The following is a 144,179-nucleotide window of genomic DNA, read 5'->3' as shown; positions in this document are numbered from 1 at the left end:
TACATATTCTCCAACATACATGAAACAGCGTGGTCCAACATTTAATTTAGCAAGGAAATCACAATGTGAGCGATTTGTTAGCTTTTCTGCATTCATTAGTTAGTGTATGAACATAGATCAACTGTGAAAAACAATCTGCTTTGGAATCCCTGTGCCTCACTGTCTGCTCCCAACCCTGTCTATGATCAGATAACTCGTAGTACAGCCTGTTCATTAACATTTTGGTACCGTAAAGGTTAATAAATCTCTGTCTTGTGCCAAATTTGACACCTCGCTGATTATCTACATGATGTACTTTTTTATTCATGTATCCTCATAACATACCATATGAAAAGATTCTCTTGCTTCCCTGCAGCCTAGCCTCGGATCAGACATCTATCTCTCCAAAGTTCTTCTCGCCCACTCGTCTGCCAGGCTTTCCCACAACAGGCCTCAGCGCGTCCTTATCAGACCAATACCCATGAGCTGTTCTCCAAATTTTCCTCAGCCTCAGCAGTCAGAGGGCCCAGAAATTCCACCTTGAGTACCTACCCCTCTCATTTCTTCTCGTTCTTTCCATACCCCATTTTTTCCTTCTTTTTTCTCCTCTTGCATTCCAACTCTCTCTTTCACTCTCTTTCTCTCTATCCACCCCTCTGTAAATTATATGTTACCTTTTACCAACCCTTTCTTTGTGATGTCACCTCTCACTGTGTGACATACTAATTTGTGTAGTGTTCCATTCCTTGCTTCCCTTCTGTGGTGACCTTTGAAAAGCATTTAGTTGGGCAACAACCTCATGCTGCCTGCAGAAATTCTTGGATGCATTCCGTTTGCTTCCCTTCTGTTCTATCTACATGAATAATTGAGCTAGCTCTTGGTAAGGAACTGGCTTTCTCCCCTCAAGGTTCATTTTGCTCAGGCCACATTCCCCAGCATGCTCTGAATCCTATGCCACAAAGTGCTGCTTTTTATGTTTAATTGTAATTCTCTGCAAACCCTGCTGTGTTAATGCACCTACGTCTATGCTAGTCTTGTGGGGCCTGTGTAAATCTAACCTTATGATACTCTTGTACAAATTCTAATTCTGCTAATGATAATGCACTTATGGTGCAGATTCTGTATCTCATCATGCACTCTCTAACAGTACTAGACTGAACCTTTACATTTAGAGCATCAGTGAATGTGTTTTCTGTTACCATAGTCTCCAGGGGGGAGCAGGGTTCTTCTAGAGAGAGGCTGTATTTAAAGCCAGAGCCTTGATTTGACTGTTCCCATTCTTTGGAGTTTGTTATTTGATGCCTTGTGTGCTGATGTAAGGCACGTGCTTGTGAGTTTAAGACAAAAGAGTCCCATCTTATTTTTGTAAAATGTTTCCAAGAGTATTGATCCGATCATGTATTGAATCGGGTACTTTTCAATTGTGATTATTTGTGTTGTCTAAAAAAATTTCCACCTTTGGGTATGTGTTAATTTTCTGTTTGTTTCCAGACGGTGTTCGGCTTTCTGATGGCTGCTGGTTGAAGTAGTACTGCTATGATTCTATTTGGTCAAGTCTTTGAAGGAGCTATCTCAGTATGTAGAATGCAATCTTGTGAATAGAAATGTTTGAGGGATATATTGAAAATCGTATGGTCTTCCTTGTTAGGGAGATGGCTCGGGATCCAGTTCCAGAGTTTTTAAGACAAGAATGGAAAGGAGGATCGACTGTTATATTTGAGTTTGAAGCTTGGACCTACTAATAAAGTTGTGTTGTTTCAGTGGTGCACTCTATGGGGATTGTTTTGGGTATATTTCCTCTTGCTGCATTCAGCGCACCTGATTTGGAAAGCATGGTGGATGATACATAAAGCCTTGATTTGTATCCTACATTTTGCCAGGTGCTATTTTAGCTTTAGCAGTGCAGGGTTATGGTGCCGACCTCTAGTCCCGGGAGTCTGGTTACTGTATTTTGAGTTCTTTGTAGTCTGTTTAATCGATATTCTGGAAGGCCCAGATAGAGGATGTTGCCATAGTCCTGCCAGGACAGTACATGTTCTATGAGTACCATGGTTCTGTGCAGGATGGTGAGGTGTGGCATACTGTGTTAGATGGTCAGAATTGGAAAAAGCCGCTTCTTAGAATCCATATTACCTGAGATTCGTGTGAAATGGCATCGTTCATTAGGAGTTCAATGTTTGTAAACTTTGCAATTAGGTGTGTGCAGGTTCCTATTTCTTAACACCATGGGACTAAGATGGGCGATTTAAGTGTTGTTGCAGTTCATTTGTTTGGTTATGTTGAAGCTAACGATCTTACAATCAACATAAAGAAATCACAAACTATGTCTCTCACATGTCACCCAGGGAAAAAGAAGAAAGATGCTGTTTTCTATTTGTAGACCTCCAAACTGGAACACATTAAGACCATACTTAGGGGAATGGCTTAACGAGAGCCTCTGTGAATAGGATTGGGAGATCCATCTAAGACCCAAAACTGAAGCATTGGCTCGCAAACGTTTGGTCATACATAAGAAATACGTGAGGTTCTCTCTATGACCAGTCATTGCTTTCTGTCACCAAAAAGCTGTTCCTATACTTACTTATGGAGGAGAGGCTATACTCAATTTATCCTGGCAAAATTGGGACCTCCTTGATGGTATCTTTTGGATAAAAATCTTATCCCTTTCAAAGGCTTACCCTGTGCAACAAATTCACTTTGAATTAGATCTTCAATCCATACAATCAATAATAGTGTGGAAATCATTAGACCTTTTCAGGAAAACCATAGTGGTAGACAACCTCCCGCCAATTGATATATTGGGAACCAGAGTAAAATCTTCATATGATATAGTGCTCAATCTATGGAAAGTGACCTGTGTACAAATTATTGATAACTTGGAATGTTCAGTGGAAACGTTGCAACTGCAGCCTCTTTCAGTAAAAACAAAGATACAAAGAAACAATTGGATAGAGACCATAGATAAGAAAAGCCAATACAAATTGGCGATAAACTGTACCTACGAGAGTAGAGCTCTGAACCAGCTACCACCATATCTGAAATGCTTTCCTTGTCAACGGACGCATAATCTTTTCCCCTGAATGTCTCTCAATTTGCTGCCGACAAGGGAGGTTCTGGTACAAACACAACAAGCCCTGGATAACTCTAACATCTGACGTTTTTGCTGAGACCCTTCTCAAATAGAAACCCATGATCATCTAAATATGGAATGTGTAATCCTGACTAAGGAAAGAAGGAAGTATAGTGCCATGCTCCTGCCACAAGTGTTTGTTTTATCACCTGAGGACCGCTGGGCCACCTTGATGCTGGGCGCCTAAAAAAGCCTTATATTTAGAGTGATCCAATTTTGGAGGGAGGTGATTGGAAAGACTCCCATTTAGCTCAGCCTAAGAAGTTAGTAAATGTCTGAGCATAAGCTGTTATTTCACTGGATCATGCTATCAAGGAGCATACTCATTCTTCTATCTATTTCTTGCAAGATAACCACTGATGTCTTTTTCTTTTTCTTATGTTTTGTTTGTATTCTTGCAGTTGCATTTTGATTAATTGCATTTAAGAATGGAAATAGAGAACTCAATGAAAAAGTGTGCAAAAAAAACGAAATCATTTAAAAAGCAATATATATATATATATATATATATATATATATATATATATATATATATATATATATATATATATAGTGAAAAAACTTTGTTAAAGGGATGTTATGGTTAAGTTGCGCTGCTAAAACCCTTTCAAATTCAGTGAAAAAACTATGTTAAAGGGACGTAATGGTTAATTTGCGCTGCTAAAAACCTTTCAAATTCAATGAAAAAACTTTGTTAAAGGGACGTTATGGTTCCAAGTAAAAACGAAAAACCCTTGAAATTCGCCAGTTATGGTAAGCTAAGCAACCATAACTCACGCCACCACCGTGCACTGCTAAGCCTAACACCCAGGACATCAAAGATGACATCACAAATGTCATTGATGACATCACTGATGACATCACATGTCTGACTCCCCCTTTTTTCCTTTTCTGACATATCTAGGCCACATGATTTTCTTCAGTAACAGTCAGGAACTAAAAATTTTAAATGTACTATATTCGTAGACTTATCCTTCAAGTATGTTCTTACAATAATTCTCTTATGGTCCAGTCATATCATATGAAACATATACATAGGGGAAGACACAACCTTGAAAGACAGCAATCCTTTTTGTGCATTAAAATTATTAGTAGATTTATCAGCACTTTCTGTTAGTTTTGATGTTTTTTTATTACTGTACTTTCCCTGAATATACTCATATTTGTATATGTTTTACTCACACTATTTTCCTTAGGGTCCAGACACATCATGTGATATATATAGATAGGGTAAGTAACAGCTTTGAAACAGAGCAATCATTTCTCTGCATAAAGGTAATCAGTTAGATTATGAACACTTTCTGCTACTATTGCTTTGCTGTTTTTTTTTTCTTACTTCAATTCCCTTGTATGTATTCATATTTGTGTGTGGTGTTGTCTCTTTGTGATTTGTCTATAATAATGCAATTATGTAGTAAGTGGGTTTTATTACCTACTTATCACAAGTTTCACTGTACGCAAAACTGTAATATGAAAACAGTTATCATTTCACTATTCAACATGGCAAGCTTATGAATATTGCACCTCCATCGTGTATGCTGCACACAATGCCTATGTTTCTACATGAGTACCTTAGTATACTGGATGGAACTTCATAATAGAATGCTATTTATATCAATGCATTGCTTAATACACTGATTAGCACTTGATATTTATTCCAATAATCTTTGACACTTTTTTAATTAACATTACACTAAGAATCCCTTGTACAGACTTTTCATGAAAGGTAAATGCACATGTGATATCATCAGTGATGTCATCAATGACATTTGTGATGTCATCTTTGATGTCCTGGGTGTTAGGCTTAGCAGTGCATGGTGGTGGCGCGAGTTATGGTTGCTTAGCTTACCATAACTGGCGAATTTCAAGGGTTTTTCGGTTTTACTTGGAACCATAACATCCCTTTTAACAAAGTTTTTTCACTGAATTTGAAAGGTTTTTAGCAGCGCAACTTAACCATAACGTCCCTTTAACAAAGTTTTTTCACTGAATTTCATTGGTTTTTAGCAGCGCAACTTAACCATAAGGTCCCTTTAACAAAGTTTTTTCACTGAATTTCATAGGTTTTTAGTAGAGCAACTTAACCATTACGTCCCTTTAACAACGTTTTTTCACTGAATTTCTTAGGTTTTTAGTAGTGCAACTTAACCATAACGTCCCTTTAACAAAGTTTTTCACTGAATTTGAAAGGTTTTTAGCAGCGTAACTTAACCATAACGTCCCTTTAACAAACATTTTTCACTGAATTTCATTGGTTTTTAGCAGCGCAACTTAACCATAACGTCCCTTTAACAAAGTTTTTTCACTGAATTTCTTAGTTTTTAGTAGTGAAACTTAACCTTAACGTCCATTTAACAAAGTTTTTTCACTGAATTTCATAGGTTTTTAGTAGTGCAACTTAACAATAATGACTTTGCTTTATATACATGTCATATGGAACTGACTGAATCTCTTCTACTGTACTTGATGTCCGCGAACTCATTTAATGTTCGCGAACATGTTCGAAGAACAGTACCACTACCTAAAAACTCTGGGGGGGTATGTTTGATTGTTATATCATAACATAGGAACATTTAACAAATTCAAAAAGGAGCACACAAACACATTATATGTACAAATACATAAGAAATGTAACCCATATATGCACACACTAACCATTCATTTAAATGCACTATGTTCTAAAATGGAATAAACCACAAGAAGATAAATTGGCTTCCAACATAATTACCTCACAAACACGACAGAACTGAGAACAAGAGCAGACCCACTGAGTACATAGGACATATCTTACCTGAAATATTAAGTGTACTTAATTTTATTCATATATTTATAAACTTTCTGTATTAGATAAAAAAATATATTATCTTTTTTTTTCTCACAGAAATGTCTAGTACTCTGGAATGGCTAGAGGAGCATTTCCCACATGAAGAAATGTCACAAGATAGTAAAACTAATGGTAAACACTTTATAATATAAACCATTTCATTATTATTATTTTGTATACATTTAACATATATATATATATATATATGTATATTTTGTACAGAGCATACCAAAATAGAAAATACTTCAGAAAAACCTGTTATGGATACCACTTTTCACAGTATAGAAGAAAAAATTGATTTATTGTTGACTAATTTTAATAAATTGAAAACTTTTGTGGAAGATCATTTTAAACCAAAAACCTTGTACCATTGCCCCACATGTACTTGTCCCTCCTCATCATGTCCCAGTCAATTATCCCCAAACCCTCTCCATAACCCAAAACGTTTTGATGAGACTTCCATCCCTTCTTCACCTAATAACAATCATGTTGAAACCCCTAATTCTCCTGTTTTTGTTTCTGTTTCTGCCTCACCTTCTCTGTCATAAATTATTAATATATGTTAAATAAAGTTAAATTTTTATATTGTGTTGTAAATAGTTTTTTTTTTTTTAAACAATGAAGGTGTCCGCGGACAGTGCAGGTGTTCTGAAATGTTCGTAAATAAACAAAAATGGAGGTGTCCTGAAGAACACTATGCCTGTTCGTACTGTTCGCTAGCAAGTTGAAACTGCTCTAAGAACACACGTGGTGTCCTGAAATGTTCGTAAAGAAACTAAAATTAAAGTGTTCTAAAGAACACTATATCTGTCCGTAATGTTCGCTATAAACTTGAAACTGTTCTAAGAACACAATTGGTGTCCTCAAATGTTCGTAAATAAACGAAAATGGAGGTGTCCTGGAGAACACTACACCTGTTCGTAGTGTTCGCTAGCGAGATGAAACTATTCTAAGAACACAATTGGTGTCCTGAAATGTTCGTACGTAAACGAAAATGTAGGTGTCCTGAAGAATACAATACCTGTTCGTAGTGTTCGCTAGCAAGTTCAAACTGTTCTAAGAACACACGCGGTGTCCTGAATTGTTCGTAATTAAACGAAAATGGAGGTGTTTTAAAGAACACTATACCTTTCCGTACTGTTCGCTAGCAAGTTGAAACTGTTCTAAGAACACAATTGGTGTCCTGAAATGTTCATACATAAACGAAATTGGACGTGTCCTGAAGAACACTATATGTGTCCTTACTGTTCGCTAGCAAGTTTAAACTGTTCTAAGAACACACGCAGTGTCCTGAAATGTTCGTTTCATGTGTGACGCATTTTTAATTACTTCAGGACCCGAACAGTGTCCGTAGAACATCAACGCGCATGCGCTAACCAATCTCTGTGCATTTGGTGTCCTGCGGACAAGCGCTTCCTTCGCGGACTTGTTCGCGAACGGATCATATGACCGCGCCCACGCTGATCACGTGTTCTGAATGCGGACACTGTTCGTGTCCCCGAACAATTTAAAAGTACATTTTCAATGAATCCATAATATTTTTCAATAAAATCTCACCATGACACAAGTCCCACATAGTAATCCTGAGTTTCTACATACCTTTTGAAACTTTTCAAACCTTTTTTTGTGTTCGATCTGTCCGCGGACAGCGTGCATGTCCGCGGACCGTGCACAAGCACCCATATAAAAGACCACGCCCTAGAGCTTATTCTCATTGTGTTTCTGGCTATTCTTCAGAACACAGCGATTTTTGCTGCCACCTGCAGATTACACCATCATCGAGATGGCATCCATGGCTGAACTACTGCCACCTGGTGCTGCACCTGCTTCAGCACCACCCCCACCCCCTCCACCACCACCACCTCCCCAAGGGCCTGAAGAGGGGAACAGGAGTGAGGATGCAGAGGAGGAAGAAGAGGATGATGAGAATGAGGTAGAGGAAATCCCTACTACCCGCACTAGGCGTGAGTCTTGGGTGTGGCGGTTATTTACCATTCATGGGAATGGTCCCAAGGCTCGTGTGAACTGTGTTACCTGCAATGAGTGCAAAATGATACTCAGTTTGGGAAGCACGGTAAGTACAGCTTTGGGACCACTACTATGAAGCGACACCTGAGGTCATTTCACTCTGGGGCTATTCACAGGGTTGTTCCTTGCGAAGAATGTAGCAGGTTGATTTCCTCTACTTCATCCTCTGTTTCTGATCCTGTCACCACAAGGACCACCTCTGTGAGACAGCCTCTTCCTCAAGCTGCCTCACAGGCCATACAGAATGCTGATGACCCTTACCTTTCGAGGGTCACAGTTGTATGTATGTACTGTGACACAGTACTCTGCAGGGGGGAGCGACTTCGTAGTGCTTTTGAGACTATCGTCTCAGAGCACGAGAAGATCTGCTCACTACCCAAATAAAACCCACTCTACATCTTCCTCTCTCAGCTCGCCCTTTCTTATCCCTGTGGTTGGTGTCCCCCCCTTTACCTTCCTTTCCCCTTCTCTCCTAGTGTGTCGTGTATAAAAAAAAACAAAAAACACAAAACAACAAAAATAAAAAAAAAATAAGGCTCTTTTCAGAGCCGCCTTGCACAGTTAAAAAATAGAAGTGAAAATAAATGAAGCAGGGCCCTTTGTATTTTTTAGAAGTCCGCAGACAGTTCGCGAACATTTAAAAAATTGGGTTGCTACCCTATCACGACATTGCAATTTTCTCTTGGAGGAAGTGGTGGCTCTGAAAAGAGCCTTTGAGAGGTGTTTGTAAGTCAAAAATTATAAATGCTTAACACCTACTTCAAAATGGATTTTGTAATTCCAAAAAAGGTCGCAATGCATTTTGTACATTTCTCAGAAAAATCTGATTGCCACCATAAGTAAGATGGACTCCATCTCTGCGAAAAATGTTTGTACTACGAAACTAAATATTTTCATTGTGAAAAGAAGACATGCCAAAATCTTTTAGAAAGGCACAAACAGCTTTATTAACATTGCACCTTGCTTTTTCCATTTGTGGACCAAATGAAGAAGAACGAAGCCACATTTGTCTCTGGGCAATCTGTGAAAATATCACTTGAGAATTAGGAAACATGTCCATAACCTTCCCAAGTCCTTCTTTCATAGAAAATTGGAAAAAAATTCCAGTCACATGTCCTAAACTGGTCCCTCCACAATGAATTACAATTATGTCTGGATGTTGCTCTGTCTCCAAAGTAGCACAGAGAGGTAACAAGTCCAACCACTTCTTTCCACGTACTCCATGCCAGTGTACTTCCACATGTAGGAATCCAAGATCTACAGCTACTCCACAGCTTTCTGCATGCACCTTCAACCAATATATCCATGAATCTCCCAAAATCCATACATTCTTTTTCCTAAAACACACAGACATAGCTATCTGTTGTTCTCTCAGCAAAAACAGTATATGAGAAACTCTCTTCTGGCACAACACACCCACTAAACTTTCCTGACCAATCCCTTTCAGTACTCATTCTCATTTGCATGACTTCTGAACCCAAAGATCCCCGGATGTAACTCCTGATGTCCGCGAACTACCGCCATGTCCGCGGACATATCGTAACATGAACAGCCCTTCTACCATTTCCACTTCACTCTCTCTGCCATTCCCTCATTGGATGTAGCTAAGAAGTCACATGACCATGCACCAATCACATTCAAGACCTCTACATCTAACTGCATCATCATAGATCAGCATTGCAAATGTACTGTGAATCTCTCTGAGTACAAATGTCATATCATTGGCAAGCACCATCTACCAGAAATACTGTACAAGTCTCCAAGATTTCTACTTGCAGCTCCATGCATATCCATATGCATGAACACAAACTTCAGGTATGCATATTTTCTGTACAGTAGATGAACACATTTTCAAACAGACCTTTAGCTTGTGTAATCTGTGAAATGAATTTACTGTATTTTTTCAATTTCCTAAAATCAACTATCACTTATAAACCTTTATACTATTTACTTTCTTTATACACACACACTCAAATCATGTTAAACTAACATTTTTTAAATGAAATATATAGACTACATATATTAAAACAAAATTGCATGCAAGCACAATCTATGTTTAAATCTTTAAAAAAAATACTTATACAATTTCATATTTTTTTGTTTTTATTTATTTATTTGATTCATTACTTTAATTTAGACATGCCATTGAGGCGCTATTACCTAGAACAGCTTAGTTACAGAAATAGTGGTATTCACTGGTATATTATAAATTTCACAAGACAATAGTAAAGATATTTTTTTTGCTACAGTTAGTCATTCAATACAATTTGTTCATTAAGAACATATCATATGTACTGAAGTGATGTAATGTATCTTATGTAAATAAATTAGTTTAATGGTTTTGAAGAAGGCGCTGAGGATTTCAATTAAAAACATCAATATCTAAATTAAAAACAGCGCTATATACAAACAAAATTACTAATTTGAATCTTTTACAATTGCAGTGAAGACCAGTCTCCAGAAAAGAAGCAGCCGAATTTGAAGAACAAAGAAGAACTAAGAAGTTACCTGTTAATTTAAGAAAAAAGTAAGAAGAATATCACCATAATATTTGTATTATTACTCAAACATACTGTAAAGTTAATACAAGCTATTTCTTTGCCTAAAAATAGGATTGTGTACCATTTTGTCCAAAAATCACAGCGATTTACAGCCAGAATGGCCCACAAATTCCTATTTTCGGACAGACAAATTACCCAACTGAACCGCTACAATTTTCATATTATAGAACAAACATCTGTTTTAATTGTATACATTAGATTTACTATTTGTACTTTTCCACACCACTAGCTTACTTTTTTTTGTCATCTGAACCCCAGTTTAGTAACACATAAATTCAAGAATACCTATCCCTACTAGTTTTAGTTCCCAATGCACAATCACACACCATTACATACATCTTTATCATCTTACTCAAACACTCATGCACACAGCACACATACATTGCAGAACACCCCAACCCATACCTTCTTTATTTTTTTTAACAGACCCTAAAGAATGCCTACCAAAAGTCAAGTCCGTAGAAAGCAACACAGAAGTAGAGCAAATGAAAATAAAAGTGTCCAACATAAGCATCCATCTCTAGCAGAATTTGTAAAAAAAAGTTGAAACAAAACAGCTAATACAGTCATTTAGTGAAACACAAGAAGTTTCAAGTACAAAAACAATTAACAGAAAATCAGCTATCACCACAGATAAAACTACTTCTTTAAATTTTAATATAGTGCAAAGTAAGCATACCAAGAAAAGTATTTTAACCAAAATGTACCGTCACAAAGTCCTTCAAAATCTTATAAAAACAGGAGAGAAATCAGGTTCAATGCTTAAAACCTATCGTAGGAAATTAATCTTAGAAGCGTTGATGGACAGTGCAATTCTTCTCAAAAGAAAGTTATTTATTTTACTGTTAAACAAAATGAAACCACTAACAAAACTAATAACTAAATTACAAAAAAGACTTCTCAATAAGTGAAATGTCAACAGAAAGAACTTCTTAAGTATCTGCAGAGGTGAATGGAATCACACTACGAGCACAGAACCATATTTTAATGAAGAAGCGTACAAACCAAAGCAAACAAATACAATTGCCATACATAGCAGTGGTCGAGGTTATGAAAAAGTGAATAATACCATAATGGAACAAGAAGTACTCCTTACAAAAATATGCCCTGATAACTTAGAATTATCCCTCCATTCAACTGAATCAGAACATCTAGTGTACAAATGGCCATGCACGTCAATGTGTAACATTCCCAAACAATGTTTCAAATCTTTACGCCAATTCCTCAATAAATATGTAAAAAGCAAAGACAAAATCAAAATTAAATTACTGCAAAATATGGATACCTGTCCAGTGAGCAAGTACACAGGACTACAAGGACATTCATTGGCCTGCATTACAGGACCTACTTGTAAAACCATTTTTTCATGATATCAAAAGGATATCAACACATCATTCAACTATACGAAATCTAGTCTAAAACTGTACTATGCTAAAAGTCCTGCTTTAGCACTAGAAAATTTAAATAACATCCTTCTCCATGATACAGAAAAAGACCTACTTGAAGAAATTGACTATATCCAGCAAAAATATTTTGGAAGTGAAAGCCATTTACAGAATAAAATAGCTTTAAACCAATTAAGCAACAATTCTACAAATGGCAACCTTTTGCTAAACACATACAAAAAAGAAATACTAAAATTTAAAAGTACATCATCTGAAGTACCAAACCATGTATGTGTATGTTGCCGTAGAACTTTTTATAAAAGTAACACAAAAACTGTAGACCTATCATACAAAATAAAAGACAATGAAGATTCTAAATGGTTTGAATTAGCTCTCTACCTTGTAGCAGAAAACAAATACGAAATAACTGACCCCCTTAATACTTTGCAGTTACTGCACTACAAAACTTGACAACAACCAAACTCCTTCACGTGCTATCACAAATAATTTGGAATTATACCCAGTACCAAAACCCCTACAACTTAATTTATATGAGAGCATCATAATTCAAACAGTGCACCCATTTCAAGCAATAATACACCTTCAACCAAAAACAGCAAAATTACCTCCCTCTGAATTAGTAAAAGGCATTTGTGGAAAAGTAGTTTATTTACCATTAGATCTAAAAGAAAATGTGCATACTCTAGGAGTGCAATGTCCAATGCAGCAATCTTTAATTATCTTAGTAAATGGAGTACCTACAAAAGACAAAAAAATATGGGAACAGGTGGTAGATTTACATAAAGTTAGACAAGCCTTCCAATATCTTAAAGAGAATAATGAATATTACAAAGAAATTAATATTGAAAACTTGAAAGATACAACTGAAATAATTCAATTCAAAAGTTAGACAAGCCTTCCAATATCTTAAAGAGAATAATGAATATTACAAAGAAATTAATATTGAAAACTTGAAAGATACAACTGAAATAATTCAAGAAACACAAGAAGCTGGTCAATTTGAGCTACTAGATCCTGCTACAATATCTAATACTTTAGACCATTATACAATTCATCCTTTGCACTCTAATGACACCATAGAAGATGTACTGGAAACGTCCCAAATGCGTCAAACAAAAGCATCGCCAATCAGCATATGGGAAAAAAGTATAGAAGCACATGCTTTTCCTCTACTCTTTCCTACTGGCAAAGGAGGAAGGTATGATGATAGACCTATTCAAATATCAGCTTCAGAATACCGCTCATTACGGATGTATTCTGAAGATCCCAGATTTAGACAAAATGTGGAATACATATTCCACCTACTATTTGAAAGTGAACTAGCAACTTCATGTTACGGAGTTGCACACATATTAAAACCAGGATCACACTTTCAAAATATGACAGCTACACAATTATTAGAAAAAGTGCAACAAAAGGATGAGGTTTTACAATCAAATATTACAAATCTATTAGCAAATATGCGTGGTACTAAAGAGTACTGGTTTTGTCGTTATGGTGATGTGCGTTGTATGATCAGAACCCTTGGCCCACCCACTTGGTTTGTTACATTAAGTTGTGCAGAATATGCATGGGAAGATGTACATGATTTCCTACGCATATCAAATAAAAAAAAAACAAACATAGATATACTAACACCTGGAGAACTTTGTTCTTTGGATCCTGTTAATGTTTCAAGATATTTTCACCATCGCTTCATTGCTATGCTACATTTTATTTGTAATAAAACTGTTCCTCCCCTTGGAGAAGTGCAACACTTCTTTTGGAGAAAAGAATACCAAGCCAGAGGAGCACCACATACCCACATGCTTTTATGTATTGAACATGCTCCTAAATTTGGTCAAGACAGTGATGCCACTGTTTTACAGTTTATTGAAAAATATGTCACTTGTGAAATTCCATCAGAAGCCACAAATAGTGATCTTCATGCACAAATTTTACAATTTCAAAGACACAAATGTGGAAAATATTGTTGTCGCAAATACAAAAACAAAGGGAAATACTACACCAAATGCCGATTTGGTTTCCCTAGACCAGTTACAAATACAGGTCAAGTTAACAACCTCATGTCTTCAGTTAGACATAGTGTTAAAGGTAAGTCACCTAAAAATGCATGTTACATAAAAAGAAAAGAAGAAGAAAAATATATCAATGATTATAATGCAATCACTGCCCACTTATGAAATGCAAACATGGATGTGCAGTACATTGCAGACAGTTCTACTGCAGTTGCACGATATGTCACAGCATACTTAACTAAAGCAGAAAAGACAGAGCTCCAAGACCTCTGGAATGACCTGTCATCAGATAAAACAGTGTCTCAGAAATTATACAGCTTGGGCATAAAAATGCTCACCCATAGAGAATGTGGATCAAATGAAGCAGCTGATCGTTTAACTGTTACTGCATTGTATGGTAAATCTGAAAATATAGTATGGCTAAGTCTTGGTCCAGCTAAATCTAGAAAAAGAGTTCTAAAATCATATGAAGATATAGAAACAATAGCCAAACGTGATCCCAACAGCCAAGACATTTTAAAAAACAATTTATTGGACACATACTACCCAAACAGAAGTAATACTTTAGAAAACATGTGTCTATACCACATAGCCCAAAACTACACATACAAAAATAATATGAAACCTGATGAAAAAAAGGTAAATATAGAGTGACAAACTGTGAAGGCAGCTTAGTTAAACTCACTAAACCAAATTTAATTAATCATATCAAATTGTCATTAAAGACTCCTCAACATAAAGAAGTATATTACATGTCCCTGCTACAACTCTTCAAACCATGGAGAAAAGAAGAACAAATACTAGATAACTATGATTCATATGAGGATGCTTTTAAAGCAAATGAAAGCACTATAACTGATGTAAACTTTACACAGTACAAAACAATGTTGCACAATGAACAGCAACACGAAGAAGAACTCCAAGCCCAACTAGATAAGGACAACACATTATTGTTTTTGGAGATCTGCTTCAATTAACACCAGTAAAAGGTGAGCCTATTTTTAAAACATTAGGACACAAACTCTGCCATAAAACTGTTGGCAGCATTGGAAATGTCAACCTTTGGCAACATTTCCAATACAGAGAATTAACAGAAAACATGCGGCAATCTGCAGATCTCACTTATGGCAACATTTTAAAAAGTATCAGAGTTGGTATGCTTTCTAAAGAAGCAGAAGCAATATTAAAAACCCGGCACATTAATGCACTTTATGACGATAATGCATGTGCTACAGATGTTATGGAACAATTAGCACACAAAAATGTCAATTGTATGGCCTTAATGCCAACTCTTGCAAGCTGTTTCAAATTCAGTGAAATCATACTAAGTAAAGAAATGCAACCAATCATGGAAATTAGCGCCACAGATAAACTAGATGTACATGGTATGACACTACCCATGTGTGACCAAGCCACAACAAGACTAAATAGTTTAGAAAAATCAATCTCAAACACAGCAGGCTTAGAAAAGATATTAAAATTATCCTTAAATTGCAGACTAATGCTTAAACATAACCTTGACTTGGACCAAGGACTAGTTAATGGAGCACTGGTACAGTTGTTGGCTTTCAAACATACCCAAGCGACAAAAAAATTCAGTTTGTCAATATACTCTTTTGACAAACTTTCAGAAGTAAAAAGGATAGGACGCTCAACAGCTAGATTCCTTCTCTTCAAAGATATGTATGTACGCAGAGAACAATTTTCTCTAACTCTTGCATACGCAGTCACGATTCATAAATCACAAGGTCTTACCCTAGACAAAGCAATGATAGATATTGGTAACACAGTCTTTAAAGAAGGCATGAGCTACGTAGCACTATCACGCTTACGTACACTTGACGGTCTATTTCTAATCAACTTTGATGCAAGTAAAATAAACGCTGATATTCCTTGCATTTTAGAATACAATAGACTTTGCTCACTATACAACCCCCACCTAAACACATATTCTGTTCCACAAAAAGTAAAACGTTATAAAAGAAAAATAAATCAAACAGAAATGCAACAGGATGTCACTGCAAATCCTCCAAAGAGAGTAAAAGAAACTAATACTTCATCAAGTACCACAAGCAAAAAAGAATCAATTAGGGAAAGTAAACCAGGTACTACTTTAAAGAAGGAAGTCAAACTCCAAAAAAAGCAGTTGGATACAGAACTACCTGGACCATTTAAATTCTCAAATATAGTTGGTGTAAGTTGCTATGCAAATGTAGCAATGAATATTCTATTTCAATTACCACCAATTGTTTACAACATTTACTTACACAGTACAGACCCGTTGTGTTTGCAAATGTTAGTACTTCACAGAAATGCAGCAAACAATCCTGACAACACGTATAGTGTTTATGGAATAAGACAACAATTGGACTACTGTGCTGGAATGGTGAAATTCACTATAAACTCACAGGAAGATCCACAAGAATTTCTAATGTGCTTACTACAAGTACTGGAAAACAAAAACATACCTATAAATGAAATCTTCCAGATTTCATACATGTGGAAACATACATGCACTCTCTGCAACAATGTGACACAAGACGAAATCCCCAATGAACGCTTCATATATATATCAATACCAAATTGTGAATCCATTCCATTTCAGCGACTTGTACAAAATGCAAACCATGGTAGATTATGCTCTACCTGCAATTCAGATAATCACTCCACGTTAGTAATACAAACACATAGTAAATACATAATACTAATGCTTCTACGTTACAATGCAGATGGTACCAAAAACAACTGTAAGCTGACTGGATTCACACATGGTCAAATATCACTTGGTAAGAAAACCTTCACAACAATAGGTATAATCTACCACGCAGGAGCCACAACCAACTCAGGGCACTACACTGCATATATAAAAAAGAAATGTGGATGGTTTGAATGTAATGATAGTATCATTACTCTAAAGCAGAGATTACCAGCAAATCTTACAAACGCTTATATGATGTTCTTAAAACCAAAATTTGATAACTAAACTGTATTTAAACCCTAAGTAAACTTGTGTTAAAAAAATATAAACTGTTAGAATACTCCAAAAGCTATCTAACTGCTCAAAGATTCTACAACAACTAATCAGATAAATGAATACCACTAAATTAGACCAAAAATACACAGTTAGAATATGCCAATTGGTATCTAACTGTCCCAAAATTTAACAAAATCCAAATAGATAAATCAATATCACTAACATATATCAAAAAAATAGACAGTTAGAATACGCCAAGTGGTATCTAACTGGTCCAAAATTTTATAATATCCAAACAAATAAATAATATGTTACTGCTCCCAAAAAATGCAACAAGCCAATGTATAAAGCATTAGCCAGAAACAACAAGTGAACACTGAAAACAAACAAACAAATAAACTGTAGCATAACAGAAAGTTTTTTTTTTTTTAATCCAACATGGATTTTTATTTTGTCCCACAGACCCTATGATTTTAGCAACAAACACAGAAACTGAGCAAATTGCACAGTACTCTACTAAATATGAGGGTCCAAAAAAAAAAAAATTATGTTGATTATACAATGTAATAAATCATTACAAAATATTAATACTAACATGCTATTTTCTTTTATCACAGAAATTAACAAGAAATACATGTACTCCGGTTACTAGACCAAACAGTAAGTATACAATAATAAGGAGAACCATCGCAGCATATCACATCCATAGTATCTAATACCTTTGTTCCTTATACATTTGTTTTTCACCCAAAGTTATAAGCAAATATGAATGTGATATGCTGCGGTGGTTGTGGCCAGGGCATAGAGTCTTGGGTGCATGGCCAAATGGCCATGCACCCAAGACTCTATGCCCTGGCCACAACCACCGCAGCATATCACATCCATAGAGTCAAACATTTCAACTTTGGTCTATGGAAACTTTTAATGTCCGCGGACAATATGAGTGTTCTTAGAACACTTTCAACTTGCCAGCGAACAATACGGACAGCGTTTTCAGGACACCCCTACGAACATTTCAGAACAACGCGATAGTTCTTAGAACACTTTCAACTTGACAACGAACAATACGGACAGTGTCCTCAGAACACCCCCATTTCGTTTATTTGCGAACATTTCAGGACACTGCGAGTGTTCTAAGAACACATCCAACTTGCCATCGAACAATACGAACAGCATCTTCAGGACACCCCCTACGAACATTTCAGAACAACGCAAGAGTTCTTAGAACACATTCAACTTGACAGAGAACAATAAGGACAGCGTCCTCAGGACACCCCCATTTTGTTTATTTGCGAACATTTCAGGACACTGCGAGTGTTCTTAGAACACATTCAACTTGCCAGCGAACAATACGGACTACGCCTTCAGGACACCCCCTACGAACATTCCAGGACACCGCGAGAGTTCTTAGAAACGTCTTCAGAACACCCCCATTTTGTTTATTTGCGAACATTTCAGGACACCGCCAGTGTTCTTAGAACACATTCAACTTGACAGAGAACAATACGGACAGCGTCCTCAGGACACCTCCATTTTGTTTATTTGCGAACATTTCAGGACACCGCAAGTGTTCTTAGAAGCGTCTTAAGAACACCACCATCTTGTTTATTTGCGAACATTTCAGGACACCGCGAGTGTTCTTAGAACACATTCAACTTGCCAGCCACAAACCCCATTTATATTTGTGAACAGTTCAGGACACAGCGAGTGTTCGACAACGTCTTCAGAACACCCCCATTTTGTGTATTTGCGAACATTTCAGGACACCGCGAGTGTTCTTAGAACACATTCAACTTGACAGAGAACAATACGGACAGCGTCCTTAGGACACCCCCTACAAACATTCCCCGGACACCGCAAGTGTTCTTAGAAACGTCTTCAGAACACACCCATTTTGTTTATTTGCAAACATTTCAGGACACAGCAAGTGTTCTTAGAACACATTCAACTTGCCAGCCACAACCCCACATTCATATTTGCAAACATTTCAGGACACAGCGAGTGTTCGACAATGTCTTCAGAACACCCCCATTTTGTGTATTTGCGAACATTTCAGGACACCGCGAGTGTTCTTAGAACACATTCAACTTGACAGAGAACAATACGGACAGCGTCCTCAGGACACCTCCTACGAACATTCCCCGGACACCGCGAGTGTTCTTAGAAACGTCTTCAGAACACCCCCATTTTGTTTATTTGCGAACATTTCAGGACACCGCGAGTGTTCTTAGAACACATTCAACGTGACAGAGAACAATACGGACAGCGTCCTCAGAACAACCTTCATTTTGTTTATTTGCGAACATTTCAGGACACCACGAGTGTTCTTAGAAGCGTCTTCAGAACACCACCATCTTGTTTATTTGCGAACATTTCAGGACAACGCGAGTGTTCTTAGAACACATTCAACTTGACAGAGAACAATACGGACAGCGTCCTCAGGACACCCCCATTTTGTGTATTTGCGAACATTTCAGGACACCGCAAGTGTTCTTAGAACACATTCAACGTGACAGAGAACAATACGGACAGCCTCCTCAGAACACCCCTATTTTGTTTATTTGCGAACATTTCAGGACTCTGTGAGTGTTCTTAGAAGCGTCTTCAGAACACCACCATCTTGTTTATTTGCGAACATTTCAGGACACTGTGAGTGTTCTTAGAACACATTCAACTTGACAGAGAACAATACGGACAGTGTCCTCATGACACCCCCATTTTGTTTATTTGCGAACATTTCAGGACACCGCGAGTGTTCTTAGAACACATTCAACTTGACAGAGAACAATACGGACAGTGTCCTCAGGACACCCCCATTTTGTTTATTTGCGAACATTTCAGGACACCGCGAGTGTTCTCAGAACACATTCAACTTCCCAGCCACAACTCCCCATTCATATTTGCAAACATTTCAGGACACAGCGAGTGTTCGAAAACGTCTTCAAACACCCCCATTTTGTGTATTTGTGAACATTTCAGGACACTGCGAGTGTTCTTAGAACATATTCAACTTGACAACGAACAATACGGACAGCGTCCTCAGGACACCCCCATTTTGTTTATTTGTGAACATTTCAGGACACCGCAAGTGTTCTTAGAACAGTTTCAGCTTGCTTGCGAACAAAACAGACACATATTGAGTCCTCAGAACACCCCCCATTCAGTTTATTTAGAACATTTCAGAACACCCGTGATGTCCGCAGACAAATCGAACACAAAAATAACGTCTAACACATAAAAAAACACAACTTTCATCCTATCTCATACACTCCCACCCTCCCCAAACACTCCTACACATCAACACACTCTACTAAATACAAATTTTGAACAAAGTTTGACCGCGCTGTCCAAGATGGCGGGTGCTACCGAAAATCTGACGCGCTTCACGCTCCACGCCGTCCAATCAGCGAACACGTTGCATATCCACGGACATCACGCAAGTCAATGGACCAATCAGGACACTGTCTGTGGACCGAACAGGGAAGCGAGTCCGCAAAGCGGACACAGATATTACACATTTTTTTTACCTACTTTTTGGTCATTTTTTTAAAAAACTACTGGACGGATTTTCACCAAATTTGCAAAATCACGCTTTTGGGACCAAGCCGCTGCTCCTGGTCCAAATTTGGTGAAAATCTGTCCAGCGGTTTGGGCTGTAGATGCAAGCAAAACATTTTCCCCATTCAGTCTATGGGGAAAAAAAAAGTTTTGGGACCCCCCCTATAACTTTGCCCCCCCTGGACGAATCCTCACCAAACTTTGCAAAAAAATTCAGTGACCCAAATACATTTTGTGCAAAGATTGGTGAGGATTGGTACAGGGAGAGCGAAGTTATAAGCCGCCCAAAAAGTGCTCTTCCTATGGAAACTCCAACTTAATCATAACTACCTACCGTGGCCATGTAATATATATATATATAGTTATGGTTAAGTTGCTGTTTCCATAGGAAGAGCACTTTTTGGGCGGCTTATAACTTCGCTCCCCCTGGACGAATCCTCACCAAACTTTGCAAAAAAAGTAAATGGGACACTCTGAATTTGCAAAGTTTGGTGATGTTTGGTCCCGGGGGAGTTAAAGAGGGGGTCCCAAAATGTCTTTTTTTCCCATAGACTGAATGGGGAAAAAACTTTGCACACACCTACAGCCCAAACCGCTGGACGGATTTTCACCAAATTTGCAGCAGGAGCTTGGTCCCAAATGCGTCCTTTTGTACATTTGGTGACAATCCGCCCAGTAGTTTTCTTTACAACGACCAAAAAGTAAGTCTGAAAAAATCCGATCCGTGGTAGGTCCACTCCGTGGTCACACTTCCCTGTTTGCTCCGCGGGCAAGAAATCGATTGGCTAATCCGTAGCGTCATGTCCACTGACATGTGGCACTTTCACTGATTGGTTGTGAAAAAGCGTGAAAGGCGTCAGATTTCTTTGCTGCCTCCGCCATCTTTTGTTCATGTTTTGCTGTACACGGACATCGCCGGTAACACATACAAAACAAGACACCAATGCACTTGTTATACTTATGAAATTCTGTTTCCGAAGGTGAGCTTTAATTAGGTTGGGGTGGAATGTGGCAGCGCAAACTCAAAAAGTGGTGTTTTCTTGCCACCAAATTCATACAGTAAAGTGAAAGCTGGTAGACACTAATGCACTTGTTATACTTATGAAATTTTGTTTCCGAAGGTGAGCTTTTATTAGGTTGGGATGGAATGTGGCAGCGCAAACTCAAAAAGTTGTGTTTTCTTGCCACCAAATTCATACGGTAAAGTGGAAGTTGGTGCTCAATGTACGGCGACCAATGCCTGCATCTGTGTTACAATGTTTTCAGATTAATATTGAAGTCGGACTGGCGTCCTACGTTTTGAAATCTGAGGCCACCACCTGGAGTGTTTCATGGAAACAGTGGTTCTGGAGGCGTATGGGAGTAGCGGTTCTCATGATTGGATTCTCATATGTTGTTGCAAAGTGAGAATGCATTTGTCTTCTGAGTGAAGGTCAGGTGATTTGCTTTTTTGGTTGTGAGCTCAGTTGGCCCACGCATCCAAGTCAATCCAGAGGCTATTGTTTTTTGACCTTGAGCGAAAGGGAAACTTCAAAAGCTATGCAAGGAATGAAAGCTTGGAAAAAAATACCATTTGATAAGGTTATATTTTAAAAACGTTTGTAAGGAACATGATATATCAGTTCACAAAGATTCTTTGATGCAAACACTTTGCTGTCTGACTTTGCCAAAAACAATGGAGGCTGTCAAGATCATGTAAGTTTAATTTTGACGACTCTACACCGACCCGCATTTTAATATTATATTACCAAACACTAATTGTGACAATGTAACTGAAGTATTATCTTTTTGCGTAGTTGTACTTTTCCTCCAATAACTGAGAGTGCACATTGTCTGCATTTGCAGGCTATGACTAAAGTCACCCTTATTGACTGTTATTTCTTCTTCTTTCAAATGTTATGCTTGCCCACATAGCTTTGTGTATCAGTTTGCACGTTCTTTTGGTCTTGTGTAACATCAAGACATGTCATTTTTTCTTGCTTGTCCATTCATGTTGGCTTCATAACTGAATGACCATCTCACTGTGTAGTTGCCCTTTCTTTAACCCTTACGGCAACTGCTGTTTCTCAGCGTTTGTAGGCTGTCACTATATGTACCCATGGTCAACGCTAATATTTCCTTCAAATGTCATGTTTGCCCACTTCCATTTGTGTACTACTTTCCACAATCTTTGTGTCTGTTTTGGAATTTTTTCCCAAAGGTTGGGTATTGAATCTTTCAAGTCTTTACACCAATTCCTCAATCAATATGTGAAAGGCAAAGACAAAATGAAAATTAAACTACTGCAAAATATGGATACCTGTCCAGTGCGCAAGTGCACAGGACTACAAGGACATTCATTGCCCTGCATTTCAGGACCTACTTGCAAGACCACCTTCCATTATATCAAAATGATATCACACATCATTCAACTATAAGAAATCTAGTCTTTAAACTGTACTATGCTAAAAGTCCTGCTTTAGCACTAGCCAATTTAAATAACATTCTTCTACATGGTACAGCAAAAGACCTACTTGAAGAAATCGACTATATCCAGAAAAAATATTTTGGAAGTGAAAGCCACTTACAGAATGAAATAGCTTTACAACAAATTAGCAACAATTCTATGCATGGCAACCTTCTACTACACACGTACAAAAAAGAAATACTGAAATTTAAAAGTACATCTGCTGAAATACCAAACCATGTGTGTGTATGTTGCCATAGAACTTTTTATAAAAGTAATACAAAAACTGTAGACCTAACATCCAAAATAGAAGACAATGAAGATTATAAGGGGCCGATTCATAGAACATACGTGCGCCGAAAATCTTGGCGCAAGCAGGCGCAAGCAGGCGCAAGTGCAAAAAAACAGGCGCACGCGTGCGATTCATGGAAGTCCCTGCGCGTGTTTACCTCGGGATGTGCGCCAAACCCGTGCATGGCGCACAAGTCACTGCAACATCCCGAAAGGCGTGCGCGACGTGAACAGTGAAAGCGCACAACCTCGGCGCATACACCAGAAAGTCGGCGGGACACGGGGCGTAACGCGCGGAATAGGGAACAACGCGTGAAAATAAGGGCGTAACTGGGGATGTACTGCAGGGAAGCAGACGGAACGCCCACACGCACTCGAACCACACGTATTCATGGAATCGAATAGGGCAAAGCCACGCACAGCCAAAGACACGCACAAGCTGAAACACGTCCGTCACACGAAGGCAGGCGGTAGAGTCCCTGCGCATTACAAAAGTGGCAACATACAGCAATTGGGCCTGTGCGAGTGGGGCACGTGTATTGCGGGGGTGCGCGGGAAGTTACACACGCGATTGAGCGGGATACGTGTATTTCGGGGGTGTGCGGGAAGTTACACACGCGATTGAGCGGGGTACGTGTATTTCGGGGGCGCGCGGGAAGTTACACACGCGATTGAGCGGGGTACGTGTATTTCGGGGGTGCGCGGGAAGTTACACACGTGATTGAGCGGGGTACGTGTATTTCCGGGGTGCGCGGGAAGTTACACACGCGATTGAGCGGGGTACGTGTATTTCGGGGGTGCGCGGGAAGTTACACACGCGCTTGAGCGGGGTACGTGTATTTTGGGGGTGCGCGGGAAGTTACACACGCGATTGAGTGGGGTACGTGTATTTCGGGGGTGCGCGGGAAGTTACACACGCGCTTGAGCGGGGTACGTGTATTTCAGGGGTGCGCAGGAAGTTACACACGCGATTGAGTGGGGTACGTGTATTTCGCGATCTCATCAGGGTACGTGTATTTCGGGGGTGCGCGGGAAGTTACACACGCGATCTCATCAGGGTATGTGTATTTCGGGGTGCAGGGGAAGTATCACACGCAACATCAGTAGGGTACTTGTATTCCAGGGGTGCGCGGGAAGTTCCACACGCAATTCCATCAGGGTACGTGTATTACAGGGGTGCGCGGGAAGTTCCACACGCAATCTCATCAGGGTACGTGTATTACAGGGGTGCGCAGGGAGCACCACACGTGAATTGCACGTGTGGGTCCTCCCAGGTGTTCCCTCTACACCCTCCACGGCCCCTGCAGGAGGCTCACACCACAGGAGCCTACCCTGCACATGTCCTGCAGGCACCCCATCCACCATGGCCATGCCCCCCAGCCAACCCACATGTCAACTTGCACTACTGCCCACCAACGCATGTCCCCCTGCACCCCCAGCCACCAGGGGCACCCTCCACCAGGCCCCCACCCATGTCTCCCACCCCCCCCCAGCAGTGCAGGGGCACCCTCCACCAGGCCCCCACCCATGTCTCCCACCACCCCCCAGCAGTGCAGGGGCACCCTCCACCAGGCCCCCACCCATGTCTCCCACCACCCCCACCCCCCAGCACTGTGGGGCACCTGCCAGCAGGCCCCCACCCATGTCTCCCACCACCCCACCCCCCAGCAGTGCAGGGGCACCCTCCACCAGGCCCCCACCCATGTCTCCCACCCCCCCCGACCCCCCAGCAGTGCATGGGCACCCTCCACCAGGCCCCCACCCATGTCTCCCACCCCCCCACCCCCCAGCACTGTGGGGCACCTGCCAGCAGGCCCCCACCCATGTCCAACTCATGTCTCCCACCACCCCCACCCCCCAGCAGTGTGGGTCACCCTCCACCAGGCCCCCACCCATGTCTCCCACCCCCCACCCCCCAGCACTGTGGGGCACCTGCCAGCAGGCCCCCACCCATGTCCAACTCAAGTCTCCCACCACCCCCACCCCCAGCACTGTGGGGCACCTGCCAGCAGGCCCCCACCCATGTCCAACTCATGTTCCCCACCACCCCCACCCCCAGCACTGTGGGGCACCTGCCAGCAGGCCCCCACCCATGTCCAACTCATGTCTCCCACCACCCCCACCCCCCAGCACTGTGGGGCACCTGCCAGCAGGCCCCCACCCATGTCCAACTCATGTTCCCCACCACCCCCACCCCCCAGCACTGTGGGGCACCTGCCAGCAGGCCCCCACCCATGTCCAACTCATGTTCCCCAACACCCCCACCCCCCAGCACTGTGGGGCACCTGCCAGCTGGCCCCCACCCATGTCTCCCACCACCCCCACCCCCCAGCAGTGCAGGGGCACCCTCCACCAGGCCCCCACCCATGTCTCCCACGACCCCCACCCCCCAGCAGTGCAGGGGCACCCTCCACCAGGCCCCCACCCATGTCTCCCACCCCCCCACCCCCCAGCACTGTGGGGCACCTGCCAGCAGGCCCCCACCCATGTCCAACTCATGTCTCCCACCACCCCCACCCCCCAGCACTGTGGGGCACCTGCCAGCAGGCCCCCACCCATGTCCAACTCATGTCTCCCACCACCCCCACCCCCCAGCACTGTGGGGCACCTGCCAGCAGGCCCCCACCCATGTCCAACTCATGTCTCCCACCACCCCCACCGCCCAGCACTGTGGGGCACCTGCCAGCAGGCCCCCACCCATGTCCAACTCATATCTCCCACCACCCCCACCCCCCAGCACTGTGGGGCACCTGCCAGCAGGCCCCCACCCATGTCCAACTCATGTTCCCCACCACCCCCACCCCCCAGCAGTGCAGGGGCACCCTCCACCAGGCCCCCACCCATGTCTCCCACCCCCCCACCCACCAGCAGTGCAGGGGCACCCTCCACCAGGCCCCCACCCATGTCTCCCACCCCCCCACCCCCCAGCACTGTGGGGCACCTGCCAGCAGGCCCCCACCCATGTCTCCCACCACCCCCACCCCCCAGCAGTGCAGGGGCACCCTCCACCAGGCCCCCACCCATGTCTCCACCCCACCCCCCAGCACTGTGGGGCACCTGCCAGCAGGCCCCCACCCATGTCCAACTCATGTTCCCCACCACCCCCACCCCCCAGCACTGTGGGACACATGCCAGCAGGCCCCCACCCATCTCCAACTCATGTCTCCCACCACCCCCTGCACTGTGGGGCACCTGCCAGAAGGCCCCCACCCATGTCCAACTCATGTTCCCCAGCCAACATGTCATCACAATCTAGATCCCTGGTCCCCATGGTCAGCCTCCAAATGCAAAACACCCACCCGAGTATTGCATCCACCCACTCATAATTGGCAATTACATCACAGAACACCAATTGCAAGTTCCGAAACAAACACATTTCCCTCACATACACCCAATGGGTGTCAGTGAATCTCAAAACCCATATCATGAAATGCATGAAACCAATGAGATGATACTACACATCGAAGTATGATAAAAAAATATGTATTAAAGCAAACATAAATAGAATCAAAAATAAAGAAACAAAAATGTGAATGTACAAAAATCAAAAGAAGCATGACCGTGAAAAAAAGCAAAACCAAAAATCATATCCCAAAGTAATGGTGTCCAAAGTCACTGTCCACAAAACAAAATCCAATGGGAAATAAAAAAGAAAGCCATTGCTCCATGGTTAAAATGTGAAAGAAAAATACAATCCAACAGTGAACTATGTACATGGGAACAAGCCAGGGTCCATTATCCCAACAAAAGAAAGGAAACCTATCTAACTACACTAACTAATAAAATAAACTATATACAAAAATGTGGCCAATGTCCGAAAGGTCCAAAATAAATCCAAACAAAAATGAAACCTAACACTACCTACATAACTATGTACAAGGGCAGCAGGCTAGTTTGACGGCTCACTTGTGGATGTCCCGGGCCAGGGCATCATCAAACTCCTGCTCAATGTCCCGGAGGCGGTCCTCCTCCATGGCCCCGAGGGTCCGCAGGGCCGTCGACGTGTCCACCTCCAAACCCCTGCGGATTGCCTCGAGGCACTGGGCCCGCCTCTCCGCCCTGACCATTGTGAGCCGTGCCTCTTCCGCCCGCTGCCGCTCCGCATCTATGGCGTGGCCCAACCGCTGCCACACGGAAGACAATCTCTGTCCTGGGTCCTCCTGCCCTCCGGCCAATGCCTGCCAATCCGATGTTGAAGGCCCCGAGCCTTCCTGGCTCTCACCACGTTGCTGCTGCTGCTGTGCCTCTGCCCGTGCACTGCCTCCTGCTGCCTGCACATCCTCCGCCGGCTGGGGTGCATTCGTTGATGTGGCCACCCAAGCTGGACGTCCGACTGCCGACTGTGGCAGGGATGCCTCCTCCACCAGCCTGGCCGCACCGTCAGAGGCAGCTCCACAGGGCACCCAGGTGACTGATGGGTGGGAAGATGGCACGGTGGACGACTGGCGCGTAGGGGGTTCAGTTGAGGAGGGGGTCGTAGCAAGCCCCAGCAAATGGAGGAATCCGGCCTGGGTGACCTGTCCCAGCAGGCCGACGTGGTCAACGAGCCATTCGAGATGACGTGCTGTCTCCTCATGAAAAGACTGCAGGTCACCTCGCATGGCGCGTTGACGCAACGCCACACCAGTCAGGACAGGCTCAACCCGGACCCGGATAGCCACGTCCACAGGCAGAGGAAGGCCAGTTGACGTGAGCTCATCCCCTGCCTGAAAACGGTTCTGGACGTAGGCATCCCTGCTGGTGCAAGATGATGCAGGGACAGGATCAGGGACAGGATTGCACACAGGCACCTCTGCGGCGGCCTGTGCTGCCTCCTGTCCCTGGTCCTGCATTGCACCACTAGCACCAGTGGGATCCCCACCTCCAGACCCCGTCTCTGGTGCTTGCACGGCCTCCTCCTCCACCAAACCCCCCACCAACCTGGATGACTCCGTGGCATCTTCCCCTGTTGGGCCCTGTGGGGTCCCAGCTGCCCCTTCTGCTGCCGAGGAGTCCAACTCCAACCTCCGCCTCTTGGACCTCCCCCCGGCAGCTGCAGCCTGGGACGCGGCACCGGACTCCTCACTCCCCGACGAGATCACAACATGGGAGGGGAGCCGGGCCTTGCGTCTCCGGCTGGCGGTGGGATCCCCGCCGCTGTGCTCCACAGCACCTTCTCCGCCCTCTTCATCAGTTGACGCTGCAGACAGGGAGAAATAAAACACAGGCATCAGGGCACTGTACAATGGACACATACACACATGACAGTTGTACATGAGTGGCATTGGCAAACCTCAGACATGTCATCACAATCCCCAACACACATGGCATTTCAACTCGCACACATGAGCCATACCACAGCCATTACGCAACTGCCAGCACCATCCAAACACATACAACAGCATGAGCAGGCAAAGGTGAGCCAGACATCACATGCAACACAGGAAGTGCACCACACATGTACACACACCACCACACTTGCATGCATGTGTACACCTCTGCCAAGTGTCGCAGTGTTCAGATGGGCATCCATGTCACATCTGCCAATCAGGCTTCCACATACCGCTGTCACATGCATCCATGTTGCATCACTGTTACACCCTTGTCAAATACACACAGATGCACACAGTGCTGATACATGCAGCCGAAAACAACATACATGCGTGACATCATGGACATGTCTACTTACATACACATTCATCCAAACATGTGTGCCCACACAACTGCATTTGGCATGCAAGCCTACACACACAAGCACCATCCATGTCTCACACATTCCAGCCCTCGCATGTGTTAGCCCCACGGCCCTGTACACCCCCACCCATACTCGACCCCATACAAACAGATGTGCAACCTGCACACTACTGAAAAATCACCACACGCACTGCTCACAATCAGGATGCATATACACTTACCGCTCGACGCCAGACGGGTCTGCCTCTCAAGGACCTGGACGTGGAGCGCTGGGGATATGCGTTCCAGGACCCTCATCTGTTCTTCCGACAAGTGGCCCCGGCGCCCCTTGGCATCCGCTGCCTTCAAGAGGTGCCGGGCCTTGTTCAGGGTCCTGGACCTGAAGTCCTCCCAGCGCTTCTTGACATGTTGTAAGTCTCGGACTGCCACCCGCTACGCGTTGATGGCAGTCACGATGTCAGTCCAGATCCGAGTCCGTCCTTCCTTGTCAGCGAGGGAACTTCCGAAGAGGGCATCATACTGCCCCAGGACTTGCTCCACCAGGACACCAACTTCGGTGGCACTGAAGCTGGTGCCCCTCTGCCTCTCTGGCCGGGGGTTGTCAGTGGTCTCAGAAGGTGTTTGCCCCGACATGACAACCCCAGAGGCAGGAGTGGGTGGGCAACTGGGTCCTGGGGCTGGGCTGTGGAGCGATGGAATCCCAGTCGGGAGTCTTCGGTTCCAGCAGGGGTGGTCACAGCAACAGCAGCCCTGGCTGATGTGCAGGCAGCAAATGGCAGGGCACGTGGGCAGCAGGCAGTCAGGCAGCAGCAGATGGCAGGTGGGAGCGTGCTCGGGGCTCTGGGGGGCAGTAGTTCGGCCTTCTGGGCAGGAGCGTGGTCTTCCGTGTGCTTACGCATGGCCAGCTTGATACGGAGTGATTTGGCACGTGAAAAATCTGCACGTCAGCGTGTAATTCGAGGAAAGGCCCTTAGCGCGTATGCACGGCAACACGCATATGCGATTTCATTGGACCAAAGGCCCTTAGCGCGTGAGCGCGTCTGTGACGTGACGCACGCGGGTGTTTCCCTCATTGCACTTGATGACAGAACACACGTGGATTTCCACCAATCTCGTGTGAAAGTTCCCGCGCACCCCGAAATACACGTACCCAGGCTAATCGCGTGTGGAACTTCCCGCGCACCCCAAAACACACGTACCCAGGCCAATCGCATGTACGCTCACTCCCCTCCGATCACACGCGATGACACTCGGACGTACAGTCTTACCACGTATCCGAATACGGGAAACCCGCGCACGGCAAAAGACGTGCACAGGCGTCAACGCGTCCGCCCACACGAAGGCAGGCGTAAGCGTCCCCGCGCACAGCATAAAAGTGCGCGCAAACAACAAACGCGTATATACAGCTACGATGAATGCCCCATTTGTCGCTGCACTGATCGTGGGACACCGCAGGAGGAGGAGAATAGCCAGGGCAAGCCTTTTTGGGATGCCTTGCGACCAGGTCTACGGCAGGTATAGGTTTCCACCCCATATCATCCTAGACCTGGTCAGGGAGTGGGAAGATGACCTTACATCCCCCACCCTTTGCTCCCAAGCATTGAGCCCCTTGGAGAAGCTGCTCAATGTCCTGCATTTTTTGGCCACTGGGTCATTTCAGCAGACCACTGCCATAGTGGGGGGGGGGTCTCACAGGCCACGCAGTCACGCTGCCTACAGCAGGTACTGGCAATCATGACAGCGCGCCCCTCAGTTTGCATGCACATATACATGCCCAGAACACCCGTAGAAAGGCAGGCCGTTGTCCTGGATTTTTTCAGGGTGGCACACTTCCCCAAAGTGCTCGGTGCCATAGATTGCACCCATGTGGCCCTACGTCCACCTAGGGCCACTGAGCACATCTACCGAAACCGCAAGCACTGGCATTCTATCAATGTACAGGTGGTATGCGATGCAAAGGGAATCATCACCTCTGTCTATGCAAACTACCCTGGCTCCACCCATGACAGTTTCATATACAGAATGTCCGCCCTGAGCCGGGCCCTGGAAGCTGGGCAGCATGGCGACACATGGCTCCTAGGTGAGTACAAATGCCCTTGCACATGCATGCAAGTCACACACAGACAAATATCCAAACCCTAATGATCTCAACTATTATCACCTCCCTAGGGGACAGTGCCTACCCTCTGAGCAACCACATGATGACGCCAATCCCGAACCCCACCACACCACCGCAGGTAAGATACAACGCCGCCCATATTGCAACCAGGGGCATAGTGGAGCGCACATTCGGAGTGCTCAAGTCACGTTTCCGCTCCCTTGACCGCTCTGGTGGGCAACTACTCTATGCACCACCAGTAGTGTGCAGGATCATTGTGGCAGCATGTGTCCTGCACAATGTTGCAACACGGCAGGGCGTCCCGGTGGACATGGTGGTGCCCCCACATCCCCAACCACAGGCACAGGCGCTGCCCATGGGAGGGGACAGGGCACGTGGCGAGGAAGCCCGGACCCAGCTTGTGGCCACATTTTTCACCTAAACTCCCACCCCTGCGGAGTGCACACAGGCCTGGCACATACCAGGTGACAATCGATGATGACAAAGAGACAGTCAACTGTCACAACCCTACTACCCTGAGATAGTTGCCATGGAAGTGCCACATCGTCTGCATCCCTAGCTACTTAAACACAAGCTATCCTGTGTGACCAAAAGGCACACATGACATATGACATGATATGGCCCATACACAAGTATTTCAAGGCATGATGAGGCAGGGAGGGGGGAACAAGCGAAGACAGACAACGGTACTACTAGGCCAGGTGTCATTGAGATCGTGCAAGTGCAGGTGTAGGGGGAAGGGAAAAGTGCAAGGGGAAGGGTGGGGGGGAGTCCAGTACAGGGGAAGTAGCCCAAAAAAATAATACATAGGTTGCCTGGTGGCAACTGCAAAGGTAAGTGCAGACAAGTGCTGGGAAGGGAGGGCTGTAGGGATAGAGAGACAGTACTGCAGTGCAGGGGTTGCCAGGGAGGCAGTGCAAGTGGAGAGTGGCTGGGCCAGGGACCGAGGTCGGTGAGAGTGGCCCAGTTGCAGCTCCTGTGCAGTTCCAGTGAAGAATTCTGCAAGGAAGAGGCAGAGAGTAAGCAGAAGCAAAGAGGAAGGTCTGGAGGTGCTTCCAGAACTGGAGATGATTCTCCTCAGGTTCAAGTCAGGCAGGAAGTCTGTTCCAGGGGGAGGGCCCTGCCTCGGAGAGAAATCTACCCCCAGCTAGTTGCTCTGAGAAGCGGATGACCCTGACATGCAAGGTGTGCATCACACACACCTGCAAAACAGGCCATGGCCATCACTGTCATGTCACTCAAACCCTCCCAAACCACAACATGACATGGCAAGCAATACCCATACACCAACACAGTAACGATAAGGTACACATTGCCATGTCCTAAATGTACAGTGGCATCAGACAATGATGACTGACCCGGAATCAGATGAAATGACAGACCAACAAAATCTCCCACCCAAAATAAGTCATTTCCAAATGCATTACAACAGTCGTAGACGTAACATAACAATTAATGCCTGTCTACATGCACATTATGCATTGCAAAATCAACACTGCAGCTCATGTGTGCAGTGTCCTACTCCTGCAACACACTGCTCAGCGCACAGCACAGTGAACAGCCATTGTGTGTGATGCACACCCTGAGCATCACATCTAAGTGACAGACCACATCAAACAACAAATTAGGCATGTACTGGATCCATAATCGGTCACAGAACATGTGCTGCAGGGACACAGTGGGCACCAGAAGGCAAACAGTGTACACGTGGATATGCAAGGGTGGGAGTACATGTAGTGCATCAGAGTGCAAGTATCTGGTTCTGCAAGGACATGCACTCCACATATGCATGTGCACTCAAGTGACCATCAGTGTTCCCTACACATCACATGTGAACATTCACCATGTGTACACCCCAGCATGTCAAACCACAACTATCCCCTCGCACCTGAAAGGAAAACACAACACATGAACAGGCATTGATCAGCAGAACACAACATGTACATAGGATACCACCATTACAATGTCAGAGTTCCCATCACATTGCAGGGCAAGGCAACTATCAACAACACCCCCCTCCCTCACAAATGACCATGACCCACTGAACAACTGCACCTGGGTCATGGAGCCTTCAACCCTCAATTCCACCTGGCCACAGGATCACCTTTACCCTTCGTCACCATCTCCCACCCTGTGTGTAAAAAGATGCATGCACCCTCAGAATCCACACTCATTTCCAAAATAACAAAATCCAAGGCATAAAAACGAACCCGAACACCCTCCAGTAGATGACTTGACGTAGCAGTACCTCACAAAGGCCAAGTACTACCACAATGATGCAACAACCAAGGTAGCACAGTAAAACAATGTCACAACAGGATGTGAACCATGTGTGGTACATAACATAGGATGATGCATCATGAACGGATGTGTATTGTCAGAGGTCCCGTGTACAGGCGCGGGAGTGTCACGAAACAACCACCCCCACCGTGTCCCGGGTGCCTGCAAGGTCAACCTCACACAGGCCCCTGAGACCCTGGTGGGGAAGGAGGTTCAGGGATATGCAGTCGGGACAGGTGTTGGCACACTGGATAACTGGAATGAGTGGCAGGAGAGGGGAGGAGGAATGACACATGAAAGTGGGGAATGAACGAAAATGCACTACCTGCATGAACACATACACAATCCAAACAAACTTGGACATCATTGTCATGGCCTTCTGTAGTCCAGGCTTAGGAGTGGTACGAACCAACCACCCCCTCTAGGGTTTTGGCGCCTGCAAGTTCGGGGCTTACACAGGCATCCGCAACCCCAGCGGGGAAAGAGGGTTAGGGAACGTTGCTTGGATAGGTACGGGAAGCAGGAACACCGGGTAGAGGGTACAGGGTTCAAAATTGCATAGGATTCCGGGTGATTAGGGGGAAAAAAACATACCAAATTGAATCACACATACATCCATGCATTAGTGCACCCCCCCAGCAAGCCTATGCAGAGCAGTTTGAAAGAAAAACAACAAGACACTTAGCTCTGGTTTTGAGTGCTGGCCTCCTGCCTGCGCACTCTCAGGTCCGGTTACAGGAGCACTGCAATGCTGCAAAGAGAGCCACAGTCAACAACCTGTACGTGCCAATTACACAAAAACACACCACCAAACATGCCCCAGTAAGTCAGCCGCCGGTGGGTGCGTGGCAAATGGAAAACCAATGTGTCACAATTCACACAACATGCAATGTTCCCTGGGTAAACAGACAGACCCATGTAGCAAGCCATGACTTCAGAGCAAGTTGCGTACCACCATGACCGAAACAAAGTTGGCAGTGCATTTATCATAAGGTACATGGAAATGAAATGCACTGCACCCGAGTATGTCCCTTGCTGTATGTCCCTGTGAGCTGCCCCTTTCCATGTCTCGGAAGGCTACATGGTTGATACAAGTGCCTCAATGGACCTTGGTGTACCAGAGGGTATGTGCCACTCCCCCTGCATGTGTCCCAGACAACCCTACCATCAACAGCCATCAGTCCACAAACACATCTGAGCTGCATTGTGTGCTTCAACACCAATATTCGTCTAAGCTCACCCTCAGTGCTGTGACTAAGCCTGCATGTGCAACTCGCGTGGTGCAAGCTTTGCTGTGTCGTGGCCCCCCTGTGATGCTCACCTTGCCTGGAGTTCCTTGGAACATGACAGCAGTTCTAGGATGTGGGTCTGCAATCACTGTGCCTCTGCTTGTGCACACATGTGCATGTGGGCACCAACAAACGGGTCCAGAATTCCGTCGTCCAATGGGCCATGTCTGCTGGCAAAGTTGCTCTGGAGGCTCATCCCCCTGCAGAAAGGGCATGAAACACATGATTAATGCTTCAAAGTCATCTGTGTGTGTCTCATTAGGCATCTCATTACTTGACCATGTCAGAGAGTCACATCACAAATCACACCATCAGTCCGTCTTTCACATCCAAAGTGTGGTACACTATCTACAGCATGAATTGGAACAAGCACGTGTACAGGAAAGATATGAAACATACTACACAATGCATAGCAATCAATGTACACATTAATCATGATACACCCCATCTAGCAAAAGCCGAACAGTGGACAATAACACCAAAATCATCCCCACTAGGGGTGTCAACACAAGTCACACAGCACCAGACATGCCACAGATATGACAGTCCAAAGCCCTTGTGTAATATTCTGTAACACCGAACCATCCTTGCGAGCCCATGGATAAGGGAGGCAGGAGTGGCATATGTGAGTCAAGGACCCCAAACAGCAAACACATACACAAGACAACCATGAAGGGCCCAGCTGGAACAGACAGTGGATGCCTTCAAAAGCCACAAAGCACCGCACCGTCACATGAAAGCACAATAGACTAGCAATTTTAAACTAAATCAACTATTAACTAATTACACTAACAATGGAAAACCTACATTACCTATTTAAACTAACTATCAAACAGAAACTTAACTAACTAAACTAAAAGAAAAATCAAAAATGGCCACATACGACCCGGGGGGGAGCGGAGGCACCCAGGAGGGGGGAGGTACAGGGTGCTGCTCAACATCCACATGCGATGATGCTGAGCCAAAAAAAAAACCTCCATGGGCTCAACGCCTGCACAGCCCGACCTATGTGGGAGATAGATGTCGTCCGAGTCTGGCTCATCCTGTAAAGGAGGACATGGCACAGTAGCCTGGCCACGCCTAGCCGCAGCTTGCCCCTCGTCGGCAGCAAGTCTGCCGGACGGGTGAGCCTGGTTCTGTGTGGCCATGTGACATAGGTCTGCATGCAGAACCTCACGTGATACACGTGCTTCCTCTTGCAAGGTAGCACGTGTAACACGGAGTTCCTCCTGCAAGGCCTGGCTGGACAACCGCTGCACCTCCCGGCAAGCCTGTAGCTCAGCCGAGATGGTACGCTCAAGCTGTGCAAACCTCTCCTCTGCCTGCTGCCTCAGGGAGATCATAAGGACACCCAGAGTGGATCTGAGGGAAGCATACTCCTCCCTCAGGGCATCCATGTGCGCCTCTGCCTGAGCAGCAATTGCTTGACGCAGAGACGACATTTCAGCCTGGCGTGCCCTGTCTGAGGCCGCCATGCCCAGCCTGAGCGAGAGGGCCGTGGACAGTGCCGCCTGCTGCTGGAGAAGCACCTGCCTAGCAGGGGGGAGCACAGATCGGGCCTCACGCTCCATGCTCTCAGCGATGTTCTCCATTGCTGCCCCCTGCCGTTCGGAATTGGCAGTCATGTCTTGCTCACACTCAGTATACAACGGTTGCGCGCGGCGACCGCGTTGCCGGGCTTGACCCCTGCGGGACCCAAGGACCGGGGGTCCTCGCTGTGTTGGCACCGCCTGCGGCTGCACGACTAAATGCCCCCGTCGACGTGATGTCCCAGGCCCATCAGTGACTGGTGTGGAGGGTGACCCTGCGTCCCGATCCACCACGGGCGGAGGAACCAAGACTGTCTGATCCCTCAGTGCAGGTGTCGCAGACAGAGGAGTGTCCACATCAGAATCACTCACCCCTGACACATGGACTTGATGCTCATCCAACTCAACATGGACGTCAGAGTAGTCATCAAGGCTGGACTCATAGGCAGCCAGAGACAAGATGGACTGCAGCACTTGGGGGTTTTCATGGCCTACCACCCCACGACCCCCACTAGTGCCGGGTTGATGTGGTGTTACCAACCCTGTGTCTGGCATGACAACACCATCCTCCGCCTCCATTGCGTCATCACCTGAAAAATAGAGAGAAAAAAGGTCACTACACATGTCAGAAGCACACGACACACACACACCGACAGCAAAGGCATCCGGCAGGCATGTGACACACAACATATGACCTGGCATGCATGCTGGGTCTACTTTGAATAGCTTCTGTGATCAGACCTGTTGAAAGGTGGCAGTTTCCATGGAAGTGGGTCTATGCAGTGCAGAAAATGTGTACGCCACTCACTACCTACATGTACAAGCACTCCATGGTGTGTGCCAGGAAATGTGAAGGCAGTGCAATGTCAAATTCACACATCACGTGCATTGTGCATTCAATGTGTACCATGTCTAGAAGCCAAGCACCCTTCCACCCCAGTACCAAAGCAGGGATGCCTAGCATGGTATCAAAAGGCTGATCATACACCTGTGTATTGACAGGCAGTGTTGACTGGCATCAACAGCTTAATGTGATTCAAATTACAACACTGCAAATGATGCTGGGACAGTAGGCAGGACACATGATGAAAACTCCGGAGGCCGCCCACGTGTGAAGAAGACACAACAAGAGTTGGACAGAGTCATTGGCCATTGAACAGGCTGAGGCCTGTGAGCCACACAGATTGTCAGAGCCTAAACATGTGTGCAACGCAGGACTGAGCCACAGTTGACATGGGGAGGCTGATGAGATGGCAGGCAATGTATGTAACCAAGGACTCATATTACAGTGATCATCCAGTCAAGGACACATAGGGGCATGCGTGCAATGCACATGGAGCATGAATGGGCACTCATGTCCCTGCGGGACATCTGACCCATGCACAGTACAAGTGAGATACCCTGCATCGAGTACTAAGGCTGTACCACACGGCATATGTCTGGCAGTTTCTACGCTGGAAGTTAGCATCTACACAGGACACATGAACAAGAAACTACACATTGGCAAGATTGAAGCAGACCAGTGCAAAGGTGGAACTGGGGTGCAGAGTGGCGGAGGAGGGGCAAGGGAGCATGCCTACATGGAGTCCCTGCATGCAGGCAGAGGAGACATGCATGACGGAAGCATTGCATTACTTACACATCAGAACCATGTACACTTCACATGTAGCAGCAATCATGCACAACACATCCCACAAGTGAAACACACACATCCTCAACAAACACGCATCAACACTCACTGGACTGGGCATCAAAGTCCAGCATCTCTTCCACTCCTTCGACCAATTCAGGTGGTATGAACTCCGCAACGAGAGCCTCATGCGGAGTGAGTTCTTCCTCCTCTGGTGCAGGCCCACCGCCAGTCACCAGAGTCAAGTTGTAATTAGAGGCACGCTTAGCCTTAGTGCTGCACTTGTTGTCATTCCAACGCTTTTTGCACTCCTGCGCCGTGCGCAACTCATGGCCGAATGAACTGACATGTTCCGCAACATGCTTCCAGTGGGTGTCACGTTGGGCAGCCGTAGTCTGACTATTGGCAACCACTAGCATGTCACGGCTGTGGCCCCGCACGTAATCCACGAGGAAGTCCAGTTCCTGCTTACAGAAAGGCTTCTTCCTCGACGTGCAGGAGGTCGTGGCTGTTTGTGGGGTCCCAGCCTGTGCTGCAGGTGCAACCTTCCTCCTCTCAGACTGTGGCGCAGACCCTGGCTGGCTAATGCCGCCCTGACCAGTATGGCCAGTGGGTTCGGTGGATTGAGCCAAGGGAGTGGCAGGTGGAGGGATGACCAAAGGCCTGACTTGTGTCAGTGGCAGCTGGGTGCCCACTAATGGACCCTGCGCAGCAACATCAGCTGTGGCAGGGTCATTGACCGCAACGGTCCTGGTTGGCAGACTCACAACCGGGGTGCTGTTGGGTGCATCTGCCCCTGCACTTGCCAACACCCGGCTGTTCGGGGCAGCAGATGATATGACTGCCCCAGGGACACGTGTCTTGGTCTGAGCAGCCCGGCGTGCCCCTATGGTTTCCCCCCTGGCCTGTTGGAGATCTACCAAGGGCTCTTCAAGTGCCAACGCAGCCTGCGCTGGCAGACCCTGAGCCTGGGTGGCGGTGTCCACAGCTGCACTTGCAGCTACCACTACCCTTGGGCCCGTGGCAGTCGATGGAACGGACTGCCGGGTCATACGGGTGCCAGTGCCAGATGCAGGAGCTGCATCCCCCGGAACCACAGGGGGTGGTGGCATGGCTGCACCGACACATGGCACAACATTGTGCTCAAGTGGCGCACCCCTGCCTCTTCCCCCTCTGTGGCTGCCCTGGACACCCTGGAGTCCCCCTACTCCCTGGTCACCACGGCCACGTCCCCGACCACGCCCACCATGAGGAGGACGCCCAGCTGAGGCGCCCCTCACCTTTGGTGGCCTCCCAACCATGGCACAGATGTAGTAGTGCTGGCACAGATGGAGTGGTGCCAATGGGAGGTGTATACCACAATTGACCTGGGCAATTGGGGTGAAGGGGGTGGGAAGCAAGATGTTAACAGCCCCCCTGCACCTGCAAGGCTGTATGTGACCCCGGTGATGTGGTGACGGGTCACGCAACGCTCAGGCACCCCAAAACTGCAGTAAAACTGTGCACGCAACCCTGCAGCCTACCTGCGTGGATTCAACCTCCCGCAGTACGCGGTGGCACCCAGTAACACGAATAACGCATACGCGTGGGACACGCAGGATACTATGACATCGAAAATGGGTGCGATACACAGGGGCACCCGCAGTGGGAAAAAGAGCGTGTGCGACTCACCGTCTGACTAGCGCGATGCAGAAAAACACGCGTAGCCAATACCCCCGCCAAAAGAAGAGATACGTCCTTGATAGCTGTGAAGTGATGATGGCGCGCGAAACAACAGGAAGCAGCAACACACGTCGGTCTCCACGAAAGGCACGTACAGCGAACTGCTGAGCCCGCTCACCTTTAACCCGTGCTGAGGGAAATGCATGCGCGCGTCACGTCACTTACGCGCATGGGCCCTTTCCTCGTATTACACGCGGACGTGCAGTTTTCCACGCACGCTTACGCGCATGGGCCCTTTCCTCGTATTACACGCGGACATGCAGTTTTTCACGCGCGCTTACGCGCATGGGCCCTTTCCTCGTATTACACGCGGACGTGCAGTTTTTCACGCACGCTGAAATGCCCATGCACGTCTGTACGCGTCATGTCACAGGTGCGCTTGCGCTTGAGGGGCCTTCTGTCCAATGAAAATGCGTATGCGTGCAGACGCACTTACGCGCTAAGGGCCTTTCCTCGAATTACATGCTGACGTGCAGATTTTTCACGTGCCAAATCACTCCGTATCAAGCTGGCCACGCGTAAGCACACGGAAGACCACGCTCCTGCCCAGAAGGCCAAACTACTGCCCCCCAGAGCCCCGAGCACGCTCCCACCTGCCATCTGCTGCTGCCTGACTGCCTGCTGCCCACGTGCCCTGCCATTTGCTGCCTGCACATCAGCCAAGGGTGCTGTTGCTGTGACCACCCCTGCTGGAACCGAAGACTCCCGACTGGGACTCCATCGCTCCACAGCCCAGCCCCAGGACTCAGTTGCCCACCCACTCCTGCCTCTGGGGTTGTCATGTCGGCGCAAACACCATCTGAGACCACTGACAACCCCCGGCCAGAGAGGCAGAGGGGCACCAGCTTCAGTGCCACCGAAGTTGGTGTCCTGGTGGAGCAAGTCCTGGGGCAGTATGATGCCCTCTTTGGAAGTTCCCGCGCCGACAAGGAAGGACGGACTCGGATCTGGACTGACATCGTGACTGCCATCAACGCGGAGGGGGTGGCAGATCGCGACTTACAACATGTAAAGAAGCGCTGGGAGGACTTCAGGTCCAGGACCCTGAACAAGGCCCGGCGCCTCTTGAAGGCAGCGGATGCCAAGGGGCGCCGGGGCCACTTGTCGGAAGAACAGATGAGGGTCCTGGAACGCATATCCCCAGCGCTCCACGTCCAGGTCCTTGAGAGGCAGACCCGTCTGGAGTCGAGCGGTAAGTGTACATGCATCCTGATTGTGAGCAGTGCGTGTGGTGATTTTTCAGTAGTGTGCAGGTTGCACATCTGTTTGTATGGGGTCGAGTATGGGTGGGGGTGTACAGGGCCGTGGGGCTAACACATGCAAGGGCTGGAATGTGTGAGACATGGATGGTGCTTGTGTGTGTAGGCTTGCATGCCAAATGCAGTTGTGTGGGCACACATGTTTGGATGAATGTGTATGAAAGTAGACATGTCCGTGATGTCACACATGTATGTTGTTTTCATCTGCATGTATCAGCACTGTGTACATGTGCATGTGTGTGTATTTGACAAGGGTGCAACAGTGATGCAACATGGATGCATGTGACAGCGGCATGTGGAAGCCTAATCGGCAGATGTGACATGGATGCCCGTCTGAACACTGCGACACTTGGCAGAGGTGTACACATGCATGCAAGTGTGGTGGTGTGTGTATATGTGTGGTGCACTTCCTGTGTTGCATGTGATGTCTGGCTCACCTTTGCCTGCTCATGCTGTTGTATGTGTATGGATGGTGCTGGCAGTTGTGGTATGGCTCATGTGTGCGAGTTGAAATGACATGTGTGTTGGGGATTGTGATGACATGTCTGAGGTTTGCCAATGCCACTCATGTACAACTGTCATGTGTGTATGTGTCCATTGTACAGTGCCCTGATGCCTGTGTTTTATTTCTCCCTGTCTGCAGCGTCAACTGATGAAGAGGGCGGAGAAGGTGCTGTGGAGCACAGCGGCGGGGATCCCACCGCGAGCCGGAGACGCAAGGCCCGGCTCCCTTCCCATGTTGTGATCTCGTCGGGGAGTGAGGAGTCCGGTGCCGCATCCCAGGCCGCAGCTGCCGGGGGGAGGTCCAAGAGGCAGAGGTTGGAGTTGGACTCCTCGGCAGCAGAAGGGGCAGCTGGGACCCCACAGGGCCCAACAGGGGAAGATGCCACGGAGTCATCCAGGTTGGTGGGGGGTTTGGTGGAGGAGGAGGCCGTGCAAGCACCAGAGACGGGGTCTGGAGGTGGGGATCCCACTGGTGCAGTGCAGGACCAGGGACAGGAGGCAGCACAGGCCGCCGCGGAGGTGCCTGTGTGCAATCCTGTCCCTGATCCTGTCCCTGCATCATCTTGCACCAGCAGGGATGCCTACGTCCAGACCCATTTTCAGGCAGGGGATGAGCTCACGTCAACTGGCCTTCCTCTGCCTGCGGACGTGGCTATCCGGGTCTGGGTTGAGCCTGTTGTGAGTGGTGTGGCGTTGCGTCAAAGGGCCATGCGGGGTGACCTGCAGTCTTTTCATGAGGAGACTGCACGTCATCTCGAATGGCTCGTTGACCACGTCAGCCTGCTGGGACAGGTCACCCAGGCAGGATTCCTCCGTATGATGGGGCTTGCTACGACCCCCCCCTCAACTGGACCCCCTATGCGCCAGTCGTCCTCCGTGCCATCTTCCCACCCATCAGTCACCTGGGTGCCCTGTGGAGCTGCCTCTGACGGTGCTGCCAGGCTGGTGGAGGAGGCATCCCTGCCACAGTCGGGAGTCAGACGTCCAGCAGGGGTGGCCACATCAACGACTGCACCCCAGCCGGCGGAGGATGTGTAGGCAGCAGGAGGCAGTGCACGGGCAGAGGCACAGCAGCAGCAGCAACGTGGTGGGAGCCATGAAGGCTCGGGGCCTTCAACATCGGAGGGGCAGGCATCGGCCGGAGGGCATGAGGACCCAGGACAGAGATTGTCTTCCGTGTGGCAGCGGTTGGGCCACGCCATAGATGCGGAGCGGCAGCGGGCGGAAGAGGCACGGCTCACAATGGTCAGGGCGGAGGGCCCTGAGGCGGGCCGAGTGCCTCGAGGCAATCCGCAGGGGTTTGGAGGTGGACACGTCGACGGCCCTGCGGACCCTCGGGGCCATGGAGGAGGACCGCCTCCGGGACATTGAGCAGGAGTTCGATGATGCCCTGGCCCGGGACATCCACAAGTGAGCCGTCAAACTAGCCCGCTGCCCTTGTACATAGTTATGTAGGTAGTGTTAGGTTTCATTTTTGTTTGGATTTTATTTGGACCTTTCGGACATTGGCCACATTTTTGTATATAGTTTATTTTATTAGTTAGTGTAGTTAGATAGGTTTCCTTTCTTTTGTTGGGATAATGGACCCTGGCTTGTTCCCATGTACATAGTTCACTGTTGGATTGTATTTTTCTTTCACATTTTAACCATGGCGCAATGGCTTTCTTTTTTATTTCCCATTGGATTTTGTTTTGTGGACACTGACTTTGGACACCATTACTTTGGGATATGATTTTTGGTTTTGCTTTTCTTCACGGACATGCTTCTTTTGATTTTTGTACATTCACATTTTTGTTTCTTTATTTGTGATTCTATTTATGTTTGCTTTAATACATATTTTTTTATCATACTTCGATGTGTAGTATCATCTCATTGGTTTCATGCATTTCATGATATGGGTTTTGAGATTCACTGACACCCATTGGGTGTATGTGAGGGAAATGTGTTTGTTTCGGAACTTGCAATTGGTGTTCTGTGATGTAATTGCCAATTATGAGTGGGTGGATGCAATACTCGGGTGGGTGTTTTGCATTTGGAGGCTGACCATGGGGACCAGGGATCTAGATTGTGATGACATGTTGGCTGGGGAACATGAGTTGGACATGGGTGGGTGCCTGCTGGCAGGTGCCCCACAGTGCTGGGGGGTGGGGGTGGTGGGAGACATGAGTTGGACATGGGTGGGGGCCTGCTGGCAGGTGCCCCACAGTACTGGGGGGTGGGGGTGGTGGGGAACATGAGTTGGACATGGGTGGGGGCCTACTGGCAGGTGCCCCACAGTGATGGGGGGTAGAGGGGGGTGGGAGACATGGGTGGGGGCCTGGTGGAGGGTGCCCCTACACTGCTGGGGGGTGGGGGTGGTGGGAGACATGGGTGGGGGCCTGCTGGCAGGTGCCCCACAGTGCTGGGGGGTGGGGGTGCTGGGAGACATGGGTGGGGGCCTGGTGGTGGGTGCCCCTGCACTGCTGGGGGGTGGGGGTGGTGGGGAACATGAGTTGGACATGGGTGGGGGCCTGCTGGCAGGAGCCCCACAGTGCTGGGGGGTGGGGGGGTGGGAGACATGGGTGATGGCCTGGTGGAGGGTGCCCCTGCACTGCTGGGGGGTGGGGGTGGTGGGGAACATGAGTTGGACATGGGTGGGGGCCTGCTGGCAGGTGCCCCACAGTGCTGGGGGGTGGGGGTGGTGGGAGATATGAGTTGGACATGGGTGTGGGCCTGCTGGCAGGTGCCCCACAGTGCTGGGGGGTGGGGGTGGTGGGGGACATTAGTTGGACATGGGTGGGGGCCTGCTGGCAGGTGTCCCACAGTGCTGGGGGGTGGGGGTGGTGGGAGACATGAGTTGGACATGGGTGGGGGCCTGCTGGCAGGTGCCCCACAGTGCTGGGGGGTGGGGGTGGTGGGGAACATGAGTTGGACATGGGTGGGGGCCTGCTGGCAGGTGCCCCACAGTGCTGGGGGGTGGGGGGGTGGGAGACATGGGTGGGGGCGTGGTGGAGGGTGCCCCTGCACTGCTGGGGGGTGGGGGTGGTGGGAGACATGGGTGGGGGCCTGCTGGCAGGTGCCCCACAGTGCTGGGGGGTGGGGGTACTGGGAGACATGGGTGGGGGCCTGGTGGTGGGTGCCCCTGCACTGCTGGGGGGTGGGGGTGGTGGGGGACATGAGTTGGAAATGGGTGGGGGCCTGCTGGCAGGTGCCCCACAGTGCGGTGGGGGTGGGGGTGCTGGGAGACATGGATGAGGGCCTGGTGGTGGGTGCCCCTGCACTGCTGGGGGGTGGGGGTGGTGGGAGACATGAGTTGGACATGGGTGGGGGCCTGCTGGCAGGTGCACCACAGTGCTGTGGGGTGGGGGGGTGGGTGGGAGACATGGGTGGGGGCCTGGTGGAGGGTGCCCCTGGTCTGCTGGGGGGTGGGGGTGGTGGGAAACATGGGTGGGGGCCTGGTGGAGGGTGCCCCTGCACTGCTGGGGGGTGGGGGTGGTGGGAGACATGGGTGGGGGCCTGCTGGCAGGTGCCCCACAGTGCTGGAGGGTGGGGGTGCTGGGGAACATGAGTTGGACATGGGTGGGGGCCTGCTGGCAGGTGCCCCACAGTGCTGGGGGGTGGGGGTGGTGGGGAACATGAGTTGGACATGGGTGGGGGCCTGCTGGCAGGTGCCCCACAGTGCTGGGGGGTGGGGGTGGTGGGAGACATGAGTTGGACATGGGTGGGGGCCTGCTGGCAAATGGCCCACAGTGCTGGGGTGTGGGGGGGGGGTGGGAGACATGGGTGGGGGCCTGGTGGAGGGTGACCCGCACTGCTGGGGGATGGGGGTGGTGGGAGACATGAGTTGGACATGGGTGGGGGCCTGCTGGCAGGTACCCCACAGTGCGGGGGGGTGGGGGGGTGGGAGACATGGGTGGGGCCTGGTGGAGGGTGACCCGCACTGCTGGGGGGTGGGGGTGGTGGGAGACATGAGTTGGACATGGGTGGGGGCCTGCTGGCAGGTGCCCCACAGTGCTGGGGGGTGGGTGGTGGGAGACATGGGTGGGGGCCTGGTGGAGGGTGCCCCTGCACTGCTGGGGGGTGTGGGGGTGGGAGACATGGGTAGGGGCCTGGTGGAGGGTGCCCCTGCACTGCTGGGGGGTGGGGGTGGTGGGAGACATGGGTGGGGGCCTGCTGCCAGGTGCCCCACAGTGCTGGGGGGTGGGGGTGGTGGGAGACATGGGTGGGGGCCTGGTGGAGGGTGCCCCTGTACTGCTGGGGGCTGGTGGGAGACATGGGTGGGGGCCTGGTGGAGGGAGCCCCTGCACTGCTGGGGGGTGGTGGGAGACATGGGTGGGGGCCTGGTGGAGGGTGCCCCTGGTGGCTGGGGGTGCAGGGGGACATGCGTTGGTGGGCAGTAGTGCAAGTTGACATGTGGGTTGGCTGGGGGGCATGGCCATGGTGGATGGGTTGCCTGCAGGACATGTGCAGGGTAGGCCCCTGTGGTGTGAGCCACCTGCAGGGGCCGTGGAGGGTGTAGAGGGAACACCTGGGAGGACCCACACGTGCAATTCACGTGTGGTGCTCCCCGCGCACCCCTGTAATACACGTACCCTGATGGAATCGCGTGTGGAACTTCCCGCGCACCCCTGAAATACGCGTACCCTGCTCGCACGGGCCCAATCACGTGTGGAAATTCCTGCGCACCCCTGAAATACACGTACCCTGATGGAATCGCGTGTGGAACTTCCCGCGCACCCCTGGAATACATGTACCCTGCTGATGTCGCGTGTGAAACTTCCCCCGCACCACGAAATACACGTACCATGATGAAATCGCGTGTGGAAATTCCCGCGCACCCCTGAAATACACGTACCCTGCTGCAATCGCGTGTGGCACTTCCCGCGCACCCCTGAGATACGCGTATCGTGCTCGCACGGGCCCAATCGCGTGTGGAATTTCCCGCGCACCCCTGAAATACACGTACCCTGCTGAAATCGCTTGTGAAACTTGCCCCGCACCCCGAAATACACATACCCTGCTGAAATCGCGTGTGGCACTTCCCGCGCACCCCTGAGATACACGTACCCTGCTCGCACGGGCCCAATTGTGTGTGGAAATTCCCGCGCACCCCTGAAATGCACGTTCCATGCTGAAATCGCGTGTGGAACTTCCCCCGCACCCCGAAATACACATACCCTGCTGAAATCGCGTGTGGAACTTCCCACGCACCCCTGAAATACACATACCCTGCGGAAATCGCGTGTGGAACTTCCCGCGCACCCCTGAAATACGCGTACCCTGCTTGCACGGGCCTAATTGTGTGTGGAAATTCCTGCGCACCCCTGAAATGCACGTTCCATGCTGAAATCGCGTGTGGAACTTCCCCCGCACCACGAAATACACGTACCATGATGAAATCGCGTGTGGAAATTCCCGCGCACCCCTGAAATACACGTACCCTGCTGCAATCGCATGTGGCACTTCCCGCGCACCCCTGAGATACGCGTATCGTGCTCGCACGGGCCCAATCGCGTGTGGAATTTCCCGCGCACCCCTGAAATACACGTACCCTGCTGAAATCGCGTGTGGCACTTCCCGCGCACCCCTGAGATACGCGTACCCTGCTCGCACGGCCCCAATCACGTGTGGAAATTCCCGCGCACCCCTGAAATACACATACCCTGCTGAAATCGCGTGTGAAACTTGCCCCGCACCCCAAAATACACATACCCTGCTGAAATCGCGTGTGGCACTTCCCGCGCACCCCTGAGATACGGGTACCCTGCTCGCACGGGCCCAATTGTGTGTGGAAATTCCCGCGCACCCCTGAAATGCACGTTCCATGCTGAAATCGCGTGTGGAACTTCCCCCGCACCCCAAAATACACATACCCTGCTGAAATCGCGTGTGGAACTTCCCGCGCACCCCTGAAATACACATACCCTGCGGAAATCGCGTGTGGAACTTCCCGCGCACCCCTGAAATACGCGTACCCTGCTCGCACGGGGCCAATCGCGTGAGGTACTTCCCGCGCACCCCAGTGATACACGTAACCCGCTTGCCGTGCTGGTACAGGGTTAGCGCAGCCCTTTGCGCTGGATTGGGTATATTGATGGCTTTTCCATGCGCGAGAGGCGTTCTTGGGGGTGTGACTGGCACTGCTGCAGGGTCACTGCGCCACTGTGCGCCATGGCTGGTTTTGGTGGCTGGAATCCATGAATACGCTGTGCGCGGAAATGGATTTTAGCGCACGCGGCTGGTGCAGGGATTCGCATGCGCACACTGTGCGCCAGCCGCGTGCGCCACTTGTGCGCTGAATTCTATGAATTACCCCCTAAATGGTTTAAATTAGCTCTCTACCTTATAGCAGAAAACAAATACGAAATAACTGACCCCTTAATACTTTGCAGTTACTTCACTACAAAACTTGACAACAACCAAACTCCTTCACGTGCTATCACAAATAATTTGGAATTATTTCCACTACCAAAAGCCCTACAACAACTGAATTTATATGAAAGCATCATAATTCAAACAGTGCATCAATTGCAAGCAATAATACGCCTTGTACCAAAAACAGCAAAATTACCTCCCTCTGAATTAGTGAAAGGAATTCAGGGAAAAGTAGTGTATTTACCATTAGATCTAAAAGAAAATGTGCACACTCTAGGAGTGCAACGTCCAATGGAGAAATCTTTAATTATCTTAGTAAATGGTGTACCTACAAAAGACAAAAAAATTTGACAACAACTGGGAGATTTACAGAAAGTTAGACAAGCCGTGCAATATCTAAAAGACAATAATGAATACTACAAAGAAATTTAATATTGAAGAAAACTTGAAGGATACCACTGAAATAATTCAAGAGACACAAGAAGCTGGTCAATTTGAACTCCTAGATCCTGCTACAGTATCCAATACTTTAGACCATTATACTATTCACCCATTGCACTCTAATGACACCGTAGAAGATGCACTAGAAACGTACCAAATGTGTCAAACAAAAGGATCACCAATCAGCTCGATTCCTTCTCTTCAAAGACATGTATGTACAAAGAGAACAATTTTCTCTAACTCTTGCATACGCAGTCACCATTCATAAATCACAAGGTCTTACCCTAGACAAAGCATTGATAGACATTGGTAACACAGTCTTTAAAGAAGGCATGAGCTACGTAGCAATATCACGCTTACGTACACTTGACAGTCTATTCCTAATCAACTTTGATGCAAGTAAAGTAAACGCTGATATTCCTTGCATTTCAGAATACAATAGATTTCGTTCACTATACAACCCCCATCTAAAAACATATCCTATTCCACAAAAAGTAAAATGTTCTAAAAGAAAACTAAATCAAACAGAAGTGCAACAGGATGTCACTGCAAATTCTACAAAGAGATTAAAAGAAACTAATACTTCATCAAGTACCACAATCAAAAAAGAACCTATTAGGGAAAGCAAACCAGGTACTTCTTCAAAGAAGGAAGACAAACTCCATAAAAAGCACTCAGATACAGAACTAACTGGTCCATTTAAACTTTCAAATGCAATTGGAGTAAGTTGCTACGCAAATGTAGTAATGAATATTCTATTAAAATTATCACAGATAGTTGACAACATTTACTTACACAGTACATACCAATTGTGTTTGCAAATGTTAGTACTTCATAGAAACGCAACAAACAATTCTGACAACACGTATAGTGTTTATGGAATAAGACAACAATTGGACTACTGTGCTGGAATGGTGAAATTCACTATAAACTCACAGGAAGATCCACAAGAATTTCTAATGTACTTACTACAAGTACGGGAAAACAAAAACATACCTATAAATGAAATCTTCCAGATTTTATACATGTGGAAACATACATGCACTCTGTGCAACAATGTGACACAAGAACAAATCCCCAATGAGCGCTTTGTGTATGTATCAATACCTAATTGTGAGTCCGTTCCATTTCAGCAACTTGTACAAAATTCAAACCATGGTAGAATATGTACTACCTGCAATTCAGATAATCGCTCCACCTTACTAATACAAACACATAGTAAATACATAATACCAATGCTTCTACGTTACAATGCAGATGGTACCAAAAACAACTGCAAGCTGACTGGATTCACACATGGTCAAGTATCACTTGGTAAAAAAACCTTCACAACAATAGGTATGATCTACCACACAGGAGCCACAACCAATGCAGGTCACTATACTGCATATATACAAAATCATACAAACGCTTATTTAATCTTCGTAAAACCAAAATTTATTAACTAAACTGTACTTAAACATTAACTAAACTTCTATTAGAAAACTATAAACTGTTCCAATATGCCAACAGCTATATAACTGCCCCAAGATTCTACAACAACTAACAGATAAAAGAATACCAGTAAATTATATAAAAAAATAAACAGTTAGAATACGCCAACTGGTATCTAACTACCCCAAGTTTTTCAATAACCAAGCAGATAAATCAATACCACTACATTATAACAAAAAATAAACAGTTAGAATACACCAACTAGTATCTAACTACCCCAAAATTTTACAATATCCGAACAGATAAATCAATACCACTTCATTATTACATAATATAGACTGTTAAAATATGTCAACAGGTATCTAACTGCTCCAAAAATCTGCAACAAGCCAATATATAGAGAATTAGACAGAAACTCTATATGGCCATGCTCCCAAGACTCTATGCCCTGGCCACAACCACTGCAGCATATCACATGCTCCCAAGACTTTATGCCCTGGCCACAACCACCGCAGGATATCACACCCATAGAGTCAAACATTTTAACTATGCCATATGGACACTTTTAATGTCCGCGGACATCATGAGTGTTCTTAGAACAGTTTCATCTTGCCTACGAACAGTATGGACAAACATAGCGTCCTCAAGACACCCTCATTTCGTTTATTTACGAACATCCCAGGACACATAATGTGTTCTAAGAACACTTTGAACGTGATTGCGAAGATGTGTTCGTAGAACAATTTGAACTTGCTTGCAAACAGAATGGACAGGCATACCATCCTCAGGACAGCCCCATTTTATTTATTGACGAACATCCCAGGACACGTAATTGTCCGCGGACATCATGAGTGTTCTTAGAACAGTTTCAACTTGCCTACGAACAGTACTGACAGACATAGCGTCTCAGGACACCCTCATTTTGTTTATTTACGAACATCCCAGGACACATAATGTGTTCTAAGAACACTTTGAACGTGATTGCGAAGATGTGTTCGTAGAACAATTTGAACTTGCTTGCAAACAGAACGGACAGGCACACCGTCCTCAGGACACCCCCATTTTATTTATTGACGAACATCCCAGGACACATGATGTGTTCTTAGAACAGATTCAACTTGCCTGCAAACAAAACGAACAGGCTTACCGTCCTCAGAACACAACCATTTTGTTTATTTTCAAACATTTCAGGACACCGCCAGTGTTCTTAGAACACTTTCAGCTTGCTTGCGAACAATACGTACAGGCGTAGTGTCCTCTGAACACCCCCATTTCGTTTATTTAGTACATTTTAGAACATCCGCATTGTCCGCGGACAAAGTGAACACAACAGCGGGGTCTACCACCTAAATAAATACAACATTTAACCCATCTCTTACTCCCCCACTCGCCCCAAACACTTTTACACACCAACACACTCTACTAAATAGTATTTTTCCACCAAGTTTCACCACGCTGTCCGTGGACGTCCGCGAATCCAAGATGGCAGGCGTTCCCGTCCAATCAACGAACACGTTGCATGTCCGCGGACATGACGTAAGCCAGTTGGCCAATTAGGACACTGTCCACGGAGCGAACAGGGAAGTGTGTCCGTGGACCGAACATAGATATCACTAGTTTTTTTGACCTATTTTTTGCTCATTTTATAAAAAACTACTGGACGGATTTTCACCAAATTTGCCAAAGCACGCTTTCGGGACCAAGCTGCTGCTCCTGATCCAAATTTGGTGAAAATCCATCCAGCGGTTTGGGCTGTAGGCGTGAGCAAAGTTTTTTCCCCATTCAGTCTGTGGGAAAAAAAGAAGTTTTGGGACCGCCCTTATAACTTTGCCCCCCCGGACCAAACCTCACCAAACTTTGAAAAAAAAATTCAGAGTGACCCATATCTTGTTACTATACTACTGTGGCTGTGTAATATATCTATATATATATATATAGATAGATAGATAGATAGATAGATAGATATATAGATATATATATATTTTTTTTTATTTTTTATTTGAGGCAAAGTTGCCAGTGAGTTTGTAGATGGTTTGAATATTGTCTGCAAAGTTAACATATACGAAGCCTATGTGTTGAATTCAAAAGAGGGAAGTCATGTAAATGTTGAAGAGCAGTGGTGAAATTCTAGATTAATGGAGTACTCTGCAGGAGTTTAACTGGGGGCATAAATTGAACAAGGATGTGGTTGTCCTATCGGGATGAATGAAGTAATCTGACATAATGCAATTACATCTAATCAGATGTGCCTAAAGACTTTGTGGCTTGTGATGTCAAATATTGCTGAGATATCCAGGATGGTGAGTGAAATTGCTCTGCTTACATTAGAGATGTCCTGGAGTATTCCCAAGCTGAAGGTGAGTGTTTATTGTGATGCCCTCATTGCTCTGAATCCATATTGTGATTCTTGTAAGAGGTTGTCAGTTTCAACCCCATACCAGATATGTTGATAGATTAATTTCTACAGGAATTTAGCTGGACATTTTGTTTTGGAGATGGGGTGATACCTTTTCAGGATGTTGGGTTCAGCTGCTATTCCTTTTAGTAGAAACATGACAAAGGTTGTTTTGAAAGTTTCAGGATGACATCTTCTTCAGTAGATTCATTCAAGAGGGGTTAGAAGTTTGGTGTGTGTCTGGATTTTTGGATTATGTGCTTATAGATGTTGGGTGTATGGTTCCCCAGACAGTGCTGCATGGCTGTTGCCTTTAACTAGATGTTAGGGGTAGGTTTCTTCAGACAGTCCTGCAGGGTTGATGGCTTTACTAGTGGTTAGGAATTCTTTCATCAAGAAAGGGTACAAGGCTCTAAGTGGTTGTTTTCATCATTTGTCTGTTACTATTTGTAATACTGTATACATGTTGGTGGCCCTTCCCATCGTCATCATTTCGGGCATGTCGAATTTTCTTAGAGTATTTTGGAAAGGAATATGTTCAATGTATACTTTTTTAAAATTACTTTATGATGTGGATATCTATGCCAAGGCCATTTTCCAGTTCCTGTAGAGGTTTGGTATCTCCTCAGCAGTTGGGCAGGTGTCTAGGGATTTTAGGATCTTTCTCTTATAAATAAGAGAGCTGTCTCAGCATTCCTGATTAGAAACCTGACTCATTATTATGGAGTAAACTTTAACTCTCACGATAGTCGGTTAGTTTAGTTGTGACCATTTTCTCCAAGATTTTTACCATAAATGGAATCTTTCTTAAAAGGCAGTAGGCAGATGTTCCAGGAAATCACATGCCCATCACACTGAGTGAAACTCGCTTGCTTTCAAATTTTCAATAGTTCAAAATTGGCATACAAAGTTGGCATACATTGAGTCACAGATAGCAACTTTGTTTCAATTACCTGACTGCAATACTGTATCTCATACTGTATCTCACTGTTAGTCGTTGACTTCAATAACCGTGTGTTCATCACAATTCATCCTATTCTATATTGTGACATGCTTTCATGCCCATAGGAGTTTAATGTGCGATAGAATAGTCATTAATATATAGATACATACATTATATCTAACCTTTTCCAGTTTCTTCTGTACAATTTTACTGTAAATTACAGTCTGTGTTTTTTTTTCACCAGAAGGAGATTTTACTTGGTATGATAGTTTATGTGCGTGGAGTGGTTGTTGGGATTTGTTAAATTGTGCGGTGAAGGTGAAAGGTAGAATTAATTGAATTGTATTAGTGAATCGTTGTGTATATTTAAATTCTGTTGTCAATATGTAGCAACATACACATGAAATGGACACACACATGCATACAGTCAAGAGGGGTGTATAACCCAATTGGACAAACAGATATACCAGGTTGTAGTACCAAAATAAACAAAGAACATAAGGAAAGGTAATGAACTGTAAAGACTCCCTAGAGGATTCGTGGGCGCGTTATGTATATGCCTGTTGAGTTAAGGCAGCCCTCAGTTACCGAGATCCAGATAAATGTGAACATGTAATCACAATCTGCCCATGCACTAAACTCAAAGATCTTCAGGACAAAACTTGATTTACAGCAGGGAAAGGTGCCCTGAGGCTTATAAACGCAGAATCATTGTAGAGTCATCATCTTGTAGGAAATAAGATACCATTTGTTTATCATTTTACGAAATGTTGGTTTATTATTAAAGGCTTACTAAGAGAGGGAAGAACAGAATCTAAATAATATGCACTAAAACAAAGACATCCCTGTAGTGAAATATTCACTTATCTTGACTCAATAGTGAAGTTGAATTAATTGTATTAGTAATTTTATTCACTGGTTTTAAATTTGGTTGTATTTTGTATGTGCATGAATTTCTGCAAAAGTAATTTATGGAATTGACTACAGTATGGTGTACTGTTGATAGATGTTTTTCTGTAAATGTTTCATTAAAAAACTATTATTTTGCTGAATTATAATAAATAATCTCAATGGAAGCCAGTGCTAAAAACAGAGATTGGGAGTTGCAACCAAGGAGCCATATTCTGATTTTGTATCAGTTGGAGTTAATGTTTGTTAGATTACATTTATTTTGAAACATTAATTAACCAGAGATATAGAATGGGATCAGCATAGGGCTGAACAACAGAAAGAGTAATATTACAAAAGAAATGATTAAGTAAACATTAATAATCAAATAAAAAGTAAAACAATTGCCATATGCCCATTTGGGGATTATGTTATGATATGATTGGTTATTTATAGCACGCTTAATACCCAGGGGATTCTAAGCTCAGACCTGGGGATCAAACCTCTGTTGCTCTATGTCGTTTTGCTTCCGAGGCAAGCATGTTGCCCCTACGCTATCCTCCCGAGACCAATTTGCATTTTGCCATCCGAAATACACTGACACCATATTGGAAAATAAGAATTTTCAGATCCTGAAGAAACCCAATCAGGTTTGAAGTCAATCTTAGCTGGATAGGCAAAGAATTCCAGAAGGATAGGATTAACACTGAGAAAGCTTGATTTACACCATTAGCCTTACTCACTCTAACAATTACTAGATGATGGATGACTCAGTAAAACGAGACTCGCCAGGCTATTTGGAGTTCTTGACAAAAGCATAGAGAATATTGAAGTATCACAGTTATATACACAATTTACCCCATAAGGAAGCCAGTCCATCCAAACTGGGAGAAGGTTTTCTGAAATGCCTTGTCCCTGCTAATAGCTGGGCAATTACTTGAAAAGCTGATTTGAGAGGATGCAGAGTGTTCTTTGGAACCCCTATCAGGGCAGCATATCCCCGGTTGATGAAAGACAAAGCCAAGGCTGTACCACCCCCTCATAATTGATTAGTGGGGATAAACAGCTTTATATTACAGAGCACAGTAATCTTAAACTGGATGGCTTGTGATGTCTTTATTACATTCTCTTTCATGAAGATCACATTGACTTGGCTGTTGATATCCAAGTAGGGGCAGCAGGGTCTCCCACCTCCACTGAAGCCAACCATGTCACTATCTATCGCTTCTATCCTCTCCAACTCCTTCACTATCTCCTATCCTTCTCCTATCACTAAATCTGGTTGAAAGAAATTTAAAAAAGACATACTAGGCCCCAACCCAGGCCTTCTTATTGTAGACACCTATGTCAGGGCTTCTGCCAGATAGACCATCACTGACATCCTCTTCTTTGTTAACACACCTGACCTATGGACTTGCTACATGGTTGGCTTTCTCTCTCCTATTGCCTCTTCTCCCATTAATGGTGGTACTCGCTGGGAGGTTCTCCTTGACCACTTTGCCATTTCCAGAGTCATCATTAATGTTTATCTCAATGGAACTATCATGGTTTAGGGTCCTCAACCTAATGTTCTTCTCTTCGACAGGCTCCTCTCTCGCCTCTCTAACCTCACCTCTCCCTCTGGCCAGGCTCCCTTGCCTTCTGTGCCTTCATCCTCCTCTGCACAGGCTCCCTTGACTTCTGTGCCTTCATCGTCCTCTGTACAGGCGCCCCTGCCTTGCCGTATTGTCCCAGCTTCCTTGTCAGCCTTGGTTCCTTTGGCCTCCTCTACCATCCCCCTAGCCCTCTTGCCATCCTCGGGGGGACCACTGTCTCCTGTACCCCCCAAAGGAAGATGTTCAAAGATGGCCAGTTGCTCCACATTGCCACTCTCACCACTCGCTTGGTCGTCAAACACACTTCTGACATCTGGAACCTCCTCGAAATCATGGATCTTGACATGCCCACCATCACAGAGACATGGTTCAAACATAGCTCTGTCACGAGCTTTGACACACTCGTCCCTGAAGGCTACAAAGTCCTCTCTGTGCCCAGGCCTAAGAAGACAGGTGGAGGAGTGGCGCTTATCTTCCCAGAATGGATACCTGTTTCCATCATCCATATTCAGGCCTACTCCTCCTTTGAGTGCCTAGTTTGCAGACTCTCACCCGCCCCGAAATCCTCTCTCATTATTGCCACCTTCTATCAGCCACCAAGTCAGTACACTCTCTTCCTCTCAGAATGGGCTGACCTGCCCTCCTCCCTACTCTCCTCCGACTCCTCCTCTCAACTCCTCCTGATGGGTGATCTGAACATCTATCTGGAGTCTCCTGACTCCTCCCGTCCTTTCCAAGACCTCTGCAACTCTCTTTGTCCTACCCTCTGGCTCCAAGCACACCACAGGCCACACCTTGGATGCTCTCATCTCTACTGACATCCCTCTCACTATCCCTATCACTACATCCCTCTCTTGGACTGACCACTCTCTTCTCTCAGCACATCTGAAGCGTTCCTCTCCTCTTGCAGCAACACACCCTGCACAGCCACCCGGATTCAAAGTCACCAGACCCATGAAAAAAAGTGACAGTGGCTGCCTTTGCCTCCACCTACTTTCCTCCACCCATTCCTTCGGCTGACACCCACCATGACACAGCCCTCGCTAACCTCAATTTCTCTATCTCCAACACGATTGACACTCTTGCCACTGTCATGAGGGTCCGATTAAAGCCTTCCAAAAAGTGCAACTCTTGGTACGACTTCGACCTGGCTGGCCTTAAACGCAAGTGTAGGGCAGCAGAATGGAAATGGAATGTGTCGGGTGAAGCATCTGACAAACTGGCCTGCCGACTCCTTCAAAGGCAATATTGACTCTGCAATCACTCCAAGAAAAGAGCCTTTATTCAAGCCTACATCTCAGCGGCTTCAAACAACACAGCCAAACTTCTCAAAGGCTGCAAGGAACTGCCAATCCTGCAGCAACCTCTTCTTCTGTCACACCCACCCAGGACCTCTGCTCGATCCTGGCTGCACACTTCATCACAAAAACCCAAGACATCCTTTCCACCCTCTCTTCCACACCACAGCATAAACTAACACCATAGCCTCCCTTGGCTCCCCTGCACTTACCCTCTCCTCTCTCTCACCTGTAACACCTGATGAAGTCACCAGACAAGTCCAATCTATGAAGACTTCCTCCAAAAAGGTGGACCCCTGCCCCTCTAAAACCATTAAAGACAATATTGACTCCCTCACCACAGCCTTGACTGATCTCTGCAATCTCTCCTTTTCCACTGGAGTTTTCCCAACTGCCCTTAAGCACTCCCTTGTGCACCCTTTGCTCAAAAAACCCTCTGGCGACCCCTCCATTCTGGCAAACGACCGCCCTATCTCCCTAACTCTTTTCCTGGACAAACTCCGGGAGAGGTTGGCTATCTCTCAGCTGACCCTCCACACTGAATCTATTAGTTGCTTTCATGACCATCAGTCTTGCTTTAGAGCATCCAGAGGCACCGAAACTGCTCCTCTGAGCTCCCGGGAAGACCTGCTCTGAAATCTTGAAACTAACACTCCCTCTGTCCTCATTCTCCTTGCCCGCTCCTCTGCCTTACACACAGCTACACAGCGTTGAGTGTGTAGTTTTCTTACATTTCATCAGATTACTTTGCGGGTGAAACCTCGAAATCCACTTGCTAGATCAAAGAATATAACAGTATATATCAAAGCATCACCAATCGAGAAATTTTCAGAATCGTTGCAGGGAGTCATGCCTGTAACCTGAACCAATATACAACGTTTCATAGAGATGTTTGAACCTGCTTGTAAAAGCTAAAGAACATGTATTATTCAGTAGGTGTGTACAAACTACATGGTCAAACACATTTCGAAACAATTCTAAAATGTACTTTGAGCCATGATACCTCAGTATGTGTACTCTGGCTGTTGTCATTGTAATGCAAAGTTGATTTAAAAAAAATAAAACATGGACAGGTGCCTCTAGGGGGCTGTGGGGATGTAAACATAAGGAATGTCTCAGTGCTGTTTGGAAATGCAGTTAAATAAATGCTAAATGCGTAACACCAATGCCACTGTCCATATTTGTATCACAGTTCAGTGCAGTCTGCGAACGTTACCCTGTGTACAGGTTACTACGTGAAAGGGACATACATCTATTGTTGCGTTAGTAATGGGATAAGCCCACAGCTGCAACCAAAATGCGATTTTGTCAAATGTTTTTTTGGGCTTCAATTTATGTAGATGTCCTGGGCGGGTTGTGGCAGGCTTTGTGGTGAATTTATTAGTAGAAAATAATTGTTTTGTTTTGTTATTGTTTTATAAAAAATTCAAATAATAATGGGGCAAGAAGCGAGGTTCTGAGGTATGACACTTTGACCAAGCTAAACATGCGCAATAACAAACCATAAGATTCGAATGGCTGGCTATGTGGCAGATAAGGGACAAGTGGAATATTGATGTATCGGTATGCCACATGTACTGAAGGTACAGGGCCCGAATCAAAGAAATATTTGCCCGGATCAAAGTGAATTTGCTCTGCTGAAAAGTGACTTGGCACTGCCGACATAAACCCTGATTCATAGAACTATGCAAAGTGTATTTTTGCCGTGCAAAGTTTGGGCAAAGTCATTTTGAACTGCATGCGCTGACTTTGCCCGGACTTTGCACGGTTCCATGAATCAGGGTTTGTGTCGTCAGTGAAAACTTTCAGCAGAGCAAATTCACATTGAACCGAGCAAATATTCCGTGAATCGGGCCCACAGTCCTCAGAAGGCAAATCTCTCCCATTGTGTGAACTATGTGAAAACCATGTGTAAGTTAAATAGAGGCCTGACAATAGAAACATAATCGTTAGAGTATGGACACAAGTCACCCGCAGTTGCACACTCTATAATGTGCTCATGCTTCAGTAAAGTGAAGAATGGCCTTACACATGCAGGCTACATCCAGACCGCAAATGTGGCGGCAAGAAAAGGGAAATATTGCGGCACAAATATGTACTTTTTTCTGGCACCATTGCTTAATATAGGTACCGAGTAAATGTATAGATTTCCAATTCTAATATCATTGTTGTGCCTCGGATTGCGATACGTCTCTCTCAAAGGCAGTTCTGTTTTAGGCTCTTGAGAGCACTGGTGCTGTAGACCTTGGATGTCAGAAAATGACATGGGCCTCATTACGACCCTGGCGCTAAGCGTAAAACGATGGCGGTAAACGATTACCGCCATCGTTTTCCGCTAGGGCCGATTACGACCCCTGACCGTTAACTACGATGCCATTAGCGGCATCGTAGTCAACGCTGCCGCTAACTGCGCCAAGGGCGCGTGCACGCGACCTCCCACACCGTAACTAGCGCCATGGCGGTAAGGTACGCGAATACCGACCCAAGCGGACATGCACCTTACGCCATCACCCAGCCCGTAAAGTACCTTACCGCCATGGCGCTAACAACGCCATCGCGAATCAACCGCAAAGGGACATGTTAAGTGAATGCAGCTGCCACAGGTGCACAGAAACAGCACAGGTGAAGGCAATACAGACACAGGAAGCACAAAAAGAGCACACCCCACCCCTGCCCACACCCAGCCACACCCCACAATGCTACCGATAGGACTAGCAATGTTGGGGCTGGAGGACCTGATAGCAATGCGAGTGCTACAACAGCAACTACAACAACAACAACAACAACTACAACAACAACAACAACTACAACAACAACAACAGGCTGCACAGAGGAGACGCAGGAGGAGAAGGAGGGCAAGGCAGGCCCAGCATGCCCCACCAGCACAGCCAGTGCTACCACGCAGGCAGCCCCCAATCCCACGCGTCAGACCCAACCCATTCAACCTCACCGCTGAGCAGATCCACACCCTGTATCGACTGGACCGGGACACCATCACCACCATCGTGGACATGATACACAACGACATCGCCAGCATGATTGAAACACCCACCGCCACCCCCCCCCCTACTGAAGGTAGTGTCCGTGCTCCACTTCCTGGCCACAGGCACCTACCAGCACACAGTAGGGCACTTGCATGGCATATCACAACCATCGTTTTCGCGTACACTGACGCAAGTGCTGGATGCACTCCTCAAGCACACAGATGACCACATCTCACTACCACGGACTGCCCAGGAGATTGCCAACACCAAAGTGGGTTTCCATGCACTAGCTGGCATACCTGGTTGCATCGGTGCCATCGACTGCACCCATGTGGAATTGACGGTCCCACGTGCCCAGGAGGTACCGTACCGGAACCGCAAACAATTTCACTCAATCAACGTGCAAATGGTCTGTGACTCCAACAGTATCTTCACACATTGTTGTGCCCGATTCCCCGGATCAACCCATGATTCAATGGTCCTGAGGAACTCAACATTACCACGCTACATGGAGCAACAGGCAGGGCCCAGAACCTGGCTACTCGGTGAGTCCAATGTCATGGGCATTGAAATGTGAAGTGGGTGGGTAATTGACATACCAATGCAGGGGGGGGAATGATGCATACTCCAACTGGCGGGAAGGGGGGGGAATGATGCATGCTCCATCAGGCTGCGACTAGCATTAGCCACAACACACCCTGAGGCAGCACTCACGTCACCTGACACCTGCATACATGAGGCCTGACCTAAGAAGACCTGACATGTCAATGAAGGTGTCACCCAACCCTGACACAACCACCTACAAGTGCATTGACCATACCGTGACCACATACACTCCAAAGAAATGTACGTCCATGCACGTCACCAACAGCTCCTACTGAAAGGCCTGTTCCCCATGACTGTGCCCAAAGGAGGCACATGATGGACTGGAACAACAATGCACCAAAACACAGACAGCAAGGCCCACAGACTGTCCCCATGGGCAACAGTCTTGTTCACTGGGGTAATGATGAGCCAGACTGCATTCCCGCTATCATGTGAATGCAACCCTCACGGGACACGTGCCAGGTCACCTACAGAAACAGCCTGAACGGACACAGTGGATCGGCACTCACAAGGCACATGTCACCCCTGCATACCTCGTGCCTTGGAATTCAAAAGCGGCACATGTGAGACATGTGGCACACTCTGTGAAAGTCGATTATAGAGGTATATCCAATAGACGCTCCATAAAGTTGCACCTAGAAATGTACCCAATAGCCTCTAGATAACTGAATTTAGAAATGCTCCCAATAGCCTTTCTGGAATATTGATATTACAAGTGCGACCAGTTGCCTCTCTGTGGAAAACTCAATTTAGAAGTGTGCCCAATAGCCTCTCTATGGAAAATAGTATTTAGAAAACCGCCCATTAGCCTCTCGTGGGAAAATGAATTTTGTAGTTTGCCCGGTACCCTCTCTGGGAAAAGTTGCATTTATAAATGTGCACATTGAAAGAGCATATAACCCATCAAATCACACCACCACGCTTACTCTCTCCTTTACATCACCACTCAACTAGAACACAGAGATACTATGACACCATTCGGTATAACTGTTCCCATACTAACACCGCTTACTCCACATCAATCTATGTAAACACTGCTGGTTTCACACCCCCAGCCAGGCGTTTTCCTCAGGCCTAACGCAGCCACATCCGTCCTGGATAAATCCTGCCAGAACGAACACATTATCCTGATCTCTCAACCACCACATCTACCGCTAAGAAGCAGCTATTACACAAGTACCGCACGAGCTGCACACATACCCGGTGCTCACACGCACCTTTTGACTCTCCCTACTCTCTCTACTGATCTGAACTTCGGTTCCCAAGGACGTTCAACCTACCAGCGCCTTCAGACCATACCAATGGTATATAAGGCGCTATATAAGTGCAAAATAACAATAACAATAACAATATAGCGGTTGCACGGTGTGAAACCAGTAGCACAGAAGAAACTGGTGCAAAATCAATGTTCAATGCAATTCATGGTGGCATTTCATGTACATCACTCAAGCTCATCCCTGACGCATACATTCTTGCCCACATACAGGTGATGCAGGCTATCCCCTGAAGAGGTGGCTCCTTACACCAGTCCGAAACCCACAGAACCAGCATGAGGAGGACTTCAACCGTGCCCATTCCCGTACGCGTGTAGTGATCGAGCAAGCTTTTGGCCTACTGAAGGCACGTTTCCGCTGCATCAGCAGGTCTGGCGGGGGAATCCTGTACCGGCATGAGAAGGTTGCAAAGGTCGTCATGGCATGTGTCATGCTACACAATATGTGCGTCAGAAGAAATGTGCCCCTGCCCCCTGACGTAGAATTGCTACCACCTGACGATGAGGATGATGAGGGTGGGGATGGGGCACCACCTCAAGGAGGCAGCGATGCACAGGAGGGGCGTGTCATGCGTCAGACTCTCATTGACCAATGCTTCTAGCACACACAGCGTATGCGTGTCACATGGAGACGGCACTCGGCGCACTGTGTGTGTGTGGGACATGCACACTGTGGACTCTACAACAATGTAGCACATGGACGCAATAAAGATGTCAACACATTTGGTTTGTGGTAATGATAAATGTGTATTGCAACAGTGAAATCTTGTGACACACCCCCTCCCCCCTCCCACCTCCCCCCTGAACACCCCAACACACCCCCAACCCCCTCCCACCTCCCCCCTGAACACCCCAACACACCCCCAACCCCCTCCCACCTCCCCCCTGAACACCCCAACAATGGTGCAGTAGTGTCCGTGCTACAAGGTGCGGAGTAGTCCTGCTGAACAGGCAAGTCAAGGATGTGTATCCCCTCCCATGGCCCCTGGGGCACCCCTGGCCGTGCTGCGGAGAGTGCGCCCAGATCTACGGACGGGGCTGCTCTGTGCTGAGCTGGTGGTTGATGAGGCTCCACGCCCCACATCCGGTCGCATGTCCCTGATGGTGTGCACAAGTTCACTGAGTTCATTGCGCACAGCCGCTAGCTCAGTGCATATACTCCTTGTGGAGTTCTCTATGGCAGCTGTGACACGGTCAGCTGACCGCTCCATGGCATCCCTTGCCCCACCACACTGTGCCACATGTGCATTGAGGAGGTCAGTTAGTTGTTGCTGCCGTGTTGCAATGTCCTGTAGTGCCTGCTGGTTCTGCTGGCCTATGGCCAGTGCCATTTGCATCTCCGGTGCGATGCCCACCTCAGGCTGGGGGGATGGGGTGGATGGCCATTCGTCGGAGTCGGACTGCCCCTGTGTGGCATCCGCCTGCAGGGGGCTTAGGGAAATTGCGGGGGAATGTGGATGGGCAGTGGGCCCTTCAACATCAATGTCCTCAATGCTGCCTGGCCCGCTGTCAGAGTCTGCCGCTATGGCTGCACTCTCCCCAAGGGTGCTGCTTGCGGCAGAGGCTGTCCCCTCAGTGGCCACAACTAGTGGCATGGCTGCTGCTGCTGCTGTGTCTGTGTCAGCAGTAGTGGGGGCTGGCACTTGCCTGTCCTCTACCCCAGGCAGGGTTGGTGGCTGCCGGTGGGTTCCCTTCCGGACGGCTGGGGTGGATGCCTGCGGCCTGGCCATTCTGGAGGAACAGGATGCGGTGTTGCCCTCTTCCTGGGGCTCTGTGTCGGAATCTGTGGTGGAGCAAAGGAGGGATGTGTTATTGATGGGTCCGCGGACATTGGACATGCATTAGGGGATGACATCTATACAGTCGGTGCATGCAGCGCATTTCATACAGGTTTGGTGGCTTTTGTGTGGAGGTAGCATGGTGCTATGTGTGTTCCAGCAGTTAGGGTGTGCATGCTGCTTGTTTGCAGGGTGGTGTTGGGATGTGTCTGTGCACGTTCACCTGTCGATGTGTTGCATGAGCACTATGGGGCGACTGGGTACTTCGCACAGTGGGGCTTTGTTGAGTGTGGCATGCATAGCTCTGGCCACCTACCTGCGTCTCCTGGGGTCGGCACTCCTCTCTCCATGGCTCCGACACCTTCAATGCTCTCCATCCCTATGGTGGATGCGCATATTTCCTCCCACGCCTGGAGCTTTTTAGGTGATTCTGAGCCTCCGCCAGTTGACATGGCTAGGTTGCGGTTAGCCGAAATGATGCTACGGACACGGAGCCTCAGATCGTCCCAGCGCTTCCGGCACCGCTGGCCTGTGCGGGGTGCGGCCCCCACTGCACTCACTCGCTGTGCCACTAGGGCCCATATCGCCTTCTTCTTCATGATAGCCGCCCTTGTCATCTGTGTCGAGAATACGACTTCCGCATTCTCTTGCAGGGTCTCTGCCAGCATGTTAAGTTCCTCCTTGGTGAAGCGGTCTTGGCGCTGCCTGTCACATGCCTTTTTTACAACTTTGGGCATGTTGGATGTGGTTTTGGGGTGGGTGATGGGTGTGGATGGTTATGGGGGCCGGATGAGGTATGGTAGTGGAGGATGGCGATGGATTGTGTTTTTAAAGATGGCCGCCATGCCATTTCCCGTTCCTGCGCGATGGCGCTATTTCCGCTTCCGCCTATTTACGGTGACCGCTAACTGCGGTGACCGCTAAGTACGGTGACCGCTATGGTGTGCGTGGCGGTAGTGCTCCATGGACGGTGTGCGATGGCGGTAAGGGCCGTTTTTGGCCCATTAGCGCCATGGCGTACTTTACATTACCGCCATGGCGTAAAGCACGTGCCCGATGGGTCGGAATTAGGTGCTATTTACGTCTTCGCTACTCGGCGTTAACGTAATTTACGCCATGGCGGTAATTTACGGAACTTACCGCCAGGGTCGTAATGAGTGTTGATCAGATTAATTGTAATAAGTCACAAAAACACAGCTCCTTGCTAGCACTGAACTAACCCATTTGTACCAAGGATGCTCTGCAACAAATATGGTATGTTTATTTAGGTGAACCAGCTTAATGAAAAAAACCTAAGTAAGTAACAACTATTGAAAATCCCAAACTGCTCTTTACTTGTTCATTCTGCAATATAGATGTAGTAGTGGAGACTCTGAAGTCAACGGAGGAGTATGTACTGTTTTGCTTCTTCAATAATGATTTTAAACTTATTATAAACGGTACAGTGCCTTTTGAGATGATGTTACTTATTTAACCACTTCATGGCTTCTTGCCTATTTGTCTCCTTATGTTTACTGCTACTCAATGGGCCTCATTACGACCGTGGCGGTCCCGTAATGATTGGTGCCACTACGGGACCGGCGCTGTTCATTACGGGATGCCTGATTACGAGGTCCCCTAGCGGGACCCGGAACAGACGTCTGGTAAAACCAGACATCCTTTAAGGGTCTCGCGAGGGGACCAAGGAGCTAATAACAGGCCTGTTATTAACGGGCCCGTTATTAGCTCCATCCCCATTCCCATTGAGCCCTTTGGGGCTCAAATGGGAATGGGGAATGGTTTTGTGCATGAAGAATTACCGGGTCCTCCAAGGTCGGAATGACCCGGTAATTCCTCATTCACAGAACCCGGTATTGGAGCCTGGTATGGAGGCAGCCATGCCCTTATTAAGGGCATGTCTGCCTCCAGGCTCGTAATGAGGCCCAATGTTAGTTGCACATTTATTATTTAATGTTTTTATGTGATGCAGACTCTCACAGACGCATTTCTGTTTCTACCTGTGGTATATGACATATATTGTGCTACACACTCTATTAATACCAAAGCTGAGGAACCAGGGTTTAAAGTTGCTGCAGTATGTGTGGTTCCTGAGATCATTCACACTAAATTCTCATCAGTCCACCCTATTGGATTTCCAGCGTAGAGCTGATGGGAGTGGTAGTCTAAAACATTGAGTGGGTACTGAGAACAAAAATGCCATTTGGGGGAATTGGTTTATGAGAGTTCTGTTTTTTTTTTACCCTACAGTATATTGAACCTTCAGTGTATTGAACAGAGTTGCCCCATGTACCTAGGCTGATATTCAGGTGTCATAGTTTTTCCACTGCTCCATGGTATGGTATAGCCCCCACATGCTTTCACTGTCAACAGATTCAGCATCTTTGTTGTGTGAGATTACCTAATTAGAGCATGACTGGGGAGTCGGCACAGTTTTTCTCTCTACGTTTCCTGACCCAAATTCGGTACCCATTTACCCCATAATTGGATTGTGTCACCTCAAAATATTCTTATGACAAAGTGTTGTATTCTCACTAGACTTTATGCCACACCCTGCCATCACCTTTAGTAATGGCCATTCAAGGGGCCCTCATCTACGGTTGATAATGAGGCAGGCAACAGACTTTACGACCCCAGACACTGACTGTTATTATGTACATCAGAAGATGTGTACACTGGTTACACACCCCAGATGACCCAGTAGCTCACGCCACAGTCCTCCTCTCTACTGTCTGGGAAGCCATATACTGGATACATACGAAAGAGAGAACTACAAAACACAAATGAAACAATTTAGTATTCGTGATTCCTGTCCCAAACTCCTACATATATTCAATGCATAAAGTCATGACAAAAAACCTATGCTTTTATTGTAAAAGTTATCAATTTGAAAAGAGGATAATGTTGCACAATATGCAGTATTCCATATAGCATCCACTAGACATAAACATCTATTCAAAACATTTTACACACAAAAACATCAATACAACCAGCTTATCCACTAACCACAAATTGAACTCACTGTCTCTAAAGTGTGCTTAATCAAACACCTCAGCACATCACCATTTTGTTGTAAGTCTCTTACAAACCACAGCAAGAGCGTGAATGCATCAAGGAAATTAAAGCTCATCTATCAAAAGTGATTAATGGGTTCATTGCCTCATGATGTACTGCGTACAGAGACAAACTCGCCAGGACTTTAGACTACTGCAGTTTTAAATAATTTGGAAATGAATCAGAGGCTTAATATGATATGATATGCTATGATATGATATGATATATGATATGATATGATATGGCATTTATAACGCGCCTATAGACAAGTGTTTCAAGGTGTGACGAGGCAAGGGAGGGGAACAAAGGGAGGACAGACAACGATCCTACTAGGCCAGGTGTCATTCAGATCACGCAAGTGCCTGGGAAGGGGGAAGGCACAGTGCAGTACATGGGAATAGATAATAACAATAAATAAGTAACGGCCAGCAAGTGGCAAGTGCAGGGTAAGTGCAGACATCAGGTGTCAAGGGCTGGTAGGGGGGCTGTAATGATACAGAAACAGTTCCCAAGTGCAGGGGTTGCCAGGCGGGCAGTGCAGGTGTGTGACGCTGGTGGGGGAGGGACCTGGGCCCAAGATCAGAGGGTGTCCAGGTGGCCAGTACAGTTCAGGTTACAGCCCGGAGGTCAGCAGAGCCGAAGAGGAGAAGAAGTTGAAGTAACAAGAAAGGTTTTGAGGTGCTTCCGGAACCGGAGATGGTTCTCCTCAAGTTTCAGAGAGGCAGGGAGGCTATTCCAGAGGGGGGCCCCAGCAGAAGAAAGAGATCTACCACCGACTTGTTGCTTGGAGAAGAGACTGACCCTGAGGGAGTTGGAGGTGGATGAGTGAAGAGCTTGAGAAGGAAGATATTTAGGAAGAGAGGGTTGAAGGTATTGAGGCCCCAAGGCCCAGAAGGCCTTATGGACAACGCAGAGGGTTTTGAACTTAATCCTCACCACCACAGAGAGCCAGTGCAGTAATTTCAGTCCTGGAGAGATACGATCCCTGGGCTTGAGGCCAAGAACAAGTCTCGCAGTCCCGTTTTGATTGAGTTGCAGAGGGCAGAGAGTAGAGGCAGGCAGGTTTATAAAGATGCTGTTGCAGTAGTTCAGCCTGGAGAGAACCAGAGCTCTGGAGACAGTGAGCTCCTGTGGGAAGGAGAGCAAAGGAAGAATACTTCTGAGGAGGTGCAGATGGTAGTTTGACTTCTTAGAGACATCAGTGATGTGAGGAGAGAAGGAGAGTGTGGAGTCGAAGATAACCCCAAGGTTTTTTGCCTCGCAGGTGGGAGCAAGAAGAGGGCCAAGAGAGGCTGGCCAGAGAGTAACAGGAAAGGAGGAGCAGGTGTGCCGATGAGGAGAATCTCAGTCTTTCTGGCATTAAGGCAGATATCATTGGTGGTACACCACTCCTGGATAGCAGACAGACAGTCAGAGAGGAGACAAGGAGAAGAGGTGGAAGAAGGGAGCCTGAAAATGAGATTAGTGTCATCCGCATAGCACTGAAAGTCAGAGCAGAGACCGGAAATGTGGTGGCCATGAAGTACCAGGTATTGGTTAAACAGCCAGGGGGAGATGCTAGACCCCTGGGGAACATCTCTGCAGTTAAGAATTGGGAAGCCAAGAATAACTGGGATATGGCTTAAGTGACGACTCACTCTTCTCTGCCATGCAAGATGCAACTTATTGCGAAGGATGCATAATAAAGGTATTCATTTGATGCATGAGATGATGGTAACAATGCTGATACGTAGAGAGGCAATTTTTAATACCCACCAATACCAAATGCATTGCACTCTCAAACACAAGAGCACATCCTCCCAGTACAATATGTATTGCTCCCAGTTCACATGCCTGACATTTCATATGGAATGATGGCCATTCTATGGCTGTGAAGGCTGTTATTTTTTAGTTTACTTATTTTATTTAATACTAGAACAATACAATTCAAAACTTCTAGAGATATAAATCAATACATTCATAATGCAAAAAAAATAACATCCTATAAACTATATAACACTGACGAAATGCATAAAGAATATGGCCAGCTTATCTACCTCTGCACTCTAAGTAATGTATTAACTTGTAAATACATTCATTTATAGTCAGACAACATAAATATTACATGTAAAATGTGAATAATGAGAATAGTTAGAATGTATATCATCATTCTAAAAAAAAGGCAGAGATAATTATAAAATATCATAAATAAGTTGTTCCTAAAGGCAACCTTTTTTTTCAGAATGAATCAAACTGGTGTAATATATGTGTCAATCTAGGAATTTTTTCAAAGAATTATAAGGTTAAATCTCAATGAACCATCATTTATTCTTTCAGTAAAACAAGACCATTTTTTTTAAACAAAGAACCGCAAAGACTTTAAAATAAACGCTGAGACAACCTTTGATTATAATGAAGAAACACAGTAATAGTTAAATAACTAAGTGTCACGTAGGTAAGACAAATACAAAGTTCAACCATCCATTTGAAAGTGGACATCAATGTTATTTTTTGATTAGATGCTTGTTCATAGAATAGGAATTGCCCCCAAACTAAAGTTGACTGTATTTAATGTGTACTCCACAGTAGGGACCTCCCTTGAGTAAATAGGGATAGTTATAACATAACATTATTATAATACGCAACACACAAGCACAGTCACATAACAGTGGGAAAACTGAAGCACATAAAGGAAGAGAAGGGATAGTTAAGTAAATTGCAACCCAACAGCACATGCCTTTATCCGAGGAAGACAACTAAATTGGTATTGATCAATATCTTTACACGAGACTTCTTCGGGAGCGTGTAGACGTATTGAAATAAGGCAGAAAATTGATAAATGCCTTTTCATTTCATATTTGGCAAGAAGTGCAGGTGTGTTGGTTATGTTTTCCAATCTTTGAATGATACAAATACTGTTACGTAAAGAAGAAAATGTACGACTAGACGTTATCTCTGTTGCAGTTTTTCCCTTGTCTTCACCCCATAATTTGCACTGTAAAAAACTGCAGAATCGCTGTCAGGCCTATTTGCTTTGTCTCACTGTTAAATGTATTTTACACACTTACTCTGCTTGTGCAGACTATTATCATGTCAGAATGTCAAGGGCTCTGAGAAACGGTTGTTTTTGCCCCTTGTCCCCAATCATCCTTGAGCACTTTGAAACACTTTCCTGTGTATAGGCGCTATACAAATAAACAATACAATACAGTATGTCAGGGAAAATGCCTAATACTACACAAATACCAAAAGGTGGCAGTAAGGCAACCAAAAAAGATTTACATTTATTAAATAATCACACAAAACATGATATCAAATCATACTACATACAAAATAGTTAAAACATATACATATACTTCTATCTTAGAGAGAATTATGATTAAGCTAGAAGTCCCACACCTTATCCCAGGGTTCTAATCTGTATTTGAAGACAGATAGAGGATTGATAGGGTTGAGAGGAGTCACTTTAGCACTTTATTACCACGTTAGGTGTTTGTCTATGTGTATTTTTAATATGTTTTTACAATGGTGCATGTAGTATGAATTGATATCATGTTGGTCTTGGATACAGAAATTATTTGTAAGTAATGAAACAATATGCCCCCTTAAAGATGCTTTGTACCAATTATTATTCACTGGGAATGTATCCTCATCTGTATTAATGTAAAACAAATGGTTGATGAAATGAATCAAACTCCCTATCTTGTAGTTAGAAATTGTTAAACATCCAACTGTTTGCATATGTCTTTACATCATCAAGACATAATAATAAATTCCATTCTAGAATCAACTACAGGACCAGATAAGGATTTAGAAATACATATATGGTCCTTACGAGAAACGGTGTTGTGAGGTGAAGAAGCTGGTATTTGCCATTGTGCTAGAGTTTATACAGCCTTCCTGGAGGGCCATACCCGGATGTAATGTTTGGCTGCCTGAGTTAACGGGTCAAGCAAAGTGAGGGACTTTAATGGGGACAGAGGGTCCTTACCGTCCCAGGTCAGTCCACCACCTAACAACTGCCATTAGAACCTCGTGACCTCATGAAAACATACTGGGCACAAATGGTGCTTTTTCTGATGGAAAACAGGTCATGCAGCATGCACAAAGCTGCCATGGAAATCTTGACAGGGGAGCTAGGAAGAACCCCGCTTTGACTTCCAAAGTGAGGGGAGTATGTCTTCTGGCTTACATTAGATATGCAGATGGTGGGATTTGGGAGGTGGAATGTAAGAGGGGGGGAAGGAGAGTGAGAAGTCAGAGCAGCCAGCATGCTACACAGAATGAAGGCTTGCAATGTGAGCTAAAGTCCCTGATCCTGGAAACCTTACCGGCTGCACCTCACGCCACAACTGTAAATGATGTTTGTGCTACATGGATGAGGTTTGAGTTGGTACTCAAGCTTAAAACAATAATGGTGCATGCAGTGATAGACTGCTACTGTGGTGAGAAATGATATTGCGACCAGGTGTGGGTTGGAACTAGGAAATGGATTGATTCAGGAATTAAGTGCATTAAAGATGGTGATATGCATGCACATATGGCATTTGAGAATATAAAGATGATGGAAGGGGAGATCACTTCATCACAAACCTGTTTTCTGTTTTGTATCTATTGTGTTGCTTGCAGCATTGATTAAATAAAAGTGGCTGCTGGTTAGGAAACCCCTCTTCAGACACTTTGTCTAGTGCACAAGTCACTTCAGGAACTAGCAACTGAATGCCTCTCTGATGTCTTCAAGGCTTACATGCAGGCCAGAGGCCCATGGTTGGCTAATCATTCATCTAGTCATGTGCGAGATGTGTGGGAATGAAGCATTCATTTTGACAGCAGCCACCACCTTCAGAACTCCAAATCTAGAAGAAGATTGCCGCACAGTCTGCCCTTAGTGAATTCTTCTCTGGGACACACGCAGTTGTGATAAATACCTGCCTGCTCTTGCTTGATGTCTGCTAGGCCTGGCTACGCACCAAACAATGCCTCATAGCATTCACACCAAAGCACCGAAAGGGGGAGGTACAGGATCAGCGGGTCCTCTGCAGCCTAACATCATGGCTTCGCATCCTCAGATCCCAACTTGCCCTCCCCTGCCCATCAATGTGCGGCGACGCAGGTGAAAATTAGTTTGGGTGCTAGAAAAAAACTCCTTAAAAAATACCAAAAAAATAAAATGAATCCTCCTTGAGTCACATTAACTAGTGCCAAGAGGCGATGTGCGTTGTTGTCAGCACTCTACACAGGATCACATGCATCATTTAATATCCCTCACCAGGTTATAGAAATACTTCACATAAACATGTAAATGTGCTTGCTGGTGTACACGATTAATGATTTTGGGGAGCTCTAAGGAACATCAAGTTTTCTGAAGGAATTAATGACTATGCAGTAGAGGCCAATAAAACGCACATTTTAAGCAGTGTTTTCCCCAGCTTTATTTGAAAGGTATGAATGTACTTGTTGTGGTCTCTCACTCAGTGAAACACAGAAGGTGGTTTCCCCTATTGCCTGGAAAACAAAAACATAACATTATCTAAGCTGCAGCCCCTGCCATGTAAAAAGTGCACCTGAACATCAGTGGCCGTTTTTACCATGTTTTCAGACCATTGTGGGTTGCGTCTGCCACAGCCATCGGCGCTCCAGTCCAGGACTCCGTTCCATGCTTTCCTTAAACTTTCATCTCTCTTCTCTGTCATCAACGGTGACACAGGTATTTGCTTTGGTCATACTTTCACTGAACGGCATGGCATGTTGTGAATAGGAGAGGCAGACAGAATGCCGGCATTCTTTCGACTGCTCGCTAAATCCCTTGTTTACTGCAAGGCCTGAGAACTGCCAGCTCACCTGAGGACTTGACAGCCCTGATGCTGAAGCAAAGCCGTGACCGTGCTTTCCACTTGGCTTCTTCCTTGGGGTTGTGTTGAGTTCAGCTTGATCTTCAAAGACGTCTTTACCACCTTTTAAACCGCCTCGCGTTCTTGCACTTGACACGGATAATCTATGCAATTGCAAGGAGCACTTCTGTCTGAAAGGCTGGTGAAAAACCTAACACTTATAATAACTGAGCGGTGAAAGGACTGCGGTGAGAGTGGAATGCATTTAAATCCACATCATTTTGGCTGCCTAAAATGGCTAAAATGCAACGTGTGCAGCATTGCTGACGATGCATTATCAAAATTAGAACATCAATCTAAAGTCGAGTAGGATTCTGAACAAAGTGAAATGTGTTTGCACCTCAAAAGTGAAGGCACACACAGAGATCCTTATTCAAAAAGAGTTAAAGAGCGTGACTCAAACTATTCCGGTAGCCCTGTTACAAGCCCCATCTTGCTTATTTATCATCACATAATAAGAAGGGTGAGGTAATGCTGCCTTCTTGGAAAAAAACATTATTTACTCGACAGACCAATACATTGAATGCATGGAATCACTTTTTGATTTCACTTTGCCTTCCTAAGCGAGGAAGATTCTGGCAAGACCTGTTCCCATTGCTCTCTCTCTCATCAGCAGGGAATGAAGCTACACCTCCATGTGTAGGCTGCTTGTGCTTAGGGGGCAGGGTCTAGCACTTTCAGATGAACTGCTCCAATTGGTGGCAGGTCCAATGTCGATTTGCATATGATACGGATGACCTTTCCTTAATGACGTTCCCGCTTTGCTTTTAGAAAGTGCCCCAGTGTAAGAAGACAATGCTTTGATCTGGAATCGCATATTGTTACGATGGGCCTCATCATGAGTTGGGCGGGATCCCAGCAGTAAATCTGACCGGGATACCGCCCAACACAATGACCGTTATCGCAACTTGGTCTGACACTATTAGCGCATGATCCCAAGTTGCAGTGCATCAGTAAGTTCCCATTTATTATGGGTTCATTGGACCCAATCGGGCATTTTCAGCTCAATTACCGCAGGGGTAATTGATGTATCATGAGCCAGTGATGACAGGGAGCAGGAACCAGGCTGACTCAGGTAAGTGTAAAAGGAAACAGGCTTTATTCTTCTTGGTTACATAGCATAGTCATAAGAAGTAGGAGAGTAGGTGAAAAGCCTCTGCCCTGGTTCCCAGTCCATCTCCCAGTCCCAACCGTCACTCTCTAGAATCCTCAGGCTGCCCACACTCCAAGCTCCACTTAAACATTCTAGGAGGCCCTTTCACACACTCAGCCATTCATCACAGTCATACCATGATACCACACATCCCCCTCCTTAACAAACAAACAGAAATCAGAATACCCTCACCATCATGTTAGGATCACAATTAAAACAAACCAAACACCTTCTACCCTGGCCTGCCACACCAGGGTCTCAGTGCTGCCACCACCGAGCGCATACCTTGCCACATGGACAATCAAAACTAAACTACCATCATAAACCTTCCTAACCTACCACCTTCTGCCAGAACTGCCACTCCTGGCCTCAAGCCTGCCACACATGAGCACTAACCCTGTCTCAACGAGACCAACATACCTTCCAACATATAGTGTAGCCAAAACGTACACAATTGGCCTGAACAAAATCCTAACATGCCAGCAACAACAAAACCAACAGTATCCAAAACAAACACACATCAGCACCCATCCCTTCTCCCCTAAAGAAAACATAGAAAAGGATGAATATAAAAGCAAAGAGACTAACTGGACAAAGAACACATAAACCACAACACAACCACAAAAGACGTGGTGCGTAAAATGTGCACAGTCACTACCATGCAAAACGAAACTTCCGTCCAAGCACCAACAAAATGTAAAATTGTGGCACCTGCTAAAGGTTTCCGCTACAAAAAAAAACACAGAAACCCAGTGCAAGCACAACAAGGTGGAAAAATGTAGTGCTTCTCCGACGTTGAAATTGTTAGATAATAGTACAATAATAAATTCATTGGGCCTCATTACGACCCTGGCGGAAATCGCGGTGCTAAATGCACCGCGGAGCACGGCGGAAAGCTGCCGATAGCGCCATGGAGGTTGGCGGATTTTCCGCCCCATGCCGACCTTGGCGGGGCGGTAAATCCCCATTCCCCATTTTACCCTTCCCCATTCCCATTTTTGCCCCATAGGGTATAATGGGAGTGGGGAAGGCGTTAATTACGCCACCGTAAAATACGGTGGCGTAATTAACATCAAGGTCCCGTAGCGCCATGGATTTCTCCGCCCGGAAAAACCAGGCGGAAAACGTTCCATGGCGCTACGGGAACTCGTAGTAGGGCGGACGGGTCCGCCGCGAATAACGCTGGCGTAAACCCACTCCGCCAGGGTCGTAATGAGGCCCATTGTCTCCCCATTGACAATTTAAACTTATCTCAACTGTCTGTGTGGTAAACTCGCAGTAACTTCAACCTAACTAGGCATAAAAAGAATAAACATCTCTCATGAACTGCACTTCCTGACACCACAGACATTAGGAGTCCAAAAAATCACTCCGAACCTTGACACCATAACATTCTACAAGAGACTAGTAAACAAGAACACTAAACAATTTAGTGTAGAGCCTACTCCTATAACTTCACGCATACCACCTACGCCTCAATGTCTCCTACTATAGTGTCCTACTATAGGATGCTTATATATAAAGATCCTCCCCGAATAGGATGCTTCTATCTAAAGATCCTTCCCGAACACAAATCACATATTTATGTTTAACTTCCAAACATCGATCTTCCTAGGGTCTCCATAAGGCATCACACCTGGCCAGCATGTGATCCTCACCCTCAACTACATGCGTGCTACCTCTCACACGCCTACTCCTCCCAACGTACGTACTCACGATTGCACACACCCATTGCAATTACATTCACTTCAAACGTGCTACTTCACACACGCACCCAACATACACATGTATGTCACACATACCTACAGTTGCATGCTCCAAATGCACACTCATCTCCAAATGCATTCTACCAATGCAACGTTATCCGCATGTAAATTCACTAAAATTGCATTAGACATTACATATGCACTCAATATTTGCCCATTAAACACCTCCTGAAAAGGGATGATAGACACTAACAGACATGGTGTTGATCAGGCACCATTCTGGAAGTGTGTCATCTCAGACATGAAATTTCTTTTCGTAACAATCCCTTATTTGTGTAATCATCAAAAAAATACCTTTTTTTCTGTAATTGCATAAAAACTTCTGTGGACATTAACATCTTTAAAGCAAATCAAAGCATAATTGTCTTGCTAAAACTTCATTTAAAACCTCAATTTAGAAATCTACTTCCAACCCATTTCAAACCTGCGCATATTAATCAACATTCCCATATATATGCCGTACAGGATGAATAGAAAAACGTTGTGCATGCATTTTCAAAATATACTATCTGTATTTTGACCTTCCCCTTCAATGACATACTGTACTTCACAACTCGCCATTTCAATTGCAAGCATTCACACGACAACACCGCTTCAACACATTATAATTCATAATGCAAAACAACATTTCCCGAAACCACATACATTATTTTTCCCCTAAATTTGGTTATACACTACAACCTCGTTTAGCATCATTCTAGTTCATATATATATTTTTTTTTAACAGCACACCGTAGTGCAATAATGCGCATTTAGCTGCCATGTAACAGTACCTCCAAATAATAATAACATTTTTTTTTTTTCAGCACGGACGAATATTAAAATCCTTCCGGAGCTCCAGCTCTCGCCCAATTCATACTACACCGTCATGGTTTATAATCCTACAGCTTGTCAAAGGTTCTTGTGCTGCAACATCTAAGACGTTGCCGTATGATCCGAAGCTTCCTCATCTCTGCCTCCAGCAAAGCGTTATATTCCGACCAAAGAAGCAACTTTAAACGTTTCTGCACACGTCCGACTGACGTGCAGAAGGCCTTTTGCCATCCTGATTCCTTCCGACTTCCTCGGCTTCATAGTTCCTGAAAGGGAACGTCATCACGCACTAAGCATTGTGAGGGCCTTTCTTCTAATGTTTCTCACCGAACTCTGAGACGGGGAAACATGGTGCCGGGTCTTTTTCCTTGCATTCCAGCCAACGGTCACGCTGGAACGCAAACAAGGGAGGGCCTGCTGGGCGCGTGCACCACCCACAGCCCTCATGGACCCTCAAATGGCCCATACGCTTCTGGCGCCGCGCACTTCTCCCCACTGCACCTCCTGTGCTGCATACACACGGATGGGCTGGGCCACAAAATATGCCCGGGACGATTCCTTGACTTCCCCGCAGCAGCCTCATGCTCCCTGCATACGGCCCTCGCTGGCAACATAAAATGCCTGCATTTCTCCACTGCAGCAACACGCTCTCTGGCTATTGCTGCTAGCCGTCCTCCCGTTCGCCTGTCGGCATCACAGCTTCTTCTGGTTGCCTGCCAGGATGTCAATGCCATAGTTACTTATGCCGTGCAGGACTTTCTACGCTTCACAAAGCGGCGCACACCAACGATTTCCAACGCTGATTAACTCCTTAAGTACACTAATGCAAGCATAGTGTACGCTTCTCCAGGCTGCCTGCAAGGATGCTCAGCTCCATCACATGTATCCTCCAGGACTTCCCTCCTGGGCCATACCGACCCCATTCAGCATGGACTTCTCCAGTAACCACATGCTCCAGCCTCCACTTTATTTTCTGTTCTTCACCTGGAGCAACATTACCTCTGAGGCTTCACTTCTCCATCACTTTTGATCTCCATCTTCATTTCAGACTCCCACCTTCCTTCAGGTTCATAGATCCTCGTCGCCAAATGATGTATCCTGAGCCAGTGATGACAGGGAGCAGGAACCAGGCTGACTCAGGTATGTGTAAAAGGAAACAGGCTTTATTATTCTTGGTTACATAGCATAGTCATAAGAAGTAGGAGAGTAGGTGAAAAGCCTCTGCCCTGGTTCCCAGTCCATCTCCCAGTCCCAACCGTCACTCTCTAGAATCCTCAGGCCGCCCACACTCCAAGCTCCACTTAAACATTCTAGGAGGCCCTTTCACACACTCAGCCATTCATCACAGTCATACCAGGATACCACAGTATTACCGCTGCAGTAATTGCACCAAATATAGGCAGAGTCCACGGATTTACCCCCATCTCAGAGCTGGAGGTGAATCCCCAAATTTCCGCCCAATTTATAGTTGGGTGGAGCGGTAATGCGGCTGTAATAGCATTACCGCCATGTTTTTACCACTGTGCCCAACTTATGATGAGACCCAAAGTCCTCATAGTGTGTGCAGCTGATATGCAAATGAGAAACAAGCGATGTTGTTCAATGCAGCTGATTTCCTCTCAGACACAATCATTTTGATCGTATCAGGCACACAGTTTACCCTAAAAGGTCAAATACATAGCAGATTACATAAACAGTATAGCTCTGAAACTGTTGGGAATTGTCACGTGAAAAACCTGATAGTTCGGTGCTAACTCCCCTTCTGCTCTGCTGCTCCCCCCACCACCATGTGCACACTCCGGTGAATCCACCATTGTCCGCTTGCCGTCGATGGACTTTCCAACATGGCCGCCCCTTGCGGCAACCTTGATCAGCTGTTTCTTTCCTCCCGGCCTGCAGAGAAGGCCAGCCTCCACAACATCAGCAGATGGCGAACCAGAACCGGCAGGTGACCGGCAGCCCCTCAAAGGGCTTCCTTTAAGGGCCATGGATCCCCCTGTCTAGCCTTGTCCGGGTTGGGAGGCCTCAATGGCCCCCTAATAATTCTGTACTGGACCTGGAAGCCTTCAATTGCTCCGAGGCATATCTAGGCATTTATATCGCCTCAGTGCTGCACAAGGTAAGAGCGACACGTGTGTTATCCCTCTCTACTCCATCCACTTGCATTCTATCATGCCCTGCACCCCGCCACTGGATCCCAGTACTTCATTTCACTGCAATTCAAGTCAGTACCTCGCTGAGCCGATGCTCCAGTGGTCGCAGACCAACACTTGTCTCTATTCCATCATAATGCAATTCGAATGTTGGTGTTTTTTACTTCTCTGCACCTTCCTCGTGCACTCAGTCTGTGTGATCTTGGACATTCGAATGTTGGTGTATTTACTTCTCTGCATGCACCTTCCTCGCGCACTCAGTCTGTGTGATCTTGGACATTCGAATGTTGGTGTATTTACTTCTCTGCACCCTCCTCATGCACTGCATCGGTGGGGTCTTGGACATTCGAATTTTGGTGTGTTTTACTTCTTTGAACTCTGCATCTATTTGCCTTTATTCACCTTGCTACTTTCTCTATAACACTATCCTGTCCGTCCCTTCCCCCTCGCCTCCCTCCTCCCCTCTCTCCTCTCTTTATGTCACAGCACTTGCACTTTCTGAAATGCCTTCAGGTCTAGTATGACCGTTCACTATCAGAAATGTTGTCAGGTGCGTACGTTAGACTTATTGTTCTGTTTGTCTATTCCCTACCCTCCCCCCTCTGCGTTCTGTGTGTTGAGAGTTACATTATTGAAACCACTGTCCATTGTATTATGTTGTACCTCTATATGCATATAACTTGCCCATTCCGAATGCTCCAATGCCTTTAAAAAATATGAATTACCTTTAACTCTTAACTTCTCACCTCTCTGCGTTGAAGTGCTTTGAAACGCTTGTTCTATAAACTGTGAGTGACATGTTGGTAATGTGACCCAATGTGACCAGAGGAGGAGGTGCTTTAATAAAAGTTAGTTATTTCCCACTGCCTGAGTGTGTAGTACCTTCCTGTTGCTGCGCGTCGGGGCGCTGCGCACAGGATTTAGTGGAAGACCCTTGGGCCAATGCGACAACTTGGCTCGAGGGGTAGTGTACCCCCAAGCGCTGCAACGCCCCGTGTATCACACCCCTGGCCTGAGAGGGCCAGGGAAGTGCAGGCAGGTGGAGTGGAGTACTGTGCCTGCTGCCGGAGGCCTGCGAGTGCCTGCGCGCTCACGGTGTGGTGGGAGATTGAAGCAAGGCCATGTGTACGGGCGTACAGCGGCAGCGCTCTGCAGTGTGCAAGCAGACTCCGGTGCGCATGCTGAAGACACGCCATCACCAAGAGTTTTCCCTTCCCCATCCGGTGGGGGGCCACTGGGATGTTGCCTCATAGGTAGTCAGTGGGCCCGGAAGAGGGCACTGACAGGAACTACTGAGAGGCCATGCTGCCCATGGTTTTCACAAGCATCTGGCACCCTCTCAATGTAAAAAATATTATTTTTACAAATGAACATTAAAAAGAAATAAAGGAAGCAGTCGTGTTTTGAAGGGGGACAGCTGACCTTCATTGACAGAGGTGAGGCCCTGCAGTCAAACACACACGTAACACCCCACTGGTATGAACATTTCCCCCGTGAGAGACCCACTGACACTGCACATCTTCTTCTCAAATCTAGACCACACTAAGGGTGGGGCACCCTGGAGACGTGGAGCATTTAGCCAACACTCAGGACTCACCTGGCAAATTTGTACAAGAGTGCCCTGACGGCAGAGCAGAATGGAGGGCCAGAACCAGGCGCAGGCAGACCCCGGGGCGGGGGCACCAGGAGGTGTAGCACAGCAACTAGCGCGATAAGTAGCGAACTCATTCCCCATGCCAACGCAGATCCCTTTTGACATGTCTGATACGTCAAATGAAGGGCCTAGATGGGCTAGATGAATCAGAAAATTTTAATTTGATGTATACTTAGACACGCTGGGTCTCCAAGATGACAAATGAATGAAAGGGCTCCTCATGTTTACTGCAGGCCCTGAAGTGAGGGACATCATTTTTGAGCTACCTGAAGACGTGGACTATTCATATCCAGAGCTCACGCGCATCCCTAATGAACACTTCACCATACACACAAATGTTAACTACGAGCGTCATATCTTCCACACGACCATGCAGATGGAGAGTGAATCCATGAACAAATTCGTAACAAGATTAAGATCCAAAGTCTGGAAGTGTGATTTCCATCACTATTGAAATGAACAGGCAATCCACTCGCAGATCATTGCAGGTGCCTCTCTGTATCATTAAAAAAGAAATTGTTAGAAAAAACACACACTCCGATAGAACTACTGGTACTGGAAAGAACTACCATAGGTGTGGAGCACCAGGTATTGACACAAATTGAGCAAGTTGCAGATAACTCCCCGTGTGAATACAAAAGAGGAAATGCTGCACAAGATCACCTCCCACACCACACCATTGAGCGAGGAGAAGTAACACAAAAAACAATGTTTTCATTGTGGGTGTGAGTTCCTCCATGAGGGTTCATGTCCAGCCCTGGCACATGAGTGCACAGCGTGTGGGGGCTAGGAGCATTTCAGGGTGATGTGCAGGGCACACAAATGATGAGGGACATACTGTAAGGACTACAGATGATATTGCAACAAATCGTCTATTCGCCATGCCAGAGAGGAGATGCACAAGCACTCAGACAAGAAACATACATCTTGGGAGTTGTGCAGTCTCTCGTCCATGCACTCTCGCTCCCCCAAGGCAAGCAAGACAAGAAAGAAGCGTATACACCACCTACGGACATCGACTTCATCTGCAAGAGAATCTGAAACACTATCAAGTTCAGAAAGGCGTAAAGGTTACCAATATGCCCTGGGCAACGCAACGACAATTGCTCACAGTCACCCATTGCCGTTGGAAATACTGGGAAGGTCATATGACTTCCTCACAGACTCAGTCGCAACCGTGAATGTAATGCTGAGGACATGTTTATGAAACTGAAGAGGTCAACCTGCCTGAATGTAGAGATCTATGCCTACGGTGCAAAGGAGCCATTGACATGTAATGGAAGGTTCACCATCATTTGTCATTATAAGGACAACTCTTATTGCATCATGAACCACATCATTGAGGTGGAAGCCACCAGTGTATGCATCCTAAGCTTCAGGTCAGCCATTCAGATGGGGTTATTCGAACGCATCATTGCCAACAAATACGTCGCCCCCACAGCCAGAAAAGAGGCAACCTTCCCATTGCTGTTCAAGTGGATAGGCAAGCTCAAAGGACGACAGATAAAGCTATATATTGACTCATCCATCAAACCAGCAATGCAACACTGCAGTGGCATACCTCTCAACATCCAGCCCCAGGTCGAAAAGGAGTTTGAAAATGCTCATAAGAGATGACATCATCGAACCCGCTTCTGGCCCCACCCCATGGATTTCACCAGTGGTCACAGCAACCAAGAAAGGTCCAGCCAGACACATCAGATTGTGTATTGACATGAGGATGCAGAACTAGGCCATTCTAAGGTAGCGCCATCAAACACAGTGTATCACGGACATGATGCATTTGCTTAACAGATCAGCTGCCTTATACCAGCTAGATGTAATGAAAGGATATCACCAAATTGAGATAAGCGAAGAATTTCACTACATCCTGACATTCCCCACTCATTTGGGCTTGTTTCGCTATCATTTCGTAATCTCATCAGGCGCGGAAATGTTCCAGGAAGAAACACAGAGGATGATTTGCCACGTCCTGAACTCTATAAACGACAGCAATTACATACATATTTTTGGGAAATCACAGGAAGATCATGATGCCACTGTTCTGAGTGTATACAGGGTGCTGGGGGATGCCCACTTAACTTTGAATAGAGACAAATGCGAATTTAAAAGGTCCACCTTGAAATTATTTGGCCACGTCTTTTCAGCCAAAGGGATAAATCTGGATCCAGACAATATCAGAGTGCTCACAGAGGCCCCTTGTCCAACAAATTTGGCTCAAGTGTGCTTGTTCCTTCACCTTGCAAGTTACTGCATACAATGCCACCCCGAGTTTGCGTATGTTAGCACTTTTCTGTGTCTACCAACGAAGAAAGACCAGCCGTTCTCCTGGGGTATAGCATGCCAGACCGTGTTTGACTGCATCCGGTGAGACATTGCGAAGGCTGTGTGCACATCATATTTTGACCCAAATCTGAATATGGAACTGACTGTCGATGCCAGCCCCGTGGAACTTGGCACCATCCTTGCTCAGCACTCTGTCAGTGATCACATGCCACAGAGGATTCTCTCTTATGCCAGCAAGAGCTTGACCAAAGCTGAGCAATGCTATTCTCAGGGTGAGCTGAAAACGAGTCTCGCCTTTGTGTTGGCATGCAAGCATTTTCATTTGTTTCTCTATGGAAAACCCTTTACCATCATAACTGACCATCAGGCTTTGGTTGGCATATATAGGAAACCATCAACGCAGATGCCACCTCACATCGTTCAGTGGGGTCTACGGTTGCAGGAGTACAGATTCAACATTATTCACAAGCCCAGAAAGGAGGTTAACCCTGTGGATTTCCTGTTGCCTCATCCGAGACAGGTGCAGAGGCAGGCAAGTGACTGTGCTGAGGGTTACATCAACTATATTGTTGTGAGAGACACCCGATGGCGAGACGCGGTATCCCCCATTTCCCAATACCCCATCCAAACCTATTTTCTACGATATTTCAACTTCCCAAATCCCACCCCTTTCCTTCAAAAACACTGAGCCTGGGAAGAGAAGGACTAAGGGTGAAAGGATTACCACCCATGCAAAACACTGGACATGTCCCTCTAATGAGATCAGGCGGGGTCAGGCACTTGACTTTAATCACGCACACCTAATACCTATTAATTCTTCCCAAATGGTGAAAAGGTAGAACACTGAGACACATTTTGAGCAAGGCTTTGCACGAGAAGGAACAATTCCTCCAGGGTGCAGGTGGAATCAGGTGAAGGAGAGCGACAAACCTAGGAGTTGAACCGAAGGGGCTGCAAGCCAGAGACTACCCCCACCCCCAGCGAGAGATCGTTATTTCAGAAAGGCTGTGAGGATTGCGCACGACAGCCCAACTGGAAGGGAGAAAGAGTCTTCAGAGTGCTACAAGTTTACCAGCCACCCTCATGGGTGAACGGCAGAGATGGAGAGGTGCAGAAGCGGCAGTGGTAACAACCTTGTATCATACAGCGAAGGGGCGAAAGACAGAAAGCAACTTAACACGACCAGTGAGTTGAAAGGAAGCAAAGTAAGCCTGGTCTGTGTTTACTTGAAATGCTGGTGTCAGTATCCGAGGGATGAAGGTTACGTTAGCACCTATAAGCTGCGAGAGAAAATTAATCCATTGTTAAGATCTGTGATTATGAAATACAAACTAGCAGAGTGGTCCGACGGAGTGAGATCGCCCAATCAAAAGTCTTTGTAAAATGTTTTAAAGCTGCAGAGGCAGCAGGAAGTGGGAGAGAAAGTAACCACAAAAAAACATGAAAGAAAGGTTTGAAAGACTTGATCTGGGAGCAAATGATACGAAAGCAAGTCATACGTAGCAAGTACATTTTTCAAGAGCTTTGAAACACATTGTGTATAGGCGCTATATAAATGAACGATCATAAGAGACAGTGGAACTGAAAGAAAATATGTCAAGTGAAAGTAAAGAAAGAAAGGAGGTTTGAAGTGGTCATGTGGAGGTGAGAGCAAAAATCCTCCCAGTTTTGACTGTCTTCGACAGTTAAGTCAAAACACGAAAGGTGGCTTGAACAGGATGGAGGGAAGCCCATGTGTGGAATGTGAAGAAAGCTTGTGGAAGGAAACCACACCAAGGAGAATAGGTTTAAGCCTCATAGAGGGGAACCTATAGTGAACTGCGACCAAATACAATACTTAGAAACTTTTGGTTGAAACTGTGAATCTTGAAGGTTGACCTGGACTTGAGGGATGGGAACCTAAGAGGTTAAACCTGTGAACTTGTGACTCAGACTTGAATGACCAAGAAGGCTCTGGAGGGCAGAGCAAGCCACCTAACTGTGTTCGCAAGCCAAAGTGTGTTCATCCATCAAGTTTACCATCTATCCTTGTGCTAAATAACATCAGGACGAGAAGTAATACTGATTTATATTGCCATTATGACATTTCATTTCACCACTGATTTTTCCTTTTTTAGTTACATATGCCTATGTCACATTAGTTTGTATTAGAGTGAGAGCAGGCACCAGGTTTGTGTGAGTATAGTCATTTATTGTTTGACTATGTGGGATGTTTTTACCCATGCATCCAAGCCCTACCATAAAACTGTGTAGTACTGGCATGGAAAACATCATGATGGCCAGAACTCCCCAGAGAGTGCACAGGGAAAACATGAAGAATAGGCTGCCACCCATTTTTGCCCATGTTGTGAGCACAGGAGGGCACTGCCTAAAACCACCATTGGGCTACACACACAGTAGCCTGAAACCATTGGGAATGGCAATGCTGATTGCCAAAAAGCAACTCAGAACTGTGGGGAATTCATTTTCTTAATCCACAAAAAATGGTTGCAATACCGGTACTCACCACTATCAGAAAGCCGGCGTTTTAAAACCACCAGACTTTTGTGTAAAACTGAACAGAGGAACCCAAACCAGACCAAGGAAAGATTTGCTAAGAGGTGGATACAATGTAAAACTATATTCTGAAATGACTTGAAGGAAGTAATTATTTAATGTACAGGTAAAAATTGTAAGTTTGATTTAAACTGGGAACTAAAGTGACATTTAGCTGAATTCTGCCTGACAACTGCCCCCGACAGGAGAAACCTGCTCAGAAATTCTTCCCAGGCCTAGCTGCATCCTGCTTCCCCACCAAGAGGAGTTGACACCTCTCTGATTAGATTAGGGGAGGGGCACCGCAGGAGGTTGAACAAAGCCTTGTCCTGGACTCAGGCAAATGTTATATTGGGGGGGCCGTAAAGTGGCTTCCTCTTGGGAGAAGTGGGAGGAGAAGTGCCTCTGGGAGCCACCCGAGCTGGAGGCGGGGGCAGACAGAAGCTTCCCCCATGTGCTTTGGAACCTAAACCACACCCATCTGGGCAAGAGCATAATTTTAAAAAAAGATGGATAAATCATAGTACGGACTTGTCAGAATTATATAAGTAATATCATTATTCTTGTGATTTTTCTGTGCATCTTTTAAGAGGTGTTAGGACCCTGCGGTGTATGCTGGGGGGTTGCTAGCGGAAAATAGGGTCTTACTCCAAATGTCTGCATGTTAAAAATCTGACACTTCATCAATTAATGTCCATAATCCTTGCGCACATGTGTGTAATTTTTGGTAAATGTCTGATATTGGTAAACCAGTCAAAAAGCGCAAAATGTTGTCATTTTTTAATGCAAGCCCCCAGGAAGATCAGAGGCGGACAAGCATGGAGCATAAGGAATATATATTGTGTACTTGTAATTTCAACAAATTGTGTATCTGGGAAATATGTATTTGAATCAAATATAGATTTGTGGGCAAATTGACCAGGGGAGGATCCTCTGACCCTTAAACAGACCTCATCACTCTGACTCACATTTCCTTCCCCCAATCATGGGAGAGGGGAGAATTGGGCCAATGACAAGTAGAGAGGGGCAGGCTCAGTTATGCCACGCACACACCCACTTCCAAAACACATAAAAAGAGACTGCTGGGACAGGTAGAAGATTCAATTCCATTTTCTGCGGGACGCTCTGCCGGGAGACTCCAGACTTCACATCCATCAATCTCCTAAGACCAGAACTTTACTTCAGAACTTAAAGCAAGGGCCTAAACCCACAAACTGAGAACTCTTCTCAGCAGGCCTCAGCATCCTTAAAATCATTTGTAAACTATTCCACAGCCGGGCGAGCTGTCTGAATTCTTTTGCCAAGAACTTTTGCCAGTACCCAGAAAGCAGTGTTACATCCAGAATCCACTTGATCCGGACCGGAAAGCAGAGCAGTATCCAGAACCAGAGGCCGCTGTATCCAGAGAGGCTAGACCAGCAGAGCAGAGCTGACCCAGACCGCTGTGAGCAGAACCAGAGATTCGGATCGCTGTGAGCAGAACCGGTGCCTGATTGACCCGCCGAGCAGACAGAACTGCCGCTGGACGTGTTGACCAGATCCGTGACGAGGCCTAGTTCAAATTTATATTGTGAGTACCTAGCAGAACTGTGCAGAACCAATCTCTTAGTTAAAATAATCTAATTCAAGCTATTTTAACCTAAGTAGAACTGCCTCCTAGAAATCGTGTCATCTGTCATTTTTAAAGTTGCACAACTGTCACCTGTCAATTCTGCAGCTGCAAGCTGTCACCTGTCATTTTGAGTTTTACTTTAAATCCGAAAATCTACCTTTATTAAATCGTCTGTATCTCTGGAACCGTTTGGGCTAGGAACGAAATTTAACTTTAAAAGTGTGATTCTAGGCTTTCCAATGAACCTAGAACCGACTTCCTACTCCCTATACTTTTTCTGCAATCGCGATTTACGCACTTGCGAAATTTACCTCGATTTGCGATTTGGCTCAATTTCTCCACTTGTCAAAATAGCAGCTCCATTCTTTCCTTTGTTAAAATCCGTTTGCAACCTGGTAATAACTCATAGAGCATTGCTAAAGTGAGCCTGAACTAATACCAACAAGCATCTCTCACTCACCCTGAATCTCTAGAGGGAATTAAAATCAGTTAGCACATTTTCCCATCCATTGCCATCACATTTAAAAGCATTTTGGGCCTGTGTTTCAAACTTCTACCTGTTTCTTCTAAGCTTGCTGGGGGGGAACTGAGTTCCGTATTGTATTTGATTGTATTCCTGAAGACTGTGTGTGTTACTTCCATCTCCTTGCATTGCATATAGGGGGGGTGAATTGCCACCAAGGGAAAAGTGAACATATTATCTCTTGTGAAACCATATCAGTTTATTTTCTGTACTGCATTTATTCCACCTTGCATTTCCTTGAAACCATAAAGCATTTCAGCTACCTCATCCTCTATACTACTTCTAAGTAACCAAATCAGTGTACCCCTGTAACATTATCCATTGTTGATCACGGTCATATTCTGAAGTGTGATATCAGTTATCAATTTATTTATAAAGTGTGATAGATATATATTGTTGAATTGTCCAAATAAACCTTTTAAATTTGCAAAACAAACCTACTTCTTGGCTCAGTGGGGTCAGGGGGATTCTAAGAGGGGGGTGTCATACAAGGGTTGTCATCCAGAGTACTGAACTGGACATAAAAATACATCAATAAGGGTTTTCCTCAGCATCCCAGACTAGGCATTGACTTAGCTGTAGTGTTGATTGAATATCGCTTACAACTGAGACTGACTAGGACTGTTTCTTTATTATTTGATGGTCAAGATTACTCTTATCCTAGTTATTGAGCCAGACAGGAGTTTCTTCAACCCCCTTGAATTTAACAATAAAGGTTTTAAAACGTACAACACTTGTGTCAGTGTATACTTGTGAGACCATGCTTCCCTTACACCACCCACCCATGATTACGCTGGAAGAACTCTCACGACTGACACAAGAAGATCCTACCCTGTCATTGATATCCTTGTGCCTCAAGAATGGGCGGTGGCCTACAGCAGCCTATAACATGTCCTTAAATCCATCCATAGATCCCCTCCTCTGGTGCACGCTGTCTCGAGTGCGGCATGAGCTATACCTGGATCCATCTGACATCTTGTTAAACGGTAACAGAATCATACTACCACCCCTGCTGTATCAGAAGGCCATCGACATGGCACACGAAGAGCACTTGGGGATTGTGTCCATCAAAAGACTGCTCAGTCAAAAGGTTTGTGGGCATGGATGGCCTGATCGAAAATAAACTCAAATCATGCCACATGTGCATCAGCCTGCAACCTCACACGTTCCCGGAACTGTTGCACATGACGCAGCTACCAGACAATGTATTGGAGGAAGTGGCAATTGACTTCTTCAGCCCTCTTCATTCGGGCACTTATGTTCTGGTCATGCTTGATGGGCACTCCCGGGACCCGAACGTGCAACTGCTGCAATCTACTGCCACCACAGCAATTATAACATCTTCTCCATATATGGCTTCCCAAAGACAATGAAGTCGGACAATGGTCCCCTGTTTACAGGAAAGAACTTCAAAGAGTTTGCTCCGTACATGGGATTCATCCATCGAAGAATCACGCCACTCTGGAAGTAGGCCAATGGAGCAGTAGAACGCTTTATGGCTAATCTGAAATGGCTGCTGCGCATCACAGACATCACTTGCAGGCCACCGGAGCAGACTATCTATCAACTTATATGGGATTAAAGAAACATGCCCCATAGCTCTATGGTAGTGTGTCCGCAGAGCTAATGTTTGGCCGCACTGTACACACATGTTTGCCCCACACCCCGTTCCCAAAAGGCCCAGATGACAGTGATGCTGAGGTAAGAGAGAGGGAGATGCTGAGGCAAAAAGGAAAATGAAGGAGTATGAGGATCGATGCTGCAGAGCCCGTTGATGGGACCTGTGTGTAGGAGAAAGTGTCCTTGAAAGACATCCATGGACGCATAAAGGTGCACCACCCTTTGACCAGCACCCTTTCACAGTGATACAGAAAAAGGCATCTATGATAACTGCAGAAGAAACGCATCCTTTTTCAGACAGAGAGGACACTTGCACCCTGATTCATGGAATTATTTGCGCATAAAACGCACATTTGGGCGCCATTCTTCCGGAAAATCCCCATACCTCAAACAGGGATTTTCGGGCAGAAAGGTGCGCAAATGTGCGTTTTACGCGCAAATAATTCCATGAATCAGGCTGTTGGTCAACAAGGGAGAGTGAAGTGTTGGGTTATTTGCCGTGATGAACAAGAGTCAGCAGATGAAAGACCTGTAAACCAAACTGACCCTGAGAACGAGATGATGCCAGTAGCCAAAGGGTGACCAAAGGGCGACCACATAGAGTCATACGGCATCCCCAGAGGTGAACTGAAGAAATGGGTTGAGACTTTGTTTCCTTTGGGGGGAGGTTGTGGTGTTCTGGACATTCACCTAGCACGTGAGTGACATGTGACCCAATGTGACGAGAGGAGGAGGTGCTTTAAAAAAAGTTAATTATCCCCGCCAGCCTGTGTGCGTAGTACCTTCCTGTTGCTAGGCGTTTTGGTGCTGCGCACGGGTTTGAGCTGAAGGCCCTTAGGCTGATGCTACACTAACACTATTCATATGAGTTGCAGGCAGGGTAACCGTAAACATAACTCTCTAACCCATATAAAATCATACATGAGGGTGAGGATGCTATTATTAATGGTGTATGTGGTGAAGTTGCAGATGTAACCAGCATACCTTAAGTAGACTAACCAGCGACCTGAAGGGCAGGACCTGCACTCCATTTTCACCAGGGCTCAATCTGTGACATTAAATGACTGATTAATGGAAATGTTAGCGTGGTGCAAATGGACTTTGCACTGCCAATAAACTCCCTGATTCACAGAGCGGTGCAAAGTGTAGTTTTGCAGTGCACAGTGACTTTGCACCACTTTTGCACCAGTGCTACAAAAATATACTTTGCACCAGTCTGTGAATCAGGTGCTTGGTGGCAGCGCAAAGTCACCTTGCACCGTTCTATACATGCCATGGATCAGGCCCTTAATGCTCTTGATTGGATTAGTATGGAGTGGGAAACTGCCCTGTTAACATTGAATATTGATTGTGCTGATACTTTATCACACGTATAACACTTGGGGCCCCTCCCCCACCTGCGGGCCTCGTAGAAAGAAGTCAGTGCTCATTTTTTATAATAAATATATAACATATTATAATGTTGTAAAATGCGCTGATGAGGCGCTGAGTGTGCTGTCTAGTCATTGTTGAAAACTGAGGCCAGAATTTATGTCACGTTTTCACCTTTCTTTGAGGAATGTAATGATCAGGTGGAATTATCACATTTTAAACGCACGTCAACCAGTTGAGTGCAACAATGGTTTAGAACATAGCTCAGTGTGTCAATCAGTTGTTGCAGCAATCTGTGTTCATATGCCAGATCATCATTCCAAATCCTGCCATGGCACAGTTTTCCTTTACACTATCTGAGGTTGATAAACTTGAGTCTATAGACGTTGGTTAAAGTAACCTATTGTGCTACAAAACAAAGTGCCTGCACCAGAAAACATTAGTTATAAAAACGATCGTAGTGTCAGCCGGTCTAGAGCTTGGTCCTCCAACTTAGGTCTATTGAAAAAGAGAAGCCATCCCCAATAAAGAGAATACTCCTTTGGGGGAGGATGTGACACTGTACTAAAATTAGATAGAGAATGGAGCCAAAGTGTCAAAGCCCACAGTCCAGTTTTGCTATAGGGTGATACTGTGATCCTCGACAGAAAAGCTTTTCTCACTCCATAGTACTCCTCCATAGAGTTCCATTCATGATGAAGAAAATAAAGCTCAAATACTTCTCCTTTTTCAGAGGATGCTTCTACACAGATTTAAAAATAAATATTGTCATTTAGGGTTATCATGTGATTTTTATACTTTCCAAGTCTGCTCTACAAAACAAATATTTGCACCTTGCTTTATGACATTAATTGGCAAACATCCAGTGATATGCCAACATTGCATTCTGAGCTAAACGTGCATGATCCTGAGTAATGTATGTATAATCTCCCATTGCCTAATCTTTCAAAATTGCCAGTCCCTAATATTTCAAATTGTCAGCCCTTAACGTAATTCAGTTCTCAGAGGTATCACTTTTAAAATTCCACAGTAATGATTTTATTAACTGGAGAGTTGTTTCATACAGAATAATAGCGAACAGTGGTATATTGCACAGCCTAATTAGTTTCTCAGGTCACCCATGGCACCACTATCTAAATAAATGGGGTCACTTCTAATCTCGGTCGTTGCTCTGATTTGTGCATTTTCCTAGTAACCTTTAATCTCTAACCTCTCTATGCTGTGGCATGAATACATTACTTGTTGTTTCCAATCTGTCTCGTGATCCATACTTCAGGAATGGTATCATCTGTGAGCGTACTAATCTGAGTTTTTTACCTATGCTGGGACATGTGTATCTGTGTTATACATCTACTGATCTTTGTCCTCCATCTATACTGCAGCCCGTATACTTTCCTTGTCACGGTTATTGTTAATATGTGTCCCGTATTTATGTCACAACAAAAGTACCCTCACAGGGCATAGTGAATGTTGCACTTGAATCAACACTTCTTTATTCTTCTCTTTGCAGCATAGATAATGGATCTAATGGGACTTTTGGGGTGATCCCATGTTAATTTTAATAAATTCCTTGGAAACATAAAAACCCAAATAGGTAGCTTCACATCTTTAGTTGGGGATTTACTAATTGTATGCATATTAAACAAAGCGCCAAGATACCTGCAGGTGTCAAACAATGACTACAAGCAGGTGACTATCACAGAGACTCTTGTAGGTTGTGTCTAAATCTGAAAGAAGTACACTTATGTAGAGGGTCGTTTGCAGAGGTCTCAAGTTGTGCAATGGAAGGTGTGAAATAATAAGCCAGTTCTGTTTTTTAGGTTCACGGTATATTGCTATCTGGCTCATGTATACATGGCACATGCATGTATAATATGTAAGGGTACATTAGTGTACATGAAAGGATGATGCTAGAGGAAAACAGTTGATCGTATTTTTTCTGCATTTCTACCTTAGAAAGATTATGACTTTTCATTTTCAGCAGTTACTTTGCATGCATTTTACTGTTCGGTTTTAGAGAAAACATGTATATGCTCCAATTCATGTAGGATCAGCGCATTCATTTACCTTCACAGTTGATAAAATGAACAACGATATAAATATGTATTATTTAAAATGTTGAGCTTCCACTGGTACTCACTGTGGCAATTCCTTCTGGTAAAGATGAATGTTTGAGTTATTCACGTCGCAATAGGTACATCTTGCCTCAAAGTCCCACTCCCCCGTACAGGCACAATTTAACAATCTAATCTCCTTAAAAATCACACTAACTCACAAAAAAATCCTTTTTTAGCACTTCACATCTTTTATCACTTGAGACACAACAAGCTGATTACCCCGATCAAACAGGTACTACAACCAAGTACCCTTATCACACAGTCAGTTTTGTTGTGTACAAATCAGAAACATATTTATTGGGCTCACATTACTTTATGTTCTGCAGCACTGTAAGTGGGCATTTGGTTGAATTTATTCTTTTTACGAGTTAAAAGTATTCAATGGGCTACAATATTCCCAACTTTGGCATCTTCCAAGGGGGTACACCATAGAAAACAACTGATAAAATAAATATACCTCCTTTAGTTGTTGGGGCCCCTGCCCCGGGCTCTCATGTATAATGTGCAGGCCACCTTCTTAAGATATCATAAATACACCACTGAGAATAACAAAATTGGAACGTGGAAAGTACATCTGTGTGCCCATCGATTATATAACACACAAAGAGGTGAACAAATCAGGCACATCACTGTTGCCACTGCCCATTCATAGGTCTGAGACCCGTGCAGTCTAACTGGATTGTATGAACACCATTCAGTTGGAATTGCATGCCCTCGTGCCTATGGTGTTCAGTGATGGCGAACCGAGTTGTCACTTGAATTCCGAGACGTCACATGATTTGCAAGGTCACCCGTAGGGTGCTATCGAAAGGTGTTCAGTTCCTTTAAAAAGTGCAAGATTTGAAGGCCAAACATGCACTTCTGATGTTTGACTGTAACATATCCCAAGCGCTTGTTGGGTTGCATTGGACTCTGAGCCATAACCGAGGCAACACACAATGGAGTGTCTTAGCGTTGAAGGTGGTTAACAAAGTGTAGCTATGCCTCTCTGGGCTTGAAGTGAAGGAAGATTGGACAAAGTCTCATTGTTGACTCGTTCATTATCAGAATCAAAGGTAATTCAGTGTGTGCTCTAGCACCTAAAAGCATCTTGTGTGCTAAATGGAATTACCAATAACTATCTCTGACCCAAATAACTAGACAGACTCAGAGAATATGGAAAAGTACCACTTTATTATCACCATAAAATAGTTTAGATGATACAAAGTGTTGATAGGACTCAACTGTTGTTATTAAATGTGTGCTGATTATGATGGAAACTTACACGATGTATATGTAAATATTTTAATGTTCTTTTTATGTTGGTTTTGTAAAGGTCTACAAATTTCCTTTTGTAAATTAACCAAATACAAATAAATAAATAAATAAATACAGTAGGGCAATCTGGCAAACAACAAGCTCTAGTTCACACACTCACACTCAAACTTGATTATACAAAGGTTTTATACCTCAATGTACGGCAGCTATGACGTCATTCTATGTGGCAAACTGCAAAATCTATTGAAGGGAGGGATTGGTTAAGGGAACATATACACCTATATATGATGTACATATTAGTAATTTCTTGTATGCCCTTATCTAGTGGGCACGCCACAAACCAACTCGAAATACGTATAATACTGATTATAGCAGAATAATGGCAGCGAGTTGGTCTTTGCAACATTGTATAGCATGTTGCTACATAGACCGTCTGATTGGTTGGCATGCTTTCCCAACCTTGGACTTTCAGCTCGTTAGCAGCATGTAGAAAAAATGGACCCCAGGTGCCGAGAGTAACGTCAGACTACTCCCCACTTTCCCAATTAGTCCATCATTTCTCATTGGTCTGACCCTAAGCCAAGGAATCTCCTTTGTAGTTGACCTTACAGCCTGTTCCCGATTCTGGGACTTTTGAGAGATTGTAGGCACACCATTATCTTCATCTGGAGCATAATGAACAGAGCCTGTTTTTGACTTCTGAATCATGCGTGAAGAGACCACGAATTTATCCAATTCGACCTTCTATTTACTGATATTTGATTACATTTTGCTGGGTATCATTACTCCTCTCGGTCTCTAGAAACTTGGTCACGCCACCTTGTATAGGCATTTCACATCTTTAATTGTCCAATACTTGCAGATGTTTTCCCCTTTCCTTAATCTAAGAAATGTCTTATGTACATGGCTTATCCTCTTGACTCCCCTTGTGCCTTGCAATTATTTCTTGAAGTAGCATCCTTGATCCCAGGCCAATAGACTCTTCTTTACTCCTCACATGAAGCTGTTTTTCCAGCATCTCCTGACTCTGCAGAAGTTGTCTGGCTCTGTGGTATCTCGGTTGGTTTCAATACGAGTCCGGCATCCAACTTTCTATTATGGCCGCCCTAGCCACGTTATGTTTTCTTGTGCAGCAAGCTTCTATATGTCTCAACTACCTTGCGTTTCAGCATATGTACATTTATTAGTCAGCAGGTTACTTTATCCTCTTTGTGTATATGATTTCTTTGGATGGATTTGATTACATGTTTCTCTTGTTATTTTAGTTACATATTTTTTCTAAAGTATTTTCATATTGTTCAGTACGTCTCAGTATCTTTCCTTCATGACATCACCCTGCCTCGTCCAATTTCACTTATAGCTCTATGATGTCCAATGGTGTGTGCCGACATCCTTCCACCATCTCAGTGCAAGGGTCCATTTGATATGGTTGTCTGAGTGCATATTGTCTCTCATACACTCAATGTGGTATTGGGATGATACCTAGTGTCCCACATAGGGTTCTTCTCCTGTGGTTCCAGTATGATGGAGGTGAAGGGGCGGGAGTTAGGGATGATGTGTCTACCTGCTTCTCTACAAGTGATAATGGGAAATATATCAAAAAAGGCACTTGAGAAGGTGAAAGGAGAGTCTGATGTGTAAATCTGTGGCATACTCTGTTTTATTGTATGTAAAATGCAATAGGAGGCTGGACCAGAAAGGACGATTTAAATGTTGCAGCATGCAGTAAATGGGTTTTTTGGCCTGGGGAATTATCGGCCAAGCTTCACTGAGGATGGTGTCTTGGACAGAGTACTGCTGTTGGGAAAGTGGTTCTTGACTGGGTCAGTCCTCTCATAGACCAATGGATCTGCAGTTTGGATAGAAGGCCCTCCTTATTTGTCCAAGGTCCCTCCTGGCAGCAACTACAGTCCCATCCCTTAGGTTTGGATGATCACCTCATGCTCGTGGATTGAAGTATTTTTTTCGATCTGGCTGACAAAAGGTCACATTTCTCCCAAGACAGACAAGTGTCCGCCAAATGGAACCCTGATGGAGACATGGCCTGCCAACCAAAATTGTAAAGTGTGTGCTAAAGTAAGAGGGACTAGGGTTTTTTCAATGCAGTGTTTGCTTTCACTACAAAAGTGCATTGCACGGATTGTGTGTGTTACCTTATTATGAGGTGTGATTATTGTGCCAAGAGGAAAACAAAGGCTCCCTCTCCTCACCTGCTTTTCCTGTATTCAAGGACATGTAAAGTTCACACAATTGGTTTAGCTTTAAATGTTTTCTTCTCTAAATGCTATCATTGCAAATATTTGAAGGTCTATTCTTGGCATTACAATTTGATTATCATGGACCCTTTTTGGTCCTGCTGCTCTGTTTAATTCTGACTATGATTTAATGTGACAAGACATGAGAATCAGTTGATTGTTTATTGATAATGTTCATGTGTTTATTTTGGCATTACATAAAGAGCACTTAGATAAAATTAAAAGTGTGTGTTTTATTGGTTTCATTATTCTGGCTAGGAGGGACAACATAGAGTATCGTTCAAACTCATATTCACACAGGTCCCACCCCAAGGGTATACCCACAACATCCAGTCACTGGGAGGGCACCAGCCAGTCTGGCCTGGACTTCCCCACAATACCATATATGGTTCTTCCACACAACAGCCAATCAGTGGAAGGGACAGAGTCAGGGCTTCCCAGGACGTTGGGAAAACAAGGTAACAGACAACAGAAACCAAGAGGCGCCAGGGGCCATCTTGCCTTCTATCAGAAACCCACCGATTCCTATGGCAGAGCCGGGGTATCCCAAAATGGAGGATACTCAGAGCTCCTATCACATCAGCATGCCGCTGCAACCAGACCATACCCTGCTATGTGGGCAACACATACACTAGCGGTAGAGGTTTGTACCCCCATCCATGGTTGCCTAAGGGCATCCCAAGTGTCTCTGTTCAACATGACCAAAAAGAGGAAGAGCTGTACTGCCAGGGGTCCCAACTGGACTCATGTGCAGAAAACAACACAGAACACACATGATAAGGGAATACATGACAGGGACATGGAGACCCTGTTGCTCCATTGCATTTCCAGCATCACAGTAATCATGCAAATAGTTTGTGCCAAGATGAGCAGAGCAAGCAGGTGGGAAGAATGGGTTTGGAGGTGGAAGAGGTAGATCGGGTGCATCAGAGGAAAGATACAGCTTGGGACTCGTAATGGGGAATTGTGGATGTGTGCACACAGTGCACAGATCGGGGCATGCATTTGGAGGATGGAAAGCTACGTGTGATAGGGTGGTTAAGGCTGGTGGTAGAAAGAGAGATGAGGGTGGTCCAAAGGGGTCCGGGTAAGCATCAAGGATGGTCCTTGAAATTATTAGGACTGGTGGCGGGACGTTGCAGTTTTTAGGTAAGCCCAGCGCTCTCAAAGGAGGTCAGCTCGATGTTGCTGGGCGGGCATAGTGTGAACACAGGATAGTGGCATGGTGCAACAACACATTTGGAGGATAGAGTATCACTTCTCTTACCTGGAATGGCACGTGCATAATGGCCAGGCTCCAACATAGTCAAATATGCACAGATCGATCTGCATGGCAGGGGGTTTTGTGGGTGTGCAGATGGGGCCAGAAGCAGCGGCTTTTTGAACAATTGTGCTCGGCAAGGTATGCCATTCAGTGCTGGACAGGGCTAAACAGAAGGTGGAGAAGGCGTTAATGTTTGTCACGCCACCTGTCCTGGGGTCTCCTTACCCATTACGGCGCTCCACGTCTTGGAGGTTGTATCCTCGCTTCCGGCTTCGGGGTTCGGGGGTGTCCCGGGTCTCGGGCGCTTCCGGGTCTCCTGTGCACGCTGCTTTGCGCATGCGCGGGCGTCCGCTCTCCGCGCTTCGCGCATGCGCAGTGCGCAGGATGCTCGATTCTGGGAGGTATGCGGCCCAAGCCTCGTTGTGGGGTATCCAATGCCTGGGAGACGGAACGGCTTGCGTTGCAAGCCTCCCAGGTGTTGGTGGGCCTATTTAAGGAGCCCTGATCCTTTTCCAAACCGCGTCTCAACGCGGTTTGTTCGGATCGTGTCTTTGCTGCCTTGTGTGAATTCCAGTGTTCCTGCTTGCTTCCTCCTTCCCTTGTTCTGCCTGGGGAACCCCTGTCTCTCTGTCCTTGCGCTCCCTCCTTCTAGTTCCTTCCTGTTCCTGAGTCCTCCCTGGCTTCCCTTATCCTGGTCCCTGCCTGTCCCTCTTTGTCCGCCCAGTCATTCCTGACTCCATTCCGCTCCAGTCCCCGTGCTCTTCTCATTACCAGCCTGCCCTGCTTGCTTCCTTGCCTTCGTCCCTGGTGGTACAATCTGCTTCCTGCCTCCGGATCTGCATTACGCCGGAATACCTCTGAGGACTTTGAACCATCTACGCAGAGGCTCCCCCTGCCAGTGCTTGCACTGTCCTGACGCCACACCAATCAGGGGTGAGCAATACCGTGGCGTTGGGAGCCGGTTCGCCTCCAATCCGGTTCTATTCGGGCTGGGGTTGGGCTGGTTCCCCGTGCCATTAATCACGTCTCTTCGGATCCTCTGACAGCCTGGCCTCATCATCAAGAAACCCAACCGGACGAACAGGTACGCAGCGTTCTCGTGACGCTAGTTACAACAGATTGAGACGCCTGTCTTCTGACACCTCGGACACTACGATGGAAGAAGATCCGGGTCTTCGTAATGAACTCCAAGCACTTCGTGCTGAGATGGCGGCGCTTCGTCAGGAAAATGTAGCCTTACGCCAAATGATGACACAGAATGTTGGTGCCATTCCACAACCCGAAGGTCCCATGGCTCACACGGCTCCCATCAAGTTCGATGGAGATCCCCGCCGTGTGGGAGAATTTTGTAATCATTGCCGTATACACTTTCTCTTCCGTTCATCCCACTTTACCAATGACAAAGCCAAGATCGGATACATCTTGGGCAACTTATCTGGGAACGCGCTTGCCTGGGCAACTCCATTGGTCGTTACCAATAATCCAATCCTGAATGATTTTCTAGCCTTCGAGAAAGCATTCTTGGATGTGTTTCAATCCCCCAATCTGGCTTCAGCAGCGCAGAATCAATTGATGGACATACAACAAGCCAATACCGATATCATCACTTACATCAGCCGTTTCCGTCAGTTGGCAACTGACTCCTTATGGCCAGAGGTAACGCAGAAGACCTTGTTTCGCCGTGGATTAAGAGAAGAATACAAAGATGAATTGTTACACATTCCGGAACCTGACGATCTACAGAAACTTATTGAACAAGTATTAAGGATAGACCAGAGGTTGGCCGAAAGAAGAGGCGAAAGACGACGTTTTGAGAAGGGAAACCTCAGACCACTGACTCATCCTACCGGGATGTCAGCACCTTCGGATGCTACCCAAGAACCAATGCAACTGGGAGCTGTAAGGGGCCCATTATCGGAAGAGGAGAAGAAGCGCAGGAGAAATCTGCGATTATGTTTATACTGCGGGGGTGCTGGTCATTTTCTGGGAACCTGCCCTTTGCGTCCTATCAAGAAAGGGGGAAACTAGAAGACCTGTCGTCTAAGGGAAAGGCTACGACAGGTCCTTTCTTACTCTCAGACCTTTCCAGCCCTGGGTTACAACTGCCCCCAATGCAGCCTGCCGCCCTGATGACTCTGGGGATAACTTTGAAGTGGCTTGATAAAAGGATTGATGTCCAGGGTCTATTAGATTGCAGGGCCTCCGGTAACTATATTGATGAGGCATTCGCCATCAACATTGGTATGCCTTTACTTACCAGGAGAACTGTTATACCAGTAGAGGTCATCGATGGTACACCTTTGGCTTCCGGTCCCATCCGGTTGCATACCATCGGCATGCTATTACAGGTCATGGGGCATGAAGAAAGGATAGCCCTCGACGTCATCAAGTCACCTTCGTATCCTGTGGTTTTGGGACTGCCCTGGCTTTTGCGACACAATCCTACGATCAATTGGGAGTCCCGTACTTTGACTTTTGTTTCTGCCTTTTGCCTGAATGAATGTCGCTGCCACAACACCTCCTTGAAGTCTACAACCTTGATCCCCCTAGTTCCAGGGGAGGACTCATCTGCTTTATGCTCTCTGTCCCAGATTCCAGAAGGTTACGCCGACCTTTGTACGGTGTTTTCGGAGCCCGGAGAAATACCTCTTCCTCCTCACAGGACGTTTGACTGTTCAATAGACCTGATTCCTGGTGCTGTGATTCCTCATGGGAAGTTATATTCTCTAACGCAGTCTGAAAAACAAGTACTCCGGAATTATCTAGATGATTGTTCTAAGAAAGGTTACATCGTACCCTCCAAGTCATCCGCCGGTTTTCCGCTGTTCTTTGTTAAAAAGAAGGAGGGGACCCTGCGACCCTGTATCGATTACCGTCAATTGAATGACATAACACTCAAGGACAGGTACCCCCTACCATTGATTCGGAACATCATGGAGTCCTTACGTTCTGCCAATATCTTCACTAAGTTGGATCTCCGAGGTGCCTACCACCTGGTTAGAATCAAAGAGGGCGACGAGTGGAAGACAGCATTCAAGACACCCTTTGGGCACTACGAATACAGGGTAATGCCCTTCGGGTTGTGTAATGCCCCTGCCGTCTTCCAACGGTTTATGGACAACGTGTTTGGTGATTTGGTGGGCATTACGGTCTGGGTTTACTTAGACGACATCCTGATCTTCTCGGACGATCCAAAGTTACACGTCTCGCACGTTCGTGAAGTACTTCTGCGATTGTCACAGAATCACCTATACGCCAAAGCCGAAAAGTGCTCATTTCACCAGAATAGCATGGAGTTCCTGGGATACGTAATCAGCAATGCAGGTATACACATGGATTCGGGCAAAGTGAAGGCTATTCTGAATTGGAAACAACCACATGATTTGAAATCCCTTCAACGATTTTTGGGGTTCGCCAACTTTTATCGGCGTTTTATCCCACAGTTTTCACAGTTCACGGCCCCATTGTCACGCCTAACCAGTGTCAAGATACCTTTCCTTTGGGATCATGTGGCATCAACTGCTTTCGAGCACTTAAAGACGGCGTTTAGTACGGCTCCCGTTTTGCGTCATCCTAACGACGAGCTGCCATATGTCATCGAAGCAGATGCCTCCGACTTCGCTGTTGGGGCGGTCCTACTGCAGAAACATCCTACTTCTGGTGACGAACATCCTGTTGCCTATTACTCGCGGAAACTGACCTCCAGTGAGCTGAACTACGCAGTCATTGAAAAAGAACTCTTGGCCATCAAGACGGCATTCGAAGAGTGGAGGCATCATTTACTTGGTGGTCGTTTTCCTCTAGAAGTACGTACCGACCATCGCAACTTGCAGTTCCTACGATCATTGCAGTGTCGCACTGCTCGTCAAGCCCGATGGGCCTTCTTCTTCTCTCACTATGATTTCAACATCACGTACATCCCTAGCTCCCAGAACCAGAAGGCTGATGCCTTGTCCCGATCACTGGAAAAGGAAGAAGTGGGGGACGGTTTGAACATGCCTATGATATCTCCCAAACACTTTCTACTAACCTTAGCTCCGCATCTTCAGAGGATCATTCGAGAGACCATGAGGGATCCAGAACGAATCGACCTGCTGAAGAAACCTCAGATCTGCGAACGCAACGGGTTTTTGTTCTTTCTGAACCGGTTGTACATACCTTCGACTGCTCTTCGCTTGGACATCCTACATGGATTTCACGACTCTCGAGTAGCGGGTCATCGTGGTATCAGGGCTACCCAGGAATTAATCTCCAGACAATTCTGGTGGCCCGGATGGGCCAGAGAAGCGAAATCATACGTGGAAAGTTGTCCTGTCTGTGCTCAGACGAAGACACCCAGAAGAAAGCCTTTGGGGCTCCTCAAGCCTACTGAAACACCTCCCTACCCTTGGCATACTATCGCCACCGACTTCATTGTCGAGCTTCCGCCCTCTGCAGAACACACTTGTGTCATGGTGGTTGTGGACTGTTTCACTAAATACGCACACTTCGTTCCATTCATGAAGATTCCAACCTCCTCCCAGATGGCATTGGCTTTTCTACACAACATATATCGGTTACATGGACTCCCAGAGAAGATCATCTCTGATCGTGGTTCGCAATTTCTTTCTTCTTTCTGGCGTCAGTTGTGTACTCATCTGGGTATCCACAGGGCCTTGAGTTCAGGCTACCACCCGCACACCAACGGCCAGACCGAAAGGACGAATCAGACCCTGGAGCAGTACCTACGTTGCTATGCCAATGCCACTCAGTCAAACTGGTTAAAGTACCTGGACCTGGCAGAAGTTTCCTATAACAATGCGACCCATGCTGCCACTGGCATCAGTCCCTTTTTGTGTTCAGCTGGACAACATCCCAAGTTGGTTCCCTTCTCACCTGTGGTGTCCAGTTCCGTTCCATCTGCTGATCACTTGGTCTTCGAGATCCAGAAACAACACGACCTGGCCCGGAGAACCCTTACGAAGACACGCGAACGCATGAAGGAGCAGGCTGATAGGGGTCGAACCACGGAGCCCAATTTCCAGGTGGGCGATCTGGTTTGGTTGTCATCCAAAAATTTACCTGTTCGTAATTTACCCACTAAGTTGGCGCCCCGATTCTATGGACCTTTCAGAATTGCCAAACGTTTGTCTTCAGTGGCTTTTCGATTGGTGTTGCCCCGCACTTGGAAGATACACCCAGTATTCCATGTCTCCCTTTTGAAACCCTATGTGCAGGATGTCTTTGGACGTTCTGGTCCTCGACCCTCCTCTGTCCTGGTTCAGGGGGTTCCTGAGTTTGAGGTCCAGGAGATCTGTGATTCACGGATTCGTCGGGGTGTACTCCAGTTCTTAATCGACTGGAAGGGTTATCCTGCTTGTGATCGCACCTGGGAGCCGCGCTGTGATGTGCACGCTCCCCGGCTTGTCCGTGAATTCTTTCTTCGCTTTCCCTGGAAACCTGGGGCCCCGGGTCTTTCTGGGAGGGGGCATAGTGTCACGCCACCTGTCCTGGGGTCTCCTTACCCATTACGGCGCTCCACGTCTTGGAGGTTGTATCCTCGCTTCCGGCTTCGGGGTTCGGGGGTGTCCCGGGTCTCGGGCGCTTCCGGGTCTCCTGTGCACGCTGCTTTGCGCATGCGCGGGCGTCCGCTCTCCGCGCTTCGCGCATGCGCAGTGCGCAGGATGCTCGATTCTGGGAGGTATGCGGCCCAAGCCTCGTTGTGGGGTATCCAATGCCTGGGAGACGGAACGGCTTGCGTTGCAAGCCTCCCAGGTGTTGGTGGGCCTATTTAAGGAGCCCTGATCCTTTTCCAAACCGCGTCTCAACGCGGTTTGTTCGGATCGTGTCTTTGCTGCCTTGTGTGAATTCCAGTGTTCCTGCTTGCTTCCTCCTTCCCTTGTTCTGCCTGGGGAACCCCTGTCTCTCTGTCCTTGCGCTCCCTCCTTCTAGTTCCTTCCTGTTCCTGAGTCCTCCCTGGCTTCCCTTATCCTGGTCCCTGCCTGTCCCTCTTTGTCCGCCCAGTCATTCCTGACTCCATTCCGCTCCAGTCCCCGTGCTCTTCTCATTACCAGCCTGCCCTGCTTGCTTCCTTGCCTTCGTCCCTGGTGGTACAATCTGCTTCCTGCCTCCGGATCTGCATTACGCCGGAATACCTCTGAGGACTTTGAACCATCTACGCAGAGGCTCCCCCTGCCAGTGCTTGCACTGTCCTGACGCCACACCAATCAGGGGTGAGCAATACCGTGGCGTTGGGAGCCGGTTCGCCTCCAATCCGGTTCTATTCGGGCTGGGGTTGGGCTGGTTCCCCGTGCCATTAATCACGTCTCTTCGGATCCTCTGACAGCCTGGCCTCATCATCAAGAAACCCAACCGGACGAACAGGTACGCAGCGTTCTCGTGACGCTAGTTACAACAATGTTAGATTCAGGCATCAAATCACTGGGATGCAAAAGTGGGCTCTCAGGACAGCAGGACTGGAGGGCAAAAGGCTCCACAACGGTGGCAGCCATTTTTAAAGGGATTTATATCATCATCACCTCATACATTTGATCATAACCTTTTGCCTATGCTCATTCCGATATTTGGTTTCTTTGTAGATGATTTGTGAAATATCCCACTTCCCCATAAACATACATAATTTCCTCGAATTGTTTTGTACTTGCAGCATTTCCTGCCATGTATGTATTTTCCTGTACATTTTCTACAAACATGTATATTATCTTTTAGTATTTCTTCTAAATTGTGTCCATCTACTTGCCTCAGCCATATCTGCATTTGTCTGTTCTTGTCCCCTATTGTGGAATACAAATAGGTTCTTCGCTGGCTCCACACTATTGGTTTAACAAGTGGATGTGTGGAGCACAATGTCAGAATACTTGAAAATAGCAGTGAATGCAACCAAGGAATTGTCGTGAATTCATCTACAGAGCAAACATTATTTTTTTTACCAATATACATAATCACTTTCTCTAGGTAACTTCCTGACCACACCAGCTGAATACATTTCTCATATGGCTCAACTGCACCCAAATGAACTTTGATAGAATATTACAAATACTCTATGCTCAATACCAGTGAGGCACACGCTGTTAGCTTATTTGCAAGCAACTACTCATTATCTCCTCTATTATTTGAAAGCATGCAGGAGTAGCAAAAACAAAATAAGTCAACTGGATAAACTTAATCTCCTCAACATCATACAAATAAGTAATCTTCTTCCCTAGTGTTGCCTGGGAAATGCCTTTTTGATTGCCCATTTTACATAATTAACCCCTAGTCATAGAGCGGCTCAGCCCAAAGAATCCCCACAATATCATGCCTATTTATTCTAAAAATCGCCTTAGCAATGCCTTCACTACACTCAGTCGTAGCATAATCTTCCTCATGCCAGCCATTTTGAGTTAAAATCATTGCCAATCAGCACATGGTACTAACTGCAATATAATTTAGTTCTGCCTGTTAGGACAGTTTTTCCGAAGTCCAACTAAGGGCTTAGTAAAGCCATTTAACTGAGGCAGTAACTGACCCTAATGCTGTACCACCTGAGTATACCGTAGCGTAGACAGAGCAGCCAGGCTTCTTTTAGGAGGGAGAGGGGGCTGTAGGAAAGTACATAGAACCTGTAGGTATTGTACAAAAAGACCATATCTAAATGGTTGCCTGAACAAAACGTTCTAAAAATGCTTCCACCACAGGTTCGAACACCAAAAATTCGAACCATTGGTGGTAGCATTGCAGGTCAGTAAAAAAAGAAAAAACAGGGGTGTTCCCCACAACACCCCGCTCGCTATAATGTGTGGTATAGTGAGCGGGGTGTTGCGGGGGACACACACGGAGCACACCCGCAAAAAAAAAAAAAAACGGGGGCTGCTGGGATGTCCCCCACTCCTATACTTTACAGTATAGTGAGCGGGGGTTGCCGGGGAAACCCCTGCAGCCCCTGTAAAAGAAAAAAAAAGAAAAGGACCCCGCGTCACCGGTTCCTGATCATGGAAGTGAAAGGGAACTGGCGCCGCAGGGACTCAGCCTGAAGAAAAAGGTAAATGGGTTTGTTTATGTTGGGGGTGGGGGTGTGTTGATGGTGTGGGTGGGGGGGTATGTCATGGGTGTGTTGTGAGTGTGGGTGGGGGTGTGGGTATGTACGTGTGTTCGCATGGAAAAGGTGCAAACTTTTAATGGTTCGCACCTTTCTCATGCAAACTTTCCGGCCGCGGCAAAATCAGCCACGGTCGGATCACGTCATAGATCCTACCAAGGATTCAATAGAAACACTTGTGACCAGAAGTATTATAACACATAAAGTTTTATTATAAATACAAGTAGGCCAAGTTTAGTCTTGGGTAAATACTGGTCAAAGAGTCATAAGCACATTATAAAAACACACCACAATCCATCCATAAAGGTACACAGACCAAAGCATAAACCTTCTTCAGGAGGTACAACGTCCTTTCATCGCAGGATGTTTTTTCACTGGGTTTTTACTGCAAATTGTTTAATTAAAAAAACCCAATAATTTAAAAGAATTGATGGGTTTTTTTGTTAAAAAATTTGTGGTCAAAAACCCACCGAAAAAACATCCCGCAATCAAATGACATGGAACCCTTCAGAATACTTAACAGTAACTCTAGGGAATGTGGGATGTTTTTATCCACGCATCCAAGCCCTACCTCAAAACTGTGCAGTACTGACATGGAAAACATCATGATGGCCAGAGCTTCCCAGAAAATGCACAGGGAAATGCATGAAGAATAGGCTGCCACTCATTTTTGCCGATGTTATGGGCACAGAAGGACACTGCCTAAAAGCACCATTGGACTACCCACACAGTAGTCTGAAACCATTGGGAATGGCAATGCTGATTGCCAAAAGCAAACCCATAACTGTTGGGAATTCATTTTCTTAAATCCCAAAAAGGGGTGTAGTACCAGTACTCACCACTATCAAAAAGCCGGCGTTTTAAAACAACACCAGATTTTGCTTTTTTCGTGTAAAACTGAATAAATGAACCCAAAACATGCCAAAGAAAGACTTACTGAGAGGTGGATCCAATGTAAAGTTATATTCTGAAGTGACTTGAAGGTTTATAACAAGACTGGCTGAGCTGTGGATTTCAGCAGTTTAAGTAAATTTGGACTGAAAGACACTAAAAATCTAAATGTTTAAAAGAAATGAGTGACCTACTTTGAATGTCACATAGGTTGCAATTGTTTAAATGTCATAGTTTAAACTTAGAATCCGCATTCTAGCTGCATATGTAAACATTGTCTTGACTTAAACTGGGTAACAAAAAGTGACATTTTATCTGAAACCTGGCTTAAGGAACTGAATTCTGCCCACCAGCTACCCCCCATCAGGAGTGAAACTTGAGTCACAGCTGTGTTCCCAGGCCTATCTGCCTTTTGCTGGCAACACTAAGGATATGCCATCTCTCTGATAATTGAATTAAGGGGAGCCCCCACAGAATACAGGAGCTCTGAACAAAGCCCTGTCCTGACTCAGGCAAATGTTTTATTGGCGGGAGTCGTAAATGGAGCTTCCTCCTGGAAGGACAGGGGAGGAGCACTGCCTGTGAGAGCAAGCTGGCTTGGCAGAACTGGAAAAACCAGAAATTCAACCTTGTGCTGGGGGGAAACCACACCCCTTTGGGGCCAGAACATAACTCTAAAAAGATGAATAACTCATAGTACGAACTTGTGAAAATTATTTAAATGATACCATAATTCTTGTGATTTTTCTGCCCACATTTTAAGACGTGTTAGGACCCGGTGGTATGTTCAGGGGGGTTTTAGCGGAAAAGAGGATATTACTCAAAATGTGTGCATGTGAAAAATCTGACACTTCATCAATTAATGTCCATACTCCTTGCGCACATGTGTGTAAATTTGGGTTAATGTCCGACATTGCAAAATCAGTTAAAAAGTGAAATATGTGCCATTTCTGAATGCAAGCCCCCAGGAAGAGCAGAGTTTGAACAGGGGATACCTCCTGTGATATGTGAGGGGTGCATATGATTTTAAAACAATATGTACCTCTGTAAATATGTATTTGGTTCAAATCTAGATTTGTGTGCAAGTTGACAGGAGGAGTGGACTTTCTGCAGGCTGTAAAATGACATCACTCTGACACAACTTAGCTCCCCCAATCAGGGGAGAAATGAAAGCTTGGCCAATGGCAAGTGGAGAGGGGTAGGGGCTAGTGATGCTGCTCACACACACCCATTTTCAAAACACATAAAAGCAGACAGGCAGGACAGATAGGGACCTTCAAATCCATTTGCAGCGGGACGCTCTGCCGGGAAAATCCATACTTTACCTCCATCAATCTCTAGAGAAAGCTGTGCAGAAAGATCTAGACTTTAAATCCATCAATCTCCAGAATCCAGAGAGAGAGCAGTGACCCAGACCAGACCAGCAGAGCAGAGCTGACCCAGATCACTGTGAAGTGCCGAGACAGAGACCGGAGTCCAGTCCAAAACCTGACCAGATCCATGGCGAGGCATATTTTAAAAGATATTGTGAGTACCTAGCAGACTGTGCAGAACCAACCTCTTAGTTAAAATAATATAATTCAATCTATTTTAATCTAACCAGAACTGTCTCCTAGAAGTTGTACCTTGTCGTTTTGCAAAACTGTCATTTGTCACTTTGAACTTTAAAATTTCAAATCTGAAAAACGACCTCCACAAAATCGCTCATATCTCCGCGACCGTTTGTCTTAGAGACTTGCAGTAACTTTCATCTGGAAGCTGAGATCCTAGGCTTTCCTAGGACCCCAAAACGATAGTGATAGTCCTTGTAGTTCCTCTGTAATCACGCCCGGCGCACTCGGAAAAATCTGCCGCGATTTGACATTTTGCCGCGATTTGCAAGTTTCTCCATGTGTAAACATCTGCTGCTGCTTGCCTTCCGTTAAAGAAAAAAATTTGTTTAACCTGCCAATCATTCCTGAATCATTGCTAGGGTGAGCCTGGACTAATATTAACTTGATACCACTCACCCTGAACCTCCTAGAGGGAATTAAAAGCATTTTAGCATATTTTTCACTTCATTGCCAGCACATATAAAAGCATTTTGGGCCTGTGTTTCCAACTTCTGTAGTGTAAGCTTGCTGGGGTGAACTGAATTACAGTTGATTGCATTTCTGAGAACTGTGTGCTTTCCTTCCATTTCCTTGCATTGCATAAAGGGGGGAGGGGATTGCCAGAGAAAAGTGATTACATTGTTTGGTTGAACGCTATTCATGGCGAGTAAAAACACAAGTAACTTTTAGATTACTTTACAGTAAGTCAAGGATAGTAGACCCTGTCAGTCGTACAGTGACACTCAGTTAAGGAAACACATAATCAACCAACCCTATTACCAGGATACCTTTCTGAACAGTAACAACATATAACTATTATTCAGGATAACACACAGTTATACAAGGTGAGTGAAACATGTTGGTCTAACATACAATTACAGTTGCTTTTCAGCTCAGTGGAACACAGACTAAGATAAGTAAGAACTCTACACTAATTTAGGATTGCACCAGGCAAACCAAGGTCAGCTACACCTATAGATCACTTTTTAAGAATGACACACAGCTATTCTAAGCAGGTAAAACCTAATGTTGTAATATACTATTACAGTTGCTTTTCAGATCAGTGGAACACAGACTGGGGTAAGCAATAACTCTTGAACTTATTTTAGGATGGCACAGAGCTAACTCAAGGTAAGTAAAACCTATATAACTTTTAATGAAGCTATCAGCAACTTCAAAGTAAGTATAAGCCAATTTAGACGTATTCTAGATAGACTAACAGCAAGTCAGGGGAAGCAAGACCCAGTTGGAAAACGTATACACCTATTCTCTGAAATAAATAGTTAGTGAAGCCAACAACATTACTTTCGGTAAAGAGGCATAACCAATTCACAGGTGAGTAAAATAAACGTTCATATGCTTTTCAGAATGGCACAACACACATTCATGGTAAGAACTTTGGTAACTGTTTTGTAACTGTTCACTCTCAGATTAACAGTTACCAAACAACTAATTTACAATTAAGTAAACGTTTTAACACGTGTTCTCTTTTCTAGGCAACAGGACCAATCCTTAGAAAGTTGTTCCCTTATTTTTGGAGCATTAGTGTTCTCAGTGCCAGAAGGGGGGTCACTAGATCTCTAGTGTCCAACAAGCAGTTCAGGATAGGCACAGAAGTAGCAAGAGTCAGAGTTCCTAAGGAAGACTGGTCAAACAAGTATTTCATTTTAGAGTTAGTTGAGGGTCCATAGACTTTTGAGAAGATAACCTAGGAGGATTCCAGCAGTGGGCCTGGTTGAACTAAATGAGAGGACTCCCAATCACAAGAAACACTCCAAAGCTTTATAGAAATAAAAAATGCTTAAGGTAAGTAAATAACCCAGCCAACACAGTACCTTATCACAGAAGAAGAGTTGCAGCAAGAAGAGAATCTGCAGCCAAATACCTGGTCGATGAATTCCTTGTCATGAAGACTGAAGACAGGACACTGCAGTCACTCTGCAGTAGGGATCAATGGAGAAGGCTCCAGGCAAGAGTTTGTTCATGGCTGGAAATGACTCTGTGTTTGTGGCACCCTTTTTGGAAGCCAGAAGAAGACTGAACATTACTGATTGGATTTGCATTGCTAATCTGGTCCACCACTCTAGTGAAGGGTCTTCAAGGACTGGAATCACATCTCTCGAGGTCCAGCAGGATGTCACCAAAGTTTCAGCTCGATTCGGAATTTGGAAGACCATGCACCACATAATGGCTTGAGGTCCTAGGGTATAGGGGTATTGCAGCCCTGCAAGGTTGCATGAAGCATGGGATGGCTTAAAATGCAAGCCTTCTTGAATCTAGTGGATGTCACTAGGCTCTGGGCCAGGGTAGTCATTGTCAGAATCCCTGGGTTAGGAAGGAAGGGTAACAGCAGGCTCTGGTTACACAGCAGGCTAGCCGGTCAGATTCAGGTCCAGTGGTCCACTATCTCTTCAGCTTCCAGAATCAGACTTTATGCAGGAACCCAGCCAATTAAACAGAGGTGCAACATTAAAACTTGGTGGCTTGGCAGTCCTTTCAAGACAACCAGCCTCCAAGTTTGAATTGGATTCTGAAAGGTAAGCTGGAAGACAAAAGCGTGTGCTGTTTTGGACTCCTCGCTCGCTTCCTGCCTTCACAGACACTTTGGAGCTTGGGTGGGCTTAACCGAAGTCTCCCGCCAAAGATAAAATGGACACAAAGGATTTTCCCACTCTGGAGGTCAGGGGAAGGAATGCGAAAGGACAAGGAACACTAAAATGTCAAAAGAAAAAGACAGGGGTCATTTAGGTAAAATAGGTACCAGTGGCTGCCTTTTCCATGGCTGTGGAAACAGCCTGTAGTAAAGGTTCACTGAATTAGTAAAAAAGTTCACTGTCACCAGCCATTTAAGGTAAGCTTGTCCCTGTAACAGAACTGTAACAGTGCTAGTGAGAAAGGGGATACATTATATCTCCCCAACACTCCACAACATTTGGGGAGTGCTTGTTTTCACCTAACAAAATGTAGAAGGGATAGAAATATCCTTTCTACTCTTGGGAACTGTAGTTATCACAAGGTTGGCCACAGAAAGTAAAAGGGGAGCCCAAAGAGCAACCCTTTAGCATTAAAAAGTTATATTCCAAAAGTTGTAAAAGGGAGTACAATTAAAAGGACACTATGGAGAGTCTTAAATATGACAACCATAAAAAGAGTAAAATGATCTATGAGTGCGGAAAAAGGTTGCCACTCACTGAGGTATAGGGAAAAATAATCCACTAGCAAGGCAAAAAGTTCTGGGGTTCTCACATGTGAGGTATATTTAGCACTAAGGTTAAAATCTTACCTAACACTGCCCAAGACTGGAGCATATTACATATGAAACAGCTGAAATGATTACAGCAGTTTTCCTTTGGCGGTACACAAACATTAATCACAAACGATTTCTTCATCTCAGGGTCCTCAATCTATGTAATACTCACAGCCAAAACAAGATCTGATTTACTATACCATTCCTTGGGGATGAATGATAAGTTATTTTTTAGATCGAATTAGTGATCCATACTCTTTTGGTTCTCCCTTTCTGCCCTTGATGAACTTTCTTCAAAATAAGTGTATATCCATCAATAACAATGCTACTCGCACACCATATAAGTTGTGATAATATTATGTAATAACATATTTTCATTTATGCACTTGGATGACTGCCACATGAAATATTGAAATAACTTAATCCCACAATGTTATACCTTAACCAACATCAGTGTGTCTGTAGTGGGACTGTGATGGTTAGCAGGGTTTGACTGGGACAAGAAATAATATTAATAATTAGATTTGTACATAGGCCCAGGTACCCCCCAAAAAGTGGCCCTCAATCTTGAATCACAGCAATCCACGACTTTACAGAATATGTTTCTGATGGGGGTTGTTGCGGGTTAATGGTGCTTGTTGCATGTAATTTTTTATGTAAATACTTTGGAAAAACCAGAGATAACCTTTGTTACGTCCTTTATAAAAAAAAAAGACATCATCATCACACAACCCCGGTATTTATTCAGCAGAACTACACTCAAGGCAAGTCCGCTAGTTGCCGCTGGTGCTCATTATATATTTGCATTTAATAATGATGTAAATAATAACTTTGTCTATTTTGTGTATGGGCCATGATGCTGCAGCATTCCTACAGGGTAGGAGAAAGGAAACACAGCAAGCAGAATGCAGTCATCTAACCACATCAGAGTACCAGACACCCTGCAACCAGGCTCCCACTTCCAGTTCCCACCAATCACAGCTATTATTTGCGTTCTTACATTGTACTGTGTTATGCTGATTTACGCCTGCTTTTAAGTGCTATAATAACGCGTGTTATTATTAGAATTAATGATGGTCAACCTATCGACCTCAGAAAGATGAATGCAGAAAATTAGCAGATGGATTGCAGAGAGCTGGCCAAAAGCAGTCTGAGGGTAAGCTTGGCAGAGAGAAGTAAGAAGGAGGAGGAGAGGAGATTTAGAATGGTGAACTGGACACAATTATCGTTCCTGAGCCTTTTTGAAGCGCTTGGGTGGTCCAAGTTGTTCAGCAAGATGTTGCGCACCCTATGCAGATGCTTAAGAGAGAGCAAATGGTGCAAGAGCCAGAATGAATGGCCACGCCCTACCTGCTCTGCTGTACACTTGCATAGCTGCCAAGTGTCCCCATATTATGGGTGAACCATTGACCCAATCCTGCCTTTTCAAATGGCGTGTTGGGAATTGTCGATTTGTACCCCCCATAGGTATGAGCCAACAAGTTGCAGCATGGCAAGCAGTGGTGGAAATGGAAAATTGGGGATCCCAAAAGGACCGGGGTGGGGGACAGGTGGTGTCTGAGAAGGCGGGGTTTAGAGGGGGCGGAGCTGGCAGTTGACCTCCGATCAAAGGAAATGTCTAAAATAATAGTTTAAAACGGCACAATTTCTTTCATGCTGCTTCTTTTCCAAACTATATATCAAATTCACCTCGAGGATGAAAGAATAAACAGAGCAACGGAGGGCATTTGACTTGGCCACTAATTGGCTGCAGCCCCATTTTCATTTCCAGTGCACAGACAACTTGCGTATTTAGGTCAAATGAGGTTTTACATGTTAAACTAAAAACAGAAATTTGCCATGTAATTACATCCGAGCAACTATTGGATATGTCGTAAAAAGTTTAGCCTATGGGAAGTGGATGAAAATAACTTCTTCCGTTTCTATTCAATGATGCCATACGTGTTGGACAGTAAACATACCGTCATGCTAAATTAGATAATTGTTTAAAATGCCTGAATGTTGCTCGTGTCACACTTACTACAAGTACAGTTCATTGTAAACGAAAACATTCGATAAAAAAAACAATGTTTTTGGCCTCGTTATTTAGCAATTCGTTTTTTCAGGTGATACCTCCAGTGATGACTTGTGACTTTAGCTTTTTTATCTTTTCAAACCAGGTGAAAGTCACAATGTTTGATCCAGGCGCACAGTGTCATGACAAACCCATCCATTTACTCACCTGCCTCTTGATGCATACAGTGAAACATGGACAATTCGAAATCTAAGTCATTTGTTTCCATGAAATTAATATCCGGACTAATTGAAGGCCTGGTCTCCTGCTGTGTACAAGTAGGAGGCAGAGCCAGAAGAGCGCTCATGGCGGCAATGTGCAGCTCCGCCCCTACTCCATGCCGTCGCTGGTGCTTTTTTTTTTCCAGTGCAGAGCATGGGTTTGGGGCGGCTGACTCTGGCTGGATCCCGAGATCCAGCTACACATCTGGTGCCAGATCTCGTATCCGTAGAGAGGCGGCCCAATCGCTAATGCTGCCAAGTGCAAAGCAAATACGGAAGCAACGGTTCAGGGATCATTTGGGGCCACTGTGTGGCTTTGAGCTTGCCACTTATGTTCTACCACGTTTATAGTTGCAGTGGATTGCACTCAGGGCTCAAGTCGGGGGTACAAGCGGGGAACCGGAGTCCACCCACTTTATTGAGAGGGTGGACTCAGTCCCCCCAGCTAAAATGATAATCATTGAATGTCCTCTATGAATTAAAGCCAACCTCCCCCGATGACTGCAGGTTTGCAGGCCGGACACTTCACCACTGCACTACATAACCTGATGACAAATAACAAACAACTAAAGGTGAAATGTCCCATTTCGGTACAGCAAGTCCCAGGGAAACCATTTGTTTTGGTTGTTGGAGTTTAAAACATGCACACCTTTTAAAGTTTTCAAAAACATTATTAGAAGAAAATATCCTTTCTTGGTTTTGTGTGTGTGTTGATTTTATGAAAGTCAAATACGATCGTCCGTTCAATTTGGGTGGTTATGCAAAGCCAATTTAATGAAATGTGCACATTTCACTTTCATATGCTAATTGCTGGTGACGTCACATACCAAAGCATTTGTTGATGAGTCCCCCCACTTTCATTTTTAGGACTTGACCCCTGATTGCACTGCAATACAGCCAGTTGTGTGAGCTTATGGTTGCCAGTTGTGTGAATAGATGCACCATGTAGTAGATAAATCTGACAAAAATTAATGGCCCAATTTAATTTTAAAAGGTAATATTTACCACACCTGTTTTCCAAAAATGCATTGCTATGTCGTACTAAAAGAGCTTGATCAAAAAATTCAAAGTGGACCACTTTTATTTTGGTGCCAGCTGTCAGGACTAAGTTATTTACTGTCTTAAACAATGGCAACAATATACTTCCGACCTCTCCTTTATCCAGCTCATATGCTTGATAAGGGCAGGGAGGGGTGGGGGGGGGGCAACAGGCTACCCTCGACCATTTCTAGTTTTCAGGCTGGGGGAGGGGTGGGCAGGCAAAGTGTGCCCCAGCCACCCATCTTCTGGGAGGCCCTGCACCCGTAATTGTGTCTTGCTAATTAAACATCATTGTTCACAATGCATTTCAGGGGGATGTTGTAGTTGTCCCTTTTGAAGAGGGAGTCCAGCACTGCCGGCTTCTGGTGTATGAAACTTTAGGGCAGATCAACGATTTGGAAAATCTTAATAGCTCTGTTTTGCTTGAACCAAAAACAAACATACCACCGCTCTTAACAATTATGGAGGGCAAAGACTGCATTCTAACGACGGAATCTCGGCTCAAAGGACAACACTAACCATTAGACGCGTGCTTTCTGTGCATTGGAAACCAGACTGAAGAAAAGTCGTAGACTCGTTTGGACATCTCAATTCTTCATATGTTTGACGGCAAAATCGATCTATATGCTGGCCACTTGCTACCACCTCCCTAATACCACTTAGGCTGCTGTCATGTGGCACGGGGCACTTTACAAATCCCTACATAAAGGGTGTGGGGAAACGCCCTTTTGCAAGACATCGTTAGAGAAGACTGGGGAAACCCATTCACTGAAGTACCAAGAACAGCTGTAGTTTAATTATTCTCTTCATTACTGAGCGAGGCTGAGTGAATGCCACCACACTGGGAAGTATTTATTTCTCATGTATTTTATTTGTTTGCAAATGCATAACTTATACGTGGTGCTGTGCATCATTTCCTTAGAGTCATGCATATTCATCTGAATAATTGCCCATTTGACTTTGATGCCATTACTACAGACCAATTCGCAAGATTATAGAACACAAATAAATACATTAATACTTCTTTCTTCATAAGGGCATCTGATCACTAGTGGCAACCAGATGCCCAGTTTCCATATCATGGGACTCAGATGCAAAGTAAAGTACAGCGAAAAAGTGAGAAGGATAAAGAGTGAACAAGTAAATACCATCATTGTGTAAGGCTTTAGAAAACTAAAAATAATAGAAGGAATTCGATACAATACAATATTTCCCTGCTACTCTCTATGCTCTTTAAAGTGATTTTCAAGGGAACTACCATTACTAAGCAGAATTGGTGCCAACCGGGGTAGGACTATGGGGGCCTAGCCTCAGCCAGACCACCACCCCTCTCCTCCTCCGAACTGAACTTGCCTGTGTTGTCATCGCCTACTCTATAGGGAATGGGCCAACTGCATCACCTTGACAGCTGACACGGCATGGCCCAAACTCTTCACCGGCACCTCCAACATTGCTGCATCTGAGGGCTGCTGAGCTCAAACACGCGGCACTCCAAGGCCGAGACTAGGCCCCTTGATTATCAGCCCCCTCCACCCACTCTGCTCAAAGGACAATCATGACTCTCCCCCCACACCAGAGCTCTCCTGTGAGGCCTTTGCCTGCCCTGTAGTTCTGACACAGTCAGAAAAAAAGAAAGATGAACGCACGATTATCAAAAAGAAACCTCAAACTTCGCAGTTTTGATTGATGGTTCGTTCATCAGTCAGTGCCAGGACAGTGCAAGCCAAGGGCAAGGTCCAGTCTCCTCACTACAGACACCACCATCTCATCGGACGAGCTGCTCTGCTTACGCTTACGGCTCACCAGGGATGCTGCTCTGCATCACACAATGTTTGCCATCTCCTCTGGTTTAACCAAAAAGTGTGCACCTAACTTGCAGGAACGTGTTACATTTTTCCTCATCAACCTGCCTAAAATCTTCCACTGTCTTGGGAAAGGAACATATTCTTTATAACTTATTTCTTGTGATATTTTTTTTGTTCACAGTGCTCTTTTTGACAAGTGAAAAACAGACTTTCAATACATTATTGTGTGCCATCGACGATCATCCAGCTGCCTACATTTGCTCTGCAGCAGTTTCTTCTCAGCTGTGAGTCTGACTTCCACACTGCTCCTGAACTCCAGTACTTGTCACTTGTGCTTCCCCAGAGGGCAGAGGCGTTGCTGGGGGGGACTGAGGGGGCTTTAGCCCCGGGTCTTTTGGATGTGGCCGCGGGTATAATCTCAGGGGTTACAACCCAAAAGGCTAGGTAGCCCCCAGTCCCGACAGCCCCAAACTTAGCGTAGCCCCGGATCTTTTCCAGAACTAGCAACACCCCTGCTAGAGGGTGAGGAGAGCTGTGCTTGTCTGCCTGAACTCTGGTCCTCCATGGCATGATGTCCGAGATCTAGAGAGACCCGCATCTGCGCCACAGGCTGCTGGGCAGCCCTGCTCATGGCCCCTAGTTAGTCTCAACCAACAGGAGGACACACAGCACACTTAAACAAACATGCAATGCCACACATCTCACACAAGAGGCAACATATGCACGTTATGCCTCAGATAGGAACCTATGATTTCACACGTCTTCTTGACACTCAACTTCGTTCCCAGGACATTTTGGAACGTGTGCATATTAATCAGTTAATTCAGCAGGAACATTTAAAATTGCGTTGCAAATTACATATTCAACTTAATTTTAATCTACAATATCTTTGATCATTCATCAATATGGATTTAAAACAGTGTCATAAACCAGCCCAAACACTGTAAAATTATATCGGCCCTCAAAATTGGGACATCTGATTCGGCCAGGGTTGAATGCCCATCCAGTCAATCCGCCTATGATGGTTAGATTGTTTAAATGTACTGACTACGACAAATAAATGTGTATAGAAACAAATTCCCACCGTCCACAGTAGTAAATGAATAGGTAGATCTTTGAGCAGCTCAGGTTCAAGCGTCTCTCTAACGTTCCTCAAGTGCCCCTAATGTTGACATTGTTGTCAATATATCTTTCACAATGCCGTGCAAGCTCTACCACTTCATATTCTAAATGGCACCCCCCACTGTTTCACAATTTTAAAGGGTTTCCAAATAAAACCGTGCACACTCAGTTTGTTAAGGCTGAATATGTAGAAATTATATAATCATACAATACTCATATTCATGTTTGACTAACCAAATGCCAATCAATGCTGTCATTGAGCCCCAACACATTATTTTGTCATTTGAAAATCATGTTCTGCTCCAAATTCAGTAATTTTCGATCCGTCTCAGCTTTGTTGTGATCATGCACCTTTTTAAGTATAAGCCACGTAAAATCATTATGGCCATGTTTCCTTTCAACTACCAGGGACCTAAATCCAACTCACAACCTCATATGTACAGGGTGCAGCTAACTTCATGTTTGCCAGTTTTCAAGAACAGGGAAACATGAGGCAGCTCGACTCAGCCAAGCATAGTCAAAACGAGCCAGAAGGCGAGCCCCTATCAGATATTGATGAATATTCATTTCTACCCATATTTAAAAATACCCTAGCATGTAATTCTGACCAGGAGGGCTCCTATGATGAACAGATCATGGAGTTAGACTGGCAGAAACTGAAGTTACAAAGGGAAGGGACGACCTGGTCTGCTTTGCAGACAGAAGAACCAGAGTTTAGGGCTCAAAACAGTATTTTAAAGACCTCCACACATTCAGGGAGGTGGGGGGGAATTTCCTACCATACCCAAAAGGAGGGATGAGGAAGATGAATACTTCCCTGCGTGAAAAGAGGAGTACCAGGGAAATGACCCTGAGAGCCCACAGCACCACAGGGGAGAAGAGAACAGACCCCGTCATTCTGGGAGGGATTCCCTTCTCATATTGATCGGGAATGCCTAGAAGCTAGGAAGTGGAACACCAATAGCAGCAGCTCTGAGTCCGAGGGCCAGTGGACTCAGGTGCAGCGAAAAAGAAAGTCTGTCAAACAGAAGAACGGTCTTGTAAAAGCCCCGATTTGGCAGATAAAGGCCATAAAGAGCATTATGATTCCCTTCCATAAGATGGAAAAATACTCATTATTGGAGCATCTAGAGCTTTATGACCAAATGATGACTTCATTTGGTATTAAGAATGATACAAATTCCATGGAGTTTGTCAAATGGACATTTTCCCCTGAATACTCCAGCTTCTTTGCAGGGCTGGAGGACCAAGATCACCAAAAATGGTCCACCTACAAGGCAGCCATCTGAAAGTACTTCTCCATTCACAGGAACCATCAGGAGGCCTGCAAGGTGGCCTACAATCTACAGTGTGGGGAAGACCAAGCATCTAGAGAGTTTGTGCAAGAGCTGAAGCGAGCATTTGCACAGACCTCTAGGTTGGTGAACGGAAGTTCATCAACACGTAATTCCATGCTCTCCCGAAATACATTATGACCCAACTAGTAAGGGACTTCCATGAGCATAGGACCCTGAATTGGGTGATAGAACAGGCCACCCAGATTAATGAGGTCCAAAAGCCCTCTGAAAACAAAAAAAAAAACAAAAACCAAAATCATTAAACACACCTGCCGTTGAGAGGTAGCAGAAGTGAAAAATACTCCCATATTGGACATGGAAATGGGGGGCCAAAAAATACTCCTCTCAATAACACCAACAAGCAGAATGAGAGGCGGAGGAGACCTTCAGGTCCAACCCAAACGGGTGGCAGCCAGGCAGGGTATCAGACCAATGCTCCATCTGATCCTGCCGCCTACATCAGTGCAAGATATAAGGGTGTCAGACCCATCCTGGGGTATGTATGGACTCCCCCAGCACACGGGGGCCCAACCAGGTAAGTACTGCCCCAGAAAACCTTTGTCAGAACTTCCCTCAGGAGAGTATAAATACTCCACCCCAACCTAAGTTTCCTTCCCAGATACCCTTCAAATCCCAATTTCCAGAGTAATCCTCTCTTTCCGCGCTTTCAGGACAATAGATTCTCAAATATGGGAGAAGGGGGACCTGGGATGGAAAGGTATCAGGGAAACTCTCAATACTTGAGCCACTCTGGGAGAAGGGAGAGCTACTGTTTCCGGGACAAACAAAGTTATGCATCCAGACCTCCCTACATACCAGAAAGGATTTCTCAACTGGAGCAACAAGTCCAACACTTAACATAACACCTGGGTCACCTGTTGCGGGCTCAGCACAACCCTCAACTGAAAACTGCTGCCCAGAACAAATCAACATCCGGGCCTGGTGCCCTGGAGCAATGACGGGAAGACACCTCCAACAATGAACAGGTTCCAGAGGAGGGGGCCCAGGTTGAAGGGAGATGCAAAGCCCTACAGGAAGCTTCCTTTCCCACCAGAACAAAACCCCTGTAAATCTCTGAACCTGAACATAAATCATCTCCCCCGAAAAGCAGGAACATAAGGAACAGAGGGGAAGTAGGAGAAATCGAAAGCAAAAGATAACCCACTTTTTGGATAAAGTCTGCATCGATCCGTTCGAAGGAGATAAATCCCTGGAGGATTTAGGGAAGAAAATCTTCAATTTCAGGGTTGGTGGGATCCCTCCCAAGGAAAAATGGGTTCCAAAAGACCCATATGTAGACTGGGTAAGTATGGAGAAAGACCCAGAGCAACACATTCTTAAAACCCCACAATGTAAAACAGATGACCCTGAAAGCACTGAGGTATCCTCCCCCCAAACAGGTTCGGGAAACTGTCTCCAGTAAAAGAGGGACAGCAAAGAATCAGGCCAAAAATGGGACTTCCCAATCCTACTTGTTTCTGGGTGCAAAATCTTCTTTACAGATACCCGGACTCTGACACAGAAAACTGTCCAAGATCACAAAGTGTCTGAGTTAAATAAAAAAAAGTTAACTGCCAAGCTGGCTCAGAATGCACATTTTCTTTGCCCACTTGAAGAGTGAGAAGGAGGTTTTTATGCCTCAGTCAAGGTACAGGGTCAGTTTGCATTATCAGCGCGGGTGGATACTGGATCCCAGGCCACCCTCCTGTCCAAAAAGGCCTTTGACCAACTAAATTCAGCGAAGGGGGAGAGTCACCAATTTCCCCTCACAACCTTTCCTGCACAACTCCAAAACTTCGATGGGAATGATATTTCCGTCAAAGGGACTGCGGATATGGAGATCAAAATTGGGCAACAATGGGCGAAACACTCAGTGATAGTCGTCACTCCAGTGGACACACCTTGTCTACTGTGGAATGACCTCATTCACCCCTGATTGACTGTGTGAACAAGGTCCTTTGGACTCAGACTAACCGGCCAATCAAATTAAAATAAAGCACCAACTATGTGAGCTTGAATGGCACATGCCACATGATTGAACAACTGTCTGACAAAATAGAATTCCATTTTAGGAACAATCAAGTCCCAGACATCACCGTAATCTCTGTAGGAGAACAAACTGCTGATGGGAACCCTTTCCATTTTTGAAAATCAACCTCCCTCCCAGTTTTAAGTGGCATTCCGGACTGGAAGGAAATATTCTGAAATGGCATACCAATCCACAATCAGAAGAAAACCCCACTCCCATGACAAAAGATGATGAAAAACCAGCTCAAAATTTGACCTACATCCAGATATGGATGAACAGCTGTTTTTCCCCATTCAGGTAAATGAGGGGGAGGAGCCTGTTCTTGCCAGAGTATGCTTGAATAACGAAAGAAGCTTCATCAGCAAAGATAATCAGACCATTCCCACGTTTAAATTGATTGATAAGTGGGAAATGGCCCTGGAAATTTCAAATTCCAAACATATCCTGCCAAGGAGGTGTATTCTAAAAATGTCCACTGGCGACATAGCATAGAACATAAGTGTTGGTTTGAAATAGATGTCCCCTCCGCCTTCTACTTAGGCGGTGACATTCTCAATCGATTCACAGTTAAATTGACCTAATTAATCATAAAGCCTGCATGCAGTTGAATTTCAAGTGGGAGAAGAGGTCACCATCCCAGCACAGGTGCTAAAATTAAAAATTACCCTAAAATGTAAGCAAGGGAAGCACCTCAGAAACAAGTAGGCCTATATAAATCTGAATCATCATCTCCAACAACAAGGTTTGTATTTACATCAGACACCCCTAGTTGAGCTAGAACATGACACCATTCGAATATTGGTGGATAACAGCGACCCTCAAAGTATCACTTTGGGCACAGACACCTTTATTGGAATGGTGGTTGATGCCCTACATTATTCTATTGATTTACATAATGAGATCATTGGACCAATTCCAAATCACTGCTACAATTTTAATGACGATATCCCTCTGGAAAAGATTTTCACCAGGCAACGGGTGGATTTCTTGGTGTACTCTTCCTGCATTTATGATGTGGAAGAGGTGATCTGTGACATCAGGAAGGATGAGGTGGTATTTCCAGTCCACAGTGACTAACTTCCATCCTTGAAACCTCACGCCAAGGCCAACCCCATAACAAGAGACCTCTCCACTCAACTGGAGGATACTGCCGAAATTGCCAAGCCCAAGGTATTTCCAGGCTTTAAGCAGATGGTCAAAGAACGAATCAGTCCCCCTGCCCTTTTCCCCTCCCACCCTCCTCTGTACATGTGTGATCTTACGGTCACCTGGCCTAGTAATATCGCTGTTTCTGTTTCCCCCCTGTTTCCCTCTCCCTTGCCTCATCACGCCTTGAAACACTTGTGTATAGGCACGCTATAAATGCCATATAATATAATATCATATCATGTGAGACAGAGGAGCAAAAGCAGAAGCTGAGCCAGGTATTTTGGGATTTTCAGGACATCTTTTCAGTGCATTCTTAATATTGTGGATGCACAGAGATACATTCAACCTCCATACCTACGGACCCTGAGATGGCTCCAGTATTTGTGAAGCAATACCGGTTACCTCTCGCCTCAATGGAGTCACTCACAGAGATTATTAAAAATGTAGAATCCTGTGGGATAATTTGTCCAAACCACAGTACCTTTAACAAACAGGTACCGGGGATACTCAAACCCAATGGCCAATGGATACTTTGCTCATAGCTTAGGAAGTTAAATAAACAGGTCCACATGTCAAGATGGCCCCTTCCCTACATCGATCAGGGACTGGCCCAGTTCCAAGGGTGAAAGGTGTGTACCGCCATTGACCTGATCAATGGTTACTGACAGTACCCGTGGATAGGGAAGACCAGTACAAGCTTGCCTTTACCTTCATGCGGCAGAAATACATGTGGACATCAACCACCTTTGGATACATAAACTCTGGCAATTCATTTAATATCTTCCTACATAAGGCCATGCCTGACTTGGGCAAAAGGGGAAACCTGGCCTTCTTAGATGGTGTCTTAAACAAGAACTCAACTGTGGAGGAACACATAGATACAATACGCTATGTTCTGACTGAGTTGCAGAAAGCCAGAGCAAAACTATCCTTTCAGAAGGCACATTGGTGTAAGATCGATTTGAACTTCTTAGGGCACAAAATCATACCTGAGGGTCTCAGCCCCCAGGTGAAAAAGGTAGAAGCATTATTGAAATTGAAAGACCCTACTACTCTGCAAGAACTAAGAAGCTTTCTTGGACTCACTAATTATAGTAGAAAGTTCATTGAAGACTATACAGAGGTCACATGTCCGTTGGTCCATCTGTTAAAGGCTGGGGTCAGGTGGTAGTGGGGTCCAGAACAACTAAAGAGAAGCCTTTCCCAAGCCCCTTTTGTTTGGCTTAGACCATAAAGAACAAGGAGTTCTCTTTGGGGATAGGATTCTCAGATACTTGCTTAACAGCAGTATTATGCCAAAAGCCTGACAGGGTCAACACAGTAATCTCATATGTGAGCAAGGCTTTGTCCTCTGTGGAGGAAAAATTCAACGATTGTGAAAAAGCACTGCTGGCAGCAGTGTGGGTGTTAAACCATGACCGCCCGTTTATACAGGGGAAGCAAATAATCGTGGAGATTCCTCACCAACCCTTGTAATATCTCCAAAGTGACCAAATCCGAACAGGAAATGTGAGTAATTCCAGAATTACTTCCTGGATTCTGTCCATGCAAGGCTTTCCTGTGGAGGTCAGATATGGCCAAAACAAGAAGAGTCCTGTAACACAGGGATTGGCTGAATTGCATGACTGTGCTCAAGAATACTGTCTCGGGGATGAAAGTCTAAGGACCAACGACAATATGGAGGTGTACCTTAATTCCCCACAGAAAGTCTATGAGGAAGACACATGTCAGGGGATACCCCCAGTTTATGTCGATTGGTGACCATGTTGAATATCACGGGGAAAAATAACTAGTGGCCGGCATTGGTAATGACTGGGTGAATGAGTCCCCAGAACCCTCTGCTGAGTACAAAATAGGTCCCCAAAGTAGTCAGTTGGCACAGTTGATGGCAGTAAATCAAGCCATCCTCACTTCTGTGCAACACCAACTCAAATAATCACTGATTCAGATTATGTCAGGGATGGGTTCGTGGAACACCTGATTAATTGGAAAAATCGAGGCATGTTGTGTGCGAATAAAAACATTTTCAAGCATGGGAAATGAATCCAATAAATTGATGATCTGGTAACCTCTAATGAGATAACCATCTATTGGAAAAAAGATCAGAGGTCACTCCAAAATAAAGGGACCAGACAAAACTGTAAATGACTTGGGAGACCATTTGACCAAAACCTGAGCCATTCAGGGCATCTCCTAGAAACCAAATCACTGTTGGGGGAAATCCAGGTCGCTGCTGTCACCAGGTCACAAACTCATGCCAGAAATTAACTCTCAACTGTCCAGTGGAGCAAAGAAACCCCAGATGCAGAATTGATTACATCAAAAAAAGAGGACCAATTATTGGGAAATTCTATCAACATATTGAAAACCCTGCAAATTTTCCTCTGCAAGAATTGGATTATCTTGGGAAGGAGGATCTGAGGGTGTTGATGAAGCTCTCCAAAATGTCCTGAATCCAAGATGGTGTGTTGGTATGGAGATCTATATCTGGATGTGACCTGTGGGTGGTACCTACCTCATTCTGAAGCCTGATGTTAAGACACGCCTATGACGTGGCTACTTCCGATCATAGGGGGTTTCATACTACATTATAAATCATGCAAGAGGTTGCATCCTCCCCCCACATAAGTCAGGACCTCAACATCTATTTAAAAAGTTGTCTTGTGTGTACTCAGTTTCTGCCAAGTTCTCTCACACATAGAGCTCCCCTACAGAAAAGGGGAATGACACTGCCTTGGTCGGATTTGTAAGTCAATTTCATCCGGCCAGTGATTCGCTCCTCTAGAGGACTGTGACATGCTTGTTTACCAAGTGGGTGCTATGTCTTCCGGCCTACGAATTGTAAGGCGGAGACAGCTGCTGCACTAATGATCAATCTCATCTTCTCTCATTTCAACCTTCCCCAAAGGATTGAGTCGGACCAAGGAAGTAATTTTACCAGTGAGGTGATGACCAAGATGTGGGAGATAGTAGGGCTAAAGAGAAACTCCACATTGCCTACTGTTAGCCTCGAGCGGGGGAGTTGAGAGGTACAATAACACAATTGTGGGCATCTTGAAGAAGTTTGTGGCAGACGCTGGACCAAGTTGGGACATCCGATTACTGCTTGTCCTGATGGCCATTAGGTCTACACTATCTTCTGCAACATAAATGTCTCCATTTGAGCTCATGACTGGACAAAAAATGGTGCTACCTCATCATCTGCTCTACAGAACTCAAGAGAAGACCCATATCAACTCATCCACGTCCCATGAGCCCATTGAAAATGTACAAAACACATTCAGCAAGCATTTGCTTACACTCAGCGCAATTTAGAAAAGCCAGCAGAGGGGATGAAAAGCCACTATCACTTAAAGAAGGAGTATGAAGTAGAAAACAGGGTCTACCTTTGCAATTTCCAAAGCAACCAGACCAAAGAGCAGAGATTCCTCCCCTCTTGGCGCAGTGCCTTTGAAATTGTTGATTAAATCTCATCTGTCACCTATAAGATCTGCATCCCTAAAGGAGAACAGATGAAAGAGAAATGGGTCAATATCAATCAGTTGAAAAGCTGTCACCCCAGACAGACTTTATGACTGATTGACAAACCCAGTGAGGGTAGAGCCCAGGAACCATCTGAAGAATAAAAGGAAAGAGTGGAAACCCAGATGGAGAAAATCACACATTTACAGGGAGTAAAACAACTTATACTTATAAGGAATGTACCAAAAGTAAAAATCATGTTGTGAATTGTATATGTCAAGTGAAAAGTAATGTGTAACTTGTTGTTTTGTTGTCAATTCGTATGTTGATAATACTGGGGAAATGAGTACTGTATAAAATACTTAGCCTCTCTTTTACTGTCAGCAGATTAAATAACTCCTTTCCTCTACAGCCCAGTGGTGAAGCTACCGGAAAGGGAGGGGTCCAATACCCAAACCTCAAAATCCGAAAAGAGTGGAGTGCAGACCAGAGAGCCAATCCCCCAGTACAGGAAAAGAGTGGTCGTGCTCTGATGAGGAAATTCATGGAATGATCTCAAAGGCCAAAAGGAATAGAAACACAACTCACTCTCTCCTTGCTCTTTTCTCCAAAGTCACCTGAATCATAGAGCAAAGGAGGGGATGTATGGGGTAAAATATAGCCCCTATATGTCAAAAATAAAGAGGCCAGGCCAGTATTTAAGAGAGAAGCTGGCCGGTACTATCCATTGGAAAATGCAGGCCAGTCCAAAACACTTCTTTTTCCGAATTAAGGCCTAGTGACATGGAAAGAAATGGGCTTAGTTAAATTCTACTGCAATTGACAAGTGTGCAAGTGGAGAAAGACACTTAATTCTCAAAAATAAATTGACATTGAAATGCATTACACATGGACAGATTTAAAAACTGCAGCAATGCACATGGGATAAAAAAAATAGTTGTGCATTTGGAAGCTGAAAAGGAGGAACACAGCCTTTGCAATCCAGAAATAAAGTGAACCACAGATTATATTCATCAGGAGGAAAGAGACTTAATTTCAGTATATAAAATGACAGCATGGACAAAATAAAGCCTATTTTCTTTAGTGTAGATTTAAATACAACTTCCTTATGTAACTATGACTTATTGGTGTGGATAGTGTGAACTTATTTCTGTTTATACAGTATGTAAAGAAAATATTATACTGTGCCATTCAAATGTAAATATGCTGAATGTAATATGCTAGCCTTTCAGAATGGTAAACTGCCCCTTGTTTTTCCCTCTAAACTGAAATCCCCCAATGAACTGTGAATTGGATATGTGTGTCTAGACCCTCACCTCACAGCCCTTTGGGCTTGATGAATGCTAGGGATATGGGACTGGTTTCAAAAATAGACTTGAATATACAAAGAAAGAGATCTAATTTGTGGTGAATTTCTGATAACAGTAACGACCTTTAAGGTCAGGTTCCCCATAAAAAGTGCATTTAGCTCTGAACAAAGACCCTTTGAAAATCTGAACTCCAGACCTTTTGGGGTTGGGCACACCAAGAAATATGTCTGGTTGTCAATTTAAAGGCTAAGCTATACAAAGATGTAGAGTTGATTAATTGGAGTTGCTGATAACATGTCCTGCAGAAGTTACCTTAAGGTCAAGCTTCCCATAAACTGTACATTAAGCACCAAGCAAGGATTTGAAGCCAAAGGAGGAAAAAGGTTAAGGGAAATCAGATATCTGGCCACATGTCTTAAGAGAAATGAAACTTACTGACACATGTAATGCATTGCCTTTGATTAAACATTGAATAGAGTTTTTCCTAAATAAAAGGAGCATTGTGTGTGTTGTCAAGCCCACCCGGGGTTTAAATTAAACAGAAGAAAAAGCCCATTGTAACCCTGTAAAAAGGAAATGTTTGTAATATACATAATGTAAGTTATGTAGACAATTACCATTCTGCCATTTTCATGCACCTGAGAAATGGGAAAGTTGGCACAGGGGTCGATCATGAAAATAGTTTAAATTGGAAATGGTCCAATTTTTTGCTATTTCGGTGCATCAGAAAACCTGCAAAAAAATGATAGCTCCGCTCAAGCAGGGCATGCCAAAATAAAATTAGTATAGTCCGATTTGCTGTAAAATTCAGAACCCAGATATATATATATCATCATGGGGTTATCTGAAAGACCAAGGGAGTTATTACATTATGAGATTTTTCAGAACAAAAGATTTAGAAACTCCCGGTCATTTTAAAACAATATATCTATTCTCCTCCCTTAGCCTACATCATATATATCTCCCAACTTCTGGTCCTATCAGCAGCCAGTAGGTGTCTTGGTAGGAGGTGAAGGGAGCAATCAAGCCATTCCTTACTGTGGGAATTATGACCATGTTGCAGTGTCATCCATGCTATAAGAGGGCAGGTTTGCATCACAGCAGGGCTCTTTGGACTTTATTCCAGGAGACATCCTGATGTTGGACTATAGCAAGGACCCACTAGTAGAAAGGCAAGGAGAGCTTCCAATGCCATCAGGGTAAACCTTGCCTGGAAACCTGGGAGCCCTATCTTAAAGAGGCCTGTCTGAAGGGATCTTGCTGTGGCAGAGGCCTGGTGTGAGCTGCCTATCAAAAGAGTGTCCTAAAACTCTGGCAGGCTTCCTGAGCAAAGAGCATAGAGCTCATATCCCAAAGCCATCAATTGTGTGGTGAGCCACCTACCTTTATCCCTTTTCATTAGTGGGTTAAGGGGGGTGAACTGGATAGACCCTGTGCACAAGTTATTAAAACTCATTCAACTTATTTCCCCATAGAAAATTACCCCTCTGTTGAAATTGCATGGTTTTGGGGACTGCCTGCCTTAATCCTTTCCATTCAGTTGTGAGGCGGGGGCGATCTTGTGTAGACCTTTAGCACATTTGATTAAGATAAATCAATTAATTCCCATACAGAAAATCACAGGACGAGTGTTGTTAGAATTTGAAACTAGCAAAGCTCATGCCCAGTATGTTAGAGCCGGTGTATCCCATAATGACTTGTTTGACTGTTTTCTGAAATCCTTCACTTCTATATAGAAACGGGGGGTACATAATCCCATAATTTGTAATCCTAAATGCTGCCTTTCAATTCAAGGTGTGTTCAAAAACGAAATTCCCCATTCATTTAAAAACAGAATTACAACGTATTGCATCACATCTGTATGTATGTTGCAAAACGAAATTCCCCATTCATTTTAAGCCAGAATTACAAAGTATTGCATCTCATCTGTATGTGTGTTGCACAATAAAATTCCCCATTCATTTTAAGCCAGAATTACAAAGTATTGTATCTCACCTGTATGTGTGTTAGACAACATTTTACTTTTGGTTCACATTTTTCTCTGACCCCAAATTACCAAGTCATGCCTTTAATTTTTATGTGTGTTGAAAAACGATATCCATTTGAGTTCTTTTTTCCCAACCTTGCGTTTTAAATAAAAGTGGAAAAAAGATGTTTCCCATTGTATTCCTTTCCCTAATATTGCATTTCTAGTAACAAGCCCAGCACGATTTTTCCCAATGAATTCCCTTCCCAAACGGTTCCTTTTAAAAGAAAAAGCCCAAAATGATTTTTCCATTGTGCTCTCACTCTCTCCACCGTGCCTTTAAATTAAAAGGGTCATATTTACTTGGGGTCTGGAGGGTGGGGGGATGTTGGGAGAAAAGTATTGTTTCAAATGAAGTCATTTCTGTGGACCCTGTTTTGTATTGTGAATGTTTTTCATTGGTTAATTCAAAATTAAATCTGTTGTGTTATTGCATGTTTCAAAATTCGAGTTGTGTTGTTTGACTAATAGAGTTATTGTGGTGATATTGGGGTTTGCCACAGCATTGGTGGCTGATGGAAGCTGTCAGCATTTTGTCAAATCTTAAATAAATAAATATTCTTACTACACACCGGCCTGGTTCCTAGTCCATTGGTGACACAGGGTATTTGTTGGGGTTGGGTGCGATACGGGTTGGAGGTCTCATGTAAGTTAACCGAAATTAAAAGTGCTTCATTGTGTGCCACCTGGCATGGGAGAAAGGAACTCGCTGAGTTGAATGTGACTGCATAATACCGGGACAAGTGTTTCAAACTATGCATGCCTTAACTGAATTTCGCTATATGGTGATGCTGGACCTCCTGTATGTGAAGATTACTTCATGGCATAGTTCTGAAATGCTTAATTCCTGGGTTTGTACATTTAAAAAAAAAATGCATTTTCATCCATGCAAAAAGGAATATAAAAGATGTATGTGAGATTTTGGACGTTCACACTGCTGCTCTTCTGTTGAAGCCAAATACATAGCAAAACCTTATTCAGGAAACTAATGAAGCTTTTTTCATTTATTGATGGACATGAAATGTATTGATGGACATGAAATATTTAATTTAACTTGATAAAGTAGCCAATGTATGAAGGCGTGGGACTCACAGGAGTTTTTTTAAAGCAGTGTACTCATTGGCCTGCCCAATTGAATTTTGTTAGGTGGTGTTATCTGTGCAAAAACTGAAATATGGACAGAACTGTTTAAAAGGTGCAGTTTAAAATCATTAAGAAATTGCACATTGTATAACTTCAATATAGCAAAGGAGTATTTTTACAGAATATTTTTCTTTCATTAAACCTTCTCGGTTCCTTTTTAATTTCCAAATCATAGCAAATCAAAAATTACGGTTATGGTTTTCCAGGTTTTTGTTCTGAGCATTTAACCTTTTAATAACCTTTTTCTTCCATATTTGGTCTTTTTAAAATTGTTTCCCCAATTTACGTATCATTCAGTTGGTCTTTATAGATCGGGGTCCCAAAGAAGATGTTTTTATGAAAAATTGCAATTTCTTTCTATAAGTAAAGATTGTTTTTTAAACACTATATGTAATATGAAAGGAGCTTATGTTGATTGCAGAAGTGTGCTTGACTAAATGGCAGTGGGGCACTAAAGTTTCATGGGTGGCTCCTTCATAATGGGTGAAGGGGCACTGATCTGCCCATTGCTGATTGTGGAACAGCAAGAGACAGCCCAGATAAAGCATTTGCAAGTGTGGTTTCCCGTTGACAGTCTAAGTTGCCCAGCCAGAATCCGGGGATCGGCTGCAGGTAAGGAAATTTAAGGAAAAGTATTTGTGTTCTAATATATGGAAGGGTTTCTATCTGCAAGGGAGTGTGTGTATTAGAGAGCATATGTTGCTTGGGTGTGTCTGTTTATATGACAACGTATGAATGCTGTACGGGTGAATGAAGAATGAATGTTGATATTTGTATTTAAATGTGAGTGAATGAAGAATGAAAGATGTATAAATGATGAATGATGAATGCTCATCCCTGTGTTTGAATCTGAGTGAATGAAAAATGAATGATGTGTGAATGATGAATGATTAATGTTGATCCATGTGTTTCAATGTGAGTGAATGAAGAATAAATGATGTGTAAATGATGAATGATGAACAATGATTCATGTGTTTGAATGTGAGTGAATGAAAAATGAATGATGTGTTAATCATGAATGATTAATGTTGATCCATGTGTTTGAATGTGAGTGAATGAAGAATAAATGATGTGTAAATGATGAATGAAGAATGTTGATGCATGTGTTTGAATGTGAGTGAATGAACAATGAATGATGTTTAAATGATGAATTCTGATGCATGTATTTGAATGTGAGAGTTGAATGGAGAATGACTGATGATTAAATGTGTTTGAATGAAGAATTAATGCTGTATAAATCATGCCTACTGATTTGTGTGTTTGAATGTTGTGTGTGTTTGCATTTGAGAGTAAATGAAGAATGGATGCTGAATAAATGATGAATGCAGATGCATGTGTGTGAAACCTGAGAGTGAATGAAGAATGACTGCTTTATGAATGATCATTAATGAATGTGGATATGTGTGTGCCAGCTGAGCACCAAGCTTCTTCTTGGCGGGAGCAGGAGGGTGGAATGGAAGCCAGGAGTACCTTTTTGTATTGATGAGGTGAATATTTGTCCAACCTGGACACACCAAGATAGCAGTTTGTGGCATGGTATCAGGAGAAGGCAGCACAATGAATGTCCCTACTGGTACTGGCCCACATTGGTGGGTTCAGTCTGTACATGGCATGTTTCTTTACTGTGGTAGGGCATTTGTCTTGGCATCAAGGGTGAAGGCAGCATAATGATAGCTCCTAGGTGATACTGGCCCACATAGGAACACTCATGATGCTGCCTTCACCATTGGTGGGTTCAATGTGGACATATTTCTTTACTGAGGTAGGACAATTTTAGTAGGTATCAGGGTCAAGTCATCATGATGAGTGTTGATATGTAGTTTTGTTCCACATTGTTGGTTCCAGTCTCAACAAATCTTCACAATGGCATGGCAATATTAACTGGGAAACAAGGGTTAAGACAGAATGATGAGGTTTCTTATTTGGTACTGGCCAGCATTGGTGGGTCCAGTCTTGACAAGTCTTTTTACTTTGGCTTGGAGATTATTACTGGGCATCAAGGCTGAAGGCAACATGATGAGTGTTCCTCCCATCAAGGGCTGGGGGCAGAGACATGCCCACAAAATCGAGGGGAGAAAAGGTGTACACAATACTTTATTGTAAGGAGTCCTGCAGACAAGAAAGGATCGAAACTTACTATAGACAGGCAACAAAGGCAGCAAGCTTAATGGGGCAGGGAGTACAAATAAGACAGACACATTAGGATTTCACTTGGGGTGTTTGCAGAATGATGGAAGAGTTTCCCACAGGGTCAGGGGAAAAGTCTAACCTTCTGGGCTGGTTAATGTTACATGGCCACACTCTGAATGCTCATGGAAAAGGAGTTAAGTGTCTGTGTATGGACCCTAAGGCACGAACAAGGAAGGAATACTCAGAAGACTGAAGCCTTTATGTGTCCAGCAGGAACTGAACATATGAATCAGCACTGCTTACAATGTGGCACACGGTGCAATATTACACGTGACAAAGGAAAGGGGCAGAGATTGCCTGCTGGGAATCCCTGCAGCCAAACTCTGAACAAAGGAATTACACAAGCAAAAGTGAGGACACAAACTGTACTAAAAATATCCAGGGAAAGAACAGGAAGTGAAAGTTTGCAGGTTCAAGACAAAGAATGGAAAGAAAGAGAATAAGCAAGAAGACAATATTCTAAGCACAAGGGTACAAGAGACTGGAACTGCAGACTGGAAGCTAAGGATGGAAATCGAAGATTAGAAGACTGAACTATAGATAAGGAAAAAGAAAACTCAGGATTGAAACTCTGAACTAAAATAACAAGGACTGAACTGGAGACTGGTAACAGGAATACAAGGAACTGTAACTCTGGAATAACAAGGACAAGACTGTATACAGATATTAAGAAAAATCAGGACTATCATCTAGGAGGCTAGGGCCAGGTAACATGGACTATTGACACAGAACAAGGAACTGCAAGCAGAGAACAAGAGAATTGGTGGTAGAGAGCAAGGTGCTGTAGACAGGAAACACAGAACTGTAAGAAGGGGAGCAAACACCGCAGGGCAGGAAGCATATGTGTGCAGAGCAGAAGGCAGGGGAGAGCAGGCAACGTAGGGAGCACAGGTTCTGGAATCATCATTAACATGATGCAGCAGAATTCCAAGGAGCAAAGCATGAGGGGCTGGCAGTGAACTCAATTCAAGAGCCCTGTCCTCCTGCAGGCAGCTGCTTAAATACTGACCCACCCTGTGCTGAAGCAGGCATGTTAGCAGCACCTGGAGCACCTCACCTCCAGGTAATCTGTGCCCTCTCACTGTAGACCTGGGAATGTGAAATCAGCACCTATCTCTAGTGCTTCTGGGGATTGTAGTTCTAAGACTGCTGCATAGGAATAGTCAGGTATGCCAAAAGGTGCATTATGGTATATGTAGGTTGGAAATACTGAAGTGTTGCAGAACGAAAGTGAAGACAGAAATGTGAATATGATGATGGATTTTGAGTCCCAATTAGTCCACAATTGGTGCCACTTGGTGTTCCAGTAACACAGTTGTGACATCTACATGGAACTGGCCCACATCGGTGGATCCATTCTTACCATATTTCCTTACTGTGTCATTGCATTTGGGACTGGAGTATGTTCATATATGGTCATACTGTCATGTATTGGTTCAGCCTCCATGGACATGTGTAGGCACAGACAACATGAACATGTTTTTTAAACTTGCATATATTGGGCCTCATTACACGGATGGCGGTGAACCATGGCGCTATTAGCGCCATGGTTCATGCCGGTAAAATACTGGCACCGCCTTGGTGGAAAGGGGAATTACCGCCCTATTCCAAGGTTGGCGGGGCGGTAATTCCCCCTTCCACCATTGCCCTTCCCCATTCCCATTTTTGCCCCATAGGGCTCTATGGGAATGGGGAAGGCGCTAATTACGGTACCGCAAATTGCGGTACCGTAATTAGCTCCCTGGTCCCTTTGCGGGTTGGTTTTTAATGCCTGCAAAAAGCAGGCGTTAAATTCCCCAACCCGCAAAGGGACCTCGTAGTAAGGCGGTAAGGATTTACCGGTACCGGTAAAATACCGGTACCGGTAAACCCTTACCGACATCCGTGTAATGAGGCCCATTGTGTGCATAGGCATCATGAAATTGGGTTGGAAAATACATCTTGTCAACGTAGATGACTTGCATCTATTGGATTTGTTCGTGTATTACGCTACACAACCGATTACAAAAACTGGCCTTTTACCCAATTCTTCACAGAAAGTTTGCTGAAAATGCACGATTTCATGCCAATATTTCAAATGTTTTCCTGGGTGAGAACCCGCCCCACTCGCAACCGCCAGAGAACTCTACTTGCTTGGTTTGGGCTCCATCGCTACGCTCGGTTACTCACACGCATTGGGAGGAAACATTTACACTGCTCTAATCAAAACATGCGCCATCCACCACTGGCTTCCATATATCGGATACCTGAAATACCCCAGATCTGGGTTTGTACACATTTTAAAGATATTCTCCTTTTACCCTTCACAGCGAGGAGTGCCCCAACAAAGGCATTTCAGGCTTATTCTTTTTGTACATTGTAGGAAAATCATGTACCATTTGCTCTAACCCTAATGTTTGCCAGTGCTGTACTCCATTTTAATACTAGCTAGGACAGCCCCTTTTTTGTGCAAAAATGCAAGTGCTTTTCAGTACATCATGCACAGATTTGAATAGGATGCAACCTGCAATCCTTACACGACTAAAGTGCTTATATGCAAGCAGGATGTATGTATAGTGAGAGTTACATATCCTTCCCAAGGCAAATCTCATCCAGCAGCCAATTGAGCCAAGCCTCAGTGCTTTTTTTCTATCCTTTTTGTTTGTTAACCCAATGGGCCAACATTGGTGCAATGTCTGCCTACAATGTTTTCTCCGATGAGGGAATGGTTGTGAGATTTGCAAACACAGTTAGGCAATCCTCATCAGACTTGAATTAACTGCAACTGTAAAAGATTATCGCGAGGAGCTCGATTCTAAAATTGGACAATTTAGACGTTTCAATAGCCACAATTTAGATGCCAAACTGTGCACCAATACATCAGAGCTTGTTTGTACTCTATCCCTTCTGTCAGCTGAACTTGTGAACTGCTTAATATTGTTTTTACATCACTGTATGTCCACTGACCAGTCGTCAATATCAATGCAATTATATTGGCCTGCTACACTATTGAAGTGCTTGGTATGCTAGTATAGAGAAGGAGCCAAGTGACTCTACCGTAAGTCCTGCCCCCATTTTGCCTATATGTTGTAAACCGGAAATTGCAACATGCACAATGCCAATAATGGTCCCTATACCGCGAAGAATCCTCGAAACAAGGTACCCATTGAGGAAGCCCTATATGATGTACCTGCAGAGAAATGACAGTCTTTTAAAGGAGGTTCCAGAAGAAGTGTGAAGATGAGTGAAAGGGAAGACTGGTGACGTAACATAAAGCAGAAATGACACACCCAGGAGAGATGCCAATGAAGAGATTAAATAGACCTTATAGAATCTGATGGCAAAGTAAAGAATTGAGCAAAATGTAATGTTCAGAATGAAGATTGCACGTGCGGAGTGCACTGAAGAAAATGCAAGTCGTTTTTATAATTGTACAGGTGCCGAAACGCAAGTAGACCAAGTAATCATGAAGGCTGGCTATACGTAGTGAAAAGACTGCAGGCAGTGACCTCAATATATATATGTGTGTATAGAATCTGGATGTTCCACGTAATGTTTTGCAAACTAGGACCCCATAATTAGAAGAGCAGAGGTGTAATGGAAAAACACTAGTAGAGACAGCAGTGCCAGATTTTATTAATTTAATAGTGTAAAATACGAATGAAAGACCTCAAACATGGTCTCCTGTCATATGGTCTAGATTAAAATAGCAAACCCAAGGTGGGAACCTCAACTTTCACTGGTACCTAGAGGTAGAAACATTTAATATAACAAAAATGGTACCAGGAGGACGAGAGAGACTAAAGAAGGTGGGCAGAAGAATGTGAAACTCAAATCATTATATTCATTTTATTTAGATTTGTCTAAAAAACATGTAGAAGCATTGAAATTTAATTAATTCTTAAAAACCTTTTACTAATCATGCATCCATACACTCATTCACTAATACAATATCTAAAAGATATATAAACATACTAAGAAGTTACAAAAGCTAATCATTTCATTAATCTACTTCTTTTCATTGTGTTGTTAGTGGTTCACAACATCTTAACATTGTTGATAATAGTTAATTCCAGAAAAATATCTGATATTTTCTGGATAATTTTAGTCTCTCTCGTCCTCCTGGTACCATTTTTGTTATACTAGATTAAAATAGACTTTGGGCAAGCTACACCAAGACTTGAAGATAAGACCATGCTCACACTCCCTTCTATTCTCAGGCTCAGTGATACTTTGCAAGGCCAAGGTCAAAGACAATTAGAATGGCAGACAGCAGGAGTGATGATGGCTGTTGGGCTAATTGGATGGGGAGGCATGGTCAAGTCCAACCCTCCAGCATCTGGGGTACCGGCTTGCGTGCTGCTGGCGAGTGGAATATTCCAGAAGGGTACAAGCGTGCCAACCAATCATAGAGGGCCACATAGCAAAGAGCCGTAGAGTTTGAAAGCCAATGAAACGTCATGTATTTCATGACAAAGAAGATGATTTGCACTAGGGGAGGACATAGTTGTCCACCTGACCTTAGAGACCCAATTACAATTCTATCCCCCGTAGAAAGCATAACTAGATGTTCCCCTTAAGCATATCACAACTCCAGGTAGGTTTTCTTGTTTTGCCACTTAGTATGACGTCAATGATGATGGGTTTTTACTATATAATTTGTTTTTTTATGAAAAACATTAAGAGACTTGAGCAAACGTCCATTGATGTCTGTTGTACTCCCTGTTTTAAACAATTGATATTAAAACAGTTATGTTTTGCCTGCTTCCTGAGTCTGTCTTATTATTGATGTAAGAGTAACTTCTGCATCCCCATCCATCTCATAGAGTGCTACCTCGCTTAAAAGGGTCTACCGGTTCACTTGCCTGCTGGAAGACATTGATTTTGAAGCCCTGATCAGCAGTATTGTCTAGCTGGGTTTACCTAGTCGCTTTGGTTTTTAGGAAAGGAAGAATTTGCAAGCTTAACCCACAAGGTTTCTCTTGGTAAGCAGAAGAAAAGAAGCATAACATTCCAGTGTTGTTTCCTTAAGTTGCTACACCAGACACCCCAGAATAGTTTGTACAGAATGGTTTACAGAACCATTGTACAGAATGGTTTAGACCGAGACACGGTACTGAAACTGCACTTAGAGATCTGCAAACGCAAATTGATGACCAAATAGATAAAGGTAACATAACGCTCCTCCTACTGCTAGATCTATCAGCTGTGTTTGACCTTGTCACCTCACTTCTTCAGCCTACTTCTCTGAAGAAGTTACAGCATGGATACAATCCTTTTTGGATAATAGAATGATGAGAGTGTTCTTTCCTACCTCTTCAGCAGACCCAGCACCAGTGACATGCGGAGTACCACAATGATCCTGCGTGTCACCAACGCTCTATAATATATTTACCAAGCCATTGTTTGATGATCTGGACATCTTGGGTATCACCTACAGTAATTATGCAGATGACACCCAAGTCCTTATCCTGATTTCTGGCAATCACAATAGCGCCTCTAAACTATTGAATAAAATGTACCTCATCATTCAGGCATGGATGGCCACACATGGTCTCTGCCTCAATGATGAGAAGACCGAATTACTACTAACTGGCTCCCAAGCCAAACTAAACAAATCTTCAACTCCTTCTCCATTAACGGCATTAACAACCCGGTCTGCAAAGATGTCAAGAAACTAGGCATCTATCTCGACTCCTCCTTAACTTTGACAAAACAAGTGAACGCCACAGCCTCGGCTACATCCTACACTTGTAAATTAATAAACAACTGCAGACCCTTCCTCTCACCAACAAGCTGCGCCACCCTAGCTAGGGCGCTCATCCTATACAAATTGGATAACTGTAACATGCTCTATTTAGTAACCAGCTAAAGAAAGTTAAACAAACTTCAAGTCTTGCAAAATAACGCTATAAGAGCAGCCTTCAACATACCACGATCGCACCACATTTCTGAAACCAGACGTAACGCCAGCTGGCTGTCTATCAAAAACAGAAACTCCCTCAAAACCTTGACCCTTACTCATAAGTGCTTAACAAACTCAGCACCTAAATACCTGGTCTGTAGATTCACAACAAATCAATCGGCTAGACCCACTAGATCAGCCCAACTACCCTGCCTCAAAGTCCCTAGGTATAACCTCCAAAAATGTGAGTAAGTAGCTTCTCTGTATTAACTTCTAAACTCTGGAACTCTCCCCCTCCAGCCCTAAGAACAGTGCCCTCTTTCTCCCTATTCAGGACAAGCACCAAAAACTGGCTTGCCTTCCTAGAGCCTAATTAACTCACAATGTTTTATATGTCTCTATTACTCTGCTTGTACATAATATCATGTATTATATCCTGCTTATGTAACCTGCCAATGATGTAAATATGATCTTATTATTTTATATGTGTTTATGAAACCTGTAACTGCCTCCTTGTACAAATGTAACTGAAACAATACCCAGATACCCAATGGTATGGTGCGCTATACAAATAAACAATACAATACACAATACAATACATTTACAGAAAATGCATTGATCTTAGGACAAATGCAGTGCAGGGCTTCATCTTCTACAATAGTCTACTAAACCTAAGTGAGAAAATGTACTGTAAGAGTGTGACCAAAAGCCACTCATTAAGAACTGCCTAGGAGATACCACTGATACAACTCATTCTTCCACTCTAAGGCACTTTCTCACTCACAAAATGAATCAACTAGAGGCGGCTTCCACCATCATCAGTTCGGGCTGGACTGCCCCTTTTTGGAGTGGGACCAAGCCTGATTTGAATATGGTCTTTCCCCTTCTGTAATGGCGTGGCAGACAAAGAACGATGATCTGGAGGGTTGCCCAGATCAATGACAGAGATTAAGATTCAGTCTAAGCCTTGCAGACATCACCTCTTCGATTTTGCTTCCAACATCATCAACGCTTCCAATGAGAATGTCCTCACTGCCAAAGAGCTGATGCTGCAGAACCGTGTCCAGACTCAACATGCAACCAGCCCCTATAAATGGGCATGTTTCACTCATGTAAATGCAATGCAATACCTGACGAGCAGAAACCCATTGCATAAATCCCATAGATCTCAGACCTGCATGCTCGCTTGTATGCACTGACATACTCTGAAAGGAAAACCCCAAAAAAACTTGACCTACAGGTACTTCTTTCCCATCACTCCTTTCTTTTTTGCTATAGGGATAATCTTTTTTTCCTCAACTCTAAGAAAATGCTACGTCTCCTATTGTGACCAGCATTGGGAATTGCAAGGTGGCCAGTTTCACCACAGAGGGCCATGTGCACTATCTGAGGTCCCCCCTAAAGTACCCAGAACCCTACTAGCAAGTCTAGAAGCAATCGAGAGAACTCTGATTGATTCCTTGAGGGTCATGTGACACACTGCCTCTTTTATTCAGTCTCTACTGGGCATCATCCTGGGCATCTGCAGCCAAGGGCCAAAAGCAGCAAAGGACAACTCCCTGTTTGGGCCTGGGAGGGATGGAAAAGGTCTAAGGCCAGAACTTCTCAAGTCAGGACTTCACTGATTTCAACCTTTAACTGACTCCTGGTTCCTGACTTCTGACTCCTGCTTTCTAGCACAGGGATACTTCCATTGACTATTCGTTCACTGCAAAGCTTCTGTAACCCAGAGGACAAAGAAGCATTCCTGTTTTTGGCTTGCTAACTGTCTTTTGGCTACCTATAGCCACATTCTAGCCAAACTTTCAAGTTACACCTGCATTTTCTCAGCTAACCATCACCCCTCCCCTTGCCATTCACCTACCCTCTCTGTCTCTTGGGCTGCACCCTTTCCTCATTGTCTTCACTTGTCTATTTCTTCTACCATTGTCCATGCAACTTGACTACACTCTTTCCTTCTTGTACTCACTCTTTGCCTTCCCTTCTGTCTTAACCTTGAGTCATTTATAATGTGTCTGTACAAAATGTCCCAAAGCGTGACAAGACAATGAAGGGAGGACAAAACATACAATCTTACTAGGCCTTGTGTTATTCAGATTGTGCAAGTGCAATAACACAAAATGCAGAGTGTGGGGAGAAGGGGGAAGTGCCAGGGTGAGGGAAGGGGCAAGTGCAATCAGGGCAGCATTGCTCTGAGTATGGAGCCTCAGGGCAGTACAGCTCTGGGTAGGTGCAAGGAAGAGGGGGACTGTAGGGTTACAGTTACAGCCCCTAAGTGTGTGGTAGTCCCGGAAGCAGTGCAGGGCAACTGGTCATGGAGTAGCCTGGTACCCAGTGAGAATCTGAGGGTAGCCAGGCAACCAGCCAGCTTCAGCCTCAAATAGGCCTAACTTCTGCAGCACTCACCTACTGCACAACACCTGCTCCTCTCTCTCTCTCCCGCTTCCTATCACTCTTTCACTTGTCTTCTGGAAAACACATTCCCATGGCATCAAGTCATCCTACATCACTGAACACTTCTACTCTTATCACTCTCAATGTTCACTTCTTGCAATCACAGAAACCTGGATCTCTGCTCATGACTCTGCTGCACTGCCAGCTCCCCAACCGTAATCTGCTACTTTGTCCCAATCTTCCCTACCAGGTGGGAAGAGTGTCAGTGTGGGGTTCCTTATCAATAATGCCCTCAACACTGCCATCCACCCCATCTGACATCACCTCTTTTGAATATACCACTATTCAACTCCTCCCTCAACCTCTTCTCACTTTTCTGACTCTCTTTTGACCCCTTGCTCCTCTCAACCTCTTGTTCCCTGATCTGTACCTGGTCCTTGATCATTTCATTCTGACATGCCCATTGTCATGTTGGGGGACTTTAACCATCACAATCCCGCTGCAGCCACCTGCCTTGAACTTACATCCCTCTTATCTGAACAAACCATAGACTACCTCCACAACCAGCAAACCCACTCTGGCGAGAACTGTCCTGCCCTTGTCTTTCTCGCTAATCCATTCTCCTCATCTGACCTCTCCTTTGAGCGCTCTAACTCTGATCACTCCATTATTCCCTTTAACATCCCAGGTTCCTCCACCTCCTATTCCCACTCCCCCTCTTCAATGACTTGGAGGAATTTCAGACAGACATCTCTTGGCCCTTATCTTCATAATGTGAGGGCCTCTCTCCTGTCTCTCTCCCCTATTCATGACTCTTCTATTGACCATGCTTTTTTTGACTCACTATGAACTTGTGACTCCATTTAAACAACACTATCCTGCTCCCACATTCACACCTTCCAGTCCACATCTTTAGTGTTGGATCACATCTGACTCAGATTCTCAAAACAAACATACTCCATGACCTTCGAGGCTGGCACAAATAATGGACCTGTATCCTGTTCCTAGAATACAAAAAATCCCTTGCTGCCCTCACCTCTTCACTGGACTCTGCCAAATTAGCTTACTTCACATACCTAATTTTCTGCATTAGCCATCACCCTGCAAACTTTCATCTACCCTCCAAGTTTTGCTCAAACCTCGAAAGCCAATATCGATCACTGCTTCCGTCTCTGCTAACGACTTTGTACACTACTTTTCCTCTAATATCTCAAAAATTCATAACTCTGTCATAGCTCTCATGTTTCTCTCTCTCTCTACATCCAATCAACCTTCTTTCCATTTCTCTCCCTAACCTTTACTTCTCTTGACTACTTTTCCCTACCTCTCCTACTGAATTAGCACCCATTTTACACATTGCCAACCCATCTTGCACTCCTATTGACACTTTTTCTTACCAAATGGTCATAGGCTTAGTCTCAATCACTTACCCTTATCACTCTGAGCTCTTTAATCGCACGTTCTGCTTGACTCTTTCCTGTCTCCTTCAAATCTGTGTTACCATTATTGATGAAACTCTCTACTGTCCCAAACATCATAGCAAACTCTCACCAAGTTTCCCACCTTCTCCGTTATTCAAAGGTCATTGACTGGGTGGTCTTCAACCAGATCACTAAGTACCTTCAGGATTATGGCCTTGGACATCCACTTCATTCTGAGGTCCATGGAAAGCACTCCACCAGGACTGCCCCATGAATGTCTACAACTTTCTATGATGCTCGCCATTACAACCTCTCTCCTATATTCATCCTTTTGGACTTCTCTGCCACTTTCGACGCTGTCAAACCCTCATATTTCCTCCTCACTCTTCACAACCTTGGGTTTTGCAAATCTGCTCTCACCTGGATCACCTCCTACCTAGAAGGTTGGTCCTTTAAAATCTCCTGCAACTCATAAACCCCTCACCCCACCCATCTTGCTCTGAGCGTCCTGAAAGAATCATTAATCGGATCCCTGCTCTTCACACTCTATTGCTCTGGTAGATTTTTGTGGATGACACTCCCTCCTTCAGCCTTGCCATCTTGGAAAGGATTGCTACATGTCTCACTGCCCTTTGTCACTGGATGGCTCTTCGCTGCCTCATGCTGAACTCTTAAAAAATAAAATATTTTTCCTGTCTTCCAATGCCATCCCTCTCCTCCCCTATTCCCTTACATCCTGACCTCTTTGTCCCTCACCCAAGGCTAGAATCTTGGGCTACTCTTTGATAGTGAACTCCCACTGCAACAATTCATCACTACCACTGCCCCTGCTGCTCATATTAATGTCTGTCATCTATATGCAGACACACATTTGTTTTCTTTGGTACCAGTACCCGCTACAACTTCCCCAGATCCTACCCTATTTCTACCTAATGACAACATGCTGGTTGGTTCTCCATGCACAACCGCTCCCTATTCAAGTTCCCTCTCCTAGTCTGCATATCTATCAATGTCTTGCTCCTCAGTAAAGTACCTGTCAGATTGTATCTCTGTTTACTCACCATTTTGTTCCCTCTGATCCTCACACTCAACCTCTCTGTTCCATGCCCTCCCTGTGCCTCCTCTCATTTCCACTTTTTCTTTCTACTAACCTCGTTCGACTGAAAGTTGCTGCCTATCACAACCAAAGCCAGTCCAACTGTGGTTATTTTCAAAGCTCAACTTAAATTTCACTTTCTTTCCAAAAAAGGGAGCTTCCTTTGCCCACTCCCCCAACCTCTCTACCTGACTCCACCACGTCATCCGGTGATGTGTAACAATGTCAATTTGTATATTTATAAAGTTATGCTCTCTAGTTTGAAGCAATTGTTCCCTCCGGTTGTTGCCTTTGTAAGTTACCTGTTTTCTTATATACAGTATTTCAGTTGGGTTTGTTTTGTCCCTTCTATATGTCCCTCTTTTTTACAGCCTCATAAACTGGCACACCACTTGTTCTCATATTTGTGCTCTGGTAACAGCAACCTTCGTGGGGATGCATCCACCATTTTTAAATGGTAAGTCATTTCTGGTTGTAATTGGCATCCCTGTTCTTCAAATAGCACAGATCCAAAAACCCTTTCGTAGTTTCTATCGCCTGGCCTTTTTTCATTAAGTCATTTTTTCACTGCAAATACCAGTTATGTCAATCCCAGGCTGTGCAGCTAGCTTTACATATCACATGTAGGCTGCTCCTGCTTGAGTGAAGTGAACATAGTATAAGGAAGAGCTGTCAGAAGGAGCTCAGTCAAATAGATTATGCAACATTCACCAAGCACATGCATCGTCTTAGACTTACTTGCGGATCCACTACTCTGCAGGATATGGTTCTCACTGGAGTACATTTTTGTTATCATACTAAAGCACAGCTGTTCTGATGGCCAGGTACTTTGTCTCATCACCTGCCAAATCTTCACCCTTTGCGATTGATCAAAACCACCAACGGCACTTCTCTCTGTCAGTGGTGTAACTTGCTGGACCATCCTCCTTGTTAAGCCTGGAATCTAATGGGGCCATGACAACCCAGGAGGTAGGGGTGAGTCTGGGAAACCTTGATTACTAACTACTCTCTGTTTCCTTCCCTAGCCCCACTGCATTCCACTGCACAGCTATCTCAAACACGCTTTACCCCTATGCCACACGAGATGCATGCATGGGGGAAGACACTCGCTCCTGGCCTGCTCATGTTAGCTCCAGCTCACTGGCTTTAGAATGCACCCAGTTAACACCAAGGGAGGGTTGGGAAGGTGAGAGGGTCAGAGCTGGATCCTATCAGTTCCTGTGCAGTATTGGTGAGTAGCCTGACACTACAAGATGCTTTTACATAAGAAGGGAAACATCATCTATATCACAATTATTGGGAATACACATTCTAAACATGTAGCACACTACATAATTATGACATATTGTTAAAACCATGTATTTCTCCTTGATATGAATAAAAAACATGATATTGTATTACAATAAGACATGCCAACTTTTTAACAAAAAAACGCACACTGCACATTTAAAACGTTATAACCATTATTTTGGATAACACATGTAATTTGAGTTTAGCAAAATGTTTTCTCAAGCATCAGCAGAAATAGTTGTTAGTCGTGTGGACATTTCAGAGTGTGATTAATGTTGTGACTCTTTTCAGTCCTAGCAACAGGTGTAGAGGATTTATATTGTGTGTGGTATATTCAGATTGAAGAAATGTCATTCGCTATTAGAATTGCAAGTAAGTCATTTTGTTGTGCAATGCTTTTTTCGACATCACCGTGATTCAGTATCAGGAGAAGGAGTTTGTTAAATGACTATCTGAACCAATTCATCACGCTGTCTGTGTGTAGCAGGGCTAAACCTCATTGTGGCCTCCCTGTGTCATACATTTCCTTTAAGCCGTCTTATACAGGGGACCCTGACATCATTGCAGTCAAGTGGGGTCAAACCGTGGGCGAACCCGCCCTTTGGCCATCTCCCAATATACAGACCTAAAGAAAAACATAAGCCTGTAAATAATAGAACTGCGCAAGAACTGATCATATGCCATGTGTTTTTAACAGTCAGGTGCTGTTAGCAGTCCAGATGCCAAAAGGTGGCATGGCAATCAAAAAATAAATTAAAAGAACAATGTACAAATATTTTGTCCACACTTTAATGTGAGCCTATAACATAAACCACACTTAAAATACCCCATAGTTCAGTAATATTAGATGGTTCATGTAGTGTAAACCTATCTCTGCCCTATTTCCAACC

This window comes from Ambystoma mexicanum, chromosome 4q (assembly GCF_040938575.1).
Source record: "Ambystoma mexicanum isolate Mex_15411 chromosome 4q, UKY_AmexF1_1, whole genome shotgun sequence".
Taxonomy (NCBI): Eukaryota; Metazoa; Chordata; class Amphibia; order Caudata; family Ambystomatidae; genus Ambystoma; species Ambystoma mexicanum.
The sequence above is the reverse complement of the archived record's forward strand: the minus strand, read 5'-3'. Positions refer to the sequence as shown.